Source organism: Eulemur rufifrons, chromosome 30 (assembly GCF_041146395.1).
Source record: "Eulemur rufifrons isolate Redbay chromosome 30, OSU_ERuf_1, whole genome shotgun sequence".
In the NCBI taxonomy this organism is placed as follows: Eukaryota; Metazoa; Chordata; class Mammalia; order Primates; family Lemuridae; genus Eulemur; species Eulemur rufifrons.
Window position 1 is genome coordinate 40,757,491 of NC_091012.1, and position 144,179 is coordinate 40,901,669.

At 38.3% G+C, this 144,179-nt stretch overlaps 2 protein-coding genes across 5 annotated transcripts; one reads left to right on the top strand and one right to left on the bottom strand.

The window, feature by feature from the left end:
• The first annotated feature begins 11,849 nt into the window (after positions 1-11,849).
• STK26 (serine/threonine kinase 26) lies at positions 11,850-66,391 on the top strand. Of its 3 annotated transcripts, XM_069463199.1 has the most exons (12): positions 11,850-11,955; positions 12,056-12,206; positions 43,902-44,132; positions 53,172-53,228; positions 58,562-58,670; positions 58,769-58,926; positions 59,992-60,177; positions 61,514-61,662; positions 62,713-62,806; positions 63,276-63,338; positions 63,412-63,548; positions 64,599-66,391. In XM_069463199.1, the coding sequence occupies exons 2-12, from the start codon at positions 12,165-12,167 to the stop codon at positions 64,621-64,623; spliced, it is 1,251 nt and encodes a 416-aa protein (XP_069319300.1). In that variant the 5' UTR covers positions 11,850-11,955; positions 12,056-12,164; the 3' UTR covers positions 64,624-66,391. The 3 variants fall into 3 exon arrangements, with proteins under 3 accessions (XP_069319300.1, XP_069319302.1, XP_069319301.1); XM_069463201.1 differs by lacking the exon at positions 43,902-44,132; XM_069463200.1 differs by lacking the exons at positions 11,850-11,955; positions 59,992-60,177 and having other exon boundaries at positions 12,136-12,206.
• A 1,000-nt stretch (positions 66,392-67,391) lies between these two features.
• FRMD7 (FERM domain containing 7) lies at positions 67,392-115,027 on the bottom strand. Of its 2 annotated transcripts, none has more exons than XM_069463850.1 (12): positions 114,776-115,027; positions 89,620-89,724; positions 88,767-88,809; positions 86,386-86,419; positions 83,620-83,717; positions 75,384-75,498; positions 75,046-75,193; positions 73,595-73,690; positions 72,026-72,189; positions 70,620-70,688; positions 70,428-70,503; positions 67,392-69,375 (listed from the first exon to the last, which is right to left on the bottom strand). In XM_069463850.1, exons 1-12 carry the CDS (start codon positions 114,830-114,832, stop codon positions 68,281-68,283), a joined length of 2,100 nt encoding a protein of 699 aa, XP_069319951.1. In that variant the 5' UTR covers positions 114,833-115,027; the 3' UTR covers positions 67,392-68,280. The 2 variants fall into 2 exon arrangements, with proteins under 2 accessions (XP_069319951.1, XP_069319949.1); XM_069463848.1 differs by having other exon boundaries at positions 86,386-86,464.
• Between the last annotated feature and the right edge of the window lie 29,152 nt (positions 115,028-144,179).

A 144,179-nucleotide genomic window follows, 5' to 3' on the forward strand; every position in this document is an offset into this window, starting at 1 on the left:
AGTCAGACATGATTTTCTCTCACAGAAACACTGCTGCCTTCCTTCCAAAAGGTCATGTTTGACTGTGACTCTAGATTTATTATTTGGTATAAAACAGTCATTCGGAGATTTCCAGATTTTGTTTTTTAAGAATTTTTTTCAGAGAATCACTAAATGTCAGTGCTGGAAAGAACCTTAGAGATGGCCCAATTCTCTTCATTTTATAATAAGGAAACTGAGGCCTAGAAAGGCTTCTGCCAAACTTGTTCATCTGTTAGTGTTTTAACAACTTGAGTAAAATTCTTATTCTGCATTATGCGGAAATGTTTGGGCATGTTTTCTCTGATGTGTCAAATGGAATGTATTTTTCTTATTACCATAGAATACACAATAGATATAATTTATGGGAAAAAGTATTTTCAAGAACTGTAATTTTTTTTTAAAAAAGATGCTTGTTACATTTAACTTTATTGCCATATGCTTTACCTCACAAGTTTGCTTTTTATTTTATTATTTCTATTAAGAATTCTACCCCCCAAGCATACCTACTTTCTTCTTATTGTTAAAATCATAGTATAATGCTCATATCACATTTATTATGTGCCAGGCACTGTTTAAGCTCTCTCTATAGATTCTCATTTGAAGTTCAAAGGTAGGCAATATGAATCTATAATGATTAAAGACAAAGAAGTGGATAACTTTGGGCTGGGGGAGGTAGGTACTGGATGAGGGCATCAAAATAACCTCTGGGGTGCAAGTTTCTGTTTCTTGATTTGGGTGATAGTTGAGTGTGTTAACTATGTGAAAATTCATATGATTTGCACAGCTTTCTGTATCTCATATTCCAATAAAAGTTTAAAGAAAAAAAAATAACACTCATGTAAGCCCTTAAGTCAGCTTGATTAGGTATTTTTATTGTCCTCCTTTGACAGATGAGGAAACTGAGGTATAGAGAAACGAAATATCTTGCTAACCATCATAGAGCTACTGTGTAGACAAAACTAGGATTTGAACCTAAGTAGTCTGGCTCCAGAGTCCATGTTCTTAACTAGCACACTATAGACCACCCCTAAGAATTGATTTTTTTCAGTAGCATATTTGCTTTCTAATCTTATGATGACTTTGCTTTTGGCCCAAATTACATTCACTTCTGTATTTTCCCTCATTATATATCACTACTCCTTGCTTCAATGTACATGCACATACATACACACAGGAGAAATAAAAGGAAAATGTAATGCCATAATTTGCCTGTCCTTGCCATCTAATTTTGTGCCTGTGTTTCTCAAAGATGTCCATGGTGAGTTTCCCCATGAGACTTAAAGTATATAAACCTCAACCTGAAACTTTCAGAATACTCTCAAGTTTTTTTTAAAAAGGCACCCTAAAAATCCTTCCAAACTAATCTCTAAAAGCAGAAATCAAACTGTAGTCTTGTGTTCTAACCTAAACATTTTAGAAATTCAGAAAATCACAGAAGGAAGAAAAACATTTTAGGCACTCTGGATTCCCATTGACTCTACCTCTGATTATTGTATAACTCCTGGGCAAGTCAAAATGCTTTTGTAAATAAGGGTTAGATTTTCAAAGATTCATGAGGTTTGCTAAGAGCAGTGGAAGCTCAGGGGAGGGGCAAATGGGCAGGGGAAAGGAACTATTTGTGAAATGTCAGATTCACAGATATCACATGAGAGCAGTTTATGTTCAGTATATCATTTAATCCTTACCATTGCCATTTGAAGTAAGTATTAATATTTCCATTTTGCAGATGAAGAAAATGAGGCTCATATACCAAATTCACACAGCCAAATCAGGTCCGTCTGGCTCCAAAGCCCATGTTTTTCCCAATTTAATTGCATTGTCTTTCAAAAAGTATATGTCTCATTGCCTGTTTTAGAGTAAAAATATCAAAAGAGAAGAAAATTGTGTGAGTAAAAATATCATTTATTTTTCTTTTAAAAAGCTCTTATTGAAGGAAAGTTCTTACTCTTTATAAACAACACATAGCTGCTTTGTGATGATAGAGAAAGGTGTTTTCAACAATACTAATCAGTTAATTCTACTCTTGACAGTGGATCATTATAGTGAATCACACTTTTTCTTTAATCTCTCTCCTTAGAAAGAACTGAAGGAATAATTAGTTCAGAAATATTATAGATCCTATCGCTTTTAGAACAAAAAACTCTCACTAAAAATACTGTGACCAAATGATATTAACAATTAGAGTAAATTAAAATAAATTCAAAGTTACTATGGGCCTGTGGTCCTGTGCATGGGGTTTAACCATTAGTCATAATTTTTTTCTATACTCTAGACATAGATAATGAAGCACTCTACTCCCCATTCCTTATAATCAGTACAAATATAGTGGTTAAAAGCATGAATCCTTGGGTTCAAATTCTGGCTCCACTTCTTAATAACTGCATGACTTTGGCTTGTAGGGTTATCAGATCTATCAAATAAAAATACAAGACAGTTAAATTTGAATTTCAGATAAACAGTAATTTTTAGTATAAATATATCTCAGGCAGAATTGTTCATCATTTCTCTAAAATTGAAATTTAACTAGCATTCTGTATTTTATCTGGCAACCTTACTTTGGACAAGTTACCTAATCTTTCTATGCTTCAGTTTCCTCATCTGTAAAATGGGAATGCTATGATAGTAGTACCTCGCTTATGAAGTTGTGGTGAGAATTAAATGGGAATCTATGTAAATTGCAACTATGCCTGACACAGAGTAAGCACTATATAAAGGATAGCTATTATAATTAACTAATTCCTCTGTTTATATTAATTCAAGTTTGGCTTGGGCTTCTGCACTAAAAGGAATCATTTTATAACTCATTTGCTATGTGTAGAACCAAAGTAGAGGAGTGATACTGAAGTATTTTGATAGGCGCACTCACTTTGAATACCTTACTATTTTACCAGGAAACATATTCAATAACCCAGCATTTTACAACCCAGACAGTTTCTTCTGCTATTGTTCATATAAATGACTTTTCTGTACAGCAATAACCTTTTAATGCTTTTAGAGTCTGGAAAAAAATAAGAAAATATATCTTTTAAAAAATATATTTCATGAATTAAATCTATCCTTCTCAACATAGTAAGCACCCATTTCTCTATATTTGCATAACAGGAACCTGTATATTGTCAGATGCAAAAGTAACGTTAAAATTTAAGAGCTGGTATATTTCAGTTTCTTGTAACACCTGAGAAAAACCCAAACACATAATAAAATGCAGTGTACAAAACATTTAAAATATAATCTGTTTGTATCTGCTTTCATGATCTCATATTGTAAATGTCTACCACTATTTTCACAATTTATATGGAAAGCATGATTTATCTAGGTTAATTTCAAGTTGGCATTTAGCCATTTGAATGCTTACCTTCACATATGGTAAACTACAGAGATGTGTGAAGTTTCTTAAAAGGTCAATAGCACAGAAAGGATGGAAGAACCAGAACAGTATGAATGATTTCAAAAAATTGGAGAAATAATAACTAAAGTTGCTGTGCACTTTCACAGCAGGCAAATATCAAGGTTTTGCCAGTAATCTGTGCTTTAGATTGCAATAAATTGTTCCTGTTTTTCTTTCTATTGTAGAAGACACTAACTTGGCTTCGTGAAACCAGGCATGCATGTCATCTCCCACCTCATTTTCTTTTGAGTGTAGGAGGGGAAATATAATACAAACTGTTCTGGTGCACAATAATCTCTTTTACAGTTACATGCAAGAAAACCATCCCAGAAAACCTGGCAACATAGCATTCAGATCTCTTCACATCATTTCTGTTCTTTGCTTTGTTCCTTTCTTTACTGTCATTATTGGGCATTCAAAGGGCAACCTATGTATGCAGGAACAGGGCAGAAATATTTAGTAATACAATTTTATAGACATAAGATTAACAATCATTACTTAGAAGAAAATGCTACACCCTTTGCAGATAGAGATAATGCCAGTAAACACAGGACACATTTGACTGGCCCCAAACATAAGACAATTATTTAAGAAGTAGTTTTCTAAATGGGAAGTGAACAGTTCCAACTTGCTTTCTATTTTTTATGTCCTTTATTGACACCTTGCCATGAGGTTACAAAGGATTTCTCTCTGCAGTTCTCAAATCTATATTTGTAATCTGACCCCTTGCTATTTTCAACTGTCTTTGGACATCTCCACTTAGAAGTCATACAGTGTACCCAAACTGAACTCCTTATTTTTTCTCCAATCCTGGTCCTCCTTCTATATTCCCTGGCTCAGTTCCAGGTATCAACATCTTCCTAGTTCCCTAAGCTAGATGTCTTTGACATTTTAAACCTCTTCTGCTGGTGCTGTCCACGTACAATCAATTGAATGCAGTTGATTCCACCTCCAAATTGTTTCTGGAATCTATCCCCTCCTCTTCATTCTCACAGCCATTTATTTAGTTCAGTCCCTCTCCTGTACTTTTACAGCGGCCTCCTAATGGTCTCTTAATAGGTCCCTCTGCTTCCAGTCTCTCCCATATCCAATCTATCCTTTATGTGCTAAGCAGTTTTCTTTTCAAAAAACAAATCTGGATCAAATTCCTTTCTTCCTTAAAATCCCTCGGGACTACTGGAAGTCTATAGGATCAAGTCTAAACTCTTCAGAATGGCATACAAGGCTCACAGTCTGCCCCTAACTTGTCTTTCCAGCCTCCTTGCTGGCATGCTCCATGTACTCTATGTCTCTGTCCATTAAACCAAACTACCAGCTAGTTCTCAAAGAAAGCTTGTCATTTCTCTAAGCTAGTGGTTCTTAACCAAGAGGACACATCATAATCACCTGGGGAATTTTTAAAAAAAATAAAATACAAGTGCCCTTTCTCCATCCCAGACCAACAAATTCAGAATCTGGGAGAATGAATCATAAAATCTGTATTTAAACCAGGTCATGGGTGATGTGGGATACACATGCCTGTTTTGGGCATTCGTTCATGCCATTCCTTCTGTCTGGAATGCCCTCTCTTCTCCATCCCTCCTCAACTCTCTGCCTGGCTATCTCTCATTCATTTTTCAAGGCTTGGCTCAAATATCACCTCCTCTATGAAGCCTTCCAGGATATACACAGGTAAAATGTATTGTTTTCTGGTGCCTGTTGCTGTAGTACTTTTTAACAGACTGCTATGCTACTATAATCATTTATTACTTTGAATACTCCTTGTTTTTTTGTAGTGTTCTCCTGCAGGAAAGTAAACTCCTTGCATTTCTTTGTATTCTTAGTACTTAGCACTGTGCTCAAGAAATATGTGAAAAAGAAAAGAAGAGAGACAGGAAAGGAAAGGGGGGAAGGTGGTGTGGCCTAGGCTGGATCTGGGGCCAAAGTGAAAGTATAAAAAGACATTCTGTCTTCTATTTCTCAGCAAAAATTTCATTATAGTCTACAGTCGAACCCTTGTGGCGAGCCTCATTATACAATATACTGAATGTTAACTGATCTTAAAATTCTGATGTAGCCCAGGAAAAAAAGAAGTAGGATGGGAGCTTTGCCTGTTTACAATGTTGAGTTTCTGCCTCCCAGAAACTTCTGGTAGTCCCAGATAACAGTCCTGCAAGGGGTGCCTCTTACTTCCTTACTGTGTTCATATTCTCTTGAGGATAGTAGTAACAAAACCATGGAGGTTTTTACCACAGGGTGACAGAACTTCAGCTGAGCACGTTGAAGCGTGGTAATTTTACACAACTGCCTTTCTTAGAGGTCCTGGCAACTTCCTTTTCCTCGGTGTGAGCTGATGGCATAGTCACTTCCTATTTGGTCTCAACTGCCAGTTTTTTTTCCTGTTTTTAACTGCCACCTTCGACTAGAACTGTTTTCTTCAGAAGCTTACAAATCAAAGAACAAGTGGGCGATTCAATACATTTTAAAAAGTCAACGCAGAGGGGAAAAATATCACCCAGATTGGTCGTTCAGCCTCATAACACATGAAAGGCTCTCCTGTGACTAAAAATTGTCCCCTGGCAAGCTCAAAGAAATTACCTGACCTCACTTCAAAGAGCCTAGGCTCCCAAAAAATCTCTCCCGAGAAACTCCGCAGTCTCTTCGTGTACCCATATGGCAAGACAAAACTATCATGATAGGACGACTGGCGCAGCAGGCAGTGCTGCTCTTGGCATTGAGGAAACTGTGAGTGAGCCCATGCAGGCTTCTGAGGGCCTTCACCTTGGGTCCGAGGCATCTAAAGGTCAACAGTGTGATTGTGTAAGTGAGACTTTAGGCAAGTAGCAAAACTGAAACCAGGAAGGGAGCTCTTGAAAGTCCATCTTTTGACTCCTACCTCTACACGTGAATGAAAGTGTCCCGGCCACACTTACCTCTCTCAGCTCTGTAACCAGTTGGTAAAGGCACGAAGTTATGAGCTCGCTTCTTTTGGTACCTAAATGCAAACATTTCAAAGAGAGTAAGTGTGTGTGTAAAGAAGTGTTATAAGCAGGAAAGGGCTTAAAGCAACATCTGCTTCCTCCCACCTCTGTTGCTCTGTTCCTCTCAGTAGCATCAGGAAGTAAAGCTAGGGAGAAAATTAAGCTGGACTGTCCTAGATACTATAGTTTCTGTTACAAATGATACTATGATAGAGTATTGTGCAAGCCCCAAAAGGTACAAGGTTATTCAGGAGAATTCAGCAATTACACAGGTTTAATGTTCCTTGACCAAGAATTGATTCAATAGGTTTTTCCTTGGGATGCTGTGCTAGAACAATAGCAGGGATACAACATCTGCAAGAACTATTATATCATGGTTTCTAATTTAATACCCACAGAGAGTAAAAGGAGATTTAAGGTATCACATATGCTTTTATTAAAATAAAAATAAGACCCTTGAATGTTATACTTCCAAATATCACTACAGAGTCAGTAGCCCAAATCAAAATATTCCTATCACAGGATGGTAAGCTTCTAGAATTACCCAGATAATTTCCTTTAGTTTCAAATATTCAGATAATTGAAGGAAATACATTTATTATCAATTTGCCAATATACTATACACACACACGCACACACACACACACACAATTCAGCATAGGCATTAGGCTCAAAATGTGAAACCCTACCTTTAAGTTTTATACGGTGGAGTAAGAAGTCTAATTTATTGTGATGAGTTAACATATTTGAAGGCTTCTAGGTAATGCCTGGTACATGCTCAGTGATCAATCTTTTAAAGAACAAATCATTAATTTTTTCTTAAAGTTATTTTCTCTTCAACATTATTTTTCATTAAGTTGTATTCACTCTTTTGGGACAGATGATCTGTGGTTTAGTACAAACGTAACATAAGAATACTGCTTTGTTTCTAGTACCCACTTGGTGTGGCCCAATACATTGTAGGTCTTTTTTGGGGGGAAGGGGTCAGCTACCACACTGAACTGAAATCTCAGAGAACAGTGATTCCCAAGTCTGTTTCTTGGTCAGTAGGTTCTAATGCAGGGTATAGAGCAGAGTTTCTCAAACCTTGGCACCATGGACATTATGGTCTGGACAATTTTTTGTTGTGAAGATTGACCTGTGCATCGCAAGAGGTAGCATCCCTGGCCTCCAACCACTAGATATGCCAGTAGCACCCCCACTTCCCCATTTGTGTCACCCAAAAATGTTCTCCCAGAGGCAAAACTGCCCTGATTGAGAACTACAACCTTAATACATTATCTCATTATTGCCTACCTCAAAGTTTGTCTGGCCTACACTTTTACGAACCAGCTGATTCAGTAAATTTTTTTTTTTTTGAGACAGAGTCTCGCTCTGTTGCCCAGGCTAGAGTGAGTGCTGTGGTGTCAGCCTAGCTCACAGCAACCTCAAACTCCTGGGCTCAAGCGCTCCTCCTGCCTCAGCCTCCCAAGTAGCTGGGACTACGGGCATGCGCCACCATGCCCGGCTCATTTTTTCTATATATATTTTTAGTTGGCCAGATAATTTCTTTCTATTTTTAGTACAGACGGGGTCTCACTCTTGCTCAGGCTGGTCTCGTACTCCTGACCTTGAGCGATCTACCCGCCTTGGCCTCCCAGAGTGCTAGGATTACAGGTGTGAGCCACCGTGCCTGGCCTGATTCAGTAAATATTTATAAACGTAGGTAAAGTTAACTATTTAATACAGGTTGGGCATCCTTAATCCAAAAATCTGAAATCCCAAATGCTCCAAAATCTGAAACTTTTTGAGTGCTGACATGATGCCATAAGTGGAAAATTCCACACCTGACACCTTGGCCTTCTGGTGGTTCAAGGCATACAAGCTTTGTTTCATGTACAAAATTATTTAAAACATTCTATAAAATTACCTTCAGGCTATGTATATAAGGTATATATGAAGCATAAATGAATTTCATGTTTAAACTTGGGTCCCATCCCCAAGATATTATGTATTTGCAAATATCCCCAAATAAAAAAAAATCCCAAATTCAAAACACTTCTGATCCCAAGCACTTTGAGTAAGGGATACTCAACCTGTATTGAGGTTGTGACAAATGTCAAGAAATTAAAACCAGATGCTAAATTTAAATTATTAAGTTTTGAGGGGCTTAAGGATATTATATAACTTGAAACTCATTGACTTTAGTTAATATGTACATAATATTAATTTATTTATATGGTTATTAAGTATTCATAGCCACTCAAGTCACATAATCAAGCAGGTACCAAATCCTATCTCAGGTGCCATGTTATGCCCTATGGAGCTACCAAAACACCTAAGATGTGGTGTCTCCCCTCAAAAAACTTTTTCCATTAAACTGTGGGAATACAGTGTAATATATTATTAGACTCTGGGATGACATTTTGAAGTAAAATATTCAAGTGTCCTCTGTGTGTGTGTGTGTGTGCGGTGAGAATAACAAAAGCATAGTTGAATTTGTCATTATATTGACATTAAGAATTTGAGAAGTAATGCAGTCCAAGTTGAGAAAAAGTTCCTGGTGCTCATAAAATTTGAATTATTTTCAAATTTTCACATGTCACAAGATTTTATGTATAAATACACACACACACAATGGAAAAAGTATACGAAAAACCACAAGAAACCCTATGTGATTTCTATCAATAATAATAATAATAACAGATGATTTATTTAATAGCAGTAGACCTAAATAAATGTCAAAAACTTTACTAAGATCTCAAAAGCAGTGCCTTTTAGGAAATGTCTCAGTAGTCCAGGTCTTTTTTTTTTTTTTTTTTTGAGACAGAGTCTCACTCTGTTGCCCAGGCTAGAGTGAGTGCCGTGGCGTTAGCCTAGCTCACAGCAACCTCAAACTCCTGAGCTCAAGCGATCCTCCTGTCTCAGCCTCCCGAGTCGCTGGGACTACAGGCATGTGCCACCATGCCCGGCTAATTTTTTCTATATATATTTTTAGCTGTCCATATAATTTCTTTCTATTTTTAGTAGAGATGGGGTCTCGCTCTTGCTCAGGCTGGTCTCGAACTCCTGAGCTCAAACGATCCGCCCACCTCGGCCTCCCAGAGTGCTAGGATTACAGGCGTGAGCCACCGCGCCTGGCAGTAGTCCAGGTCTTAACACTTAGTTTTCAGTCTTCCACATAATTATATAACTCTGGCTCAGAATGTCAGTGAAAGTCACTTCTCTGATAGTCTTAATTTACTTATTTATTAAAATTATACAACTCACCCATAGGTAGTTGTGAAATTAAAGTAACTGGAAAGAATTTAGGAGACAAAATATTGAAAGGTGTAGCACGTAATAAAGTGAACAATTTAAAGGCTCAGCAAGAGCAGTGCCTAGGAGTTTAACGTGGCATCAATAAAACACAGTGCACCTAGTAACCTCAGTGAAGAACTGAAAGGAAATGTATTTATTCATTCATTCATTCAACAAATATTTATTGAGGACCCACTATGTGCCATGTACCTCGTCTCTGGGGATAAAACAATGAGCAAAACAAATAAAAAGCTTGCCCTCGGAGAGCTGCCATTCTACTTGAACAATTCTCATGTAAGAGTGGCTGGATATCTGGCCTCCAAAGACCTGTTGGGCAGACAAAACAAATGAAATACATGAAATAAGGAGAAACAACTACAGTGTGAGCATTGTTTGCACCAACATGCAATAGGAGTTTGAAGGAGGGCGTGAGCAAGTAGGAACTCCCAGTGGGGATGGAACTTGAGGTGGGTCTTAAATGATGGAGACTGATTCAGACCCTTGCTCCTCAAAGTGTGATTTAAGGATCAGTGTATCTGCACCACCTGGGAGCTTGTTAGCATTGCAGAATCTTGGGCCCACTCCAGACTTTTTAAAGTAAAATCAAAATCTGCACTTTAAAAAGAACCCTAGGAGATTTCTATGGACATTAAAGTTTAGGTGGCACTGCAGGTTTCTGGTCAGGCTGGCAATGTTAAGTGTGAGCTGGGTGGGTGGAAAATAGAGACTAGATTAGGGCCTACTATTAGGTTAGAACTACTGAGGGCATGGACTTAGGGAACTAGGAGTAAGGAAAATGCAATTATATCCTTTATCGTCATTAAAAACAAACAGAAACCATAGAGGAAGTAGTAAATTTATCACCAGTCAGAGGGACCCGGGTTTGAATTCCCAGCTCTACCACTTCTTAACTGTGCGACATTTGAGTCACATTATTTAACCGGCTGAGCCTTTTTCTTCATCTGTAAAATGGGGGGGAAGCAGTAAGACCCCAGGAGACCCTTGTAAAGATTCAATAAGGTAACACATATAAAGCACTTAACAGTCCGTGGCACAAAGAAAATGCCATGCATTAATAATAACGATATTGATAACAATCATATGCTATTCTCTGAAAAACATTAAAAAGGAAGAAGAGAAACTATTGAGTGTCTACTAGAATCCCCCAGACACCCATAACAAACTGCAAGGTAGAGACCTTCATCTTCATTTTAAACTGGCACTTGGATGTTACTTTTTAAAAATGTAATTAACCCCTTCTGTTCCCAAAGGTGCCTTCATAATGAAATTCCTGTAATTGCTATTATGATCATTGATACTGTTGTTACTATTGGGGTACTCTGAAAGGATATTGTCTCCCCCTGGAGTGAAACTCAAAATGGGGCAGAGGCAGGGAGTTGCCAAAACCTCTGCTGTGTATGCTAAATTCAATAATACGTACTGCTAATGATCCAATCTCATTTCCCATGCCTCTATTATCCTCATTAATTTTTCTGTCGATATACCATCTGTTTTCCAATTTCCCTCTCCCTCACACGTGCAGAACTTGTGGTACAGAGAAGCTCCAGTCTGGCTGTCTTCCAAGCAATAGCCCAAGAAGTAGGGGTAGCATTAGGTTGAAGTCACCTGAAGCATGTCTGGGGGTGGGGAACCCAGGAAGCAGGAAAGTGGCTATGGTTTTGCCCAGTGGCACATTCCCCGGCTGGGGAGACCAGAGGGCGGGAATAAGCAGGGGTCCACCGACTTCGCGGCTCTCTGCGACCCCACCGTCGGCCAGGTCCGGGAGCCAAGAAAAACTTCCAACACTTCCCAAGTTTCAACTCAAGACGTCTCCAAGGCTGCATGTGCCCCAGCCTCGCATGCCTGCCTGCAACGTGGCCGCGTCTGGGACGCCCTCATACCCTCAGGGTCTCCCAAACTCTTCCTTTCTCTCTCCAGGCCCAGCCGTTTTCCAGGTTTCCTAGTCCCCGGGTTCTCCTCTCCGCGCGACGGCAAAGTCTCCCCCTTCTCAGGCTCCAGCAACTCCAGCCAAACCCCTTTGCTGCCTGGAGCCTTAGCTCCCCCGACACCGCCCGGCTGCGGGGCGGGGGCAGGGCCAACGGCGGAACCGCCCCCAACCGCCTCCCCGGCCAGGCGAGCAGGCGGGTGGCTGGGGCGCCTCCACCTTCTCTTCCTAAAGCGGCGAGGCGCAGAGGAGCGGCATCACTCGAGCCCAGGTCCCAGCCACTGCCACACACAGCGCCCGGCATTCAGGAAGAGGAGCAGCAGCGGAGGCGGAGGCCACAGCGGCGGGCGGGCGCCAGAAAGGTAGACTGAGTCCTAGGGAGCCGCACCGCGAACAGCCCACCTCCGAGCCCCGGGCTACGTGCCACCAGCCCTGTAACCCCACTTCTGTGTGTTCTTCCAGGCCCCGATCGAAAAGCCTGGGAGGGCCGCCGAGCTACCCCCGGAGGAGGAGCCAGTCCGAACCCAAGGCGCCACCGCCACAGAAGCAGTGCGGAGCAGCAGTCGCCTTCATGGCCCACTCACCGGTGGCCGTCCAAGTTCCTGGGATGCAGGTGAGGAAGCCCAGGCCTCCCCTGCCACCCACGTGACTGCCCCGGAGCCCGGTGCGCGCTCCGCGCTGGGCACTGGCGACGAGAGGCGGCCCCTGGACTCCCTTGAAGGCAGGGCTGGGCGCTCTGGCCAGGTGACCCGGGAGTAAGGCTCGAGGTGTTTCCTGGCGTCCAGGCTAGGTGGTGCTCTGTGCCGGGAAGGCGGGGAGGGACTGGGGCGCGCAACTAGGTGTGGATTGCGGGGGTGGGGGGTGTAAAAATAGGCCAGAACCAGAGACACCTGCGTCTGCTGAGTGTGGTACAGTTGGCGATTGGGGGTGGGGGAACTTAACTTGGGAGAGATGGAAGCGTCTTGGAATTTGTGAGGTAAAACGCAAGTGGTGCCCTCCCCCCACCAAACACACACACAAGTTGGGGCGGGGCAAGAAAAGGGGTGGCGGTGGCGGTGGCGTTGAATTGGGCTCTTCCTGTGTGCGTAGCGCGAAGAGAAGAGCGAGGTGACTTCTTTCTCCCTTTCGCTACTGCTGCTTAAGGGCAAAGTTGTGTCTCGCTCCCCCACCTGGCCCAGCCCATAGTGTGGCGTGAGAAATGCAGGGTCCTATTCAGAGTTGCCGAGGTGATGACTTCCCAGCCCCCTACCCTGCCTTTCCCACAAAATGACTGTTACATGCGGTTAAAGGAAGCTTTTTGTCCCGGACAAGGGACTACTGCATGACACCCAGCTTCTTACTAGGTCTGCCCAGCCCAACTTACCCCCCCTCCATTATATTTTCATTTTATTAGAGAAAAGCTATGTGGGGAGACTTTTTATATTGTTATGTTTTTAAATAGGTGCATTTTAAACTGTTACATGGTATCCAAATCTCACTTTTTAAAGCATTCACATTTTTTCCCTCTTTGCTAGATAGTTTAAACAACCCATATATGAATAGGTCAAAGGCTAAAAACACTAAATCCTCAGTCCCTCATGATCTTCTAAAAATGTGAAAGCAAACTTTTTTCAAGTTCAGAAAAAATGTTTAGAATAGTAAATAGCTTTATGTTTCTAGTAGAAATCAAAGTCCTCTGGGTTGGGGCCTCAATTTACTTATTGATGCATGGAATTCATCTTTTTTTCTCTCATTCTTTTTTTAGCAACTGGTCTCATTTTATGCATGGTCACAAAAGTGATTTTTACAATTCTTTTCCCAAAAGAGGCCATTTATGGAGGACATAAATTTAACCTAGGACTCTTCGTGTGTCCTAAACACCAGACCTTTCCGCTGCATTTAGGGCAAGTCTGGGTTGAGTCCCAGGAAGTCAATGTATCCTTAAGAGAGAAAGAGGGAGAGGGAAAGGGAGAGAAAGGAAATAGTAGGGCTCTTTTAAAGGTTAATCCATTCAAGCTTTGCAAAATGTCTCAAACTTTCTTCCTCTCAGGCCATCTCCCCTCCTCCTTCCCTCCCTCTCTTTTCCCCATCTACCCTGCCCCACACCCCATTCATTCAGTTCTGCCTTTAATTGTGTCAAGAGAATTAGCAGTTTGCAATATTAAGTACAGTTTTGCTCTATCTGATCTGGAAGAAAGTGTGACGTTTTCCCACTGTGCGCTCCTTTCCATTATGTGGAGAGTAGAACGTTACACATGTAAAGTTTGTCTCTGAGGGTCTCCATGCTGCTCCCTCTATTGTGTGTGCGCGCCTGCGTGCGTGCTGCGTGCGTCAGCAGCTGTGTGCCTCCCGTTCATCAAGTTTGTGATTCTGGGGAACTCTGTGTGCTGAGGAGAAAATGGTTTCTGGGCTTTATTTCAGTTGTCTTGACTTTATTTGATTTATACGATTAAGTAACTGCTTGCCGCTCAGTATTTCTTATTGCTCCTGCTTTGATTGTGAGTTTGCCTATCTGTCGAATTTTTAAATCTTAATGAAGGTGGATTAGAATGTGAATCACATATTTTAAATTACAAATTCTGCCTTTCACTTTATGCCCTCCAAGTGTTGTGATTACTTTGTCCAACCTAATTTGGGTAGAGCAAACATCTCAATGTTAGCAAAGAAGAGAGGAGGATTTGTTTGTCATTCTCCCCATCTTAATGAAATGGTAAATTCTTCTAATTTCCATTTGCTTTCTAGATAGGGTTCTTAAGCACTTTGTGCAACAGAAAAGTTTTTGCATAGTTGAAATTGTACAATACTTTAAATAAATTTGATGGCATGCAGTGTGATTCTTAAGCCTAGATTACTTTTACTATTTTGTGCAACAATATTGCATATGAGATGCAGAAATATGAACTTCTAAAATTCTCCTTGAGTTTTGTTAAAGAGTTAGGAGCAACTTTTAGACCTTTAGAGTAGTAAGAAAACTTGAGTTAGCCAGATGTTCTTGAAATTAACGTATAGTATTTCCACAAATCAGGGTGAAGTGGTCGACTGGCCTATAACTTTTTAACAGTTTGTTTTAGAGAATTATGAAGATTGATGGAAAAATTATTTTTCCAGAAATAAAAACAAAATTACTTTATCCACAATGTTTTTCTCCCTCTGAGGAGAGAAGTGAAGTAGAAGACGAGCTACCTGTTCTATCACTTAAGACTTCCAACATTCCTGACTTTCAAACAAAGAAATTTCTGTTGCCACTAGTTTAAAATAGAAAAGAAACTTGGAGTGAAGAAAGAAAACCCAGGATTCGGTCCAGTTTAAACTCTTCCTTATGAATTAGTTATTCAAACTTGTATTGTTGATATTTCTTAATATTGTGGTGATGAACATTTTTGCCATATTACATCAAATGTTGAAGGTATGAAGGTTTTTGTACTTAGTTTGTGCTTACTTCTTTAGTGTGTAACTAAAGGAATTTTCCATACCAGGAGCTGAACACTTGAAAAATAGTTAAAGTGCAGCTTTAAAAAAAAGTAAACCAATAAACCTGTTTCTTTCCACTCAAATATTTACTCTTTAATGATTAAAACCTGTTTTTCTTTGAAGTTTCCAGTTATAAATTATACTTAAGTTTAAGATATTTCCCTCCGCCTTGGGGTGGGGTGGGGGGGCAAGGGCAATATACATAACCTAAACTTTTGTACCCCCACAATATGCTGAAATAAGAATAATAAGAAAAAGATATTTCCCCCTTAGAACCTACATTAGTATTTATGAAGACAGATATTCTAAATTAATTGTTAAATATTTCATAAAATATAGGTGGTAGAATAGTTTAATGTTGAATCATAGTACTAAATATTATTATATGGCATGCTTTATGCTATATCTCGCATTAAAGAATTTTTAAAATTTCTGCTAAAGAGTTTTAATGTTAGTATTCATATATCTTTAAACATGATCAAGATGGTATAGTTTAAATATAGTTGTTATTTGAGATGTGAAGTGGAAATGAGGTTTAAGGATTAATGAACACTTGATTGAAGACCTTTATCTAAGAGGTAGAACACATCACCTGGCATTGGTGAACCTAGTTACTGGGTTCTGGGAATGATACAGAAGTATACTACATGATCTGTCCTTAAAGAGCTTAAAATCTTGTTGCGTTGTTAAAACTAGCACATGAAATATCAAACAATGCAAAGTCTGTGAACCTATAATAGAAGTTTCTGACTGAAAGAGTTGAAGGCTTCCAGAAGGTAAGCTGACCACAAAGTCTTGTTAGGATCCATATTGGGGAGGGCATTTCTAAGCAGGGGAAAAAATCTGAGCAAAGGTATACAGGTGGTTCCCAAGTCTGAATTTTTTGGCTTTATGATGGTACCCATACAACCATTCTGTTTTTGACTTTCAGTGCAGTATTCAATAAATTGCATGATATATTCAATATTTTATTATAAAGTGGGCAGTGTTAGAGATGATTTGCCTAATTGTAGGCTTCTGTATGTGTTCTGAGCATGTTTAAGGTAGGCTTGGCTAAGCCACGATGTTTGGTAGGTGAGGTATACTGTATTAAATACAATTTCAACTTACAATATTTTCAACTTATGATGGGTTTATTAGGACATAACCCCATCATAATAAGTCAAGGAGCATCTGTATATAATATAGATAGGGAAGGGTACACTGTATGTGTGAGTGCACGCGCACACACATACACATCTTTGAGAGTGGGATAAAGTCACTTGGGTTGTGATGAAGAATTCCGCTGGAAAAATAATAAGAGATAAGATTGGAAAACTGGATTGGGTCCAGATCATGGTGGTCCTTAAATTCTAGGGAAGGATTTTGGCCTTTGAACTAGTCATTAAACACTTCTGAGTAAGGGAGACTCAGTGAAAAAAGTTGTATGTAGAGGAAGAGAAATTTCAAGATTGGATGAATGGATGAAATGGAGGGTTGAGAGACTTAAGGCAGTTTGATCTATGGAGGCTGTTTCAGTTGGGATAATCATAGCTCTACAGACAAAATAGACCTTCCATTGACAGATTGCCTTCCATATGCCTAGTACTATGAAGAAAAAAAATTAATGACTAGACTTAATAATTAGATACAGAGGGAGAAGTCAAAGTCTTTGTGTTATTGAATATAAGGAATGGGGAGAATTATGGTACATCTGAAAGAAATTGGAATGTGATGGGGAAGAGCCAGATATGGTAAGAAGTTAATGATTTCTGTTCTAGACTTGTGAATTTTGAGGTAACAGTGGGATGACAAAGTAAAAATATCTAACAAGTAGTTGGATATGTAGAACTGGAGCTTTAGGCATTCATCAGACATTTACTGAGCATCTATCTACTATATGCCAAGCCCTTACTTGAAAAGGAAGGACTGGAGCCACCAAGGAGGGAGAGGTTCATAATGCTGGAGAAAATAATGTGGAAATGATGGCCCTCATGAGATATGTTGTAAGAAGCTTTAAGATGCATGAAGGATAAGAAAATGTGTCAAGATAGAGAGGTAGTTGGGGGGGTGAGGGAGAATGCTTTATTTAACTGTCATCAGGAAACCTAAATTGGGGAAATAATTTCATTTGGTGTCAGAGTTCAGTATATGGAGTTCTTGCCCGCCTTATGCCTTCCTAAGGGACTAATCAGATTTGCAATTTGAAGTGGAAATATTGCCTTGCATTGATGAACCCAAACCATTGTCTCCTTCTTATTGAGTGGTTGATGCAGAGGTGTTGCATATGCTAATGATAATGGAAGGAGACCAGCTGGAACAAAATAATAAAAGCCAACTATTAGCTGAGAGAGGTGGGGGCAGTTGGAAGGTTTGAAGCTGGGGGTCTGGGGGCTCTAGGGAGAGTAAACAGGAATTGGGCATGGTAGGACATGTGCCTTGAACAGTAACAAGAGTCTAGAAATGACACTTGAGTACAAAAGTCCATCATGTACTTCCCTTGCTTGAGTCATAGAAAATGAGAGAATATAGTTTAGCTGGTACTTAGGAACCATTAAACATTGTGATACTGTATTTTTTAATTCTGCTTTTCATTTATTCAGTGACCTTGAGCAAATCATCCACAAAATGAGGAATAATAAAAGCTGCATTTCCTTTGCCTCAATGAGAGGTTATTAGGATGAATTAACTGTCATCTGTGGAGCATATTTTAAGCTCCTTCAAAATATATTCCTTTTAAAATATACACCTTTTAAGGTGTTACGATGTATATGGGCAGTTCATCCTGCAAAACAATGCTAGGCTAATCACATGAAAACACTGTCATTATATCTCATCTCTCTCCTGCTTGATAACCCACATTTTTCTTTTGAAAGCCAATCATCACCCCCACCCCATCCCCATCAGACCCATACCCCTCTGCTCAGCTTTCCCTTTTGTTACCTGGCTTCTCTCTATAGATCTAAACTTAGTTTCACTACTTCCTAACAAGAAATCCCTTTTCCTGTACCATGCCAGTTACAATGCAATAATCACTGATTGGTCAAATTCTACCTGATTTTCAAGGTCTCCATCTTGCTTTCTCCGTGAACTTTCTGTCAGTGTTCTAGGCTATAGAAATCTCTTCTATTTCCAAGCACCTATTATATCTATTGTCAGTAGTAGGCAGTCCAGTCCTTGATTTATATACTGCCTTAGATTTTCTCTAATTATGTATGTTATGCTTGTCTCCTAAACTAGGTTGTAAATTTCTTGAAGGCAAGGACCATGTATTTTACTTTTCTTTACACCACTAGGTATAAATTATATGTGAAAGTGTTGGCTACTGAGTATACTACAGACTGGACTTTTCTAACTTTTAAAAATTCTGACTTTTTCTTTAAATATGTTGTATAATGTTTAAATTTTGTGGATAATGAAGGCTCATTTATGTGTGTACACTGTAGATTTTCTATGCTTATTAAAATGATTTTAATGCATTATATGTAACATGTCTAGCAAAATATACTTACACATCAACTGTCCACATACTGAAGATCTCATTCCCTTGCCTTCCGAGACCTTTGATAGAAAAATGAGCCTCATTGCTCTTCTAATAACCAGGGCTGGTTTCAGAGAAATTGTGTCTTTGGGAGAAATAGCCTTCCCTCCTCCCCTTCCTTTCATCTCTTCTTTTCTTCCTTCTAGTTGTAGTTTCCCATGGCTCTTCAGGGTTCTCTCCCTGGTGATTAGGACCTACTTACCTCTTGTCACTTCCCTCTGTCCTCTTCCTCCTCCAAAACAAATAAATAAAAAACATTTTTTACTTCCCCATCCCAGCTGTCACATTAGAAAGAGTCTGATAATTTCATTCTTATTAAGATGTTTTTGCTTAATAGCTTGGTGTGTGTCCTCTTCTGTGGGTGTTCACATTTTACAGGGAATAATGCCTTAAAGAAATGGAAATCTAATAGTAGAATTTCAGACATCTTGATAATAGTCTTTGAGTTGTGTCTTCTGAAAGACTGGTGGTTTTACTGATTATATTTGTTGCTAGAAAAATGGGGTTAGGAGAACAAAAGACCCCCACTGTTATTAGGTATAATGCAATAAACTCCTTTTCATTTCTCATAATTAAGACTCAAAGAATATCCAGCACAGGTACATATAAAACAGTGTCTCTGCAGGAATGGCATGAGGTAACTCACTTTAAAAAGAACAAAATTCAATAAAGTACACACAACTAAAATTTTGACCCCATCCTTTTCCTTTTATTTTTACTTGACACATAATAATTGCATGTATTTACGGGATACAGAATGATATTTCAATACATGTATACAATGTGTAATGATCATATCAAGGTAATTAGTATATCCGTTACCTCAAATATTTATCATTTCTTTGTGCTGTGAATATTCAAAATTCTCTTTTCTTTTTGAAGATATACAATAAATTATAGTTAATCACATTCACCCAATAATGCTGCGAAACAGAACTCATTCTTCCTATGTAGCTTTAAGTTTCTATCTGTTAACCAGCCTCTCCCCATCTTCACCTTCCCTTCCCTTCCCTCCCCTTCCCTCCCCTCCCCTTCCCTTCCCAGCCTTTAATACCCACCATTCTACTTTCTACCTCTATGAGCTCACATTTTTTTTAGTTCCCACATATGAGAACATGCAATATATATCTTTCTGTGTCTGTCTTATTTCACTTAACATAATGTCCTCCAGGCTCATCCATGTTGCCACAAATGACAAGGATTTCATTCTCTTTTTATGGCTGAATGGCATTCCATTGTGTATATGTACCACATTTTCTTTATCCATTCTTGACCTCATCTATGTACATTTCTCACTTGTTCATCTGCCATTTTAGACTACAGTGCTATATGGTACGGACCACATCTTTGAATTAATGTTCATAGAAATCAAATATATATTAAAGATATTAACTAATTCTTCTCAACAATGCTATAAAATAGAGTGATTCTATAGGAAAATGCCTTCAAATTTGGATTTTAAAATAAAGCTAAGAGTACATTGCTGGCCAACTCTACCCGTGATCCTCTTTGTTGTCCCTCCCCAAAACCCCATATGAATCAGGCAAATTACCTGTCCTGTCTTTCTCCACTATTCCTGCCTGCCTCTCCCCACCACTCCTCACCTGCATATAACTTACTGGGGACAGAGCTACAGAATGCTCTTGAGAATTCCCCCTCAGCCTTTTCTGAACTGGTTCCAGCATTCCCCTCAGTGGCCTACTGGCATTTCTTTTTCCTTTATATGTCACAGGATCATGTATTAGAATAATTCCTGTCCTAAAATATCAGATTAAGCATTATTATGGCATAACTTTGGATAGTCTGGCAAAATTAGAATAAAATTGTGGTTCATACTTCCTGGGCCCCAGAGTAAACAAAATTATAGATAGCTTAAATGAAAGAGTTGAAAATATTCTAATTATCTTTTTTCAAGTGTCCACTTCTCCCCTACCTTTTTTTGGTTAAGTAACTTCAAAAATGTGCAGTTGAGGAAATCCAAGGCATTGTGTTTTTATATTTTTCTCAAGAAAAATGTTTACAGAGAAGCCATTCAACCTTTCTTTGTGATCCTTATAACAGAGATTGTGTGTTGCTAGTGTTGTTTTTTTTTATTTCCCTCTTCCTCTTTCAAGAAATCTGTAAAACCCTATTAATTTAAAATGCGAAGGACTAAAACAAGTTGAGTTCAAATCAACCATCATTTGTTTTTTTTTTTTCAATTTGTTTATTGCAGAACAATAGGGTGTCTAGCCAAAAATAACAGTTGCTTTGGATTATAGAAACAGCTTCCCAGTATCAACTTAATGAAGTTTTACTGGATTTGAAATACATACCACATTAGATGTGTTAGGAAATTTCTAAGCATACTAGTGAATTACTCTACCAGGTTTCAATAGTGCCTGGTAACACAATCCTAGGAGTGAATTTTTGGCAGGTGGAGGAAATACTTCAAGGACATCTAGAAGCATCCAGATTTTTCTTTGAAGATGCATTTTTGAGTTGCTCTGTTAGTGCCTTTTTAACCCTCCTCCCCTCCCCCAGCTTTACATTAAACCATTGGCTTTGGGACATATCACTTTACAGTATGTTATATTAAGCTAGGCTTAACTGCTTGAATGTACTATAGTATAAATAACAGAGCAGTGGGTGATGGGGGAGGGATGGGCAACATAGATAATCAGGTGGGGCATAAGTTGTTATTAGTGCAATGAAATTTGGGGGAGCTGGGCCAATGGAAACCATAAAGTCAAAATTTCTTCCCAAAGCCTCTGCCTCATCATTACTGCTGCTGGGAAAGTTGCTAAACTCCCTGGTCTCAATTTCCTGCTGCCTGCCTTAACTTCAAGCAGAAACACAAAAGAAACCAATCAGCAAAGCATGCACACATGCTACTAAGTATGGTGATAGAAAATAGAACTTTGACCTTTTGTGGTTAAAGAGACTATAGTCAGTGTGTCTGGCAGCCTCAGGGAAAGAAGCATATTTCAAATGTATGCTTTTTAAGTGCTACTGACCCCGTGGGAAGAACACTTAGCAAACTCATTAATTAGGGTCCTGTTTGCTTCTCTAGTTTTAGTTCAAATCCTTTGTTTGAACTTAGCTCTGAGCCTCCTTATGTGCTTGTCAGTAAATGGTAATATATTAGATTTTCCCAAGTTGGACAGTGGTGACCCAGGTTTCATGTTTTTACACACTTAGTTTTTGTGAAACAACTGGGTCTGATTTAAGCTAGAAAATCATTAGCAGCAAAGTTTGGAAGGCCTACTTTGTACCTATACATAGTGGTTGATGCCTATCTTTGAGACACAGAAAGTTTAAGAGAGTCCCTGACTTCGCGAAGTTTATACTCTAACTGGAGTGACTGGACACCTACACATTTAGAAATCTAACAATGCAGAGCAATAGTGATGAGTCCCAAATGAGATAGTATCTGATATAGAAGCATCCCAAGGAAGACTGGACCAAGAAACTATTGCTTATAGCAGTGGTCCCCAACCTTTTTGGCACCAGGGACCAGTTTCATGGAAGACAATTTTTCCACGGAGGGGGGTGGAGAGGGGGCGGAAGGGACAGAGATCAGGCTGTGATGCTGTGATGCGTGTGAGGGATGGGGAGCGGCTATAAATACAGATGAAGCTTTGCTCGCTCACCTCCTGCTGTGTGCCCCCTGTCCCTTCTTAAATTTCATGGAAAACAATTTTTCCACAGACATGGTGGGGATGGCAGAGCTCCCTAACAGGCTACGGTACCCATGGTTGGGGACCACAGACTTATAGAATACCTTTATGCCGGGCACTATTTATATACTTTGCCACTGTACTACATTGCTTCTAGGCAGGGCAGCCGTCAACAGACTCTTAAAGAGAGTAGGAGACAAGCAGCAGAAAAGGCACAAAGGGGTACACATGAGGTTCCTTCTATAAGAGGTTTGAGGTAGGTACATATTGGCATAAACTATGTTAGGGCCAGATTGTAAAAGGCCTTGAATGCCAGACTGAGACATTTATTCTTTACTCAGTCCATAACAAGGAGTTTTTTAGCAAGATAGTGAAATGATAGAAGCACTTTTGTTTGTTTGTTTGTTTTGGAAGGTTGGCAGGCTAGATTGGAGATAGACGATGGCTGGAGGCTTTTAGGGCAGTGATGGTCAAAGTTGAGCATGCATAAGAACCACCTGGAGGGCTTGTGAAAACACAGACTGCTAGGCCCAGCCCCAGGGTTTCCGATTGAATAGATCTGTTGTGGATCTTGTGAATTTGCATGTCTAATGAGTTCTCAGCTGCTCTGCTGGTCTGGGGACCACCCTGAGCACTACTCAAGGAAGACTTTAACAGACCTTAGTGACTGAATATGGGAAGAGGGGAAACGTGATGGGAGAGTGGAGTCAAAGATAATGGCTGAGTTTGAAAGAAAATGGGTACATTTTTAGGAATGTTGAATTTGAAGTGCTGGTACATCCAAGCAGAAGCAATTAGTAACACATTTGTTGAGGAGAGAAGATAAAGATTGGAGAGTTTTCATAGAGATAGATGGTAGATGAAATTGCGAGAGATGAAAATAGCAAGACTTCCAATTATCTTTCCAAGAAGCTGAACTCAACTTTGTGTTAAGTTCTACAGCTTCCAAAATCTCACTGTCACTCATGACTTCTGTTTTCCTTGATCCAGGTAGCTTTGCAACTCAGACAGCAAATGCCCATCTTCATTATTACATACTATAGTTATCATTGACCCAGTTGTGCTGTTAAGTAATACTTCAGTTTTTATTCATTGATTTAATTGTTTTATTTTGTTATTATTTTTTAAGTTTTTGTCTGGATAAGCCAGATGACAAATTCTTACAAATAGAAACTTTCTGTGGAATTATGTTACCATGCTTAGTGTGCTTAGGTGTTTACTATAGCAAACAGCTCAATAAATGCTCTCATCTTCAAATGCAAACACTTATTAAGAACATAAAATATATTTATGCTTGTAGTTGCAAAAATGCAACTCAGCTCAAGTGAAATAACATGTCAGTATCTTAAATGCCAGTAAGTGGCAATATTTCCCCCAAAGATAGGGATGTTTAAGACCTTTTCCAGTTTTGATACATCTCACCAATTTTTATGTATAATTCCTTTCCCTCTCCCATTATTACCCTCCCATCCCCCCCCAATAAACTGGACTTAATAGCTCTGAGCTGCTATTATATAAAAAATACCCATTCACAATCATGATACATCAAAGCCAACTAGTGTTTACATTTGTAAATTCCTGGAAGGGAAAAGAAGTTACTTTTGAATCATTGAGGTAATATCAAACCACTTCCTAAATGGCCTCTCTGCTCTCTAAAATATTCTTTATACCTGTCAGATTTCCTACCTGACACCATTTGCCAATAGGTGTCATGTAGGAAAGGTCAAAATTTAGTTCAAAGAAAGGATTAGAACTGAAAATAAGAGAAGCAAACAGGACCTGTTTAATGAGTTTGCCAATACCAAACAACGTGAGCAAACTTAATTTATCCACCTCATTCACCAGCCTTGGATCCAAATTACTTTTCAATTTCTAAAATGAACCCAAAACGAACGAACAAAAACAAATCCATCCTTCAGAATCAAAGATTTGCCACCAATGAGAATTTCAAAAGCATTTGAGGAAATGTCCCTTTAAAAACATTTTAAGCCATGTTTAATTTTCATTGGCATAAATGTGTACAATCACTAGGTGACTTGTTTCTCCTTTAGGGAATAAAATGTGTTTGGATGTAAAAATTCTGCTACATTTACCTTCTACCTCACACTGCTTAGGTGGCTCTCTCTTTTCTAGGATACTCACGCTTGTGACCCATTTTTCGTTATTCTGGATGGTAGATTAAGTTTGTATTGGGGAAAATGAGATAGATGGATAGATGTATATATGCACAGGCAATGTGTATTGCACATGAAGTATATTTTACATTTGAAAATACTTCACATCTATTAAAAAATAAGGCTCAGCAATTGCCTATAGAGTTTATAATCAACTATACCAATTGCACATATAGTTATTTTTGAAAACTAGAAAAATGCATTGTCAAAATAAAAATGGATAAAAGATGGGATGGTTGCTAAGTTGAAGAGATAGAAAAATGTTATTTCACAATGTCCTTTAAGAAAATCTGTATAAAAGGAAGTCTGTAAAATTTATATAAAAAGTATGCATTCAGTAAAAATTGTGATATCCATGAGCTTGCTAAATATTTGTATTATATGAAAAATATATAGAATTCCTTACCTCATTTAAAACCTTATTTACTTGAAGGGAAAAACATATGTGGATATGTATCTGCGTCCAAATACATAATAGAGTTATCAGGATTTTATACATACTGCGCTTTTATTATGACACATGTTGCATTTTATCCTACCTAGTTCTTTTTACCCTTGATATTTAAACTCAGTATTCTTGAAGAAATTGAACTCATAGCAATCTATTTCATACAGGGCACAAATCATGAAAAATGACTTTTAATGAAATTCAATACCAGTGTTAAGCAGTTTTAGTGAATTAGAATTGAACATTATATAGCATTATATTTATCAAGCTTTCTAATTCTCTACTTAATTTTTCCCATAGAATAGTCTTACAGAGAATCATTGCATCAAAGGAACTGCTTTTGATAAATATAAATCTTTTTACCTGTTAGTAAAATCAGAGCTGTGTGGGCAGTATACAGATGACTTCTAGTTAACAGAAACTTGGCATCATTATCTAAGCTCTTTTTTTAAAGATAACATTCTTATAGGTACTTCATACTATAGATTCTAAGATGACAGGGAATGGAGGGAGGGGACCAGGCATTGGATTCTGTTTCCGTGACAAACAAAATCTTGTACCCTGAGAGCTGCTTTTTTTTTTTTAACTATTTATCTCTTGCTGAAAAATGGTTACTGTCACTGAAAGATCTTTTTTTACTCTGTCACAAGCTTCCCAAAGGGCACTTAAAATGAAAACGTGGGATTCAACTAGTTAAATAATGAATCAGTTTCAAGATTTTAGCATAGGTGACACCTCTATGGTCGTCTTTTTGGACTGTGATTTCTGGTAATAGCAAGTGAAAAAAAACTATTACCGCTGTTGCTATGGATCTTCTATCTGCTGAGGTTCAGACATCGTTTTTTGGAGGCTGCGGTGTAAACCCTGCTTAGGGAAGGTAGAATTTCATAATACCAGAAGATTACTGCTGCCTCATGAGCAAATAGAAAATGTAGGTGAGGGAAAAGGTGTTGGACTCTGGAAGAAGACAAAAACAGTGTTTCCAAGAAAAAGGAAAAGTAATCTTTTGCTTTTAAGATTGAGAATTCTCTCTATATTTTTTTAGAATGGGAAATTTCTCTACTTTCTGCAGAGAGGAGAAAGAGCTAACACAAAAGGAAATTGGGGAGGTAATAGTAATTCATTTTTCTTTCTTATTGCTTATGACTTCTGTGATAAAAGTTACATTTGCATAATTAATTTGTTATGGCAAGAAAATGTCTAAGGAGTCTTTTTGGTTGGCAGAAAGCTTGTGAAAGATAAGGGAAAAAAATGATGATGTGGGGTTGGTTATTTCAGCTGCTTTTCTATTTAAGATGTGCAATTTTGGTGACATGTATATTGGGCCAATAAATTGTTTCTAGATATTTGGAGTGTTCGGGGTGGTGTTTTTTTTTTTTTTCCTCTGTAGCCAAAATGAATACTTTTCATTAATGAGGAAAAATGCCAGAATATCACTGGCTTTTATTTGGCTAATTTGGACGACTATTTTATGGGGAGGGGAGGCTAAAGAGATGGAGTCTCACTTTCAAATAATTGGACTTAATATCATTGTTACTTTTCCAGTAGGTTCTGGCATTAAAGGTCTCCCTCAGGGAATGATTAAAACAGTTCTTTGGAGCATTTCAAGGCTGAGTAGCATCTCAGATGTACTTTTCAATAAGTTTGCCTAATGACTTTTTAGCACCACTTGATTTATGTTTTGGCTGAGAGAAGAGTTCTAAATAGTAGTGGTCCAATTACTTTTTTCTAAGAACACCTATGGATACTAAATATTGTATTGTTTCTATTATTGGCTTTTAACTTTCCAGTGGTTTAGAAGGTATAAATGTCTTCATACTTAAAAAAAAGAAAAGAAAAGAAAAGAAAAAAAAAAACCCACTGTTTTCTGCCCAGGGACTGCAACCCCCTCTCGGAGTTCCAGGAAAAAGACAGCTCACTCCCTTTTTCCACCCACATGCCTGGGTTCTGGGTCAATCTGTATAACTAGAAGCATTTTAATTTGATTACTCTTGTGTGTATTTTTTGATGATAGTGCATCATGCAATTATAACGTAGGGGTGATCTTGGTTGAAAGATAAGGCACAGCTTTTGATGTTTTTTAATAACTCTCTTAACTGAAAAGATGATCTGTTCATTGTGAAAGAATTATTCTTATTTAATATGGCCCAGTGGTTCCAGAGCTTGCGAATTTAATTTTTTCCTGGTAGGACACTAAATCATTTCTTCCTTACTGCTAGAATGAAGGATGTAGTGTATTCTGTTCCACTGTATTGTGTAATAATGCCTGCATGCTTCTCTGCAAATGTGAAGTAAAGGAATTGCATAGGTAACCCTTAAGCTCTAAAACTGTGAATTTGGGGAATTCTGCCTAGGAGTTGGGACCAGGTTATTATTTGTAAAAGATAAGGCACACACACTACAGGGTGTCCCGAAAGTCACCATATGTAGGGAAAATGGGAAATTGTAGCTAAATGTATCTTTATTTACAAAATATTCATTACAAAATCTTACAAAATTTTTCCTTTGTATGGAGACTTTTGGGACACCCTGTATTTATATTTTGAAGGGATCAGGTACCTATTCTAAGCAAATTTTGAATTAGATGTAATTAATTTTCTACTGAGACAATTAATGAATAATTATGTTTTTACTGTGCGTAAGTAGTTTTCTACTAAGAGGTAGTAAGGCTATGATGTTTGGCTTATGCTTTGGACAAAAGGAAAGTTCCTTGAAATGTTGGATTTTTAAATTCTCTCTAGTAAATATTGTTGAATGCCTGTATTTTTTTAAACATAATTATCACCATCTTCCTGTAGTGTTTTTGGAACTTTGTTAATCTAATTCAACCTTTCTCAACCAGGGTTCCCCATCTGAACGGTAAAACAGAGAAAATGATTTTGAGGTACTGTCTTCTTAATTCTCCCAAGAAGGACATATAATAAAGCCTGATTCTAGATGTTTCAGATTTTTGTCAATTTATTACATGCAATAGGTTCCATAGGGTAGCAGTGGGCAAGCTATAGCCAAGGGCCAAGCCCTGGCTGCAGCCTGGTTGTGTGTAAACTGCAAGCTAAAAATATTTTTTACATTTTTAAAAGGGCTGTTAAAAAAGAAGAAGATGTGACAGAGACTCAGAGACTGCAAAGTGTACCTGACCCACAAAGCCTAAAATATTTACTAGCTGGCCCTTTACAGAAAAGTTTGCTGACCCCTGCCTTAAGGCATTGAACCCCATTGAGAATTGCTGATCTAAAGGAAGGAAACATTTTTATAGTATTTTCACTGAGACTGAGGATATAGTATGATAATAGAAAAGTTTTTCTCTTTGCTACAGTAACTGACTGGTATATTGGTCCCATTGTAATGCTTAATTCAAGGAAAGACTTCAGATCATAGTATTATAAATAGTCAGACATATTTTTTTTTTGCTTTTTAGAGATAAATTTTAACCATCAAATTATATAGAAAGGTATATTGGTAATGAATTGACAAATTATGTGTATGTGTTTCTGTACAGATATATTTTAATATTTTTCTCAGTTTCTAAAGATAGAAAAGTGGGTAAATTTTATAAAGTAACATAAGGGATGGCAGGGGAGAGCCTTAATTGCTTTTATCAGTATTTTAAATTAAACGGCCACATCTATTAGAGAAGGAAAGTGAATAGCTAGTGTTAACTGTCAGATATAATCACATTTGTTTCCTCCTTGTACTGAGTAAGTGTCTTCACCCTACAATTAACATCTCAGGTACCTTGTCAGCAGTAAGGAGAATAATACTTAATCAAAAATGCATTAAAATTATTAGATCATAGCATATGAAATAATCAGGCTCTGCCAATGCCACTTAACTACTTGATTTAGTGGGGGAGGTGCCTCCCGCCATTCAACGCGTATTGGTAAATCACAAAATTATCAAGGGAAAAAAAGACCAACGGGCATTACTTGTAATTTGCTACTGATTTCCTTTATCTCCATATTCACTTAATCATGAAATTCTTTCAGCATTTTTCTTCTGGAAAATGTCATATCGGCCCTTCTTTTGTCACACTATTCTGGCCTTTGTTACTAAGTAGACTTGAGGCTGCGTGCAGACACGATATTTTTTCACTCATCCACTGAAAGCTTTCAGCGGCTCCCTACTAGCCTGACCAGGAGGAAGGATGAGTCTAGCAAGGCTGCTGAGATAGTCAGGAAAGGCAGTACTGGGTAGCTGTGCTGGCTTTAAGACTGGGTGTGAAGAAGGGAAAGAAAGGGAGGGAATGAAATTAGCCAAAGCAAGGAAGGACAAAGAGAGTTCCAAGGTTGTGTTTTTCAAAATGTTTTATAAATCTTTGTGGGGCGGGCAGTGAGGATTTGTTTGGTGAATGGTACTTTCTCTTTGGTTAGGGTTATATTAAATAAAAGGTACAAGTCAGCTCAAGTTGTAGATCACTGATCGTTTTGGGTAGACACTGTTCAAAGCATTTTAATTACTTTGAATTGCTCATCAGGCTTATTTTGGCTCTGGCAATTCAAGAACTAATTAAGGAACTTTGTCATTTGTCTCCATCCTGAGGTTGTTTGTCATTGCTCTACCCACCCCACCCCCAGCTAGAAATCACTCACAATAAAATAAAAAAATCCAAGTAGTTTATAAGAGTCACTTCCAGTTCTAAAATCTTATTACCCTTTACGTTGCAAAACAGACTACATAGCATTTTTTGAAGGAAAAAATCAGTTTTTGTATATGTATTTAAATTTGGTACTCGATGTTGATTATCCTAATTGGAGACTTACGGCTTTGTTAAATTGATTGCAAAATAGACAAGGACTATAAATTTCAACTAATAAATGCTTTGTATTTACATTGGTCTATATTATGTTAGTTATATTTGTGTGGAGAACATGGAAACAGCTTTATGTTTAAAATGATGTTTGTTAAAAATTAAAAGATTCAACTCATATTAGTAGATATCTCACAATTTCAATAGCATTTCCCCCTTTATTTGAACATTTAATTTGCACTTCATTAACGTCAGCAATGTTAGTACATATCAATGGGTGCAAATACTGGTGAATTTTTACCTGTAGGGATAGGGATTAGGATATTCACAAGTGCTCTTGACAATGGGATGTGGGAGGGGATGGATATAGGTTTGAGAAATTTTAGTTCAGGAATACTTGGGGAACTTCAAAAGGAAATAAATTCACAACAAAAAGTACAAGAGTCTTCTAAGCTGGAATTCTTTGGGGAAATGGAAATATGGCAATATTTAGGGCATTTTTTCTCCAAATGAATGGTACTCCCTGTGAAAAGGAAAGGGAATAATGATAATGAGGATGCTGAAATCCAGGCCCTGTCTTGTTAAATGTAAGCCCCTTTCTCATATATTGAGTGTATCGTCATGCTCAGTGCAGAGCTAACTTTTATACTCACTTGTAATAGTTCTTCTTAGCTCAAGTTTTCAAGTACAGCTATTTCACATATACATACACACACTCACCATTTTACTTGGTTTTTAAATATATTCTTATTTATTAATGCACTGTTCCAAATCTTCTAAAGAAGTAGATAGGGTATAAAAAACTGACAAAGCATTGTTTTAACCTTGCACATATAAACACACACTCTGAGGATATTTTTCACTTCAGGGAAATGAAAAATAGATTGTTGAAAATATTCTTTTAAAGTATCCTACAATCTCTCTGCTCCATTCTTAGTGTTTGCCAAGATTAAAATCATTTGCTATTGACGGCATCATGCCATCAGTATCATTTTCCTGTGATCACAGAATGTTAAAGGCAGAGGGACCCAAGAGATAATTTCCCTTAGTCCTAAGATTCCATTGGGTAACTCATTGAAAATACTATTTGATTAAATTCATTCAGACTATAGATTTGATTAAGGAGGAAAATGTTGGAGGGAAATTATTCTGTAGCCACTTTCTCATTAAGAATGAAAAGGTAAGTCTATGTAAAATTCCACTTTTTCAATCAGTGTTAATTTTCTAAAAGAACTCATGGTGTTAATAGTTTAGTGCTGTGCTTACAAGCTTCAAACCTATTGATTTTAATTGGAGTTCTGCATCTAGAAGAAAGATAGGCAGTGAGCAAATCAATTTTGTTTTAATCCAATGCATTTTAATAAGTGTGCTAAAGATTCACCATAACATTACCCATGATAGTTCGATATTTGCTATAAAGGGCTGCTGTCTTAGATTCTAACCAAAGGTGTTTATTTCTGAAAGTACTAGAATGACATCCTTTCATTTTATGCCTAATATAGGCAGCATATAATGAGGCTCTTAAAGTCCATCATGTTGAAGTGCCTGTTGGGCTTGATTAAATAATGGCCTGAATAAATTAGGATACCTGTTTTATCATTTATATATTAACAGAATCTTTGTCTTCCTTTCATTCTATGGCCTTTTCCCCCATTTCCAAATGAATATTTTATAGTTAGGTCTTGTTATTAATCCCAGGCCGTATTTATGTAAAATCCTGTCTAGTCTGTAATAATCCCTTTAATTTTAACTTTCAAGCTATGGTTAAACCTGACTCCTGGTTGCATTGTGTATTTCTATGTGCGTTTAGCCCAACTAAATTAAAAAATGCCCAGCAGAGTGATATGCAAACTATGGCTCTTTGAGGCCTCTAATCTTTGCATGAGATTATGAAAGCATCCTAGATGCTCAAGGACATGTGGATCTGGTTAATAGTAATTGCAGATGTGCTTCCAAAATCAGATTTGTATATACTACTGATATAAATCCTTGTGTGTGTGGCTACTACAAGCTCTTTTTGGGAGCATAGCTCCGTATTCAAGAATCGCTTGCTGTTTTTGCACAACATACCAAAACTTGTGGGATACAGAAAACAGCAGTGCTAAGAGGGAAGTTTAGTAGCATTAAATGCCTACATCAGTATCTGATGAACATAGATGCAAAAACTCTCAACAAAATACTAGCAAACCAAATCCAACAACACACAAAAAAGATAATATACCATGATCAAGCTGGATTCCTCTCAGAGATGCAAAGATGGTCTAACATACACAAATCAATAAATGTGATACATTACATAAAGAGAATCAAGGACAAAAACCCATATGATCATATCAATAGATGCAGAGAAAGCATTTACTAAAATTCAACATGCCTTCATGATAAAAGCCCTCAACAAATTAGGCATAGAAGGAACAAACCTCAACATAATAAAGGCCATATATGACAAACCTATAACTAACATCATACTGAATAGGGAAAAGTTGAAAGCATTTCCTCTAATAACTAGAACAAGACAAAGATGCCCACTTTCCCCCTTCTATTAAACATAGTACTGCAAGTCTTAGCCAGAACAATCAGATAAGAGAAAGAAATAAAAGACATCCTAGTTGAAAAAGAGGAAGTTAAATTATATCCATGTTTGCTGATGATATGATCTTGTATCTAGAAAACCCTAAGGACACTACCAAAAAAGCTCTTAGATTTGATAAATGAAGTCAGTAAAGTTTCAGTATACAAAATCAACATACAAAAATCAATAGTATTTCTATACACCAATAACAGTCCAGATAAGAAAGAAGAAGGCAATCCCATTTCCAATAGCTACAAAAAATAAAATACCTAGGAATAAAGTAAACCAAGGAGGTGAAAGATCTCTACAAGGAAAACTGCAAAACACTGATGAAACAAATTGTACATGACACAAATAAATACAAAAACATCTTGTGCTCGTGTATTGGAAGAATTAATATTGTTAAAAAGACGATACTGCCCAAAGCAATCTACAGATTCAATGTAATATCTAACAAAATGCCAACATCATTTTTCACAGAACTAGAAAAAAATAACTCTTAAATTCATATGGAAACAAAAAAGTGCCCAAATAGCCAAAGCAGTCCTGAGGAAAAAGGACAGAGCTAGAGGCATCACATTACCTGACTGCAAATTATATTACAAGTAACCAAAACAACATGGTACTGGTGTGAAAATAGACATATAGATCAATGGAAGAGAATAGAGAACTCAGAAATAAAGCCATATATTTACAGCCAACTGATCTTTGACAAAGACATCAAAAACATACATTGGGGAAAGGACAGCCTCTTTAATAAATGGTGCTGGGAAAGTTGGATTGCCATATGTAGAAGAATGAAACTGGACCGCTATATCTTACCATATACAGAAATCAACTCAAGGTGGATTAAAGACTTAAATGTAAGACCCAAAACTATAAAAATACTGGAAAAAAAGTTAGGGAAAACTCTTCTGAACATTGGTCTAGGCAAAGAATTTATAACTAAGACCTCAAAAGGACAGGCAACAAAAACAAAAATAGACAAATGGGACTTAAATAAACTAAAAAGTTTCTGCACAGCAAATAATCAACAGAGTGAAGAGACAAACGTGTAGAATGGGACAAAATATTTTCAAACTATTCATTCGACAGGGGACTAATATCGAGAATATACAAGGAAATCAAACAACAACAACAACAAAAATCCCATTAAAAAGTGGGCAGAGGACATGGGTAGACATTTTTTAAAATAAGATATACAGATGGCCAACAGGTATATGAAAAAATGCTCAACGTCACTTATCATCAGAGAAATGGAAATATTAACCACAATGAGATAATCATCTTCCCCTTGTCAGAATGGCTATTATTAAAAAGACAAAAAAAAAAAAAAGGATATTGATGAGGATGTGGAAGAAAGGGAAGTCTTATACACTGTTGGTGAGAATGTAAATTAGTACAGCCTCTATGGAAAACAGTATGGAGATTTTTCAAAGAACTACAAATAGAACTATAATTAGATACATCAATCCCACTACTAGGTATCTATCCAAAGGAAGAGAAATCAATATATCAAAAAGATGCCTGTACTCATATGATTATCACAGCACTATTCACAGTAGCAAAGATGTGGAATCAACCTAAATGTCTATCAACATACTAATGGATGAAGAAAATGTGGTGTATAACCACAATGGAATGCTATTCATCCATAAAAAGAAAGGAAATCATGTATTTTGCAGCAACATGGATGGAACTGGAGGTCTCTTAGTGAAACAAGCCAGGCACAAAAAGTCAAACATTGTATGTTCTCTCTCACAAGTGGGTACTAAATAATGTGTACATATGGATATAGAAAGTGGAATGATAGACAATGGAAACTCGAAAAGGGGGGGGGTATGATGAGAAATTAGTTAATGGGTACAAAGTACAGTATTTGGGTGATGGATACCCTAAAAGCTCTGACTTGACCACTATGCAATTTATGCAGGTAACAAAATTGCACACGTACCCCATAAATTTGTACGATTAAAAGAACTGCTGTTTTTCAACCTAAAGAACTCTCTCTCCAGTTGAAAGTAAAAACTCTGAAAATTTTTTTGTTAATAGCATGGGAGAATGGGGATTGACTTAATATTTCATGTCTATTTTAACATCCTTCAGTATTGAATGTAATCTCCCTTGTACCAAAATTCAGAAATCAAATTTTAGATGAAAAGATAACCTCATGCCAAAGATTTCATCTTAAGAGGGCACCCAGGAAAATACTTTGCAAACATCCAAGGGCCACAGTGTATAAAGCATCCTGCTAGGTATCGTGAGGGTGCTTGACACTGAATAAGACAGAGCTGTATCCTTAATGAGCTTACTGTTGAAAATAGAAAGGTCATGGCAATGAAAGACAATGCAAACATAGTAAAATGTGTGCTTTAATGCAGGTGCAAGTAAAAGCCTGTGGGAGGGAAGAGGATAAAGCAATGAATCATGTTTGGTTATTCAGCTTCCCCTAGTGGGTTGGGTAGTTTTTTTTTTTTTGTTTTGTTTTTTTTAATTGGCATGCTGAGATTTGCAGAGATGGAGAAGGAGAGGCAGAGTATTGTAGACTGAGAAAATGGCATGAGTCAAAGGTTCAAAAATAAAAAAATGTAGAGTCATTCCCTAATGAAGCATTGCATTTAAGTGTGTGTCTAAGCTACTACCTAGTGAAGCATTGGGCTTGATATATGGTAAGATATTCCTGGAATTTTTCCTTTGGGCACTTAGTTTTGTTGGATGTGTAAGTTCTATATATGGTTAAGTATAACTATGTTACTTTCTGACTACTACTTTACTTTCTGAGTGAATTTACTTTACATTTAAAGGAGAGGAAGATTAATAGAATGTTAAGTACTGTATGAGCTGAACTTCTAGCTCCCCTTAACTTCCTTGGGGACAGTCACTCATATATAATGGGACATGGCCAGTGTAAAGGGTGAGCGATAAGTCTGGGCGGTGACTTTCTCTGCTGCTCTTTATCCATCCCTGGCTTTTAGGCCAGCTTCATTATAGTATCAAAGCATCGGGACTTGAATGCAGTGGACTAGTGATTCTGAATTTTTTACTGTAACAATGGTGTGGTATATATTAATACTTTTCATTTGAGCTATCGTGTACTGCTATAGACTTGGCCATGGGGTCAATGCCAATTAATCTACTACCTTATGTTTCAAAACTAGGGTTGTCGACTTCTAGTGATAAAGGGAAGGGAACAAAGGGACTTGACAGATTCACACAGCTTCAAAACACTAAGCGATTTAAAGATCATCAAGTCTACCTCTCTCCCTCATTATACAAATGGTGAAGCCAACATTTAATCACTGATTTCTTGTAATTTCTGGGATAAGCAAAATTAAGCCAATTTTGCCTGACCTCTCTGCTCTCTTTACCTCTGTAATACTTATGAGAAATCAGACCTCCTTTCCTTTGGAATGGCTGTAAGGTCAGAGAGGAATGAGCTAAATGATGCAATGGAATTTGCATCCAGCATTTATTGTGATGATAGCCTTGACTTTTGGTTTATTGAGAGAAGAATGTGATTGTTTGCAGGATGTTTCCTTCCCCTTTCCCATGGATATAATTAAAGATTTAAGGGAACTTCAGATCTCAGAAAGTTAGTCAAAAAGACAAAATTAGTTATTTCCTTTAATTTAAGAGGGCTTAGATCCAAAGATGTTTTACCTGGCTGGACAAGGTAATCTGACATTTATACTCTCAATTAAAATAACAGGAATGTGAAAACCTCCATATCTGGGAAATGGAGCTAATGTAAAAGTATTGCCTGTTAGGACTTTGGGTCTTGCTTGAGGATTTTTAAGATGGAGGAAGTTATGGTTAAATTTCCTTTCATTCTTCCTGTGTTTCATTTTTCTTTGGAAAAAATGTGGTATGTGGTATATGCTAAAGTGACAATAGAATCAAAGAAATGTCTCATTCCTCTTTACCCAGTTGAAAATTGAACTGTCATACAAACATGTAAAGAACTGCATTATTCACATCACAGAATGTGTCCTGCTTGCTTCCTTGTTCTTTTTTCTGATCTAAGCTGGGGTAAAAAGAAGAATGCAAGTTAGGAGGTAGAGAAAGCTCTTCTCCTATCCTCTCTTGAGTAGGAGGAATTAAGACAAAGGAATATTACCAATTATCCTTTTATTCTTAAAGATGAAGTAGACTCAAAATTATTAATCAGGAGAAACTCCTCAAACTGCTATGTTATTCATACAGCTATGTCAAAACCTTTTGTAATAATTTTAATGAAGTTATCTTTTACTAAAATATTTGCATTCTAAGTATTTTTGCTAATGAGACTCATTTAAAAATAGGAATAATAAAAGAGAGATGAAAAAGTACTTATAAATTTAATTTTATTTCAGCTTTATGAACACATTTTTCTTGTTGCTGTGCACAATGTTGCTGAAAGTTTAAATAGTTGCCTTAAGAGTAGTACAAAATAATGCTGTGTGAGACCTTTGACTTTATGCTTTGCCATTAAGACCAGGGTTGCAATGCTGCTGCCTCATCCATCTCAAAACTGCCTTTTAAGTGGGTGGTTAAAGACAGAGATTCAACTGTGAGTTGATAAAATGCTGTCTGATGACCACAAGGAATTCTAACTACATTTCATTTATCTCATTGCATACACGTAGAACCTGGCAGTTTGACTGCTACTTTATGTTGTGAAGGCAAGTTATAATAACCTTTGAGAGAGAGAGAAAAATGTGAGTACACCATAAAAATAGGTAAACTAAGAACATTTTCTTTATATATTTAGTTAAATATTTTGAGCTGTTATAAACATGGAAATACAAACTTAAACAACTGCCCACATAAAGAAATTTGACCTCAAGCCAAATTCTTCATGTTTAATTTGAAACATATACAGACACTTAATTTTTATCTGAGTTCTTATTCTGTCATATGCAAAATACAGTGAAGCTAAGTATTTTACTTCAGAAATATAAATGACAGAGGTCTCTTAAGAATTCCATATAATTTTATCAGATACTTGTAATATGAACCTGAAGTTGTGCAAAGTAGAGAAATACTGTGCTAACATCACATTCTTCAAAAGTTTAGGAAAATTTATGGACAGTTTGCTTTATCCTTCTCATTATTAAGGTAATCTGAGCATTCACATGATCATTTGAATAATTTTAGGCCTTCATAAAATCTAGCACAAAATTAACAGTTGTTGCTAAATATTATTTTTATTCTTGGACAATTTCACCAATTTGTGGGTCTTTTTTATGAGCAGAACTGAAAACAGTATTAAGGGTTACTGGAGTCTACAACAAATCACTGATAAAGGTGAAATTGGAGCTGTTGGCTTCCTGACATTGGATCCTATGGGAATTGTGATATGGAATACCATCACTACTTTGCCTCCCATACCCTAGAGGCTAGCCTGTTCCAGTCTAGTTATTGATATGGAAAATAAAAAGGGGGCTGAGTATAGCAACCTTCCCAGAAAGTCAAGATTACTTACAGATCACTTTTCTTTAAGACTGTAATATAAAATATTTGGCAATTGTGCATATATACAGGGGCTTATCAGTTGTATAGCAGTTCAAAAATTGTAAGAAATTATATCATTTGGACCAACATCTCTCCAACCCCTCCCCATCCTCCTACCCTGCCACACACAACCACTCCAGCCTGCTCCTGGTAACCATTCCACTCTTGTTATATGAGATCAACTTTTTTAGATTTCACATATGACTGAGATTATGTGATATTTGTCTTTCTGTGCCTGGTTTATTTCACTTAATATAGTATCTTCTAGGCCGGGCGCGGTGGCTCACGCCTGTAATCCTAGCACTCTGGGAGGCCGAGGTGGGCGGATCGTTTGAGCTCAGGAGTTCGAGACCAGCCTGAGCAAGAGCGAGACCCCACCTCTACTAAAAATAGAAAAAAATTATATGAACAGCTAAAAATATATATATAGAAAAAATTAGCCGGGCATGGTGGCACATGCCTGTAGTCCCAGCTACTCGGGAGGCTGAGACAGGAGGATCGCTTGAGCTCAGGAGTTTGAGGTTGCTGTGAGCTAGGCTGACGCCACGGCACTCACTCTAGCCTGGGCAACAGAGTGAGACTCTGTCTCAAAAAAAAAAAAAAAATATAGTATCTTCTAAATTCATCCATATTGTTGCAAATGATTGGTCAACAGATACAAAATTTCAGTTAGATAGGAGGAATAAGTTCAAGAGATCTATTGTACCACATGGTGACTATAGTTAATAACAATATATTGTATTCTGGAAAAAGCTCAGAAAGTAGATAAGTGTTCTTACCACAAAAATAATAAATATGTGATGCATATGTTAATTAGCTAAATTTAGTCATTCCACAATGTATACACTGTATACTTTGAAAAATCATGTTGTATGTGATAAATGTATATAATTTTATCTGTCAATTTAAAAAATGATAAATTATATCATTTAGAAAATGGAAAAGTCCTATTTTAAGTTTTTCAATTTTTTTTTAAGTTAGTTTTTCAAATTCTTTAAGTGTTGGGGTATTACAAAGTAGACATTGAACAATAGTGTGATCTGTTTTTCATGGAAACTAATTTTGGTTTTATAGCAAAAGGGAGTATAGTTTAAGTTACAAATAAATCCAAGCTGTAGTGAGAGAACCTTAGACATAAGAGTCAAGAGATCTCGGCTCAAGTTTGAGCTTTGTCACTAGTTAACTACCTTACATCTTTGAATAATTTATAACTTCTCTAGGCTACAGTTTTCTCCCTGTAAAAATAGATTCTGGATAAGATGTTTGCTAAGTTCCTGTTCTTCTCAAAGAGTCTCTAATTCTTTTAATTCCAGGGCTCTATATCCCTTCTTAACCTTTTTCTATCTCTACCATCATTTTGATATAAATGGCTTTAAATTTCATAGCTTCCATTTGGTGGTATTAGCCTAGGACAGACAAGCATACAATAAATGCTTGTTAATGGTGGTTATAAGGAGTTGGATTGAATGACCTATACATTTCCTTTCAGCTCTAAAAGCCTGTGACTGAGGGAGAAGTCAGTTGTGCTTGGATCATAGCTGGCACTTTAAAAAGATAGTGCCCTGTGGTCTTGAACTCAGCAGCACTAAGAGGTATATAGCTGTTGACTTTAATTCTTTTTCTTTTTTTTTTTCTTCTTACTGTATCTTGGTTAGAAAACACTCAGCAAACTTTTTAGGCAATGTTCATAGTGCAAGTGAAAAATTTTAATATAGTCAATCATAATACAACAGTAATTTAATTTGAGGTTCATGAAGCCACTAGAGAATGACTTTTATTTACATGCATTCTACTTATCAGATGACAAGAAACAGTACAGACGTGAGATTAGTCCAGAAAGGCATTTTATCTCTAACTTGGGAGAACTAATCTGAACAATTTAAATAGGTAGCTAACTAGATATCTCTCTAGTTTTTAGTACATTGTTAGGCTAAAGTTTTTAGTTATTCTCTGTGATTGTTCACCGCATGTCACTCCTGGTGTTCCCACTTAAGAATTTGAAGAAATTAAAAGATCTTGCTTTCTAACCCTTGATATCATTAGAACAGTCTTTATTCATTTCCTGTAATAGCCCTCCTCATCAGTGAGTCACTGATAGTCCCACACATAGGTCAGTCTTTTTAAAGTGCAAAAGGTTCTTTTATAGCCGAGAGCATTCATAGCGTGGGTTTTATTAAGGTAGGAAGGCAAGTGCAAATCATAGTAAGTTCAGCCCTACTCAGCTTGGTTCTTGGTTCTGGAAGTTTCTTTCAGGACACCTGAGCTCAACTCTTCTTGGTCAAATCCTTTGAAAAATCTACCTACTCTACCTTAAATCTATTATGTTTTCACTTGCAGTCCCAAACTGGAGGTCTTACTTAGCTAGCTCAGATCCAAAGAAATAGGTTATTTACCTTTGATTCTTTCTTACCTTTGGCTCTTCATGGTACTTGAACCTCAAGGCGAATTCTAAATCTGTCTACAGTTTTCTTGTCTCTCTTGGCCACCTATTCCTAATGCCCCCCACCCCGACACATAATTTGGACCCATTTTTTACTAACTAACTAGATCTAAGCTTTTACCCTTTGTCAGTGTTGGCTGTTAACCTCAAAATGCTATCATTAATTACATCTTAGGGCTGGGCACGGTGGCTTATGCCTATAATCCCAGCACTTTGAGAGGCCAAGCCAAGAGGATTGCTTGAGGTCAGGAGTACAAGACCAGACTGGGCAACATAGAGAGACTCTTGACTGAAAAAAAAAAAAAATCACATCTTAACCTATTATATGCCCTATAGACTATACATAGATTGTATTGAGTAAAACAGTATTTTAGAATACATACACGAAGAGGCTAGGCGTGGTTGGCTCATGCCTTGAATCCCAGAACTTTGGGAGGCTGAGGCAAGAGGATTGCTTGAGGCCAGGAGTTTGAAGCCAGCCTAGGCAACATAGTGAGACCCTATCTCTACAAAATAAAAATAAAAAATAAGAATATGTACACAAAGAATATGGGATATGTTACTTGTTTATTGACAGATGCACCTTTCTAGTCTTGAGAATAAGTACAATTGTCCCTCAGTATATTTGGGGGATTGGTTCCAGGACCCCCACATATACCAAAATCTGTGCAAACTCAAGTCGCTCAGCAGGCCCTGTGGAACCCACAGATACAAAAAGGCAGCCTTCCGTATGTGTGAGTTTCACATTCCAGGAACACTGTATTTTCATTCTGTGTTTGGTTGGTAAAAATCTGTGTATAAGTGGACCTGTGCAGTTCAAACCCATGTTGATCCCGGTCAACTGTGCTAATTTAAGAGACACATACTTAGAAGAAGTGTTGCAGATTTAATTTTTAAAATGTAGGTATGTATAGTAAATACCGAAGTTCTCTTGGTTTTATTTTAATCTCCAACTTGTTCACTTTTAGTGTACAGAATTAGATGAGACCCATATGCTTGCCTTGGAAAAATAGGGATAATGAGCTCCCTGTAATCAAAGATACAAATTTCACATTTGTCTGCTCAGTGGTTCCCAAATGCTGATCTCAAGACTGGTGCAAAAATGACTTCATAGGAATCATTTGAGGTGCTTTTTAAAAAATACTGGTTGCAGGACCCTAATCTCAGATAGTCTGAATCATTAGTTTTGGGGTAAGGAGTAGGTATCTGCATTCTTAAAGTTATACAGGTCATTCTAATGTACAGCCAGGATGGGAGAGTATTTAGAGAATCTTTAAGAGTTCTTCCAGCCCTCTGTTTCTGTGGTTTAAGTATCCAAAAAGCCTTCTTCCATCTGCCCTTGACTTTCCACAGGAGACAAGCAAGATGATCACCTTAAATTTTCCCCTTTTGGACTTCCTGAGAGTATTTCCATACTGAATAGTTGTTGTTGTTGTTGTTTTAGTGGTAATGATACCATCTGTCTAAGATTTAGATTTGTAACAGTGTACTTATAGCTAAAGGGGGCAAATTCAAGTAAAAGAACAGGTAAAGCAGGTCAAGGAATAATGTGAATGCCCTGAGATGGATCTGTGAGGCTTTCATTTTCACAGACCCTTTTTTTTTTTGTGGGGCATGTAGAGAGCATCTACCCTTAGTTGTAAAATCAATGAGGTTAATTTAGCAGTTCCTCCTTTTGGTTCTCCAGAACTTAGTGCTCTTTCCTGGGCTATGGCTTTGAGAAGGCATTGCAAACACAGATATTGTAAAATTTTGCAGTAGAGGTAAGAAAGATTTAGAAACTTTAATATTCTTAAATAATATTTGATTTGGATAGAGAGGGAACTGACTTGATTTTCTTAGAGACTCCATAGAACAATGAAAATGATTGGACAAACCAGCTTCTTTATATAGGTAGTTTTATTTGCATGACTTTTGCCCTTGTACTAAAATCAGGAAGTAAATCTGTTTTAATAAAGACTGTTTTAATAAAGACTTAGGATGCTTTGGTTTAAGATGATCAAGGGGGAATTAGAGCTTGAATGTAATCTATCAGGGGTTCAGGAATTGGTAAGTGGGGCAGGGATCTCTATCCCTCGATAGTTAGGGAAGTGAGGCTATACTAGTAAATCTTGTTTTCGTGATTCCCTCCACTCCGAAATTTGGTGTTTTGCATGAAAAGTTTTAGACCCAAAATAAAAGAGTAGGAAGAGCAAACATTGTGTAAATGATGAGTGTTTCTCTTTTTCTGTCTCCAGTTTGCTATTCCTTGATTTAAAATCTTAAATTATATTCATGAATTAGGATTTACTTCAGAGCTTCTTTAAAATGCAAACTGTGACTTGGTTTTTAAATTTTTGATTTACGTGTTTGCAAGAGCCCATTTATTATAGCAAGCAAAGAACAGCTGTATCCTCCCTGGGGTTGATTGTTTCAGTCAAATCCTTTTAAAACACTAATTAAGAAGATTAAGATTTAATTTTTGTTTCTTCACAACAGAAAATTCTAGTTATAAAGTTAATGAATACACATACTTCCCACAGTGTTATCAGAAGATACATAACCATGTATTTTTTAATCAATGGCATATTTCCAAATTTTAGAATTATTTTGTAGCTGTGTCAGAAAAACTGAAAGACTCATCATGGTTTTTTTCCAAGTCTACTGAATTTAGGAAGTTATAGGGAGGTGAACTCATCACCAAGCTATTTGGTGGGTATTTTTTGCCACAAAGTACTACAAAGCCAAGAACCATCGCCCAAAGTAGGAAGAGGTAACTGTGGGTTAGCCACTATGTAATAGTAATCACAATGAAGTACAATGTCTTAGCAAGAGAAGGCACCAAGGAAATCAATAATGATGGTGCTCAAGTTCTTGAGAAGGTATTATAACAAAATGTGAGCACTAACGATGCATTTGCAACCTACTAGAAGCCTAAACTATTTTTAAAAGCCCATATGGGAAGCTCAAGATGTATTTGTTCCATGTGGGTACTGGAGGCGGGTGGGGATACACAAGTAGCTTGCAGTATCAGAGACTTCCACATGGAAAGTGCATCTTTTAGAAATGAAAAAAAATCTAATCAAGGGGAATGGGGAAGCTTATAAGGTAAACAGGTCATATGCAAAATGTATTTTAGGCATGTTGAAAAAAGAAAATTCACTTAAATAATACATCACACACATTACCTTTAAATATGACCCATAATATTTTGTTATATATGAGCTGTCACACTGACTCAAAACAGTTATATGTGTGCTGTATTATTTAGTGAAATTCCTTAAAAGTAGTCATAAATTTTGAAGTTACCTTAAACAGAAGCAGTTTACTGTAGTAGTAGTAGTGTGTCTATTTGGTGGTCATGGTGCAAAGAACTTGATAAGAAACAACAAACTTTAATGGCCTCTTTGTCTAAAGGAAGACATAAGGGACATGCTAAATCCGTTACAATTTTAAATGATTCACCTTAGCTTAGGTTAGATGTTCTCTCACTATTGCTACATTTGCAGTAATGTGAAAACTGTGTATAATCAGCTGCTTTCTTCCAAAAAGTGCCTGACCTTTTATCAGACACCAGATACCTTTACTGTACGGGATTGTTTGTGGTAGCAGGATCAGCTAAGCCCGGTTGGTGTGCATGATCCAATAGAATATAGACTAGCTGGCAATTTGGTATTACAATTGTTCTAACAAAGCACATGTGGAGATCCAAAGGAATGTGTATGCTTTAACAAATGTGTTATTGTCTTGTGTGATTTATTTTCCTTCATTTAAAAAATGTAATTCAAAACATTTGTGTTCTTTCTCTCTCCCCCATCCCCTTTAGAATAATATAGCTGATCCAGAAGAACTGTTCACAAAATTAGAACGCATTGGGAAAGGCTCATTTGGAGAAGTTTTCAAAGGAATTGATAACCGTACTCAGCAAGTGGTTGCTATTAAAATTATAGACCTTGAGGAAGCCGAAGATGAAATAGAAGACATTCAGCAAGAAATAACTGTTTTGAGTCAGTGTGACAGCTCATATGTAACAAAATACTATGGGTCATATTTAAAGGTAATGTGTGTGCTGTATTATTTAAGTCATAAGGTATTTTCATTATAAATTTTTCTTTTTTTAATTCTATTTTTTGAAAAGCAGTGTCTTAAATTAGGATTTGGCAGTCTTTGGCCTCTAGGCAGAATCCAGCTCCATTTATAGTGCCAAATAAACCGTTGTTAGATTTAGCAGCTGTATCCTGAATGCATCCCAGTACTCAGCTGCACCCTTTTTCCACACCTGAACTTTTGATTTGATGAAGGAACAGAAATACAGCTGGTCCTGGAGACATATCCTTTGTCAGGAAAGAGTTATCCCCCTGGGTTCCCACACACTAGTCTCAGTGGTCTAGTCTGTCTCAACTTCAAAATTAATGGAAGATGTATGTCACTTATTCCATTGAGTTATGGTGTTTATTTACACATTTCTTTCTCCCACTGGGTTTAGCTTAACCAGTCTTCATTTTTACATCGGTTAGTACAGGGTATGGCACATCTTAAGAACATGATAAATATTTGCAAAAATGGAGTTAAGTGGAATAATATCTGTTCTTCCCTCTGAAACAAAAGTTACATTTTTACTGGTTGCAGGATCATGGAATTAGCAGACACCTAAAAGTCCAGCAGATGGAGATGTTACTACATAATGGAAAACTTTGGTTGGTAAAACTCAAGAGTTCTTGGGCTCTAGAGTTAGAAGTCAAGATTTGTGTTTATTAGAAATGAAGAATAAAAATCTAAAAAACTCTAGCTTAGTTTAGAGTTTAAATTATCTTAAAATTCTTTATCCTTGGGTTGAAATTTTTCAACGGATGGCAGTATTAGATCCTTGCCTTTCAATGTTTATATGGGGGGAAGGTTTTGTGGTTGATCAGTCTGTATGCCAGAGTGTGTTTATAACTCATTCAGCTGTTGGCCTGTGTAAAAATTAGTGCAACTTTTTATGCTCTGCTGACCAAATACATCCTAGGATATCTATCTATATCTTTTTCAAATAACCTATCTTTGAGTTCCTGGGTTCTTATTTCTGCTTGATCAGTTCTGCTGTTGACACTGTCTATTGGATTTTTCATTTCATTCATTGTATTTTTCAACTCAAAAGTTTCTGGTTTTTTAAAATGATTTAATTTCTCTTAAATTTCTCATTTTGTTCATTTTTTGTTTTCCTAATTTCATTTAATTGTTTCTTTGTATTTTCTCAAAGTTTGATGAGCTTCCTTAACAAGAAATTTATAAATCTCCATTTATTTATAATCAGCTACTGGGAAACTATTGTGTTCTTTTGGCAGTAAGATGTTTCCTTGGTTTTTCGTGTTTCTTGTTGCCATATGTTAATGTCTGTGCATTTGGTGGAGCATTCACCTGTTCCATACATTACAGGTTTCAGTGTGGAAAGACCTTCCTCTATAGGATGGTGCAAGGGCAATGTCTAGGTAGGCTACATACAGCAGTCTAGTCCCAGTGAGGGCACAGCATCATGGTCTCTGTGCAACTCTGTCAACTGATATTAGTGTTGACAAGATTACAGGGATCCTCAGTGGCGAACATGTGGGTGTCCACAGCAATGGTGAGGACCGTTGGGAGTCTTTGGTGGTGGGGGCTGCTAGAGTCCTTCCAATCGCTTTTTCTCTCACCAGGGAAATTATGACAGAGTGGATCCCTCTTGGCACTGGGTCTGGCTTGGGGCCCATTCAAGGTGGCACTGGCGTCTGATCAGTGATGCCCATGGAGTGGCCCCAGAGCTGATGCCTCATGTACAGGCATTCCTAGAGGGACTACTGCTCTTGGACCTGGGGCGGTAATGGCACTGATGTCCGAGGTGCAGACACCTTTCACTGCTCTGCTGGTAAGGAGTTTCAAGGCATGGATGTTTGTGAAGTAGGCAGGGAACAGGAGAATGGGCATGCACCAAGCCACAGTGGTTCTGAGGGCAGGGAGGGCCCTAGCTCTCCCTGGTAGCTGAGCTGGTGTCCAGACCACAGGCATGTGCAGATGGACCTTGGCTCTGGCATCCAGGGTGTGAGCTAGTTCACTGTGGCTGTGGGTAGCTCTGGTGTCCGAGCTGTAGGTGGGTGCAGTGTAGCCACAGATCTTGTCTGGAGTCTGGGGTACAGGCTAGCTTTCAACAGTGACTATGTGGGTGTCTGGAGCACAGGCACACTCAGAGAGACCTTGGCTCCAGGTCCCAAGGTGTGAGCTATGGTCATGCCTCAGGTGTCTGAAGCATGGTTAAGTGTAGTGCAGCCATAGAGCCTGGGTCTGGAGTGTGGGCACTCATGGGGCAGGCATGATTCGGGGGTCAGGAGCTTGCATGGGTTGGGAGAGTGGCAGTTCCTTTCCCCAAATAGCTCAGCAGCACCTGCTTCTTGAGGGGGAAGGGTTTTGTAGCCATGTCTCTCTCTCTCTGGGATTCCTTGGTAGGAATGGCTGTTGGCTACCTCAATAGCAATAAATGCCAGTCTCCTCTGCAGACCAGGCCTCGGGGGACCATGGTGGCTCTCACTGTGTGGTGATACCAATAGCCTCTGCCTTTCTTCTTTGTTCCTAGCCATCTCCTGGCCTCTCAGGTACCTGATCTCATCAGTGATCCTTTCTGTGGGCATATTCTCTTTTTTTGTTCCATTGTATTGTTGCAGATTCTTAAATGGGCCCTTGAACCATCTCAGGGCTTATTTTGGTTTGTGGATAGCTGTATGTATTTGTTTTTTTTGTGGGATTATGGAGGCTGGTATGTCCTTCTCCACCATCTTGGTGACTTCACTCCGTCATCACTTTCTTCATCTGTCTGTATCTATGTTAGTTAATACTGATACAGAAATTCATCATTAATTTCACTGCCTTTTTACAAAGCCTGATTTATTCTAATATTAGATGTATGTAGAATGAATGCATAGTAGAATGAATCATGAAGCAAACAGCCACTATGTAATACACTGTACTAGGTGCTGAAGATGTAAATGAGCAACTCAGTACTGGAGCTCACAGTCCAGTATTATACTAAAATGATGCAGATTTTATGATTAAAGTATGTACAAGATGAGGCACAAATAAGCAAGTAGTCACTTCCATCCTTCATTTTCAGAAGTGGTATGAAGAAAAGGCCTCCAAGAGGAGGTGATAATGCTGGTAATTTCTGTCCAATTTCAGTATTTACTTCTAAGTGTTAGCTGTTACTGTATTTTACTACATACATAATTATTTGGTCCTTTGTGGAATAATTTTACTTTCATATTTGTTCCTAAAAAGCTAATTTAGCAGGTCGTATTCTGTTTTAGAAATCTTATGAGTGATCACTTAATTTCAGTAGTTTTTGATTCCCCTCCTAATTTCCTCAGCAGGCTGCATTGTAGGCTGCTCCAGGAATTTGCTTTCAAGTGTGTGTGTGTGCGTGTGTGTGTATGTATTTTATTTGCTCATTGTGGTTTATTCTTTCTGGATTGAATGCTGGTAATTCTAGACCTGCTCTAGATCAAACCTGAACCCTTGCTATTAATAATTTTAAGCACCTGTGACAAATAAGCTATTTTTTTTTGGTAGCTGACTTAAAATATTAAATAAACCCTCTTTTAGATGACTATAATATGCTGAAAATTGATACTGATATGGTTTGACTATTTTACTGGTTGCGTATAGCCTTTGTTTATTCATATTCAGTATTCTTTTTTAACTTTTTTATTTATTTTATTCATATTCAGTATTCTTATGAAAAAATGAGTTATAGCTCTGTATCTTCTATTTCTATGATTTCACAGAGTTCTTTTTAAGTAACAAAGAAGTATATATGTACTAGTCACCTGGTAATTACTTAATCTTTAAATAAATGAAATTAATTTTTTGTTTGTCATAAATCATGATTGTACAATGTACTCAGACCAGTCAGTGATATAAAACCTTTGTCCAAGATGTCTTCTTAAAAGATTAAACTGAATTATTTTTATCACCCATCATTAATTAAAATCTATGATGTGAAAGATTACACTGAAGAACATTTTGCCTTATGATAAAATTATAGAAATACACCACTGGCTGATATTATTTATATACTGAATCTATTTAAAGTAAATAAACGTATGTACTTATATCTGCATATAAACATACATATACAGAGAAAGAGAAATATCCTATGATCTTATAAGCCTTTTCATACTATTTATTTAAACCACTTTCTTAAATTGACCAACTCATTTATTTTCCATTTATATTAAAATGTAGTATGACTCTGTGGGCCTGCATTTTTTCCCTAAACTAAAATCACATCAAATGTAACAGGGTTCTGTTTAAGGCAGTCAACTTAATTCAAGGCCACGTCCTCTTAGTACTATCAGGGAACTGCATTATCAATCAACTTACATACTTATTGTGGCCCATCCTTCTATTTTAGGTGGCATGGGGGGATTTTGTAAGTAAAGTTAATTGAGGAAAGTAGGATATGGGTTTTTCTCAGATTGTTCTTACACAGGATATCATGTATAATCAAGGCCTTACTGTAAGCTAGAGGAAAAGGTTATTACATTTGAGAGAAAATTATATGCTCTTTGAAACTATATGCAGTTGTAGTGATTTCCTTGAGACATGCAGAAAATGTACTAGGTATTCATTTTGACTGAGCTCACTGTATAACTTCATTTTTAAAAACAAGAGTAAAAACCAGACAAACACATCAGTATGACCACAGTGTTTTCCTTTAATTTTAGCTCACTGCAGATTTTCTTGACAGACAAAGTTAGTCTTTATGAAGAGTGCTAAAATAAGCAAACCCTTCCCTTCTGATCTCATAATATTGGAAGAATCTTTTATAATCTTTAAATATTTTTCTAGTTCAATGTAAATCTTAAAATGAAGTTCACTCAGGCATTGAATAGAATTTGAATCATGCCTTTATTTGCAGCTGAAAATTGCCTTTAAATTTCTGCGTGTGTTAAGGAAATATTGTCCCCCCCCATACCACCACCAATATTTATTAAAAGAAAAAAGAATTGAATAAAGTAAAATATTCCAGAGTAGTCTGTACAGTTTTGTGGCCTTCTCAGTATTTTTCAATGAAACTGTGTGTGTGTGCTTACATCTAGTGTATGTTCAATGTCTCTGGAATATTCTTTTTAACATTTTTATGGAGTTCTCTTATAAAACTTGAAATCAGGGACAGAAAAATTTTTTTCCATCTTAAAATATTCTTTTCTCAAAATGGGAATATCTTTAAACTTAATATAACACAGGTCTAAGGAGCCCCATATTAGATTCAATTCAACAGACATTTATTTATTAAATGCCTGCTCTGTGTATTCCTCTCATTCTGCATGTTCGCCCTGGTCAGTCTCCACTTTATTCTAAAAACTTGTAAATTCATGTCTCTGGTTGTAACCTTTCTTCTCAGCCCCAGATATGTATTTATAACTTGCCTCATATTAATAACCTCTGGTTACACTAAGTACAATAACCCTAAAACTGGGAAAGTAGTATTTGAAGTAGGTCTTGAGTATGATTTTAGTGGCATTTGGGATGTAAGGGTGGGCTATGAACAAGGCATTCCAAACTGGAAGAAAATGGCTCAGAGGTGGTAAAGTGTCTAGCCATATTCTAGGCAAGATGGTCTCTACTGTCCCTTGCAGTTTTATAAATCTCATGTGCCGTGTTTTTTAAATTATGGTAAAATATACATGACATAAAATTTACAATTTAAACCGTATAGTTCAGTAGCATCAAGTACATTCACATTGTTGTGCACCCCTGACCATCATCACTTCCAGAGCACCTTTACCAATTGAAGCTCTGTACCCATTAAATAATATTAATAACTTCCCTCCCCCCACAATTCTTGTCAACTGCCATCCTACTTTTTGTCTCTATGAATTTGACAACTCTAGGTACCTCATATAAGTGGAATCATACAATATTTGTCCTTTTGTGACTGGCTTATTTAAATTATACATGCTAGTTTATGTGGCCAACGTTTCGGTTGGCTATTGGGTTACTAGACCAGCTCACTTTAATTCAACATGTATGTAGTATAAATAATGCTCTCTCAAATATGCATTATGGATATATTAAATATTTTTTATAAACAAACAAATTCCAAGTTCCATAGAGCATTTCTTTCCACTTTGGCCAAGTATCTGCTTTAGCAGCAAACAGTTGGGATTCAAAGCCCTCATGGGGTGACAGAGTTGATACTTCAGACACCAGTACTTTGTTAACACTAGGGTCTAACTTCTTTCCAATAACTAGTACAACTCTGGAGCAGTTACTCTTTAGGCGTTCTGAATTTGGGGACGATTGACCACCCATGTTGATGTATGACTTAACGCCTCCAAACTAATGTTCAAATGTGTGGATCTTTTTATTAGTGGAGAAGTGGAGTTTTTCCTTCAGGGACTTCCTATGCTTAAATGTGGTGGGTTTATGGCTATGGTTTATAGTCACTTGGTTCTTTAGGAATTGTAAACCAGTATGTAGATACCATCATAGCCTTTTAAGTTATTTAAAAAGCAAACCAAACACACTTATTTGTACTCTCCAAACCTAAATTCTTTTACCAGATATCAAAGGTATTTTGTCATCTCCCAGAATAATAGGATGATAAGGTCTAAGTTTTTTGGTTTGGTTTTGTTTATGATTGGTGATTTCATTGAACCATTGAAACCTGCTGTGGACAAGGAATTGGTCAGAAGATCTTTTGTGGGTTAAGCTTCCTCGAACAGGGAGGAGCCCCGCCAGCTCGCCCTTCCCATCGGCTCCCACTCAGGCCTTGCATCAGGCCCACACCTGCCTAGAAATCGTCTGAATGTTCAGATCTGTGGTCACCCCTCAGTGAGGTTTGTCTCCAGAAGTGGCGGTCAAAAGGAGGTAGCCAGGAAAGTTATCGGGTAGCTTTGGTCCCCTTCTTGTCTCAGAGGAGTCCTAGTTCTGCTGAAAAGCTTGCTTGCTGGTAGGAGACCTTATTTTCAGATCTAGAAATTGCTTAGTCATAACTTTAATAAATCAACGGTATATACTACTTTGTAAAGTCACATTTCAAGCTTTCTGTGAATACTTTTTAGTGACAGTTGGCAAGTTTCCATTTTGAATTGGTACAAACAAAAAGGCACAAGACGTTTTTAACTTGGAAAACAGGTGCTTTCATTCATGCAGACCTGTAAAACAGATAAACATGTTTTATAAGATATTCTTTTAAATGTCAGGTGAATGGGAAGCTTTCTGAATTCATAGGGTAGAATATAGTACTTGTTAGAAGCAAACGGGTAAAAGAAAAAATTCTTAAGCTATATGGCGTTGTAAGGACCACTTTTGTCTTCTCTTTAAAAAAGTATAAAGATGCATCAAGTTCACAATTCTCAGGTTCTGAGTGCCTAATTTCTATACACAAATACAAGTTACATGAATCTCTCCTGGAACTCCTCTTCCCTCACTGCTATCGTGGGAATTTATTTCCTTTCTTTCCTACTGTAGACACTGCCGCCAACAAAGACTCTCAGCTTTCTTTCCTCAGTTCAAGCTGGCCAGCTACAGCAGGACAGAGTGGATGTCAAAGATTAGCGGAGGAGGTAGAAACGTTAGGGAAACACCATTTCTCTCTCTTTCTTATACATTATACATAGTGTCAGCATCAAGAAAGGAGAATCCTTTTGTCTTAATTAAATGAGCCCTCTCTCCCTGGTCCATAACCCTAGGCCAAGTCCCATTCCCTTCATTACAATGTCAATTCACCTCTGATTCTTCAACCCTCCCCCATCCCCTAAGCACTCATCGTCCTGGCACTGGAGTCCATTCTCTGCCTTGATAAAGTCCCAGCCCCATGGAGCTGCTTGGAAATTTTAAATTGAACTCCTGACTACCTCCCAGGGATTTTAGAGTTTGAGGACTACCAGCAGTAGCTTGAGAATCTTCATCCCACAGCTGGGGCTGTAAAGGTGACAAATGTGTTTCTGGCATCCCAAGTTGAAGCACAACACTGAATATATTTTTCCCCTAGAAAAATTGTTAAAGTATAAATAGTAGTGAGTTTCTCTGGTACTCTTCATGCTACACTACGAATACATTTGTGTGAAATTGTCTTTTGGGAGGACTACCCCAGGAACCTAGACATTATTTTTATGGGAAAATGTTTACTTTCAAAATTCTGAATATCTCACTTAAAAATTGATTTTTGGAACACAATCCAATCAGAGCTTCACTGCTGCCAATATAGTAAAACCAAACATTCTACTTCTAGTCAGCTCTGTGGTCCCACAAAAATTCAGAGAATACCACTCATGAAATGGTATAGAAAGAAAGGTATCCCTAGTATTTCAAGCTATAGATTAAAAAAAAGAGTTTAATGATTTATTCTAATGTTTAACTGATAGGACTAGTGTGTGGGTGTGGGTACACACCTGTTTTAGAATTCATATACATGTATTTCTCCCCCATAAACCCCATTTCTTCTTGTTCAGCTCATCATGAAGTTAATTTCACCTGGAATAATCACACTTTTTAAGCTAAAGACTCCCTTTTTCTTATCTCATTGCATCAGAGGAAAAATAAACAATATTCTTTCTAGGGTCCATGTGTGTACCAAAAATGCCCATTAATCATGGCTGATAAAAGTTGGGAAATTACATTAAAACAAATGAAAGCCAACAACTAAAATATGGCAAAATATCCAGTGTCCTCAAACTCTGGATCACATGTGAACCACTCAAAATTTCTACAAGTCTCTGCTTACCTCCTCATTCTTTAATGTAACTGTCTTTTCCTTTCAATATTATCATTCAAGATAATAATTTAAAGCTATGGTTTATTTTTTCTGGGTTTTATAAAATTACTAATAGTTCAATAATAACATAATACTTTAATTTTTTTTGGCTGTATCATAGGTTTTAATAGGTTTGGAGGAGGAGTCTAAGCTCAGAACTTTACTTTCATTTGTAATGGTATATAGAAAAAATATATTCTGGGTTCCAGGCCAAGACTTTTAAACATATTTTAGAATCTGTGCATTAGTATGTGAGATTTAACAATTTTGCTAGTATGTGATTTTGGCTCAGATTTGTAATTATTAAATTGTTTCATGACTTTACAGGGTTCTAAATTATGGATAATAATGGAATACCTGGGTGGTGGTTCAGCACTGGATCTTGTAAGTATTTTAAAATAATTATACACATGTGTGCACATGTATGTACATTCACATGTACCTATAATTTTTGTTCTTTTAATTGACCATGTTTTTTGGGCAAGAATGTCTTTTGGGCAAGCTAAGTGGTTGCTTTAGTTAATATATTCAAATTAAACTCTTTCTTCAGGACCACTGTTCTTATGTAGGTACTAGATATATTGTAGGTTTGAACATGTTCCTGACATTCTAAGAGTATATAAAAAATGCAAATAGCTTAATACAATAAAGTCTCCCCAAATTAGATGTGGGTGTGTGTAAATTGCAGTAAGTTTTAAGTTTGACTTTTATAGGCTTATCCCTGAAAGGACTGAGTGTTCTTAGATTTTAAAAAATATGTGGTATAGATAACTGTCACTGAAAGTGGTTGTTAGGGACTGAATGTTGTGTCCTCCCAAAATTCTGTTAAAATCCTAACCCCAATGTGATAGTACTAGGAGGTGGGGCTTTTGGGAGGTCATTAGGTCATGAGGGGGGAGCCCTCGTGAGTGAAATTAGTGCCCTTATGAAAGAGGCCCCAGAGAGCTCTGTAGCTCTTTTTTGTACCATGTGAGGGTACAGTGAGAAGAAGGCCATCTGGAAACCAGGAAGAACGCTCTCACCAGACACCAGTCTGCTGGTATCTTGATGTTGGACTTCCTTCCTGGCCTCCAGAACTGTGAGAAATATGTTTGTTGTGGTATTCTGTTATAGTAGCCCAACTGACTAAGATAGTGTTTCTAGGGTTCTGACGAAGTAGGCCTACAGATCCAGTTCTCTACAGAGCTCTCTCTACACCTTTATAGGTCATTTTGAAATGTGATGGCATTTTTGGTTGTCACAATGACTTGGAAGTGCTACTGCCATTTTAGTGGGCAGGGATATCAGAATGCCAAAATCCTGCAATGTGCAGGAAAATTCCACTTGACGAAGATATGTTTATACACAGAATGCCTTTGTGAAACACTGGTTGTTTTCCCCAAGTTAGTGTGATCCTATAATGTTTTTTCTCTCCTTTAAGATCTTTATTAATATGACATATTAAAATTCAATGTGGGCCGGGCGCGGTGGCTCACGCCTGTAATCCTAGCACTCTGGGAGGCCGAGGTGGGCAGATCGTTTGAGTTCAGGAGTTCGAGACCAGCCTGAGCAAGGGCGAGACCCCGTCTCTACTAAAAATAGAAAGAAATTATATGTACAGCAAAAAATATATATAGAAAAATTAGCCGGGCATGGTGGCTCATGCCTGTAGTCCCAGCTACTCAGGAGGCTGAGGCAGTAGGATTGCTTGAGCCCAGGACTTTGAGGTTGCTGTGAGCTAGGCTGACGCCACGGCACTCTAGCCTGGGCAGAGCGAAGACTCTGTCTCAAAACAAAAAAAAAAAGAAAGAAAAAAAATTCAATGTGCATTATGAGAAGGAACTTTGTGTAGTAGAACACTACTGGGCTGTCCTATGGGAGTTTGAGGTTATACCACTGGCTCTACTCATAACTAAATCTGTGACTGTGAATCAGACAATCAGACAAATTTCCTAGACTTGGGTATCTTATAAAATAAAGAAGTTGAATTAAGTTATTTCTATGTTCCCTTCCATCTTTAATATCATATGTCTTTTATTTGCATGCTTCTGCCTTTGAAATTATAGAGTATGCTGTTTCTAAGAAGAAAGTGTTTAGATGAAGATTATTGAGTAATATTTTAATTCTTATTTTTTAAGAGGAAATGAGTTTTCCTAACTGAAAGTGAGTAAATATTTTTAAAAGGCTTTAACCTTGACTGCCAACTCAAAGTTTCAAATATTCCTATGAACAGAAATGGCCATAAGAGATTTTCTTTCCTTTACGTAGAACCATACTCAAGCCATTCTAAAGAAACAGTAATTAGACCTGATGGAGAGCCTCATCTGCTAGGAATTCACATCAGTTTAATCAGTTGCTAAGTTTGGTGCTCCTTCCTTGTGTCTAATCTAGTTCTTATATCCTAAAGCTTGAGTTCATTTTTTCTTTCTTGTCTGTGGTGAGAGAACACCACTGGTGTTTCTTTATATAATAATCCTTCATGTATTTGGAGTCAGGCTTCATTCTCCTCTTAAAATTAAATAATCTCATTTTTATTTGTCTTATCACAGAGTCTTGTTATACAATAGTTTGTTCATTAGCTTCACAAGAAGCCTCTCAATTGTTCCATGATCCTCCTTCCATTAATTTGAATATTAAGAGTCCTTTGCAAATTTACTGGTTACCTTTTCTGGTCCCCCAAGGTGCTTGCCATGTCTCTTCCCTGTTTTGTAGGCATTGGCAAAGCTAGTTCATTCTGTTCATCAGGATCACTGATAGCAATGTTAAACATTGAACACTGGCCTAACTCCAACTAACAACCCTAATCTGTATCCACTAGTAGTATTACTTTGATCAGTTTTATGAAATCTCTAAGTGAAATGATTGTGAGATCTTAATTTCATCCTGCCATTCTTATCTGTGCTTAATAGAACAAATAGCAATTAGTGTCAATTCAACAAATTAAAAATGTTGTCAGCACTGTATTGTCTAAGAATCACAAAAACCTACGTCTTATTCCCAGTTCTACCACTGATTACATGGCTAATATTGGGCAAGCCATTTAACCTCTTTGTGTCCTAATTTCCTCAAATGTTAAATGAAGAAATTGGATTAGTAATCTCTAGTTTTGTTTTTCTAGCTCTAAAATTCAATAATATTGTGATTTAATTATAAACCTCATTTAACTGGACTTTATAGGGAGAGCAAATAATGAGAAAATGTGCTATTCCTTTTCTATGTGTACTCCTGTACAGATGAATGCTATCATTTGAGGAATCTAAGAAAGGATTAAGTGTATAGAAGGGCTCTGCTACCAGGAACAAGAGGAAACAAGAGGGATATTGAGCAGAGAGTGTTTCTCACTTTGAAGTGGTGCCTGGTGCCTGACTAATGGAATAACATAAGATTATGACATGTCATTTATTTCAACATTATATAGTGTGTACTTCAAAAGTCCCTCCCATTCTAGAAAAACAATTAGTTGTGTGTGAGCAGATTTAGAGCATATTGTGCATTATTTTATTGAATTTATTACACCCTAGTTCTTTCCAAAAAGAATTGCAGTGGCTTACAACAAAAACACATATAATAAAGTGAATAGAATAAAACATGAACACCAAGGAAAAAAGTTGGAAACAATATGCTAACCACAAGAGAAGGCATAACATAGCTTGCTGCACTGGCAACTGGCTGGAAGTCAAAGGAGCATAGGGAGGGAGGATCCACAGGACCACAATTGTACAGTCTTTGAAAGAGCAAATGTCCCTCTCTTGTATATCCTCATTTGACAATAGAGGCAAATTACATAAAGTCAATATACTGCCCCCGGGCAGAGGTGTTACCTATTAGAGACATGGCAACGTGTCCAAGTCATTGGAGAGAAGTTCAATTATGCACTCCAGGACAGTAGACCAAGATCCTGGCATTACCTCTCCCAAGGATGTATTAGAAATAGAAAAACAACCTCTGTTCCATCTACTTTACCTTCTTTCCCTTTCCAACTCCCTTTTTTCTTCATCTCTAATCATTACCAATGTGTCTAAGGAAACATTCTAGCCACAAGGTTTGGGACAGTTTTCTGTGTGACAATGAACCAGAAAAACTCACCCATACCACCATCCCATGCCCATTTTCCTGCCCCAGAGTCTTCCTCACATCCTCCTCCGGCACCTAGTTAGATGAAATTTTACTTTTATTGAATTTTAAACTAATCCTAAAATATAACAAATAAGTTCATGGATCTTTAGGACTCCTTTTTTCTTGTTTTTACCAAAATATTTTTTAAAATTCTGTATTAGGTAACATACTGGCTTATTCATGGTATGTTTAAATGTCTTTCAGAATGATAGCTAGTACCCCTTTATGGACTTTGTCCTATTACTTAAGTAACCAAGGGTATACCTCCTCTGGCCCTGCCAATGTTTTATGGTCAGGTGATCCCAAGTACTAATCTTAAGTAGTATGACATTTGTCCTTCAGTTGTTTGGTAGTACCTCAGCAGTTTATTGCTAGCCATCAATAAGATAATATGCCATTTTAACCTTCTCTAAAAAACTTAAGAAACTACTTTAATCACTACTGTTTAAATAGAAACATTTGGGGTGGAAGTTGATCGATTTAAAAGTAAATAGATAATGTTACCTAGGGAAGGGACCTATTGAATTACAAACATCCCTGGAGTATACTATATACCCAGACCACAGTTAATATTAAATGGTGAGACCTAAGTATGGGTTCTATTTTAAGTTGTTAAATTTCAACATGAAAGTGCCCTTTATTCAGCATAAATATGGCATTCATGAAAGATGAAGTGCGCAAGGTGCCAAAGAGCTGTGGATCCCTCCCAGTGTGAGGCAGAGTGGGCAATGTTTGATTTTCACCACCTCTTCCCTCCTTCCAGCAAACAGAACTCTACCTCGGCTCTGACTTTAGATTCCCACCCTTTCCTGTAATAATATTGTACAGTCCACTGTTTGTGCTTTATGAGGTACCAGAATTTTAAAATAACCATTTATTTTAAAGAGAGATTTTCAGATATTCCATTACAAGTTCTCCTGAAACCTAATCATTGCTTTCCTTGTTTTCCAGTTGGAACTATTGGCTTTGGTACAGGGATGGGGAAAGAAAGGGAAATGTGTTACATTTATTTGAAAAACATTATCCCTCCATGATTTAAAAAAATTCATAATAAAAGTCTGAATAGTTTAATTATTATATTCCTGGCTAAATTTACAATTTGAATCTCAAAAAGGCTCTATTCTTTACAGTATTACTGAAATAAATGGCTGATGAATATGATCAAGTAGTTGCTATGAAAATCTTATGGATTGTTTGATCTAAAAATCAGTTTAATGTCAGTATGTAATAACTTTTTAAGAGCAAATGTCAGAATTTATATAGCTGATTTCTTTTTTTCCATCTGAAGAAAAGCTAGCTGGTTCTCTCATTATTTAAGCTTATTTGTTAAATCTTTGTAAATATTCAGGAACCTCAGAATTCCAGAGCATAATATATAGGTGAAAGTGCTTGTATTATCTTTCAATATGAAATGTAATCATTTAAAAACCTGTTCAGCCTTTTGACTTAACTCTTTTGCTTTCTTCCTTCACATTTAAAATTTCCTCATTTGTTTAAATACTGGTTTAATAAAGAGAACTGCTTCATATATCTAAGTGATTCCCTTATTTCAAAGATATCAATTTTGAATTTTATGTTTCCAAATTTTCATATGTGTGTATGTCTGTGTTTTGCCCCTTAAGCTTCGAGCTGGTCCATTTGATGAGTTCCAGATTGCTACCATGCTAAAGGAAATTTTGAAAGGTCTGGACTATCTGCATTCAGAGAAGAAAATTCACCGAGACATAAAAGGTATACAAAAGTCTAATATGAACCTGAGAAAAATAGGTGCCTTCTGAGGAAGCTGAGTTTGTTTGTTTGTTTGTTTTTTATTTCTTTTTTCCTCCTAGCTGCCAATGTCTTGCTCTCAGAACAAGGAGATGTTAAACTTGCTGACTTTGGAGTTGCTGGCCAGCTGACAGATACACAAATTAAAAGAAATACCTTTGTGGGAACTCCATTTTGGATGGCTCCTGAAGTTATTCAACAATCAGCTTATGACTCAAAAGTAAAGTATTGCCTCTACAAACTATTTTATTTTTATTAATAAATTTTAGATAACACACTGTCTTAGTTAATAAACTGCCTTATTTTTCCTTCTTTTGCAAGTGTTTCTTAAGCTAGAGTTATATTTTGCTACTTAATCATAAATTCCCTTGATGCTGGTAATATTAGTAACCTATTCACTTCAGTGGCTTTCCGTCCCACTTGGAATGAAATCCTAAGTCCCTACTGCGACGTATAAGGCTCTATATGAGCTGGCCATTGTCTTCCTCTCCAGTCTCATCTCTTACCACTCCCTTCTATACTCTATCCACTTCAGCCACAGTGTCCTCATTGTTGTTCCTCAAGCGTAGCAAATACACCTTGGCATCAGGACCTTTGCAATTGCCCTTCCTCTGTCTGGAATGACCTTCCTCCCAATAAAGTGTCTGCTGAAACATCACCTACACAGAGACGTCTTCCCTAGCCATCCTATGTAAATTTGCAACTCCCTTGACCCCGTCATTTGTTATTCTCTTACTCTGCTGTATCATTTTCTTCACAGAACTTAGCACCATCTCACATCACATTATTTATTTATTTATTTATTTATCTGTCTCTCCTACTAGAACGTAAGCCCCTTGAGAGCGGGGATTTTTGTCTGGCTTATTTACCACCAGAATCCTCTCTGCCTAGAAGGGTAGCTGGCACAAAGTCTGGAATTCAGTATTTTTTAATAAATGAATTCTATTAATAAAAATTTATTAATGCCACATTTCTTGAGAAACTTTAATACTGTATGACCATTAGATTCCACAGGCTATTTTGTGGCAGTATATTGGAATGGAGTTTCTTTTCTTTTCTTTTCTTTCATTTCGGCATATTACGGGGGTACAAATGTTTAGGTTACGTATGTTGCCTTTGCCCCCCCCCAAGTCAGAGCTTCAAGCGTGACCATCCCCCAAGGGCGTGCATCACACCCAATAACATTCATCGGGTGTCAGGCAGGTGGGAAGGGGGAGGAGTGGAATGGACTTTCAAGGTGATATATATGTATATATATATATATTTTTTTTTGGTCTTACCTTAGGCTGACATTTGGTCATTGGGAATTACTGCTATTGAACTAGCCAAGGGAGAGCCACCTAACTCGGATATGCATCCAATGCGAGTTCTGTTTCTTATTCCAAAAAACAATCCTCCAACTCTTGTTGGAGACTTTACTAAGTCTTTTAAGGAGTTTATTGATGCTTGCCTGAACAAAGATCCATCATTTGTGAGTATATGTTGCTATTACTACTATTTGTTTTCCATTCGTAGATCTACTTAAAATGAAAGTAGCTTTTCTTGCAGTGGGGAATACAGTGCATGTGAAAATTGTCTAAGATCCATTCAGGAAATGGGTTCTTCCCTCTGTATTGCAAATTCTATTCAGTTCTTAACCAGATCCTCATTTCCTTTCCTCTTTTCTCTGCATCTTTTTCTTGGTCCCCAGCTTCTTCCTTATTCTATTGATCATTTCCTATTTCTAGGAGAAAGACATTCAAGAAGTAAAGTTCATTTTATATTATGTCATTACTAAAATATATGTATAAATACAACGGTTTTTATTTAACTGTTTTCATTTTTCATGAAAGTTATGGTTAACTGTTTTATTTCATGTTTATTTATTTTTTCTTTCTTTATTTTTTTAATTTTTTTTTTTTTTTGAGACAGAGTCTCACTCTGTTGCCCGGGCTAGAGTGAGTGCCGTGGCGTCAGCCTAGCTCACAGCAACCTCAAACTACTGGGCTCAAGCGATCCTTCTGCCTCAGCCTCCCGAGTAGCTGGAACTACAGGCATACGCCACCATGCCCGGCTTATTTCTTTATTTTCTATAGACATCCATGAGCTGTAACATTAATGTTTAGAAATGTCAACATGAAGTTGTATACTTTTCCTAGTCTAGTGAGCGTCACTCATTTAGTTGGTGAATTTGATTATAGTCGTTTTACTGTTGTTAAAGCAAAGCTGCTTTGTGACTTCTAGAGACTAGAAATATACAAGAACTGACCAAGCTTGATATCACTATTTTAAGTTGATAATAAACTTTGATATTATTATAATAAAAGGGAAGTATCCCCGCCCCCAGCACCTGGTGTGCATTTAAGTGCAGTAGGAATTGATGCTTGATGGAAAAGGGATTATAAGATGTGTGCAGATAATAACAAAATTACAGCCTTGCTAGTTTTCATCAATTTTTCCAATTTATAGTACATGTAATTAAAGTATTTTAAAGCATTTTGTGAAATGTTTTTCAATTTTTACTTCACTTTCTAAATCCTGTTTTTCTCTGCTTTTGAGAAGGCCCTGCCTGCCAGTTGGCCAGCTTCCACATTAGGCTTCTGTTCATTAGGCTTCCACAAATTGGGGTACTAAAGTAGTAACTTTAATTTGGTTGACTTGAGCCACTTCAATAATAGAATTAGCTATTTTCCTACAGCATTGTAATTGTCTTCATGTCCATAGACATACTTTTGTACCTTTAACCTTAATAATTCAAATGATTTTTACCACCCCTTATAATCATAAAGAGTCTAGAAATAGTCATGCATTCTTAATTTTTTCCTTAGCGTCCTACAGCTAAAGAACTTCTGAAACACAAATTCATTGTAAAAAATTCAAAGAAGACTTCTTATCTGACCGAACTGATAGATCGATTTAAGAGGTGGAAGGCAGAAGGGCACAGTGATGATGAATCTGATTCCGAGGGCTCTGATTCGTATGTACAAATTGTTTAATTTGTATGTGGGTAGCCCATTTTAATATTGCATATCTTTTTGCTATAATCCAGTGTGCTTGCTCTGGCATAAAATATAAACCACATTCTGAGGTTTCACCTTAGAAACTGTGAAAGTCTCTTTCAGTCACAGTTTGTGGACTACAATGAATTTGGAAACATGTTTTTCTTGGAAGTGAATAGCTCTAGTTTTAAATGGTCTCGGTCTAACCCCTAGTGGATACTTGAGTATATTACAAAATTTTGGAATAAGATTCAATTAAAGGTGTTATATTAGTGTTTGCCCAAAGCAATAAGGAGCTATGTCTTCTCATACTTTGATGACAACCTGCAAAATCCCTCTGGAGAACTGACCTCCAGGCTTTTCCTACCTCTTGGCCACATACCAAACCATGATCAGGGTGGTACATTTAAATATTCATTTATGTATGATTTTTACCCCTTGACAAAGTTGTGGTGTTTTGTAATGGCAGTAGTTATATGAACAATTCAACCTCTAAGTGCCTAACTTAATTTAGACTAGGAAAGTCTATAGGCTACGCCAGAATTTACTCCTCTATCAGCTAAAATGGCACAAAAGCAACACCAAATTTCTTTAGATAACACTCTCAGATTCCTTTATTTATCAGAACTTGCCCGACCTTTGAAAGGGGTAACATGTATCATGATATTTTGTACCCTGTTCTAATGGTTGTTAGCCTTAGCTGCCCATGAGAATCACCCAAGGAACTTTAAAGCAATCACAAGCCACACTACTGGAGATCCTAGTTCAGTGGAGTGGTGGGGGACAGGTATTTACATATGGTAGAAAGTCTCAATGGGATTCTGAACCACACCTAGAGTTGGGAACAACTGCTATTCTTTAGTAAAATGTAGCATTCATGTGAAACTGAGATCAAATACTTTTTTTATACTATGGGTTTTTAAACATTGGGACAATTATATCTTCTAATTCTACCTGCATTGATTTGGTGTTTCCACCAAGCTGAATCATTTAGGAATTTATAGGGGTGTCTTTGGCAATTTCCTTAGGGAATCCACCAGCAGGGAAAATAATACTCATCCTGAATGGAGCTTTACCACTGTGCGAAAGAAGCCTGATCCAAAGAAACTACAGAATGGTGCAGTATGTATATGGAGATAATCACTTCCTCTTGATAGACTTTTAAAAATTGTGTAGTGAGATTATAATGGCCCCAGATTGTTAGGATTTAATACCCCTAAATGCCTGTCTGCCTCGCTATGTACATAGTATGTTTCATTTGTCATTAATTTTGAGCTAATTAAGAAAAGGCAATAGAAATCATTTAAGTGGCCATTGGTATTTTGAAAATGCATTTCACCTAGAGACACATAAGCCCAGGAAATCATAGATACCTATTGTAATGCTAGAAGTTCAAGGCCTTCTAGATGGTGAATGAAAATTACTGATAGGAAGAAAGTATAGGGACTTACCTTATATAGGGTCTTTGGGCCGGGGGCGGAGGGGTGGTGGTTCAAATCAGTTCCCATTTGTTATAGAATAGTTATAGAATAACTAAGAAAAACATGAATATTTTAATTTCATGTGTATAATCTATATTATTTGTTCAAAGGAGCAAGATCTTGTGCAAACCCTGAGCTGTCTGTCAATGATAATCACACCTGCATTTGCTGAGGTAAGTGCAGGTCCATTAGCATTGAATATCTATTTTAAATAGTATAATATTTTAAATGTTATATCTTTCTCAGCTTAAACAGCAGGATGAGAATAATGCTAGCAGGAATCAGGCAATTGAAGAACTTGAGAAAAGTATTGCTGTGGCTGAAGCTGCCTGTCCTGGCATCACAGATAAAATGGTGAAGAAATTAATTGAAAAATTTCAAAAGTAAGTGAAATTTCGTTGAAAAATTATTTTGCATTTTCTGTGGGCTGTTAATTTATGATACAATATAATTACCTTGATTCAATCATTTCAAGTATTTTTAGTGAAATCAACTTTTAATATGTAAGTTGTATGCTTGAAAACAGTTTTGTTTGTTGCCCATCTTAAACATTAGCTTTTGGAATTATTATCTTTACTCATGACAAGGTAGTTTTCTGGTGAATAAAATGGCCTGGTTTTATTTTTCTTTCCCTGCTAGTAGTAGGAGTATAGAAAAAGGTCACTGAGCATATTCTTATTTATTCTTATTTGGGCTCTTGTAAACATCGTTTTGGGAGTGCTTTCATTCTTGCCACTACTCTCAGAATTTGAAGAAACACCACTATTTGCATGTCTCCAGTGCTAAATTCCTAAGTTTGACCCCCCTATAAAAAGTTAGGGAAAGGTTTTAGGTAGAGGGACTAAAAGATCCATATGTTCCACTTTATTTTTGATGCTGTCTCTTGAAATATTAGCTTGATTTTGTTCACATTCAAAGAAGTTCTTACATTTAATTTTTAAACTTTTTAAAATAAGACCTTTATATGCACACACACATATATTAATGCTTCCTAGCTCAAGCAAGCTGTAAAGTGATACTAATTTTAGCCTTAATCCCATTATATCTCTTCTCAGTGCATCTTTATATTTCTTTGTATTTGTAATGCACTGGGATCAATTTGGAACAAACTATGTGGACTGTAAAATCACACACTCTCTAGGAGTTTTCTATCTGATAAGGCCCACTTATAAACTAAAGCTCCTCTTAAAATCCCTTAGTTTTCAATGGAAAACTTCCATCTGTTTTCCAATTTGCAAACAATTGGAAGTTGTAAAATCAGATGCAGAAGGGATTTTTGAATTTTTTTTTTCATATTTTAACATCTACATGATGAGATTCCATGGAAAGTATTTATCTCATTTGCTGAATCAGTTTCTTCATTGCAGCATTTGTACAAATGAAAAACAAACATGCATATTGTGCAGCGATTTAAGTTTTTCTTAATTTTATAGGTGTTCAGCAGATGAATCCTCCTAAGAAACTTCTTATTATTGGCTTGTATTTCATATGGACCCAGAGAAACCCACCAAAGCTATTTCAAGCTTAACAATGCTTAGCTCGTGAGCTCCATGTGCCTTTTGGATCTTTGCAACATTGAAGATTTGGAAGAAGCTATTCGACTATTTTGTGATGGTGTTTATCATTTTATATTTTAAAGAGATTATTTTGTAGAGAATAACTTTTAATACTATAGTTTCACCTGTATTCTAGTAAATGTTGAGATACAGTTTTGCTTTTAGGTATCATTATTTCTTAAGTTACTAGGATGAATACCTTTCATGTTTTGTTCTTCAGTTAACTGTACACTCAAGAAACATGCAGGTCTATCAAAGTCATCCTAAATATTCAACTTTTGTAAATCATCAAGCTTTAGAAACCTTTTTTTTAAAACATAAGCATATTCTAAAAATGACTATTGGTGGGGAAGTGAAAATAAGTTGTACCTTCTTAAAACTGGAGTTTTTAATAAGCTCTTCGAAATGAAATCTGTAAAACTATTGACTCTTCTACCAAGTTGGTATGGTATTCCAGGCAGCTCAGTGATAATCACATTTGAGAGCCCTGTGTTTGAAGCACTTACAGGCAACATGTAGCAACAGAGGTACCCCTTGGTGTGCAGTATTTACCTTCTCTTTTAGATAGAAGAGGCAATTAATCCTTATTTAACATGGTTAGAAATTTCAAGCAAGATCATTTAGCCAAGCATGGATTTTTGGTAATACTGGAGGAATTAGTCTGCCTTCATGTTTTAAATCTTCAGCATACTATATGCTTGGATTTGGAGAGCTTTAGAAAAAGCTGATTGTCATGCGATTAAATACCTGATCAACAGGTATAAATATAACTTACACCAGCATATTTTTTCATGGTAATGAATTGTCCTATAAACTATTTATACAGTCTTATTCTTCATAATTATCAGTCCATAAGCATCATTTGTTCATTTTTGAAAGAGTATTTAAATGAGCATTTTCTAGTTCATATGAAAATAACCATAGTACAAGATGAATTTTTTCCATTCAAACATAAGTTAGATTGTACAGTTAATTTTCAGTTATATTTATGGTACTATTAAGTGGGTAATACCTTTTCCTTTTAAGCCCAATATATATATTATGCCTTCCTAAGTTCTGAACTGGGGCTATATTTCAGTAGTTGTAGAATTATTGATATGAATTAGTTTTGATAGTTAATGTTTTATTGTTTGGATCTGCACAGTTTGGTTTTTGCACAAGTCATTTTTTTATCTGAATAATTGCCAAATATTAGAAGAAAGATGTTCTTCAGGTAAAGAATACAGGTTTTAATCAAAGTGGCCGTCACATCTTCTTTTTTCTTAAACATAATATAGATACTTGAGAAAGTTATTGTGATGTGTGTCATATGCCAAGAAAATTATTTTAATTGGTACCTATGCTGTAACAATTACTTTTAATGTGTTGTATTGTGAAGTAATGGTTCAGTTAAATTTTTCACCTGCTCTGTAACTGAAACTCAATTACAGTTTATAAACTGTAGAGTTCTGGAAATTAATTTTGCAACTCATATCATGGATTTAAATGAATATTTTTGTAAAAGTAAAAGCAACAAATTTATAAATTGCTTATTTGAAACTTTACAACACAATTGCATCCCAAATACAAATTTTATTGTTTATTCATTATAGTTATTAGTCCTGTAAACTGTTTCTAGGTGAAGCATACTCCAGTGTTTTGGGGGTTTTAAAAATAAATATTTAAATTTCGTGGTCCTCAATGTTTCTTTTCCTTGAAGTGGGGATGAGTGTGGCATTTCAGGTGTTTCAAATTATTCCTCCTTTGCCCTTTAATTTATTTTTGGAACACTAAAACCAAAGTTTCTGTTGGAAACTAGAAGACACTCCTCACGTTTTATTAAGCATTGATTATAGCTACAGTGAACATCTGTCCTGATTTCTGCCTCCTGTCTTGACAAAATTATTAAAGAAGTCTCCTTTCACTGGAAAATGTCCTGGGTTGGACAATAAATTATATGGTCACCCTAATCATTGTTTTATTAGGAGATCATATGCAGACATAAATTTAGTGAAGATTTTCAGAAACTGAGATGAGAAACAGCATATAACATAAAGGAGTTTGAGATTTTCCTAAAGAAAAGGTTGAGAGTGAACTTAATATAGCTTCAGGGATATATAGGATTAATATATGGGTGACTGGGCTTCAATATATTCTTATTATTAAATAGCTACTCTAGACTTGTGAGATACTGGAAAGGAAAGTGCTAGAATGTAGGAAAGGGGTGGAATGAGGCATATCAAAGGGATTTTTCTGATGTAAGGACTAGGAGAGTAAGGAAACTATTCCGTACATCTTTTCTCCATTAAGTTATATGTACAAATAGCTTGCCTATACAATTGCATCATTTCTTCAAAGTTAGTACTTTACATTATCTTATAAATGTATTGGACTTAACATTAAAATCAATAAACAAAATAAAGTTCTCAAATAGGATGCTACACCTTCCAGGAGGACCAGTAAGGACATTCTAAATGGGTTCAGAATAGAATTTTCATTCATTAACTCAGCCTGGTGTCAGTACTATCCTTTTTCTTTTCAGCTCCTCTTCCATTCTACCACCTTTCTGCCCCTGACCATACATTTTCACTCGTCTCCCTCCTTTTCCTTGTTCTGTAACTGACCCTTCCCTTAGCAATAGGCAAGAACCAATCACTTCTGAAATTGATTAAAACAAAAGAAAGACTGTGCTTATAACTTATTTTTTAATTACATGGATTTTCCACCACTGTTTGTTAAAATGACATTCATCTCATTTCTTTGCCTACATACATGCAAAAACATACGGCAAAAAATAAATTCTGGCAGGAAATATTACATAAACTGACCTTTTAATGGTTATATTTTACTACATATAGTAGATAGTTAAGAATATTGAAGTTATATGTCAAACATCATAACATCCTTACCAGGTATATATCTGGCTTTAGAAATTGATTTAATTCATTAATTTCCTAGGTTTAGAATTCTGCCAAGTCCTAGCTTCATTCTAAACTTGTATTCTGTTAAGAGGATCTATGCCACCACCTTGTACCTGAGGCTTTTAGGAGGGACATGCTCCCCTACATATGTTAAAAAATTTGAACTTTTTAACATAAAACAAAACCATTTTTACTGGGCTACACACAAATAATAAGGACTGAAACCTTTGTTCAATATTGTTTAAGAACAAAATGATCAACACAGTTACAATCTACTAAATCACTAGATGTCATTAGAAGCCAATTCCATATGCCAACCCATACTATGACCATTCTTCAGTGTTGAAGAACCTGACCTTCACGTATAATGTCTCTGTAAGGAAATGTGTACTGGAGATGACATACCCACCTCACCCCACCATAGTGCTGGTGACAAGAGGGCCTGTTACAGAATCCTTTAAGAAGGAATAGAAGTGTGAAGCTCAAGGAATGAGGCGGCAGCTGGATCTTTCATAAGCTAGGGACCCCAAATTAGAAGATTCCCTTAACACCAATGAATTCGTAGTAATTAAGAAAATGGTTTCTACAGAAGGTTCATTATTTTTTGCTTAAGTTGGTAACATGGAACCGGCCCTGAAATGTTCATAGAATTTACACTTTTAAGCTAAAAAGTAATTATATGGTTTTAGCAAAGTCCTGTCTTCAGCAGTTGGTGTGTTGAAAGAAACATCTTCATCTTCTTCATCTAGCTGTAGACTACCAGAAGACAAGCGGATTCTGGCCATGGGTGACCTTATTCCTTTGCCATACAAAGAGTAGTAGTCTGATTTAAGAATCTCTGATTCCAAATCAGTGGATTCACTAGCTACATATCTTTCTGCTGTACTCTGATCCGTCAGAACTGCTGGAAACTCCTGCTCTGCAAGCATACATGTAAACAGGTCTGCTTTACGACTGAGAGCAGGACAAGGCCCTAAAGGTCTAAATTCTGACCCAAAAGGAAAACGGATAGTTTTCATGTCTGATTGGCTCTGGGACCGTTTCGGGGTTTGCACTGGAATGTCATATGCAAATGTGTCTTCTAAATTTGGGTCTTCCTCTACTAGATCTACATTGATGTTGCTCCTACCACTAGTCCTGGCCATTGCTTCTTGGAATTCTTGAAGGTCTTGCTGAAAGCTCTTCATTCTGATATTTCTTGGGCTCCTTTTGGCTGACTTCATTGCAGTTGGCTCTATGTAGCTATCTGGCCTTGTTCTTTCCTCTGCCAAGACTGGAGATCGTCTTGGTACCTGAAGTGGCTTGTCCACATAAAAAAAGACTTGGGGAGGCATGATATCAATCTGCTGACTAGTACAAGGAATATAGGGCACATCTGTGTAAGTTAGCTGCCTTGCTGGACTCACTTTGCTTGTGAGGCCAGAAGATGTGCACATGTGATTGTCTGCAAACTTACAGCTTGTTTGGAAGGAGCTTAGAGGACTCCTCTCCTCAAAGAAGTCTCTGGGATCAGGGTCAGGATCGGAGTAAGTGTTAAAGACAGGGTCTGTATAAATAAAAGGGAAAGAGGAACTGCTTTGGGACTGATGTAACAATGTGGGATCCGCCTCTGGTTTGGAATGCTCCAGTTCGGCTGCAAAGGTCACCTCCACTGCGGAGTTCCTCCTCCTGCTGTCTAACACCGGCTCAGACGCGTGCACTCCATTCACATTTCGGTAGTACCCACCACCGTACGCTAGCCTCAAATCTTCCACCTTGACAGAAAGGACACATTGGCGAAAGAAGGAGAAAGCCATTTAGTTGGGGTGGGGGCAGGGATCTGCATTAACCTCGAATTTGGAAAAGGTAGTTTTTCACATAATCATTTCAACCCAGGTTCTGCTCCAGGGTAGATAAATATATATAGAAAGGGTAATAACTTGTACCACATTCCAATTTATGTGTTAAAATGTACACATGATACTAGTCTTTCTCAATGCCATCCCACTTCCAGACTCTGAATTTATGTACTTCAAGCGTTTGCATTGGTAGCTGTATCAATGAACCAGAAGTCCTGCCCTGTGAGTCCTGGCTCTGTCTCTGACTTGTGGTGTGACCTTAGACAAGTCTCCTAACCCTGCGGCTTCAGCTTCCTCTCTATTTTCTGTAAGATGGTGCAGAGGAGGGCTACGAGTGGCAGGGAAGGTTCATATACTAGATGGTCCCTTTCATCATTATACCTGATGCCTTCTGGATAAAAACTGCCTGTGACTTGAATGAAGCCATGAGAGTTTGTGAGACCTATAATTATTTTCTTAGGGAAAGCAAGAGAAAAATAATTAACAAGGCTCATACTATAAATTTCAAAGGAAGTCATCATCTCACAGTACTAGGGGATCAACACTTTGTCCTTAAATTAAGTTACAAAATTACATAGCAAAAACTACTTTAAAACCTGAACCCAATACCTTATACCTTCCTCTTAAGATTTTCATAGGTAAAAAAAAAGCAGAGCTTTTATTTTTAAAAATTCAAAGCCATAGAAATTCATTTGGATGTGCATTTTGCAAGATGTTAGCAATACAGGTTGCAATTTGAAGATGTGCCAGATCCTTCCAGTCTGTAAGGTACACACCAGCGGTAATTTACTAAATGGTCTTTTATTGGCAGGAGAGACTGAGCTGACAGACCTCCTCAGGAGGCTAACCTACTCAGACAGAGTAACCTTTTTACACACTGGGATTCTGGCAGAATCCATTCTTGGAAGCATGTAAAATTTGGACGAATTACATTTATCTAAAGAAGTAGGAATTTTCAGAAAGCTTACTTGTTTTGACACATCAGAGAGGAGGTCTGGAGAGGACCTGCACTGTCGTTCATGGTACTGAGATGGATAATGCTTCCTGAAATCCCCAAACAGAGAAGTCATTGAAATGGCCTTCCTGTGAATACCAGGACACCTATAAATCTCAAAATGCAACTTAAAATCAACATAAGAGAGAGAAACAAAAGCATGTACCTTTCAAATGGCAAGCTCTTCAACCTCCCATTTTTCCCGTATTCCAAAAGTTGCCTTTGAGTTCTTCCACTATTATAAGGAAAAAATAAAAATCATTAATTCCAGTCATAAGGCAATAGGCTACTAAAACTTGAAAGCCTCATTTTTTTTGAAACCCAAAGAGTCTGGATGAATGACATATGTTGTGACTCTTTGGCCATCACATTAATAATACCTACTTACCCCAGGACCAGGCAGAGAGCAACCTCAACTCCTCGGAACCCAGCCATTTTTAAAACACTTCTGAACAGGGATACACAACAGCTAAAAATTTGGGGCTTTAAAACTAACATACTTTCCTTCAAAGGCCTTTCTTCTACCTCCAAATCAGAGTCAACTGACTCTTATTTTACATACTACTTCTAATGAGGTTATTTATCTGGTTTCCCAATCCATGATAGAAGAAAAGCAGCTAACTAAACAGTAGAAGAGGATTGCTCCAGTCAGGCATACACTAGCAAAGAAAGCCAGCTCCCTGCTGGGAGAAACAAGAGCCAAAAAACGAAATCACAAGAATAATAAAACCCAAAAAGTCTGGGCCATTTATCACTGAAGTGCAGGGCCTGACATGCCTCCCCCGCCCTGAGGCCATCACTGCACTACAGCTGCCTGCAAAGGATAATAAGTGATGTTTATAATAACTCAGGTCATTAGGAAAAGGGCAAAATGTGCTCAGTATCATCTGTTTCAGAAGGCAGAGATTTGTAGAATACACTCTGGAAAGATTCCATCAGAAATATGTCAGTTTTTTAGATCTCAATTTTGACTAAGGCAGGATTCCACTATTAGAAAAATCCTTTATGTGGAAGCATTCGATCCACATTTTTTACCTTTAGCTAAGAGTTTTGAAAGTTTCTTCCAAAAAAATTCCTAGGCTGGTGTGTTCAAGTAAAAACAAGATCTTAATTCAACATCGCTTCTATTCCTCCAAGGTGTGACCTGCACTGAGAAGCCTCCAGCACCATATTGCTCAATCTTTTTAATCCCTTATACCCTCCAGTGATTTCTCATTCTATCTTTTAATACCAAAAGGATGTTGTTGGGCTTTCATTTCCATGGCTTGCATATAAGTTGAATATAAGGGAAAAAATAGGTTTATTGAACATGTATTCTCAAACTACTTATGCCCCCCTCACCCTTGCCAAGATTCTGATCCCACCTTAGGTAGGGTGTTCTCCTCCCCCTGCCTCCCAGTTAGGAAACATTGACTTAATGTGTCACACAGAGAATGAGCAGTAAAGGGTATAATCTTTGAAGTGACTGAAATGGATTATTTATGGCTTCTAGAGTTGGAACAACTCCTATGCCTCCCATGTTACTGAAAAGAAGCAATGTGTGTAGTTTGCCTGTGTGCAATATTTAATTACCTGTAGCGGAAACTTGAGCCCTTGCTGCAGAGAAGGGTTTTGGGCTTTGATTTGGGCTCTTCAGAAAGCCTAAAGAAAGCATGGTACTCCACACAAGTCTTCCAGAAAGCCTTGCAGGCATCTCGGCTGGCCATGGTGAACTCCAAGGTGTCTTTGCATAACACCTGTATAAACCAATTTCCATGAAGCAAAACATCCTTCAAGAATATCAAAGACCTTCAAATCCCAACCCTCCCAAACTATATCGGTCCAGCAGCCCATGCAGCTTCTGATTTTCCACTTGGCTCCCTGTAGGCTTCACACCTACTGAAACCTAATGATTGGCAACCTTCCGAGGAACAGACAGGGCCACTGCTCACAAACAGAGCCTTCTCTAAGAAGCAGATCTTGCTTTGCACACTCCCCTCACCTTAAATGCTTTTTCACTCCCTCCTCTCTGCCAGGAACATTTTTATGAAGTTGTAAATTAGGTTAAAATGAACATCAAAGGGCATCTTTTCAAGGTGACAAGAAGTTATAAATGACCAACAGGAAAGGGGAGGGAGGAGGAGATTTCCTTACAGATGGAAGGGTTTATAGGATGATTACATGCACATGAGTCTATTTAATATACCAGCTAGAAACACTTCCTCTATATGCTGTCTTGTTCTATGATGTTCTATATTACTCACTTAGCTTATTCCAAATGTCCTAGGGGAGCTTGGCCTTCTACACCCAAAGTTCAAGTTTTCCCCATTCCCTGATTCACTATATACCCCCATAGGCCTAAGGCTACACGGCGTGCTTGCAGCCTTGTTTTCAGCAGCTCCATCAACCCACTACACTGACCCCCCTTTTCTTATTCCTTTCCAGGTTCCTGTATACACCCCCTGGGACTCTCCATGAGCTTCACACTGGATCCAGTCTCCTGAACTGCTCAAGTGAACACTTTTATTTAAGGCTAAGATCCAGAGAATGAAGCCCAAACTGCTGGATCTTCAGTAGGTCAACAATTAGTTAATACACATTTTTCATTTTTGTATGGTCATAAAAGAAGATCCTTTCTAGCACCATTGTCTCACCTGTACAAAGCAGCTTTGCCCAGTTATTGCTTCTTTTGCTTACATGTATACCCCTCTCCCACATCCTGCTTGGCTTTGGCATATGGTAGCTGTTCAGTAATTTTCGCTTCAGGAAAGTGGTGAAGATACTTTGTAGAATGTAGCAGATAACATCAAATGAAGATGTCCTTAGTCCTAGATCTGGTCACTCCCATTTGATTCATCAAATCCCTAGTTTCCATGGAGACTTGCTTTTTAGCCCAGCTATCCCATTTTCCCATTACTTTATTCATTCTAAACTGCCAATCAGATTTCTCAGTGTTTTATCTTTAGTAAAAATGGGACTAAAGCTCTGGTTGATTTCTGTAGAGGCACAAGAGAAGGCACATTGCCCCTCAGGGCCAGCCAGCTTTCACCACTTGTATTTAAACCATTTATAGAAACAACCCCAAAATTCTAAGTGAACAGAAAGTAATATATATATATATATATATATACACATATATATTAATATTAGAAAGCTACTTACCAAGATGTTGGCATGGAGTTTGATAAGAAAATGCTTTCTCTTGAAACTCAACTTGCGGATTTTAGCCCAGTTGAAAGTATTGATCTTTGTATTTCCCTAGAATGAAACACGTGGTAGATTTCAGAATGTGTCAGCACGAGTTGGTTTATAAGACAGTGCAAATCTGATAGAAAATGCACATCATGAATGGGACCACCCTTGAGCCATCTCTCATGCAGATTGATCTTGTCACACTAGGTAGAACCTATGGCAAAAGAGGGCATTCAAGGTGGGATACAAGGCTGCTCTGGAATGCAAGCAAGAAGGGGTATGCCTGGGGAAGATTCCTAGCCAGGACAGGGAGATCACAATAGGAAAGGATTACTGTAATAGCGTCTCTAATCTTGCCCCTTTCTCATGTTTCCAGATTCATGTACTAAAAAAAAAAAAAATCCTCTTTCTTTTGCCACTCCATTTGTTCAAACACCTTTAATAAGGCCGGGCGCAGTGGCTCACGCCTGTAATCCTAGCACTCTGGGAGGCTGAGGTGGGAGGATCGCTTGAGGTCAGGAGTTTGAGACCAGCCTGAGCAAAAGCGAGACCCTGTCTCTACTAAAAATAGAAAGAAATGATCTGGACAACTAAAAATATATATAGAAAAAATTAGCCGGGCATGGTGGCGCATGCCTGTAGTCCTAGCTATTCGGGAGGCTGAGGCAGTAGGATCGCTTAAGCCCAGGAGTTTGAGGTTGCTGTGAGCTAGGCTGACGCCACGGCACTCTAGCCCGGGCAACAGAGCAAGACTCTGTCTCAAAGAAAAAAAAAAAACACCTTTAGTAGCTCCTCACTGCCTGCATCAAGTCTTGGCTGTATCTCACTGCCCCATTTATACTGAATTCCCACTGCTCCCCCAAAACACTCTTACATCCAACTCTGCACCTTTCTCCTGTAGTCTCCTCATTGTCCTCATCCAAAAAGCCTTCCACATAGTCAAGCCTTCTTGTCAGCTCAGATAGAACCTCCTCTAGCATATTCTATTTAATTACTGCAGGCTACACCCATTCCTAACTCCTCTAAACTCCCTTGCCTTTCCTGGTCTGCCCAAACAGCTTAGCTTTTCTTTGGTTATTGTTTGTGCAATAGGGAATCTATTCACATTCTCCAAAAATCAAAGATATACAAAAAGATACGTATGTTAAGAAGTCTTACTCCTACCGCTGTCACTCCTACTTCTGTCCCCCTCTATCTATTCCCTACAGGTACCCATGTTTATTAGTTTGTCATACATATTTGTCCTGCAACTAAAGGTAAATATAATAGATTAGCTATCAACTACAAGTAAATACAATAAATTACTTCCTTTTCCAGCTGGTGGGAAGACTGAGGGGTGGAATCACCTTGGTAATGAACACCCAAGTTTGAGCCAAGATAACACCCTCAAGCAGAAGGGCTTGAGAGGAAAGAGCTGTTACCCGTAACACCAGTACTCCCATGTGAGCAACAGCCAGATGAATCTGCATCCCTTCACCATCACTGGCAGGGTGAGGCCTGATGCCATACATATCCAGCTTCCTTGCTATGTCCAGTAGCAGAATATCAGATTCAGCTGGGCTCCTGCCACTGAAAAGGGAAAGAATTTATGAGCCTAATAAATGCAGCAAGAATGACACTTCTACCCGGAGAGTTCCATGAGGAGCTCAGCGTTTTCTTGAGCCTAAAGCTTCTCCGGCTTAAGGGCTTGCTTTTAAGAGGCTGTCCCCAGCTTCAGTGTGCTCTACTTGGGGAAGCAGGTGCCAGTTAAAGTACTTACATGTGCTTCTGATGAAAGTGCATGATCTGGCTCTCTAAACAGTCTTGGTTTGGTAAGTACCGGGTTTGTGCCAGATGCTTCCTATCTGTTTCTTCATGAAAATCTCCCAGTTCAGCTGTATGACAGAAAAAGTAGTATTTTTCATATTACCATTTAGAAGTTAAGCAATAAAGCACCAAGCATACTCTCTGGCCTCTTTTAAACAGCCCTTTCTTTGCAGTCAGTGCAGCCCCATGGCTCTCACCCCATGCTTTATGTATATTTATGTTTCTGTGGGGGGTGCAACTGGCTCTTTTTTTGAACCAGAAGAAGCGGGTTGCTATGAGGTCTCAGTATAGGAAGTCACAGACCAAGTGTAGGTCTTAAAGGCTCCAAGATTATAGTTGAATATTTTATTAGATTTTCCTTCTCCCACATTCCATTTATGCTCTCTCCTACTACCAATCAGCTACTGTTATAGGTTGAATTTTGTCCCCCTGACCAAGTTCATATGTTCAAGTCCTACCCCTCCGTACCACAGAATGTGACTATATTTAGAGATAGGGTCTATAAAGATGAAATGAGACCATTAGGGCAGGCCCTAATCAAATATGACTGGTATCCTTACAAGAAGAGAAAATTTGGACACACCAGGAATGTGAGCAAGCAGTAAAAAGATCGGGTGAGCACACAGTAAGGAGGCCATCTGCTAGCCAAGGAGAGAGACCTCAGCAGAAACCAACCCTGCCGACAGCTTGATCTTGGACTTCTAACCTCCAGAACTGTGAGAACATACATTTTTGTCATTTAAGCCAGCCGGTCTCGGATATTTTGTTATGGCAACCCTAGCAAACTAATACGGCCCCCTAATCTCACTCCATCCTGATGATATATTATCAAGAAAGGGGAATATAAATGCCAACTACAATGCAAGCCAGTCACAGCCAATTCATCACTCTGTACACTGGGAATCTAGTAAATCCCCAGCTATCTAGAATCCCTTGTAGATGAATCATTTTGGGTTTTCCAAATAGCTGGCATTTTATCCATGATCATAATTTTACTCTTTTCTAGATGTCTCCAGTTTATTGTTATATATATCTATTACAGCACTATGCCTATAAAGGAAATTGAGGTAGTTAGGATTATCTGCCCTTAACATAAATGGCCTTAGGCTGTTTCGATTTTTGGATTCTTTTTTCTTCTTTATAATTTTTATGCATCCTTCCTGTCAGATTTATAAGAATCACTTCCTGGTTATTGAAGTATCCTGAAGTCAACGTTTAGAACATGTCATAATAAATTGAGACTTCTAATCTAACATAAAATGAGAACTCAGATATCCAAACCTGTTAGCATTTTATATTCTATAAGAGTAAACAGACTCTCCATGGAATTCTGTGGTCCTCTCCTATTGAGTAAAATACATGGACAATGGGGCATCTACTTTGAGTACTGGAAGGCTGTTTTTTTCCCTTCTATCTTTGTTTGCCATTTGTGTTTTAGATGGTATGCTCATTTTTAGACAGGTGAGGTTTATATGTATATTTCAAAATCACAATATAATGAAAATTCCCATATAACAGTTTTTCAAAACACCAAAGCAATGACTATTTTCTTTCTTTCTTTATTTTTACCAGTATTGATAAATGTACAAATCCCACTAAAACTCAATCAGGCTCAGATGGTTTCACTGATTAATTCTATCAAATATTCAAAAAAGAAATAAATATTTAATATCAATTCTCCACAAAGTCTTCCAGAAAACAGAGGTGGAAATATTTACAAACTCATTCTATGAGGCCAATGTTACCGTGATACCAAAACCAGATAAAGACATCATGAGAAAAGAAAAGTATAAGTCAATATCCCTTATGAATACAGTGACAAAAATCCTCAACAAAATACTAGTAAACTGAATCCAGCAACATATAAAAAGGATTATACACTATGACCAAGTGGGATTTATTCCAGGATTGTAAGGTCAGTTCAACATAGGAAAAGTAATTAAGGTAATATACTATGTTAATAGAAAAAAGGGCAAAAAACCACCATACATTATCATCTAAATAGATGCAGTAAAAATACTGGGCAAAATCCAACACCCATTTATGGTTAAAAAAAAAAACACTCAACAAACAAGGAATTGAAGGGAACTTCTTCAACCTGACAAAGGTTATCTATGAAAAACATACAGCTAACATCATAACTATACCAAATGGTGAAAGACTGAATGCTTTCCCTTAAGACCAGGAACAAGATAAAGGTATCTGCTCTTTCCACTTCTATCCAACATCATACTGGTTGTTCTAGTCAGTGCAATCAGGCAAGAAGAAGAAATATAAAGAATTTATACTAAAAAGAAAAAGATAAAACTGTCTTTACTTGCAGTTAACATGATCCTGTATGTAGAAAATCCCAAGGAACCCACAAAAAACTACTAGAACTAATAAGTGAGTTCAGCAAGGTAGCAAGATAGAAGAGCAATACATAAAAAGTAACTGTATTTGTATACATGAGCAAGAAACAATCTGAAAATGATATTAAGAAAACAATTTGGTTTATAATAGCATCAAAAAAGAATAAAATACTGAGGAATAAATTTAACAAAAGAAGTGTAAAACTTGTACATTGAAAACTATAAAACATTACCAAGCGAAATTTTTAAAAGAGCTATATAAATGGAGAGACATTTCAGTTCACAGGTGAGAAGACTCAATATTGTTAAGATGGAAATTTTTCCAAAATTGATCTATAAATGCAATGCAATCCCTATCAAAATCTCAGCAGGCTTTTGTGTAGACATCGAGAAATGATTTTAAAATTTACATGGAAATGCACAGGACACAGAATAACCAAAACAATTTTGAAAAAGAAGAGCAAAGTTGGAGAATGTACCCTTCCCTATTTTAAAACTTACCTACAGTAATAAAGACAGTGCGGTAATGGCATAAAAATAGACATACAGATCAAATGGAACATAAGAATACAGAAATAACTTCTTTTTTTTTTTTTTTTTGAGACAGAGTCTCACTCTGTTCCCCAGGCTAGAGTGAGTGCCGTGGCATCAGCCTAGCTCACAGCAACCTCAAACTCCTGAGCTCAAGCGATCCTCCTGTCTCAGCCTCCCAAGTAGCTGGGACTACAGGCACGCGCCACCATGCCCGGCTAATTTTTTCTATATATATTTTTAGCTGTCCATATAATTTCTTTCTATTTTTAGTAGAGATGGGGTCTTGCTCTTGCTCAGGCTGGTCTCTAACTCCTGAGCTCAAACGATCCGCCCACCTCGGCCTCCCAGAGTGCTAGGATTACAGGCGTGAGCCACCGCGCCCGGCCCAGAAATAACTTCTTACACTTATGGTCAATTGTTTTTTGACAAAGGTGCCAAGACAATTCAATGGGGTGAAATAATAGACTTTTCAACAGATAGTGTTGGAATAAATGGACATCCACATACAAAAATATGAGGTTGAACCCCTTCCTCACACCATACGTCACATAAGCATATAAAAAATTAACACAAAATAGATCATAGATCTAAATCTAAGAGGAAAAGCTATAAATGTTTATGAAGAAAACTTAGGAGAAAACTTTGTTACCTTAAGTTAGGCAAAGAGTTCTTAGATACAATACCAAAAGCATGATCCACTAAAAAATATTCAAAAAGTGGAATTCCATCAAAATTAAAAACTGATGTACTTCAAAAAACATCATTAAAAAATGAAGAAACATCATTACAAAATGAAAAGACAAGTCACAGATTGGAAGATAAATTTGTAAATAACTTATCTCATATAAGCCTTTTAATCAGAATTTATAAAAATCTCTTAGAATTAAATTATTACAATTCATTTTAAAATGAGCAAAAGGTTTCAATAGGCATTTTACCAAAGAAAACACAGGAATAAGCACCAGAAAAGGTGCTTAATATCATCAGTCATTAGGAAAATGCTAATTATAATTGCAATGAGATACCTGTTCATACCCTCTAGAATGGCCATAATAAAAAAGATAGACAATATTAAATGTTAGTGAAGCTGTGGAGAAATTGAAAAACTCATACATTCCTGGTTTGGAATTTGGAAAATTTTAGAAACAACTTGGAAAACAGTTTGGCAGTTTCTTAAAATGTTCAACATATATTTACCATAAGACCCAGCAATTACACTCCTAGGAATCTACCCCAGAAAAATGAAAACATGTATTCACACAAAGACTTGTATGCCAATGTTTATAGCATTATTCTTTTTTGTTGTTGTTGTTGTTTTGTTTTTAAGACAGAGTCTCACTTTTGTTGCCTGGGCTAGAGTGCCGTGGCATCAGCCTAGCTCACAGCAACCTCAAACTCCTGGGCTTAAGCGATCCTACCGCCTCAGCCTCCCGAGTAGCTGGGAGTACAGGCATGCGCCACCATGCCCAGCTAAGTTTTTCTATATATATTTTTAGTTGGGCAGATAATTTCTTTCTATTTTTAGTAGAGACAGGGGTCTCGCTTTTGCTCAGGGTGGTCTCGAACTTCTGACCTCGAGCGATCCACCCACCTTGGCTTCCCAGAGTGCTAGGATTACAGGCGTGAGCCACCGCGTGCCCGGCCTATAGCATTATTCTTAATAGCTAAACTAGGAACAGTTTCAAATGTCCATGACCAGGTGAATAGGTGAACAAAATGTGGTAAATCTATAAAATGGAATACTACTCAAATCGCTGTGATACATGCTAGAATATGCATGAATTTCAAAAACATTATTTTTAGTGAAAAAAGTCACATGCAAAAGACCACACATTTTACCATTCCACTTACATGAAATGTCCAGAAGTGGCAAATCCATAGAAACAGAAATTAAATTATTGGTTGCCTGGGGCTGAGCATGAGAACAGGCAATGACTACAAATGGGCATGAGAGATCCCTTTTGGCGTGACAGAAATGCTTTAAAACTGGATGGTGGTAATGATTGCACGATGTTGTAAATTTACTAAAAATCATTGAGTTGTGCATTTAAAATGTTTAAAATGGGTGAATTTTATGATATGTAAATTATACTTCAATAGAGCTGTTGTTTAAAATAAATCACACACACACACACCCCAGTCTTCCAGTTTATTAAGCACAACACCCCATGTTGACCCTAAGGAAAATAAGAGCACATATAACTGTGCTTATTTTTTTCTACATACAAGACTACGACAATGTAGGAAGACAACTATGACATACAAATAAATAAATATCACCAGTAACAGAGGGTAACAAATGTTATGAGCACCTTCACTGTCACCATGTTGGTCCAAACTGCCATTGTCTCTCTCTCCAGCAATATCCTCTTATCTGGTCTCCCCACTCCCATCATTCCTTCCTCAGGCCTATTTTCACCACAGTGGCCAACACAATCCTATCTAAACATAATTCAGGCCAGGCGCTGTAGCTCACGCCTGTAATCCTAGCACTCTGGGAGGCCGAGGATCAGGGAGCGGTGGATTGCTTGAGCTCAGCTAGTTCAAGAGTAGCCTGAACAAAAGTGAGACCTCATCTCTATCAAAAAGAAAGGGAAAAAAAAAACAGCCCAGCATTGCAGTGTGCACCTGTAGTCCCAGCTACTCGGGCGGCTGAGGCAGGAGGATCACTTGAGCCCAGGAGGTGGAGGTTGCAGTGAGCTACAATGACGCCACTGCACTGTACCCAGGGCAATGGAGTGAGACTCTGTCTCAACAAAAACAAAACAAGGCAACTGAACACTCCTCCTCACAATCCCTCACCCCTTTAAAAAAATAAAATAAAATAATAAAATTAAAAAACCTAATTCAGATCATTTCACTCCTCTTCTTAAACTGCTTCAATGGCTTCCCAGCTCTAGAGTCATGCTCTGGGTGTTTAACATGCTTTTAAGGACTTCCATGATTACTCTTTCTCTCTCTCACTCAGCTCCAGCCAGCTACAAAAGCCTTTTGGATGTTTGGATGTTTCTCAAACACCCAGGCACGCTCTCACCTCAGGCCCTTTGCACTGGATGTTCTCTCTGCCTGGAACTGTCTTCCACTGGATTTTGCATGTCTTACTCTCCCACCTCCATCTAGTCTGTTCAAACATCACCTTCTGTAAGCCTACCCTGACCACCTTATTTAAATATTCAGTACCCACCCCCAGAATTCCCCATCTTCCTCCCATGCTTCACTTTTCTCCATTGCTCTTATCACCTTCTACCATGTATTATATAATTTATTTACTTACTTTGGTCATTGTCTGATTCTCCTGCACTCTGAAAATATGAGCTCCATGAGGGCAAGGATTTTTGTCTGTTTAGTTCACTGCTGTTGTTCTCAGTACCTATAATAGTATCTGGCACGTGGTAGGTACTCAATACATTTTTGTTGAATGAATTACCAAGAAGAGTTACAAAGAGAGTTCATAAGAGGGAGACTTCATCTGAAATGTACAAATTGTGTTTGGGAGAAAGTGTCTGGCTAAAGCAGAGAGATGTGTAAGAGAGACTGGAGCAGATGAGGTCAGAATGTGGAGATTCTTGAATACCTAGAATATAACAGGCATCCAACAAATGTAAGATGAATAAAAAATTGAATAAATGAATGAGAAATATGATTGTGTTCTGCACACTACCTTAGAGTCCAGTGAAAGAGTCTGACTGGGGTTGATCGTGAAGAGCTAATTTACTGAACTGTAACTTTTTTCCATGGGAAGAACTTCTATTGACAAACAAAACATCCTCTGGAAAAGCTAAAGTGCTCTGTGCTATACCTGAAATGGCCACTAGGGAATGCCCAAATCCATAAGGCTGAACCGTTAAGACTGAAATTGGGCTCCCCCATGAGTGGTCACCCAGGAGCCCCAATCCCCTGACTGCTGCCACAGGCAGCTAGTGGAGAAGGATGTCTTCCAGCATTATTTCCTCTATATGTACTACCCACGCCACCACCCCAGTGCCAAGTACAATACTGAACATAAGGTTAGTGTCCTTGGCTTTCAAAACTCGTCAAAATGGTGGTTCATTTTCCACCAACTCTTCTAAGCAGACTCTATGATTGAGCTATACTGGGTCATTCTTCAGCCTCTATATATGCTGTTTCTTGTCCCATTGCTATTTTTTTTTTCATGCTGTCTCCTCTACCTATCACTACCTATCCAGTTCTCATGTGTCCCTTTAAGGCCCAGCACAAAAGCCACCTCCTTCATCAGCCTTCCCCGATTACTACTGCTCTTACTGCCTACTGCCTACTGCCTTGCTGAGATCCTGGGGCTCTCATCACCTATCCCAGTCAGGAGTCACTTGGTAAACACCGATTCAGACATCGTCCCTATCTAAGCACTTAATTATGGAAATCCTGGTAAAATCAGAAATCTACCATTTCTGGACTGTCAGGAAGGAAAGACACAGAAGTCAAAAATGAACTTATGAAACAAATTTAAAAAATGAAGTTATGATCCTGCAGGACTAGTAAAGAACAGCTTATTCTTGGGAGGCCTCTCAAGAAGAAGGGAAAAGTCCAACTGGCCCCAGAAGAAGAGATGCTGTCTCCAGCTGCCTAAACCCTGCCTTTAGGGCTGCTGGAGCAGCCTGACCTGCCCAGTGTCACCCCCTCCCTGGCAGGCCCCCCGCTATTCTCCAGGCCTCCTTCTACCTACCTTCATTATTTAGCCTAATCCAACTGCTTGGCTGCTAGCATGTGGGGAACTCTATTAGATGCCTGGGGCCTTTTTCACCTTAGCCTCTCTCCACCTGCTGTACTCTGTGCTTTGTTCTCTAGAGCCATGAATGTGACAATGTGCTACAGACAGCATGTACCAGAGATGTATCCTGGGGCAACCAGAGGGAGTGGGGGACTTCCTGGCAAAGTCCATGCCCAGATTAGCCCAAACCAGCTTCTAGACAGCAAGTCCCCGGGCAGTGGGAGGGGAAGGTAGGACTGAGGTAGAAGAAAATTAGCATTTACTTTTAATCTACAGAACCACCCTGTGAGAAGGTATTCTTGTCACTATTTAAGACAAGGAAACTCAGGCTCAGAAAAGTGAGGGGACTTTACCCTACATCAGTTAGAGGTAGTAGATACAGGATTTGAATCCAAATCTCAATGACTGCAATGAGCCAGCCTCTTCCCACTGGACCATGCTGTTCCTCTATATCATATCCAGGCTTTCTCTCCTCTGTAAGTCCTAACACACTGTCAGGCACATTGAGAGAGCTGAGCTCCTTTGCTTGGTTCTCTACCTGGCTGATAGCCCCGAAGCAGACATTTGCTACTTACATTGTAAGATGTGAGATACCATCAGCGCTGTACAGTTGTCACTGCATGGAAGCCTTCCTAGAGCCAAATCCTTCTTTATTTGAAGAGTAAAAAGATACCTGCAAAGAAGTTGGGGGGAAAAAATCTCTTGAGAAAGAAACAGGAATAAGAAAGAAGCATTTCCCTTCTCCCCGATTTAAGATGATTCAAGACAGGAACAGTGCCCCCAGTCAGATGCCTTTTTGGGGTGGTGAGTAATGCATAAACTTTGCTTCAGCCACAAACCAGCCCCAGACCACAACTCGGTTGATCCAGCACTTTGGCAGGCCTCACGGCCATTAGGAATCCCCCTGGCCAAATCCTCCCACCAACTTGAGGGAGTTGGCCAATCATCCTCTCTGGTGGTTTCTGCCATGTAACAAAGCCGTATCCCCAGCTACAAAAAAAAAAGGAGATCCAGCAAGAATAAGTGCACTCACAAGGCCAGTAGTGCACTGTTTACAAAATGCTATCAAATACTCACTTTGATAACAATTTAGGAGGTTGGTGGAGCAAGGAATGATCATCTCATTTTACAATTATGGAAACAGAGGGGCTAGGTGATTTTGACAAGGTCATATCACCCAAAGATAGTGAAACTGTGGCTACAACTCAAGTCTGCTGCTGAATTCAGGCTGCCTTCTATCTAAAAGATTGCGTTTCAGAAATCAAAGACTTGAGGCCATGCTTCTACCCATGTTATTCCCTTTGCCTGAACCACCGCTCTGTGTCACCAGCGCCTAGCACAGCACTTTATACAGAGTAGATATGTAATTAATGTTTACTGAAAATAACTAAACCAGACTACCCTTTTCCCACTGAAGGCTCATCAGGGACCCATAAAATAGAGGTTGGTATCCAACGCTTTGCCAAACAGATAGCATTTGTCCCATATTCGTAAGTCCTTATCATAAGAGAATCAACTTTTGAAAAAAAAATGTGTATAACAAAGACTCCACCACTGACTGACTTCTTCCATGGTCCAAAATTGGCTCTAATATATATTATATGTTATTATTATTATTATTTTTAGAGACAAGATCTCACTATTTTGCCCAGGCTGGAGTGACAAGTTTTCACTACGTTGTCCAGGCTGGTCTCCAACTCCTATCCTCAAGCGATCCTCCCACCTCAGCCTCCCAAAACTACTGGGATTACAAGTGTGAGCCACTAATATTTTATTTTATAAATTAAAACCCTGATTATCTACTGCAAGCATTTCCCTATACAAAATACAATTTTCTAAATAAAGTTCTATGTGGACTTTTTTAAAGCCAATTAAGCCTTGAAAGCAATGTGGTAAATCAAAATTAATTGCAAGTGATAGATGAAAATTCAGATTGAAAAAAACAGGTAAATTAGTAGGTGATTATTCAGTTTACAAAAGCATTCATCATTATTATCTTTCAAATTGTGAGCTCCCTAATGCATTAGAGATGATCCAATTAGAAAAATTATATTTGCACACCACTCTCAGAAACCCACATATTAGCCTAAACAAGGCATCCTTGTAAACTCAACCATAGTTAAGTATTCTTAAATAGACCAATGGGAAAAAATAAAGGAAGCCTAACCTTTGCCATTGCCTGTTTTCAAATAGAATAATCAATTAGAATAATCAGTTTCAGTCACTAAAGGGAAAGTGAATTTCATTTTGCTTCTAGCAAGAAAGGAAGGAAAGTTCTTGTCATTTGACACGGTCCTTGCTGTTAAGATGGCAGCTGCCTGCTACAAATACCAAATCCTTGCTCTAAACAGCTGATGAATCATTTATCATCACATTGATTTTCTCATTCTTTTTTTTTTTTTTTTGGAAAAAGTTTATCTCCATAAAAATTGGTCACAATTTGAAACAACTGAAATGGGTTAGCAAGTGCAAACTGATATCAAGATATCAAGTTATCTGGGAAAGTGGCCTACAACTCACAAATGTGGAGAGAATTAGAAGAGAGAGAGAGAGAAACAGGGAGAAAGAGGCTTGTGACAGATGACTTCTGCAAAGGCCCCTCAGAAAAGTCCTGTATAAAAGGGGTAAAGATGAACGTCCCTGAACCATATTGGGAGGAAGACATCAGGGAGAATAACTGTCAACATCCTGTGATCTTGGCCAAGTCACTTTAGCTCCCAGGACCTATTTCCTCATCTGGAAACCAATAGGACTGGACTAGATTATCTCTTAAATCCCTTCTATGTGTAAGAGTCTAAGTCTAAAAAGTGGAGTAAGGTGTGGGGGAGAGTTATGTGTACGATGTATCTTTGCAGAAGTGGGTTTACATTGTAATTCTGAAGGGCATTTTTTCATAAGTTTATGGCATCATTACAGAATATTTTGCCTTCTAATTATGAGATGCATCCACAAACCCCAACCCCCCCGCCCCGTTTTCAATGTCCATGGAAACTGGCTGGCGTCATACCTGTGCTGTTAAGCTGCCCTCTGATTGAAACACTGATGCCATGAAAGAGAGCCCGTTCATTGTTGTAACAGTTAATGGCATAACCCCCAAGTGGTCACCCAGGCCTGCTACCACTTCTAGAACATCACCCCTCCTCTTCGCAGTCCCCACCCTTTGGAAGATTAACACCTGGAAGACCAGCCAGGACCACCCTCTCTCCAACTTCTAACCATTTCCCAGAGAGTGACTTAAAGCTAAGCCTTGCAAAGAGGGCCAGAAGCCCTTGCCCTGATAAATAGAGAATAACGATTAACATCATCACATCATAAAGTAGACACATAGGTAGACTCCATACCTTGTAAGTTCTTCCCGCAGATGTCCAGGATCCACTGGGAAAAATTTCACCATAAATTTGAAAACAACCTCCTTAGGATCTTAAAACACAATATCTCCATAAGTTTTATATAAATGTTCATCACAACAGTTACAGGTCTGTACACATACACACCCCTCTCCTTTTTCCTCCCCTCCCATCACTCCCTCCTACAAACCTGTTTTAAATTTCTATTTTTGACATTTATAAAGTATTTCCATTTTTAAATTATGTCTCTATGAGGATAGAAATTGGGAAAGTTCTCCCACCCCTCTTTCCCACTTTTTCTCCCTTTGAGTTTATTTTTGTAAAAATGTGCCCCTTTGGGGCCTACTATATCCTCTCCTAAGAAGTGTCCCATTCAGAAAATATACTACTTTGGATTCTGCAATGCTGGCTGAGAGAAGGGCCCAGCTTCAGCTGGGGCAGGTGAATATCATCTAGCCTAAGGAGCTCATAAAAAGAACTAGAAGCAGTATGGGCTGATGCCTCTATCTAGCTATCTTAAAACATACATTAAGAAAACATATCTACTCATCTTCACAACTAACCGCATTTGAAAATAAGAAACTCTTTACATTAAAAGTAAACACATACATGCAGCGTTAGTACCATTCATTCAGTGAATATTTGTTGGGTGCCTATTATGTGTCAAGCATTATATTATACTAGGCAGGTACTGGAAGTAAAATGACTACTAAGAGCTCACAGTGTGGTAGAAGAAACAGACATCTAGACAGACAATTGCAACACCACAAAGTGCTATAAGCACTGAGTACCGAGGAAGCACAAGAGGGAGAAAAGAGTTTGTAGGACGCCAAGGAAGTCTTCTCAGAGGAGCTGACATCTGAGTAGCACTGCCAGATTTAGGGAATAAAAACTGCAGGACTCCCAATTCAATTTGAATTTCAAATAAACAACAATTGCATGGGAGGTACTTGTACAGGAAAATTATTCTTCATTTATCTGAAATTCCAATTTAACTGGGCATTCTGTATTTTATCTGTGAAGCCTACACCTGAGATCAGTTTTGTCAAAGTCAGCTGAAGTGGGAGGTGGAGCACCGTGGTTTACACTTGTAATCCTAGCACTCTGAGAGGCCAAGGAGGGAGGATCGCTTGAGGTCAGGAGTTCGAGGCCAGCCTGAGCAAGGGTGAGACTGCATCTCTACAAAAAATAGAAAAATTAGCTGCGTGTGGTGACGTGCCTGTAGTCCTAGTTACTCGGGAGGCTGAGGCAGGAGGATCGCCTGAGTCCAGGAGTTCAAGGTTGCAGTGAACTGTGATGAGGCCACTGGACTTTAGCCCAGGGGACAACATGAGACTCTGTCTCAAAAAAGAAAGAAAGAAGAAAGAAAGAAAGAAAGAAAGAAAGACAGACAGACACAGCAACAACAACAACAAAAAACTGAGGTGGGAATACAAAGTGGTTAGTGGCGGGGCAAGGCTAGAAAAGTAATCAGAGTGCAGTGCTTTCTGTATCATGCTAAAGAGTTTGAACTTTACTACTGTAAGTGAAATAGGGAGCCATGGAAGTATTTTACGGCAGAAAAGTGATATGCTCAGGTTTATATTTTCAATAGATTCCTCTGGGAGTGGTGCAGATGATGGATTGGGAGGAATTGGTTCAGAAGCTGTTAGAATAATATGACAGATGACAGCTACGCAGTGGGAACATGCAGGACTGTGGGAAGCACCAACATGTAAAGAGCAGGTGGTAGAAGAGGAACCAGTAAAAGAGACATTAAAACAGTGTTTCCCAAAGCGCTGATGGAAATCTTCTGTCTCAGAAATACCTGCAGAATTTGTTAAACGTGCAGGTTGTTGGCCCCCAACCCAGGAATGGGGCCCAGGAATCTGCATTTTAACAAGAAACCCAGGTGATCCTAATGCACACTGAAATCTGAGAACCACCACATTAGATTGTGAAATATAGGCAGAAAATATGTCATGCATATTAGGCACTCAAATGTGAACTGAAGCAAATGGATAATGCTTGTAAGGGGATAAAACTCAAGAATTTTCAGGCAGAAGGTGAATGGCATTGCAGATTGACATCAAGGATGCTCGAAGATTTGCAGTGCCAGAGCATGAGATATATTCCTTGAGCCAATCCACAGAGTGCTGTAATTACCAGGGTTCTTCAGATTTACTCAAAGAGCCAGCAGCATGATTTTCTTCAGCTCAGACAAAATTAAAACAATTTTCTAAATTGCTAAATTTACTGGATGTATGAAGGATTGATATCATATATCAAAGCCCTTCTCTCCCCTTATATTAATGTCAGGAACTGTGTAGTGTTGCAGAGATGTTTTTCAAGTTCTAACTGGGAACTATATTCCTTAAATGATTTTCCATACTTACTTTTTACTTGCTTTGTTATGGGCTTCAGAAGTTCCAACCAAACCTGTAATAACATTAATGAAAAAATTGGTAGAACATGGCACTGAGTGGAGCTTTTTTTTTTTTCTTTTTGGTAACAGACAAAGGTGAACATGAAATAAACAAATACCAGGACTGTTTAGACTTTTAAAGATAGTTAGAAACAAACAGCAATGTCAAAGAGATGGTGTACCTTCACCACACTCAATCCGTCCCCTTGTATTTTCCCTATGACAGTGAACATTGTCGATCTATAAATTCTTTCTTGTTGACATTTGAATCACTGCTCCCCTGCCTTAGTCGGATGACAGAGGCGTCACATACATGGCTCATTAGTGGCTACAAAGACTAATGAAGGCATTTGGCTCCCCATTTGAATCCTACAGTCCCCAAATGCCAGCTTAATAGACATAATGAACCTTTCTGGGAAGATGCCAGATTACATATATGCCAAGGCAGGACACAGCGGGAGAATATCATGAATGTTAGGATCCGAGAGAGGAGAAAGGAAATTCCCCTGAATATTCATTGCTAAGGTCGGGAGTTCTGGGGGTTAAGGTACAGCCTCTGGAAATTGAAAATAGATAAAGCATGGATAGCTGTTCACAAAGTGACAAAACAGGAGAAAGGGGTGGCAGTGTTTGTGTTTGGCAAACTGAGGTGAGTTTTAATAAATGGAGAGAGGAAGAAAAACGGTTATTAAATTCAATGATTTTGCAAGGGTGTAATGATTTTTTATTTTTCAACTGGGGGTTTGAACCCTACATACCTAGCTACAAATTGCATTTAGAAGCAATTTTTAGACACAAAGAACTGTATAATGAAACCAACTTACATTATTTCCAGAATGGCTGCAGAATTCTAATCCAAAATATTCCTTTTCAGCAAGATTTAGATGGCTGCAACTCAGGTTAAACAGTGCCCTTCCAGATGACTTTTGCTAAACAAAACAAAGAGATCATATAGCACAGTTTGCGTTCCTAACCTGACATTGCCACTGCAACATGGAATAAAGCGTAGAGGCAACAAGACTCTCTTCAAGCCCTGTTCCCTTTAAGCACTGTTTAGAGGACCTGCATCCTCCTAAATGATGTTGAGCCTTATAGATAGATCCACATATCTGTCTGTAGATTGTTTTAGGGACATTCCTTAAAAAAAAAAAAACGCTGAGACTAATGACAAACCCTCTTGTAAAAAGAAAGCCTTGCACTTAACTGTGTCTAGATCTGCAAATTTACCCTTTCAATGGAATACTTCAATCAATTCTTCCCACAGGCAATTTGAATGATTTTTTTTTAAATGACAGATAGTTTAATCAAGATGTAAATCTGACCCTACTACTTCCCTGCTTAAAATCCTTCAGTGGCTCCCCTCAGGATAAAGCCTGTACTCCTTAGCATGGAAAGCTGAGCCCTCTCCCCATCAAGGGGCCCTTCCTGCCCCTCCTCCAGCCTCATCTCATGCCCCTCCCACCCTGACACTTTCCTAGGAGCTGCCGACTGTTCATAGTTCCCCATCAGGTCCAGTCATTTCATGCCTTCATGCCTTTGCTCGTGTCATTCCTTCTCCACCAATCGCTTTTCCCACCTTTCTTTGGTTTGGCTTATTCGTACTCAGCTCACATGTCATCTCCCCAGAGGTTCTTGCTCCGATCTTTATCAGCTGCAGGCTGAGCCAAGGGCAGGGCCATGTGCCCCCAAACACCCTCGCTTACCTCGATCATGGCACTTCTTACCCTGGATGTCTATCTTCCCCATTAGACTGAATTCCTCCATAGTAGGGACTTTGCTTTATTTTTCTTGTTACTCGGCAGGTCTAACTCAGTGCCTGGTCCACAGTGGGGACTCTTGAATGTGTGTTGATCCGACATGAAATTGACCATAGGATTATAGGAACTCCTTGAGCAGATTTCATTTTGCAGCTTTGCCCACCAAATAAATCTGCATACAGCATACTCTGTTCACATAAAGCCACACACATTGTTTTTCTGCATGGAGCTCCCACACACTGTGAGCCCCAAGCAGTCCTTTTCTCGTGCTTCTCGGCCAACAGGAGCTTTGAAGAGCTCTCTGTGAAAACCTCTTTGAGCTGAGCGTGGCTGGCGCTGATCTTCAGCCTCCACCACTGCTGAACCCGAGGGTTGCTGCTACAGGGAGGACTGTGATGGGAAAATTGAGCCCTGGCTGGTAGGCACAAAGACACGCTGCTGAAAACCCCTAGTTAAAGCCGAGTCACGCGGTGCCTATAGTGCGCTGCAAAGGAAGCCGGGCGTGGGGAAATGTAGTTGGAAATCACCGACCCATAGAATTAACAGCAACCTTGAGAGGTCAGAGAGTCCATCCACCACCACCCCCTCTCCCTCAAGGCAGTACCACACTGAACAGAGCCCACATCTGGGATTTAATAGCTTCCAGGAAGGCGGCCTACCTCATCCCCTTCTCCCACCGACCAAAAATACGCCCCTCTCCCCCTGGACCTCTCTCCACTTGGTTACACTGCCCAGAGTTCCACCCACTCAAGATTCATTTGGGTTAAGCCGGGTCCTATTTTTAAACGCAAACAGGCCTCGAAGGGTGAAACCTATTGCATCCCTAGCACCTGGAGAGAGAGCTGCTGTACCGAGGAAGAGGGGATTTGATTTGATGTGGGAGATCACCTTGGAGGTGGGGTCCAGGAAAAGGGGGTCAGCCCCCAGGGGCTGGGGAATGCCAAGGAAATGGGGGGCTGGGGGGCATGTTAGGGAGGAGGGGGTATGTTTTTGCCTATGTGGCAAACTTGCCTAGGGCAAGTGCTGACACAGACCATTCCAGACAGATGAAATCGCTCCTATTTTTAAAGTCCTCCAGACAAGGAGCGGCCACAGGATTTTTATTATGAAAAAAAAAAAAAAAAGAATTTCTAAAGAGAGATGACAGCAATACTTTTTCCGACACCAAAGAAACATTTCAGTCACGAGGACCAAATTCCGTCATAGACTCCAGTTTCTTTGCAAACAATTTAAGAAGCTCAAGATTTTCCTTTTCCTCTTCATTTTTTATTCTTATTTTCCAGTACGGCACTTAATCCTCCCTATCAATGCTGTCACATTCCATGTGTTTGTATATTTAAATGTTTCTGCAGTCACAAAGAATATATAGCCTTTTTTTAAGTTTCAAATTAAGGCTTTCTTTTTGCTCCCTTCTGTAAGATCCCATACCGTGTTTATACGAATAATTCCCTGATTTGTCCATTCTTTTGTAAGTGTTGCCAACTGGCTCTAAAAAGCCTTTGGCATTTATGTGTTTGGAGGTCAGGCGCTCACTTGGCTCCAGCTCTCCACCCCCATCTCCAGGAGAGGCATTTCCCTCCAGTCCTCCATAGTGTACGTTGAAATTGGCCAGCCTTGTGGAATGTGTTGCATAATAGGTAAGGTCTTGGTTCTGTCTCAACATGCAGCCTTTAATTTTTTTCTTCCATTATGATCCAATTCCTCAATTTTGATGTTATGATTATCTTTCTCATATCTCCTTGTATACAACTTTCCTGTTTTCTCTTTTCTGGACTTCTGATTCTCTGTACAATTGCTTCCTTGCTCTTTTTTAAGCTGGCACTTTTCAACATTCTCATCAAGCTCCTTAGGGAATCTAAATTCATTACCACCAGTCAGTCCTCCCACTCCAGGAATTGAAAGTCCAGTCCTGAATCCTGTCTTGTCCTCATCTCCATTGGATTACAGTAGGACAGTGTCTGCCTTTTAAAATATATATATGTGTGTATATATGTTATGTATACACATATATTATATATATAATTTTAAACAAACCTCTGAGAACTCGTATTTATAATCTCCAATTTACTGTGTTGTAACCATTGGACGCTGATTCCTGGGAGTTCCAAACTCATCTTCTCATGGGAACAATAATATTCAAAATGGCTAACTCTAAAAATCAATCTACTAAAGTTTCTATGCAGCTGGAGCTGTTATACAGCAATTTGTTAAAATAAACCTGGATTATAATCTTGTTCTACTCACTTACTAACTGGATGAATAGGGCAAACCATTTAGCTCACAAATTGATCTACCTTTTCCAGGTACCTCAAGATGGAAATCATGTGTTAATAAATGTTTACTGAATAAATAGGTAAATGGACCCAAACATTTAACTTGATTCATGTACATTAATTTGATAGTCTTTTCAGGAGGAAGAACAAATTAGTCACTATGTGACCTTGGGCAAACTACTGAACCTTTCTGAGCCTCGGTTTATTCATCTGTAAAATGGAGATGATAGTGGTATTATCTTATAGGGCTGTTGTGAGGATTAAATAAGAATTCACATCAAAGTCTTAGTACTGTGCCTGGCACATCATATGACTTCAGCAATGCTCATGTATAGATAAATGCATAGCAATCAGTCTGGAAGGATACACATCAAACGGTTAACAGCTTTATCCCTGGAAAGCAGATAGAATAAAAGGGACTTTAACTTTTTACTCTGTACATGTCTAATTTTTTTTTTAATGAGCAAGGACAGTGGAAACTTTCTTAACCAACTTCCATTGAACAATGCACAGATAATGCTTTCCATTCCCACTTTAAAACATTGGCAGATGTCCATGTCATGATGAAACCTCATGGCCAGTAGGCTACTCTAATACAGTTATACACTTCGACAGCGACTGATTGAGTCCAATGCTTACTAATAATTTTTTTGAACATATTTTTGACAGTTTTACTTGTTATTATAATTATATGATTTAATTAAATTGTATATAAAAATTAATATGAGCACTAAAGGCAAGAGTTGTTTCCATGAAAATTAAGTTGGTTACTTTGTAAAGATTCAATCAGGGGAAATCCCCCAAAATGTGCGCTCAAATTAGTTTTGGATATGATAGCAGTAAAAGATCAGGGGAGAAAAGACATCAAAATCTAGAAGGATTCTGTACTCAAGCTGCTTTGCAAGCATCTACATTCTTGTTCCATGTTAAATAAACCAATATTGGAAATCATAGGTGACACATTATGGGCTTGGTTTACAAAAGAAAGACAAAAAAAAAAAAAAAACCACAATCAGAAGTCCATACTCAAAAAAAGGGCCTTGGCCCTACATCAAAAGTTTAGCACATGAATATAAACGTGTATGTTTTATGTTAAAACAAAAAGTTTAAGGGGTTTGTGTGTTATATGTATATGATTTATTAAGAATCTGCTTCAGCAAATTTTATCGATTAACTGATCAGCAGTCACTTTTGACAACATTAGAAAAAAGAGATTCTACTGTTTCCGTATGTTGATTGACTTTTAAAAACCTGCAAAAAAAACCCCTACATACTATATAATTAAGGTTTCAAAAAAGGATACATTGGAATGAAATATAGCATGTCATTAATAATAGCATAATAGGTTATTCTTACTTTTTCCTTATACTTGTTACATTTTCCAGATATATGCAATAAATATTATAAAAGTGAAAAGCATGGTGTCATACAAAGTGTATTATAGATGCTTCTCCCGTTTCCAGTGCTTATTCTGGCATTCAAAATATTTCTTATGTTCCCTTCAGAAAATTGTTCTCAAAGTCACAGATGATAATCACTCATTCTCCTGACTTTATGGTTATGCCTCATTTTTTTATCCCAAAAGATAACTATTTAAGCTCGAAATTCCATAACAAAATACCATAGACTGAGTGGCTCAAACAATAGAAATGAACTTTCTCACAGTTATCAGGCTAGGAATCTGAGATGAGGGCGCCAGCATGATTGAGTTCTGGTGAGGGATCTCTTTCTGGCTTGTAGATGGCCACTGTCTCACTATGTTTTTACTTGGCGGAGAAACAGAGAGAACGAGAGATCTCTCTTCCTCTTCTTATGAGGCCACCAATGCTATCGTATAAGGACCCCACCCTTATGACCTCATTTTACCTTAATTATATACGAAAAGTTCTATCTCCAAATACAGTCGCATTGGAGGTTAGAGCTTCAACATACGAATTTGGGGAGGACACCAGTGAGTCCATAGCAATGACCCAGCTTGATGGTCCTCTTTAGTTACGATATTTGCTCATTATGACTTTTGGCTCTTCTCAAACACTAAATCCACTGTTAAATAATGAAGATTTGTGAGGTATTTTGGAAAGAATGCTCCCAGTTACAGAAGGCCAGAGAGGAGTTCCAAGAATGTGCTGGAGCACCTGTAATAAACATGAGGAGGCAGCACATCATGAGGGCTAAGAATGTGGGCTCTGGAGCCAGACACACCTGGGTCTAGTCCTGACTCCCCTACCCACTATTGGGATTGTGAGCAGGCTACTTAACCTCTATGAGCCTCAGTTTCCTCAATTGCAAAATAAGATTGTCAGAAGCCAGACACAAAAGGTCATATATGATTCCATTTATATGAAATATCCAGAATAGGCAAATCCACAGAGGCAGAAAGCAAATCAGTGGTTGCCAGGGGCTGGGTGAAGAAGGGGAAATGGGGAGTGACTGCTAATTAGTATGGGATTTCTTGGGGGGCGATGATGAAAATATTCTGGAATTAGATGGTTGTGATGGTTGCATAACATAATGAATATGCTGAAAACCATTGAATTGTATACTTCAAAAAGGATGAATTTGCCGGTATGTATATTGTATCTCAATTTCAAAAAGGATCATAGTGAGCATCAAATGAGAATATTCATGTAAAGTGTTTTACACAGTGTCTGATCCGTAAGTAGAGCTCAACAAGTGTTAACTATTTGTAGGGTGACCATATAATTTATCGACCAAACCTGGATACTTTTGAGGGTAATAGGGGGCACTAGAAATAATTTAATTGTCACAGCAGGTATAAAGCAGGCCTGTCTTGGACAAATCCTGGTGTATGGTCACCTAGCTATTAGCACTTGGACCATCCAAGGCGTCTGTTTTGACAAGGGCAGTATTTCTTTGAATATTCAAGATCTGCAATATTCAGGATCACACACACGACTATTGGTTTCCTCTCACAGAAACCAGTGACTTCTGATCCAGTGGCAAGTGAATGAATTACCTTTTGATCATTTTAACCCTCTGATTTCACATTTTCATAGGCAAGGCTCAGCCATAGCAGTCACACAAAAAGACAGGGACAGACAACTGCTTCATCAGTTTTAAACTTCTTCTTAATAAATACTTCAAAAGCCACCCATCACCTCTCCTTTAGCATGTTTTTCACTCCATTCATTATTCTCTTTTTTGAGCTCTTTTTGTTTTCCTGTTTGTAATTTTCATCTGCCCAAACTCTGGGCTTAATCTTGATGTGCTTGCCTTTGTCCTTCTGTATACGCTTTTACCCTTTTGTGGCCCTTTCCACCATCCCTTCAATTCAACACACATTATTGAGAGCACCTGCTCTGTGCCTGGTACTTTCCTAGGCTCCAGGGATGAGATGAACTGAGATGAACCAGACATAGGCATTACCACCAAGGAACAAACAGGCTGCCAGACAAGGCAGGCACATCAATGGTTAGTCACAGTAGTTTGGGCCAAGTGTCTTTGTGGAGGTATGTATGCAGGGGACAATATGAGGTCACATCTGATGGGCATCTAGCCCAAAAAGATGGGTAAGAGAGTGGACGCCTAATATGAGGCATGAAGCAAGAATTGAGGTTAATCAGATGAAGAGAAGGATTGGAGAAGGGTGTCAGAGGCAGAAGAGGTTAGAAAACCTGGTGTGAACAATGAAACTGCAAGGAGTTTGGTGTTGCTAAAGGAGAGAGTGAGATACAGGGGCTAGAAAAGTGGACAGGAGTCATACCAAGGAGGGCTTCTTGTGTCATGGGAAGCCGTGTGCCTGGAGGTGGGGTGCATGGTGGGGGTAGGAAGGGCTGAATGATTTTAAGCAGAGAATTGATGTGGTCAGAGTTATGTTTTAGAAACACCAGCCTGGAATTAGTTAGGGCACCACTTCCCAAACTGTAAAGTGCATATGAATCACTTGGGGATTGTCAAAATGCAGGTCCAGATTCCATAGGTGTGGGCCAAGGCCTGATAATCTGCATTTCTAACAAGCTCCCCCATAATACTGATACCGTGGACTGTGGATTATACTTTGAGGCACAAGGGTGGGAGGGATGGGTGGCAGAGGTACCAGGCAGCTGAGTAGGGGCTACTGCAGGAATTCATGGAGAGAAGATGGGAGCCTGGACTAAGGCAGTTGTAGTGAAAATAGCAAAGGTAGGATGTGAGAGATGTCTCCATAGTAGGTGCAACTGGACTTGGGGAGGTAAGACAGAGGGAGAGACCCGGAGATTCCTGGTCTTCTCTCTGGAGGCCTTAGAGGCTTGCTCCCTTTTTGCCTCCTGCCAGGATAAGGAATTGCATGCACCATGGCTGAGCTTTGGTTACATTTTGCAGTCTTTTATTCACCTTTATGCACCACTTTGTTCATGCCTGACATTTGTTTCTTTACCAGTTGGCCCACAGACCATATGTACAACCAGGGGCTACCCAAGCAGCTCGCCTCGCTTACTCCCCACCCGCCCCCTTGTTGCTGAATTCTTTCCACACCGACCTATGTAAGAGTGACAATGCTCAGAACATTCCACATCGATGTGTGCACATATTTGAGCCCCTCCTTTGACACTCCCTACCTTTTGCAAAGATCTGAAAAGAAAAATCACAGCTTGTTATAGCAAAAGCTCTCTGCTGGCATAAAGTTCTAAAATATCCTTTTGACACCTCACCTCTGATATGCTCATTATTTCCTTTTAAGGTCGCCCACCTGGCATTTTCCTCCTGGTCTTTTAGGGTGAAACTCAGAGCTTCCTCGTGTACCGTGTATTATCCCTTTTACAATTTACCCCAGTCACCCCACTCTGGCACTGGCCCAGAATCAGTTCCATCCATAGTAGTATAAGCACATTGTCACTCAGCATCCTTGTGGGGACCACTGTGAACTAGTTCCTGCTAGCTAATTTCCGTCTCTCATTTACTTTTCAAATCCTGAACTCTAAATAACGTTTTAGAAAGTAGAACCAAGCAGGGCACTCAAGAGAGGATCAGACTTGTGTTAAGTAGACTAGGAAGTCTGGAGATATTTCTGCATTTTGGTAACATTTGCTGCAGTTCCACCTTAAGCCTGTTTTCAGCGATGCTGATTTAAATTCAGTCATGTAGTGAAATCTTGTTCTGCATCTTGAACTATACTTCTTCACTTCAATGGAACCCTCTGTTTATAAACATCAATAGGCATGCTCCTTATTTACAGAGAGCTTGGGCTCCTCCGAAAGAAAGCCTTTCTCCTTTCCTATCTTCCACAGGCTACATCCAGGAACCTCAGAACTTCTTGGGGATTAAACCCTGCAATGGCTCCTTTTTAGAGACTGTTTTACTTTTCATTAAAATGCAATTATTATGACACTGAAAGAAAAAGGCATGCATCTTACACATTTACCAATATAGTTGGATGCAAGCAGTTTTCTAAGAAATAAGAATATAATTTTAAAAGTCAGTTTGCACTCAGTAAACCACCCAGGGAACTGGGAAAGAGACCTCCTTCAGGGCAGGGTATAAGAAATTCATTGACCAAACCATAACCCTTCTGGGGGTTTATCTCCTGGTAAAAAGAGAACTACTAAGAGCAGTGAGAGGCTAATTGCCAGGTAGCAGCAGTTCATTCTAAACTGGAGCTCTCTCTGCAGGCAGTATAGTCTTTTAGCATCTGGTGGAGAGCAAGGTGCAGTTAGACACATCAAAGAACAAAGAATAAGTAGGAAGTCAGCTGAGGCCCTTTCCCCAGAGCTCATAGGACTCAGCAATAAACCCTGGAGGGAAGCACAGTTTAACTGGGTACTAAAGATTTCCTGGCGGGGCCAAGCAGAGAGAACAACCCTCATGGATGCTTGTGTACGTGTGAAATTCACACCAAATTACAACTGGTTTTTATTTTATTTCTAAAGACATAAAGCAGTTCAAAGGGTTGCAAGTGTGAAAGATGGAAGGCTTAAAGTTGCTTAGGATTAACTTCCCAGAAAGATTTCCGGCCCACGTGACTGGCCTAGGAGGTCCTGGAGAATCAAGCTGAGCAGCTGCCTGACCACCACCCTCTATACCCACGGCCATATTGACGCTGACTAAACCAAGTTCGGAAGAGAACTCTGGAATCACATAGCTAGTCCAGTACCTGATAGGTGATACTTTCTGGCAGACACCTTTTCAAAGCTACAAGGGAATGATAATGTGTCATTACCTGAGGCCTTATGCAGGCCTGGCAATGACTTGGACAGGTTGCATCTGATTCACAGCCTTTACTGGAGTAGCTGGATGGAGTCTAAGAGACTCACTGCTCAGAGTTACCCCTCATGCTAAGAAAAAAAAAAGAAAAGAAAAAACCTACAAGATTTCCATCCTAACAGCAATCCTGCCCCCACTCCTGGGACACTGAAATTATCATGCTTATATTGGAAAGACTGTTGAAAAGTGACAGTGTAATAACAGCATTCTCACGACAGTGCTCCCAAGTCTTGTAGAAATTGCTAGCTACTCTGGGTAATTAAAACAATTATAATTGTTTGTTTCCACGTAATGCTTTAGCACGAAATCTATGTGGTATGCACAATGCACAACCAGATTCTAAATGATAGATGGAGTTCTCTTTTAAACTAGAAATTGATTCTGTGTATATCTAGCAATATGAGACACTTGGGACACAACAGGGATCATTGATATTATCATGTACTCCAAGCCCCTCATTTTACAAGTGGGGAGATTTAGATCCAGAGCAGGTAACAGTCTTGCCTAGGGTCTCTCAACAGGTTAATAGCAGACCTGGGAAAGGAACCCAGGTCTTCTGGCCTCCAGTAATGGGCTTATTTTATTATACCAGGCTGTCCTTAAATGTAAAGAGAAATCTAATATCTAGGTGTATGAAGGCTAAGAAAGAGCTAAACAGCTAAAAATTGTTCTTGTGAATCCCTATTCAATAAATGGTGCTGGGAGAATTGGTTAGCCACTTGTAGAAGACTGAAACAGGACCCACAGCTTTCACCTCTCACAAAAATCAAATCACGGTGGATAACAGACTTAAACCCTAGGCGTGATACAATCAGAATTCTAGAAGAAAATGTAGGAAAGACTCTTACAGACATTGGCCTAGGTAAAGATTTTATGAAGAAGACCCCCAAGGCAATCACAGCAGCAACAAAAATTAATGAATGGGACATGATTAAATTAAAAAGCTTCTGCACAGCCAAAGAAACAGTCACGAGAATAAACAGACCACCTACAGAATGGGAAAAACTTTTTGCATACTACACATCAGATAAAGGACTGATAACAAGAATCTATTTAGAACTCAGGAAAATCAGCAAGAAAAAATCAAACAACCCTATCAAAAAGTGGGCAAATGACATGAATAGAAACTTCTCGAAAGAAGATATAAGAATGGCTAACAAACATATGAAAAAATGCTCAACATCCCCAATCATCAGAGAAATGCAAATCAAAACCACAATGAGATATCACTTAACCCCAGTGAGAATGGCCTTTATCAAAAAAACCCAAAACAACACATGTTGGCGTGGATGTGGAGAGACAGGAACACTCATACACTGCTGGTGGGACTGCAAACTAGTGCAACCCCTGTGGAAAGCATTATGGAGGTATCTTAAACAGATTCAAGTAGACCTGCCATTCGATCCAGCAATCCCATTATTGGGCATATACCCAAAGGAAAAAAGGTCATTCTATAACAAAGACACATGTACCCGAATGTTTATAGCAGCACAATTCACAATAGCAAAGATGTGGAAACAACCCAAATGCCCATCAATACATGATTGGATTAGTAAGCTGTGGTATATGTATACCATGGAATATTACTCAGCTATAAGGAATAATGAAGATACGACATCTCTATGGTTCTCCTGGAGAGAGTTGGAGCCCATTATATTAAGTGAAGTATCCCAAGAATGGAAAAACAAGCATCACATGTACTCACCAGAAAATTCGTTTCCCTGATCATCACCTAAATACACATCTGGGAACGACACCAATCGGATATCAGACTGAGGTGGGGGGTGGGGGAGGGGATGGGGGTATGCCTACACAATGAGTGCATTGCGCACCGTTTGGGGAATGGTCACGCTTGAAGGTGCTGACTCGGGAAGGGGGGGCTGGGGAGGGAGGGATATATACCTACATGATGGGTGCAACGCGCACTACCTGGGGAACGGACACGCCTGGAGCTCTGACTTGGGGGGAAAGGCGGTACATGGGCAACGTATGTAACCTGCAATTCTGTATCCCCCATAACAATAAGATGAAATAAAAAAAAAATAAAATAAAAAAATAAATAAATAAAAATAAAAATTGTTCTTGTGATTCACTCCTTCCTTTCATCTTCACTGTTTTTACCTGACTTTCTGATCTCTTCTCACATTTGGACTGTATTGTTGACTCACTTTTCTGTCCTTCTGCTTATTATTACTTTAATGTCTCTTTTTCTCCCTTCTGCCTCCCTTTCCTCACTTGTACCCGATTCCTGTGTCTTCTTTCCTAAAATCAGCTTTAGTCCATTTAGAAAGAGTGCTATGTTGCTCAGCAGGGCCGTGGACAGGTCGGAAGCCATGCTGTTCTGACAAGTTGTGAATTTCACAGAAACCCTATAAAGAAGTCATTAAGGAATAATGCCTTTTAAAACGTCTACTTTAATAAGAGGGCATGAAACCCAGAGTCTTAGGGCTACTGTGGAGAATCTGTGTTGATGGAACATAAAATCTTTTTGAATATATTCGGGAAACTGTTCCAAACTAAGTGGAACGGGGAGGCACGTGTGCAGCTTAGGGATCCATGAGAAAGTAGTATTTCAACGTATAAAATATACACCAAAAGGTTAAAATCTGGGTGATGAGATTCTACTTGAATTTTATTTTCTTCGTTTTGCTTACTAGAATTTTCTAATCTATTTATAATGAACTTAGGTTCTATTGTTTATTGAAGCTGGATGTGAAAATTTCAATTAAAAAAAAACAAAACAACCTGTAAGGGCTTCTAGATGATTAGCAAAATGAGAGGTCATATGAGCTATCACTCAAGCTAATCTCCCTGTCACGAGTTGTCTCATTCTCCACCCTTTCAATAGCCGCATGTTAGCCAGGTGTGCTTGTTTGTCAATACCTGTGGACTACACTAAGGGACCAGTTCTGCCCTGGATCAGAAAGCTTTCAGGGGCCCCTGCCTCAGAGTCGACTTGGCCTCTTGCCAAGCTCCATTCTTGCAGCAGTCATTTAGGACCTGTTATTTCACTCCTCTGTCCCTACACAGACATCTGCCTGAGTTCTAACCCTTGTTCACCTAGTCTCTTCACTGGGGTTCCTCCTGCTTAGTGCTGACTTGGACTCACAGTGGCAGCTGGTTACACTCCACTTTAGTCTGCTCTCCTCTTGACTGATTGCCGCATATGTTATGCACACAGTAGGTGATTCACAAAGATTTGCTGAACCCGCTGCTCAGCAGTATCACTGAACTCCTGGGCCTGCTTGCAGCTTTCTGTCCCTTTCCTTTTAGCCTACACAGGCATATAGTCATCCAAGTCCTGAGTGCTAACTCATACATGTGAGCCTTTGAGTGACCTGGACTCTATGACCCAAAGCCTAGCGGTTACAGATTCTTCTCTGTCCGACTTAGTCCGGGGCTGGCCCCAGATTTGGGGACCTCTACCATCCCCGCTCCTCAAGGCTATTTCAATATGGCAGCTCTATTTTTAGGGTGTGCAACATAACTTAAAAACAGTCGTCTGGAACTCTCTAATTGTACCCAGGTACAAGCACAGCCAAGCCCAGAACATTTTTAATTCGTGTATTTCTTTTAACTACTACACATCTAAAATTCTAATGTACAAGAAAGAAAGAGAAAGCATGGTTTAACTTGAAAACTGTAGAATTGTGGGCAGGGAACCTGGGAAGGAAGTAGTGGTAGGATTTGTAATTTATTAGCAATCTTTAGTGGGAAACTGGGTCCCAAGAGATACTAATATTTGTGTCTTAAGATTAGTTGCAAACTCCCAATGCAAGCTTTTTCAATACCTTTCTCCTTTAATTGCTTAGGTGGAATTATTTGTGCAGAAGGATCTGGTTAAGCTGACTCATTGCTATTTATAAATCAAAACCAAAGATATTCCTCTCTTCTGAATGTTGAATTTGACATTTGCCTTTCCTGACTTAAGAGGCTCCAATCTACATTCCTTCAAATACAGAAACGAACAAACATGTTTCACAGTGGCTTCCACAGAGAGACTTGAGGAGCCTTTGTAGATTATTAGGAGAGATGATCTCTCCTTTATTGTACTGTGAGAGAGCCTGAGGTAGGGCATTTCTGGCAACCCCATTTCAAATAGTCAGTGAGGGCTTACTGTGATCACACAGTTTTATATGCATGCAGGGCTGGTCGGGGAAAAAATTGTTACTGCAATACATGAAATGTTTGTGCCACATCCCTCCTGACTTAAGACTTCACTTCCTAGAATGTTTTATCAGCTAACTCATTGGAGCAGGGATTAGCTGCCTGGCAGCTGAGAGCAAGAACAGAATTCATTCTTTCGCTGATTCAACAGATATTTTTTGAGCATCTAGTATGTTTCAGGTTAAGCACTAACTATTCAACAGAGATTCCTTGCCTGCACAAAATTAACAGAACTCACTGATTATTTCTGGACTCATAACCCCACCCGTTAAGCTTCAAAGAATGACCTTTCCTTTTGGTCTCATATATTTCTCAGATGCCACATATCTTTCTTACCTTGTCCATTTCTCTGAACCGTTTCCATTGTCCATCTGTCCCATGAAAACTCCCTAGGAGCTCTTGCACTTCCTGTTTTGCCCAAGGCAGTTTTCCTGGCAACTGCAGACCATGTTTTCTACACCACCACTCCCAACACATACAAGAGCTGTTTAGGCTGTGAAATGCCAAGATAACTCCATGGTACCCTGATGGCTATTGAAGGACAAACCTTAAAATGTGGATGAAGTGGTCAAGTGCATGGGCTCTTAACCCAGATTGCCCCTTTCAAATCTTGTTTCTACCACTTACTGCTATGTGACTTTAGACAAGTTATTTCACCTCTCTTTCCAGTTTGCTCATCTGTCAAATGGGAGTATTGATAGCACCTATTTCATGGAGGATTTCAATGAGCTAATATATGTAAAATACTTAGACAAGTGCCTGGCACATAATAAATATTCCCTTGATATATGTTAGCTATTATCATTACTATTTAGGTTGGAAAAGAATTGAATGGTAATTGTGGGTTAGTGGACAATGGGTTTGATATTTTGGGTCAGATGCCTTGAACTTCCATATACAACATAGTGTGGCTGTGAACAGCTTGGAAAGTCTGGCCCTGACATTATGAGAGGAACCCTGTATTTTGCTTACTTATGCAGGAAATGGACCTTATATAGACATTGTTTTTATTTAGTTTTCTTTATTATTTTAACAGACAAATAAAATTGTATATATTTATCATATCCAACATGTTGTTTGGAAACATATATAGGTTGTGGAATGGCTAAATCAAGCTAAATAACATATGCCTTGCCTCGCATACTGTGTTCTAAAATGAAATTTCTTTTATTGCTTTTTAGGCCTTATTCAAAAAGCAATATATGCTCATTTAAAAATCAGAGGAATAAAGAAACAGAAAGGCAAGAAGAAATAAAGTGCCACCTGTCAAAAGACAGCCAATCTAAGGATCATAGAGTAAAACTTCCCAGGTGATTTCAATGCATGTGATAGAATAATACTCTTGGATAACCAACTTTTTAAAAAACTTAGTGTTATGTCATGAATATCATCATTAGTTACTGTTACATATAAGAAGCCACCTTTTTGGACGTGTCAGCTGTTTTGTCGTTTTAGCTATTGCAAACAGCACTAAGGTGCATGATAAATGTACATACGGCTTTACATACAACCTTAACATTTGTGTGTTAAGAATACATTTCCTTAGGATACATTTTTCCAGAAATTGAATTTACCCAGCTTATTTAGGGTACGTTGTTGGTTACTTGTCTTATTTTTGCTTGAGATTTGCAATTAAATACTAAAATGTCTAATTTTCTTATGTACATTTTTAATTAAATACTGAAATATGAATACAAATTGTGGGAAGGATTCATGACAGTGATTGCCCTTGCTTGGTAAGGCAGTGAAAGGATTATATGAACCCAAACTGGCTATCAGAATTCTGGAGGCAGCAGGCTGTAGGGGAGAGAGTTGGGGCTCTGGAGTCAACACATCTACTTTTCATTCCTGACTCAGGTACTTACTTGCAGTCGTATGATCTTGAGCTCATATTTAACCTTGCAGAAACTTCATTTCTTCATATGAGAACTCCCTTTTATGACTTTGGCTCCTGCTTGTCTCTTCTGTCTCAGCTCTCAGTCTCTCACCACTCCCTCAGCCCCCTGCCCTCAATATTAAGATTCAATCAAGTTCAGCCACTTAGCAGGCCAACTCTGCTCCCCCACATCCCACAATGCCCCAAAACATACCTAAATAATTACTACTGGCCATTTAGAGCTCAGGTTAGATGTCGCCTCCCTCAGAAAACCCTGCCTGGCCATCTCCTTCACACATATACTTCAATCTGGATTGGGTGCCCCTCTTCTGTTGTGCCAGAAAAAAACTATCCTTGCCACTGTCATTTGTATACATCACACTTTGGGCCAGGCGGTGGTTCATGCCTATAATCCCAGCACTTTGGGAGTCTGAGGCAGAAGGAATGCTTGAGGCCAGGAGTTCGAGACCAGCCCGGGCAACAGAGCAAAATCCTGTCTCTACAAAAAAATAAAAAAAATTAGCCGGGCATGGTGGCACATGTCTGTAGTCTCAGCTACTCGGGAGGCTGAGGCAGTAGGATCGCTTGAGCCCAGGAGTTTGAGGTTGCTGTGAGCTAGGCTGACGCCATGGCACTCTAGCCCGAGCAACAGAGCGAGACTCTGGTTCTAAAAAAAATAAATAAACAAAATAAAAAAGTTTAAAATGTATATTTTACATATATATATCACACTGTGATGTTTGTACCTGTTTACATTTCTGATTCTTCCTCTAACTTATGAACTCTTTGAGGTTGGGTACTATTTCTTATTTATTCTCTGCATCCCCAAGAGTCGACACAGTGCTTGGAAGCAGTGAGGGCTCATGAGGACTTATTAAATGAGTGACGAAGGAATGAAGGAACATGATCAGACCTATTTTGCAAATTTATTAACTAACGATTGTATGGCATAATGTAAGTGGTGATTCCTGGCACATAGTTAGGTCAGGAAATGGCATCTCATAGCATTAAAGGCAACTGACAATAACTTTGTGACGTATCTCTTGCAATCTCTTAAAATGTTCGAGTGTGAAGTTCTGGAGAACTTTTGTCTTTGTTTAAGTCTGTCGAAAGGTAATTTCGTCATCTTAGAAGGAATCTCAGAGGACAAAGGACCTCTTGTTTAAGACAGCTAAGCCTAGCGATTAGTGGTGAGGCTAGTGGTGAGGCGCTGTGCCTAAGTGCTTCCAGGGCCTGGGGTCAGCTCACCCAGACAGACCTCCCCTTTCTGGCCCCACACCTTGGACCCAGAAGAGAAGGAGGAAGTGGGTAGAGAGGAAGAGAGAGAATAGAGAAAAGGGGGCTGGAATTAGATTCTGTGGGGGTAATAATTGTAGCTTTTGCACAGCAGCTGTGTTTAGAATCAGACAAGCTATACATCAGAGAGTTCCACAGCCTCCGGAGAATTGCTTCTCTGAGCGCCTGTCACCTTCCATTCTTCCTGAGGTTTGCAGCCTTCCCAGTGGTGCCTTGTCCTAGCACCTCATTGGCCAACTTGGCACTACCTCCTGGGGTGCAAATGCACAGTCAAGGGTGGATCTCTCAGCAGCAGAACTGATCTCACGGAATGTTTTTCCAGTTCTGACAGTTTGGCACAAAGCCGCTTAGTGGCACCTAGTATCACAGAAGCTAGCCCTGCTCTCTGCTGCTGGGCTGGCAGGCTCCAGGTCCTTTTAGGAAACGGCTGGGCCGGTCCAGCCACCTCCCAGGTGATCTTACTCCTCAAGCCATACCCTTTTGACCCCAAGACTTTGGACTCAGCTCAGTTTGAAGAATTTCTCATGCTCGAAAACTTGTGCTTGTCTTAAAGCACAAGTTAAGGCTAAGCGCTATTAGTGTAACATATTTGTGATTGTGACAGGTCAAACAATGATGCAAATGCAGAGTAACCAGCAATTTAAAAGAGAGACAGAAACTCCTACAGAATTCAGAGGAATCTTGCCTTTTATTGAGTCTCACTCAGTGGGAAGTTCTGTGGAGAGCTCTGGCTGCAGGGCCGGGCAGCAGGCGGGCCCTGCACTGTGATGAAAGGTGAAGGGGTGGCAAGGCCCCAACTAACTGCAACTTTTCCCAGAGATTCCCACGAGTGCAGACTTGAACAAACACCCAACCACCACCCACCCAGCTCCAAAGCCAGTTCCCCAACCCCCTCCCACAGCGCCTCAAACGTTCTTGCATTCAGGCTCCCTCCTTTCAGCTGTGGGGCTGGGAAGAGAAGCCAGGCAGGGGTGGGAGTGGGAAGGCTGGAGGCCCGTCTTCTCTTCTGAGCTTGAGCAGGATGGCAGCCTGACATTCAGGTGACAGCAGAAGATGTGGGGCCCCCAGAGGCGTGGGGCAGGTGGCACCCAAACCATACTTGGCCCACTACTCAGCCTGGCCTGGGGCCAGACAAAGCACAAACACTTTCTTTCTTTTTCAGTTGGATGTATTTTCCGAATCAACAAAACTTAGAATATGAGTGACAGAGGAAACTCAGTTTAAACAAAGGCATTCACCGGGCAGCACAGCCCTCCTGCAATGACAAATAAATCCCTGGCAAAGAGAGAGCCAACATTGGCTACGCTGAGATGTTAGGATTCCAGGATGACTTTTCTGACCGGATATAGAAGCTTCTTCACTTGGCATTCTTTGTACAGGGACAAAGTGGTGGAGAGCCGATCTGGTCAGCCTGTTGGTCAGTCTATCAACAAACATCAATCGAGTATCTCATGTGAGGCAGCCTTCTTGGGACTAGAGGATAAGTCATGAAGTCCTGGAAAAGCAGGAAGCTTCGCTGCATATACAGCAATCATACTTGAGTCAGAAGCCTACCATCTAACAAATGACCAGACAGGATTTTGAAGCTAGACAGACTGGGGCTTGAATCTCAGCTCACCCACTAACTTAAACGACAATATGATCTTGGATAAGTCAACCTTTCTGTGGCTCAGCTTACATGCCTGTAAAATAGAGATAAACATAATATTTCAGGCCTCATCAGCTTGGAATATTGCTGGTTGGGCATAAATGAATGTTGGCCTTATTAACAACATATCTAACAGAGGAAGATAAACTATCAAACAAAAAGTGAGAGCAATAAACTCACAGCACATAATTTCCCCTTTGAAGAAAACTCACGACACAACTACCCCCTTAGTTTTGTTTTAATTAAAACACCTGTGGCCTAACTTGTTATCTCTAAGAGTTCTTTCTCAGCCTTGAAGAGCCCTAGGTGGACAGCAGGGATGTGATCTCCCCACTTCAGTTCTCACCAGCACCAGATTCCAAGGACTCAGACAAAGTCAGCCTCACAAAGGTAAAAATAAAGAGCACCTGTGACTGCTTTGCTGCTGCTTCTGTTATCAGTCTGCTGAGGCAGAGAGAAAAAAAGCCATTTTAACCCTTTAAAACTCTGAGCAACTTTCCTCAGCTGCCCGACACTACCCTTTACCTTTTCTTCAGTGCTGTGGCCTCTCTCTCTCTCTCGAAAATAGATAAACTTTTACTTCTGTATATCTTAATCACTGTGTGAGAAATCTTTCTCCCCTGTGCCACGAGCACCTAGTGAGTTTCCACCCTAACAATAAGTACCAGGGTATGTGTTCACCATCTATAATCAGAGCCGATTCCATTAGGCATCAGTAGCAAACACTTAAATAGCACTTACTGGCACTATTCTAAGTCTTTAACATATATTAATTCATTTAACTTTTGTAACAAGCCTATGGAGCAGGTGCTAAATTTACCCCCATTTTATAGATGACAAACCCTGAGGCACAGAGAGCTTATGTAACTACCCCAGATAGTGACACTCGTGTATTTGATTTGTGTGAGAACTGTGTAAGATAGTGCATGCAAAATACATTTGGAACACAATGTGTAGATAAATACTATTTATGATCACTATTCAGTAAATCGTTATCATAATTGTTAACTGTGTCAGCATTACTATGAATAGTGACCATGGAGTAATTTAGAATGTAGTCAAATGCAAAGGATTTGGCTATTTCCATCTGCTTCCTTAAAGGAAGCCCTATATTATTTTAGGTAACTCTAGACAGTTCTTATGGACCCTCCCAGGATTAATGACTCCAAGGGGAAGAGCAAATCCCTTGGGGCTGCTGAATAAGCAGAGGCCAAACCATGCAGAAAGGCAGGATAAATTAACCCCAGAAGCCCCAGAGGAAGTGCTGACCTAGGGGAGCATAGCTCTATTGCCCAGAGGTGGGTTGCAAAATCAAGCATTATCAAAAGAAACTCCAAGTTGAAGGTGAAAGACTGTTCAATGTTTCTTTGCAAAGTATAAAAATTAAGAGGTCTGTAAGCAAGGGAGAGGGGAATTAACAAACTTCAAGTACCTACTTTGTGTCAGGAACCTTACCTTTGCTATTCCATTTATCTTCAACAATGACCTCATGGGGTAGGTGCTATAACCCCATTTTAGTGATAAGGGAACAGGCTCAGAGAGGTGAAGTGACCCACATAATGTCCCCCACCTTAAAACTGTTGGAGCCGGGACTAGAATTCAGGTCTGCCCAACTCCAGTTGTGTTTCTCTTTCCCTAATCCCATCTATAAATCTGACACAAAACTGCTTATTGTTCCCCCTCCACTTGCCCCTCCTATGCTATCCTCTATCTTGGTGAATGAGGCCACCATCCCACCAGTCACCTAAGCCAGAAACTTGAATGTCACTTGGACTCCACCTCACTCATCTCCTATATCCAAAAGGGTGGCATCAGATGGTTCTAGAAATTCTACCTCATTAGCATTTCTTTTGTCCATCCTTCCTGTCTTCACCATTGGAAGTTCAGACTTCCATTAGGCTGCAATACTGATGTTTGGATATATGGGTTAGGGCATAGTTTGACCATCTAAAATTGGATCTACTAAACTTGATGCTATTATCTAGATTCTACCTGGGATGCCCAGCACTTAGAGCCATATTTCATTAAATATTGGCTGAATGCATTAATTAATGAATAATAGTCAGATACTAATGTCCCTATTTTTAGGGTTTAAACCATTTATTGGTTCTCCCTCACTTCAGGATTAAGATCATACTTCTTCATATATAGAATACATTGCCTAAATGATCTAGCTGCCCACCCACCTCTTCAGCCTTGCTTTCCAGCCACTATCCATCTTCCTTTCAACATGCCAGTCTTCACTCAGTTTGACCTTCATTTTGTTCTGTAAAAGGACTATGTTCCCTTTTACACATCAGCCTTCATTCTTGAAGGAGCTCAGGAAATTTCACCCCAAAATGTGAATCCTTGGTATAAAGAATACTTTGAATTAAAGGCCCTTAGAGATCAACAGGGCCTGGGAATGGGCTTTCCCTCTATCTGCATAACCAGATGGATTCATCAAAAGAACAATTGACTTCCTTTTCCTTCCCTGTTATCTCACTATAGTTCAGGAAAGAAAATCAAGAATGCAACCAGACCTGGTCCAAATCATTTTAAATATAGTACCTGTCTCTCAGGTTAATTTAATTTGCAAAGAGACTCATTTACAAGTCAATCTGTTTTCCCCATCCATTCATCCCCCCTAGCAACCATTTATTGCCCTTAAACAGAATTACCTATATTTTTAATCTCCCCTCCCCTCTAAAAGGAGAGCATAAAATATCTGGATCCCATTGGGATATTGGGTAATCAGTCTGTGATTCTCTCCATGGACATGACAAATAAACTTCTTCCTCTTACTAATTTCCCTTAACTGTGAGTTGATCTTTCAGCAAACTTTCCGGGGAAAGGGGAAGTTCTTCCTTACCCCCACATTCTTTCCTTTTTGATTACCACACTTCTTCCCACTCTTCATCTTCTTAACTCCTACTTGGCAATGGTATATTGTTTTGGAAGTTTTTCCTGACACCTCAAGTCTAGGTTTTTAGAGTTGACAGAACTAAAGCTCAGATAGGTTAAGTGACGTGCCCAAGGCCCCACAGCTTGTCAGAGGCAGAGTCAAATTTATGCTGTTTTATCAGACTCCAAATATACATTATCTCATTTATATTACTCATTACAATAACTCAAGGAGCTAAGGGGGTAGGTGACTGGCCCAAGATTACACAGCTAAAGTGGTGCAGCTTTTGTAGCCCCAAATCTAGGTACATTCTATGACATCAGAGCAATTCTATCTCATTGGGGTTGGAAGAACTTTGCCTTGTGAAGTGAGGGGAGAGGTTATGTATTTCACTACTGACCAAACTACAGAAGATCCTTAAGGCCTCATGTTCCCCACCCATGGTCTAAAGATATACTGTCCATGATAAAAGCAGCAGTAAGGATGATGTTGATATTTGACAATGATCAGTTTTATGAAATATAGAGGGAGACTTGAAAAGTAACATAAGATTTTCACTAAATTCATTTTCTTCATTGGATTATACTTTAGTAGGCACATTCTAGCAATTCTGAAGTTCCATACCTATACTGCACCCCTAACCATTCTTGGAAATTCATTAAAGAAAAGATTGACTAATATTTTCAGAGAATTCATCTATCAAGTCAACACACAGTGCCACAGCGTGCACATATGCAAAGAAACTTCGTAAAAAAAGAATTTCTCTGGGGCCAGCCACTCTTTCCAGTAATCTCATTTAAGGTATTATCAAGTTAAACACAAAGTAGAACAATCACAAAGGGGGTTCATCAATCATGCAATGAGAGATTAAAGGAAGCACTGAGGCCAAAGTTGGTAGTGCCCAGCCAGCACTGCCCAGGCCAGAGTGTGCCCTTGCTCAAGAACTTTACATACCAATATAGTAGAGTCTACTGTTCCCAGAACAGGTCCTAGAACATATTAGGTCCTCAATAATAATTTGTTAACTAAATGACTAAATTAATAAATGAGTGACTAAAATGTCTCAATGACAGGGCCCGTGTGGAGATGGATGTATTATCAAGCCATCAAATATTAGAATCATATATCTAATTCCTCCAGATCTGACTTTTCTGACATAATTTGGCATCGTATATAACTGATGGGAGGACTTCATGTCCCCAATCCCACTGTAAACTGTGACACCAGCATTTTGATTTTAAATGTCAGTCTCTGACTTCGATTCTTGTGGGGTGCTAACAAATCAGGCTTCTGAATCCGTAGGCCTGAGACACATCTTGGATGCTGGCAAATTCTCCAAGACAATGCTATTGGGGGTGGAGTGAGGGTTCTGGATGTCAATTAGCCTTCCCCAAGAGACATTATTCCATCTGAACATGTGTCCTTTTTATATTTCTACCATTGTACTTTCTGTAAAATCAACACCAATGCCCAAGAGTCCACTCTTTCCCCCCATGCAGCCAATTATTTTCTTGAATTTTTTTCTTGAAAGACAATTTTCCTTGGGGATGATCCATGCCTCTTGAGACTTCAGTTACATGTGGTATCAAAAGCCCCTCCGTGTGCCTTTCCTCAGCTACTAATGGGTTCTCTTCATTATGGTTCCAAGCTTTTCTCCATCTTGTTTAGGATGTTAGTACTAATAAAAGAGGGCATTCTTTAGGTTGCTTTTCAAATGGTTGAATCGATGAAAAGATTCATGCTGTGGTCTCCCTGACCTATAGGGGCCACTTTCCCATATAGCTCCTCATCCATGGGTAAGGAAAGAAGGATCTATTAACTGGTTCACAATAGTCATCAAAAACTCACTGTATGCCAAATTCTATGTCCTTGAGGGCCACAGAAAATAAATAATGTGCATGAGCAGTATTTCAGGACTAGAAGGCTGCTGACAGGTGAGTGTTCTGATTATAATTGTACATGGAGGTGTGCAGAGAGTTCCAGATTAGAAGTCCCAGCTTTGTATTTATATGCTGTGTGATCCTGCACAAGTCACTTTAGCTCCCTGAGCTCCCATCTCTTAATTTGAAAAATGGGAAAAGATCTTTTCCCTGCCTTCACTCATAGGGTGGGATGAAGGATCAATTGAATTAATGGCTGTAAAATTGCTTTGTAAATTTTAAAGTGCTATCCACCAGTGACTCACTACTACTGCTATCATCATCATCATCATCAGTCTGGTATTGTTAAGGAGAGAAGATACTGTTGGATGACTGGATACTAACTTAAACTCAGGTTCCCTCAGGACAAAGGTGCTCATGGTACTGCAGCCAGTGCTATTGCCACTTTGGGTAACACCACGATTGCTACTTACAGAGCAGCCTTCCACAGAGCAAAAGGGAACAGATGCTTTGACACCCGAATTGCTGGGTATCAAATCTCTCCCATTATCTTTCCAAGGAACACAATGTGTTGCAGCTGGAAAGATACAATCTGACTTGAAGCCAAATCATGCTGGCTTCAAGTTGCTGGAATCGGCTCTTCAGAAGGTGAATTTTGTGAAGCCATGGGACTGTGCTTCCCGCACCCCATTTAATTGGGTCTGAATTAGAATGCACATTCAGAAAACTCTTCTGTCACTTTTTGTCAAAGATTTCTCTTTGAGTTGCTTGAAATATCTATTAAAATCTTAGCCTAAAGCAGTGTCTTTTGAATACCCAGCTCACTAATTCAGGTACTGCAGCACTGTGAGCATACACCACCAGCCTGCAAATGGATAAACTACTCAAAAGCCATTTTCCACCCCTTAAATATAATTCCAAGAAAGAATAGGAAATGCCTCATACCTCTAATGGAAGCTATTTGCTACAAAAACAAATCATTCAGGTCTGTGGACCTAGAAATGCCTTTTGCACATAAAACTGAAAGGAAGAGACAGCAAAACAGCAGCCGAAGCCATGAAGTCATCACCCCCAAAGCACATGATTCAAATAAAAATGAAATACTCATTGGAAAAATAGGCTACCCACACACCCAACATTACAGCTGAGCTACAGTAGTTGTCAGTTTATTTATAAAAGAAAACAACCAATATTTTGTTTGAATTTCAGAGAAAATGAACTATTTGTTTCTTGTTAGTAGCTGATGTAAATATCAGAGCAAATAGCATTTTTGGTTCCAGTAAAAACATAGAACATTTCAAAATGCTCATACATAAATCCTGACATCAAAATGTACATATCTTAAGATGCCGGAACATGAGCACCAAATGATGTGCTTAATCCATTTGTTCTTTCTTGAAGAGATGAGGTATAATTGTATGCAATCATCTTGTAGCTAGGAATTATATTAAGAACCCTGAACTATAAGTACTAAATCAAACTAAATAGACTCTTATCCTATTTTTCTCTCTTATACTTGTCATTACTTCCTGAAGTTCTCGTTACAACTGCACAATTTTATCCCCCATAACCCATAGGTTTTCTTCAGAAAAGGCGGGTAGATTTCCCCCTCTCCTTCCCCTCAGAACCACAATTTTCTTCCCACAAATACTCATGGGGTGAAACTCACAGACAAATAATTTCAATGAACAATAATACCTTCTTGGGTAGGAGAACTAAGTTATTGCTGCTTTGCCCTGTTACAAATAGTTAGCATATCTGTAAAATTTGCTTTTCTTGTCCTTTGAGAAAAGATAACCTGTTCTAGAAGAAAGGTTATTGGGAAAACATGAGCTACATTGTGATACCAAATACCGATTTCTTTTCCAAAGCTAAAAACCACAGTCCTCCTTCATTCGGTCCTAAAGAAAGCATAACATCGCCAGCTAATGGGCTGTCCTCAAATGACCATTACTGAATGAATAATAAAGGAATAATAGCAATGTGATTTCCACTTACATCAACCACAAAAGTCTTCTGAGAATCATCCAAAAACTGCACTTTTAAATGTAGCATTCTCAGCGAGGCCGTTGGGCTGCAAGCAGGCTCAGAGTGCTGTGGGTGCTGCGACAGGAAGGGGGCTTTCTACAGGAATTGCACTCCCAGCTGGATGTCGTGCACTCAGGTTCCCCCCACCCCCCAGCCAGGCATCCCCACTCTCAGCGGAGCACGCTTCCGTTTGCTTGAAGTGATGCACACCCAAGGGCGTTTTTGCTGTCGAGTGCTGGAGATCAATAGCATCTGGGCAATCTCCTATTTGGTTAACATCAAATCAAACTGGACTTTCTCTAGCTCTCTTAAACTCAGTGCCTTCCTGCAAATAAAAATATAAATAAAGACAGCATTTGCAATCCCTGAGGATTTTATTTCACAAGGGCACAATTTGAAAACCCTAGATAAAGTTTCGATAAACTGAGAATAGCCATTCTCAAAAGTAAAAAGACCAGAGTCAGTATCATATTGTACTAGAAATTTAATGGCTGAGTTAGGAAGCTGTATATATATATATACCATTTTAATTATTTTGAATTTACATGATTTAGAAATGAAAACTATAAAAAGGAACATATGGAAAGCTTCACTTCCACTTATGTCCTCTCTATTCTTTATCCCCATTACGCTCCTATCAGTAATTTTATTAGTGTTTTGTTGTAGTTCTTTAACCTTCAGTGTTTCCTTACGTAAATATGACACATGCAAATATGAATGTATTCATTCTGTGTAGGTAGCATGTTGTTACACTGTTTTCTGCCTTACTTTTCTTCATATATCATGGAAATCTCCCTTTAGCTGTGCATGGAGAGCTTCCCCCATTTCTTTCCACAGCTGCATAATTTTACACTGTGTAGATGATCCATAGTTCACTCAGTCTGAAATTAATATTTCAGCCTCAAAAAGGCTGAAATGAATATCTTCATACATATGTCATTTCATAAGTGTGGAGCATATCGGTAGGATAGATTTCCAGAAGTGGAGTTGCTGGTCAAGGACAATGAATTGGTGATCTTCACAGCTATTTCTAGATTTCCTTCCATAAGTGTTGTTATGGGTTAAATTTTGTCCCTTAAAATTCATATGTTGAAGTAACCCCAGTAGCTCAGAATGGGACTGTATTTGGAAATAGGGTCTCTAAAGAGGTAAATAAATTGAAATGAGTCATTAGGGTGAATCCTAATCCAATCTGAACGGTGTCCTTATAAGAAGAGGAGATTAGGACACAGACATTTAGGGAAGACCATGTGAAGACATGGGGAGATGACAGCAATCTACAAGCTATGGAGAGAGGCCGAAACCAGCTTTGCCAACACCTTGATCAGAGTTCTAGCATCCAGAATTGTGAGAAAATAACTTTCTGCTGTTTAAGCCACCCAGTCTGTGATACTTTGTTGTGGCAGCCCACCAGATTAATACAAGGGTCGTATCAATTTGCAGTTCTTCTGGCAATGTATGAGAGCGCCTGTTTTCTACACATGCTCAACAATGGAGTGTGGTATCAAACTTTGGGGTTTTTGCCAAACTAATAGGTGAGAAAAAATAATCTTAGTGTAATTTTAAATTTTAAAGTTTTTATATTAAGAAAAGTTGAAAATCCTTTCATATGTTTAAGGGCCACGTGGATTTCTTTCTTTCTTTTTTCTTTCTTTCTTTCTTCTTCCTTTGTTTCTTTTTTGTGGATGACCTATTCATGTACTTCTATGTCCTCCTTTTAAAATATTGATTGGTTTATTGTCTTTCTCATTTATTTCTAGGAACTCTTTACAAATTAGGGAAATTAATCTCTTGTTTGTGATATGAGTTACAAACACTTCCCCCATTTGTCCTTTGTCTTTTGACTTAGCTTATGAGGGGTGTGTGTGTGTGTGTATGTGTGTTTGCCATGACTTTTTCATTTTTTGTGTGGTGAAGTTTTTTTAAATGGCCTCTGGATTTTGAGTCATAGTTAGGAAAGCCTTCACTTCAAGGCTTTTAGTACTTTCATGGTTTTATTTTTAGTACTTTCATGGTTTTTATTTTATCTTTGATCTATTTGGATTTTATCCTGATGTATGGTGTAAGGTATGGATCCAGTTTCATTTTTTTTCCAAATGGCTTCCCAGTTGTCCCAATATCATTGATCAGAAAGTTCATTTCTACCTCCATTCATTTCAGAAACTTTCTTTAACATACATTAAACTGTCACATGCACTTGAGTCCATTTTGAGGTTTTTATTTGCCTTCATTCAAGCACAGATATCATATTGTTTTAATTTTTGAGGCTCTAGAGTATGTTTTAATACCTAATAAGTCTGTTCCCCACCCCATTGCTCTTTTTTTTTTTTACAGAATTTTCCTGTCTATTCTTTTCTAATTATTTTTCTATATATGCTTATTAAGTTCCAGGAAACAAATGTTGGCATATTTATTAAGATATTTTAAAATTATAAATTTGCTTAGGGATAATTAATATCTTTATGCTGGTGAGTCCTATTCATGGGACATGCTATGTATTTCAATTTGTTCAGGTCTACTTTTATGTCCTTCTCTTCTGAAATTTTACTGTATTTAATACACATTTTTATATATACACAAAAGCAAAGGGTATAGTACAATAAACTCCCATGCAGTCATCATCATTCAAAATTGATATGTAACACTCAGTACCTTAGAATGCAACTGTATTTGGAGATAGGGCCTTTAAAGAGGTAATTAAGTTAAAACGAGGCCATTAGGGCATGCTCTAATCCAATCTGGCTTGTGTTCTTTTTATAAAAAGAGGATATTAGTACAGAGAAACACTAAGGTCACATGTGCACAGAGGAAAGACCATTGAAGACACAGCAAGAAGGTGGCTATCTCCAAGTTACTGAGAGAGGCCTCAGGAGAAACCAAACTTGCTGACACCTTGATCTTGGACTTCCAGCCCCCAGAACTGTGAGAAACAAATTTCTGTTGTTTAAGTCACACAGTCTGTGGTATTGTGTTATGGCACTCTGCTACAGTTTGGATATAATTTGTTTGTCCCCACCCAAACTCATGTTGAAATTTCATCTCCAACGTGGCAGTGTTGAGAGGTAGGGCCTAGTGGGAGGTGTTTGGGTTACAGAGGCAGATCCTTCAAGAATGGCTTGGTGCTGTTCCCATCCCATGGTAGTGAGTGAGTTCTTGCTCTCATGAAAATGTATTAGTTCTCATGGGAATGGATTTGTTTCTGAAAGAGTAGGTTGTTATAAAGCCAGGACACCCCTCTCTTTGTTAAGTGTCCACTTCCCCTTTGACCTTCTCTGCCATGTTGTGACAAAGCCCAAAAGTCCTTGCCAGAAACCAAGGCTATGCCTTTGATCTTCTTAGCCTGCAAAACAATGTGTTAAATAAACATCTTCATAAATTACTCAGTCTCAGGTATTCTTTTACAGCAACACAAAATGGACTAAAACACACCCATAGCAAACTAATATAAATAATCGTATGATTTTCACTCTTTCTTTTTTTCTCTCTCTACCTCTTACAAATTATTTTAAACCAAATCCCAAGTAGAATTTCACTGTACCTGTTAAATATCTTTTGTATGGATTTCTTAAAAATGTGGACATTTTCTTATATAATCCCAAAGCCATTATCACACCTAACAAAATTATCAAACACTGTCTTGTTATCATATACAGTTGACCCTTGAACAAAATGAGTTTGAATAGCATGAGTCTACTTATACACAATTGTCTTCTGCCTCTGCCACCCTGAGACAGTAAAACCAATCTCTCCTTCTTCTTCCTCCCCCACCTATTCAACCAGAAGACAATAAAGATAAAAACCTTTATGTTGATCCACTTCCACTTAATGAATAAATTTTCTCTTCCTTATGATTTTCTCTTTTTATTTTTGAGACAGTTTCATTCTGTTTTCTGTTGCCCAGGATAGAATGCAGTGGTGTCAGCATAGCTTACTGCAATCTTAAACTCCTGGGCTCAAATAAATCCTCCTGCCTCAGCCTCTAGAGTAGCTAGGATTACAGGTGCGCACCACCATGCCTGGCTAATTTTTCTTTTCTTTCTTTTTATTTTAGTTTTTATTTATTACTTTTTTTTTGGTAGAGACGAGGCCTTGTTATGTTGCTCAGGCTGGTCTTGAACTCCTGGCCTCAAGCAATCCTCCCACCTCGGCTTCCCAAAGTGCTAGGATTACAGGTATAAGACACCACACCTGGCTCGATCTTTCCCATCATTATATCTTCTAATTGAAAGTTGTTTTCATACATAAAGAGAATTTATTTTTATACATTAATTTTAATATCTTACTAACATACTGAATTTTCTTAAATGTTTATAGTAGTTCTTCATTTGGTTGTTGGGTTTTCAGGTACAGGACATTTCCATTATTTGTGAATAGAAATGGTTTTATCTCTTCCTTTCCAATTCTTGTAACGTTAATTTTCTTTTGTCTAATTGGATTGGCTAATACCTCCACTGAAATGTTAGATAATAGTGGCAAGAGTGGGTATTCTTTTTTTCCTCTGGACTTTAGTGGGAAAGCTTCCAGTACTTTCCCATTAAGTAAAACAGTGGCTTTTAAAGGAGACATTTTAAAAAGTACATTTAAGTCTGATTAGGCAAGAAGCCCAAAACACCACCATTTGTCTATATTGAGCCAACTTATTTTATGTCACTAAATAAATAGGCTGATAAAATTAGACTAATGAAATTTTTTCATCTGATGGACAAGGGTGCATATCTTTGCTAATATTTTGACAGTATCCATAACAACTCCAACTGAAGAGGCAGCTGTAAGGCTGGTAGAAAAAGCAGTAGCTCTGGTGACCAAAGAGTCTATTTGGAATTCTACCAGCATTGTGACCTGGAGCAGGTCACTTTAACCCCCTGTGCCTCATTTCCTGATCTATAAAGTAAGGTAAGAATTCTAACTCGTAGAGTTGTTATGAGAAAGAAAGAACTAGATTTGTGAAATCATATATTTCAGTGCTTGGCACATAGTAGACACTCAGTAAATGTTTTTTGAATAGGTGAATATCAAGAAAGTAAACATGCATAAATCACTTTTTTGCTGAAGTTTAAAATAGTAAATGAAAAATGGATTCTCTCTTTTCCTCTCTCTTTTTCCACTGAGACTTTATTCTTTCAGTTTTTACTGGCAAATTTTTTTCACTAATAAACGGTGATCCAAAACAGGAAACTGTCCTAAAAGAAATTTTCATATTCTACTTTAAAGTAAAAATCCAAAGTTGAGCTCACCCGTGGAAAAATTAGCCTGGCTGGTCTGTCTTCACTTAGTCTCTCCACACATGGGAAAGTGGAGAAGGAAAGCTGGGCAGAAGGCCAGAATAGGAGCACAAGATCAGGGAATGGATTCTAGGGTTTGTGAGCTGAACAGAAATAGAAGAGTGTGTCTACATAGACTTTACCATTATCATTTTAAACTAAATAAAGTAAACAAAGAATAAAAAGCACCACACAACTGCTTTACCTACGATTTGAAGAGTGAGCTGTGGTCTAACTTGAAAGGTAAAAGTTAAAAATCTTGACCAAAATTATGGCCCCAATTCCTGGCATCTCATCATTAGTGCCTTATTCCTGTGAGGGTTAAAATCTGTTTATTTTCAGGGTCTCTTTTTAAAGTGTCAATACTCTTGGATGTTAGTCAACCTTATTACAAAACAGTGGATTTAATAGAATGTCAAAACTTAAAGGACTTTTCTTATGTGTATTTTTGTTCATTTTCTCTACCCCCATGAGAATAGCTTTTTGCTGATTATATAAAAATAAATGCTCATTTTTTAAAAGTTTAACAACCCCCCAACATAAAGTAAGTATTAAGATCACCTGAAATTAATTCAACCAACCTGAGATAACCACCATTAACATCTTTGTAACCATTTTATATATACCTACATATATGTATGTGTGTGTGTATATATATATATATATATATATATATAAAATATATATGTAACTACTATATATAGTTATGCACCACATAATGATGCTTAGGTCAATGATGCACCACATGTATGACGGTGGTCCCGTAAGATTATAATATATTTTTACTATACGTTTTTGGTGTTTAGATATGGTTAGATACCAAATATTTACACTGTCTTACAACTGCTTGCAGTATTCAGTACAGTAACATGCTGCACAGGTCTGTAGCCTAGGAGCAATAAGTTATACCATATAGCCTAGGTGTGTAGTAGGCTATACCATTTAGGTTTGTGTAAGTACATTCTATGATGTTCACATGGTGACAAAATTGTCTAACAATGCATTTCTCAGAACATATTCCCATCATTAAGTGATACATGACTGTGTATACTGGTACACATATCTATGGATACATGTATATCATTGTATACAAGTAACTATTGATAACCATTCTACGCATATATGTAATTATATATATATATAGTGGTAACCATTATATGTGTGTGTGAGTGTTACATGTGCTATATGCTGTTTTATTATGGATGCCAACCCCTGTACCCCTTCTACCTCTCTAAATAAGTCATGTTAATAATGATATGTGTGACCTTTCAAACTCTATTCCATTCACGGAACCCTATTGCTTCTGTGGGAGTACCTCTCCGGGTAAAAGGACAGGCAGAAGGCATGAGTGACTTGGGCCAGTACCACCACCCCTGCTTCTACTGGACCAGATCAGATTTTATTTTATTGTTTCTAAATATTAGAATTTTATAGAAAGCATTTTTAAGGAAGGAAATTATTTTTGAAGTTGGAAAACCACTGATCACATGTGGTTGGCTCAACCTTCCTCATTTTAAGAGATGAAGAACCTGAGGGAAAAGAGGCTTGCTCAAGGCCATTTAGCTAGTTAGTAGAAGATCTGAATATTAAAGTGTCAACCACTTACCTTTTTTGCAGAGATTACTATTTTCTTCCAATTTATCACCTTCTCTGGCTTATTCAAGAATTACATGTGTTTTTAAAAAATTGCTATTCTATGAAAAATTTGAAGATAACATAATATTCAATGGTAAAAGATTAATTCTTTCTCCTTAAGATCAGAAAAAAATAAAAGTTGTGTGATCCCACCTCTCCTATTCAGCTTTTTACAGGAGGTTCTAGCCTGTGTAATTAATGCAAGAAAAAGAAATGAAAGTATACAGATTGCAAAGGACAAGTAAAATTACCTAATTTGTAGATGGCATGATTGTGTGTATAAAAATGCTAAGGAATATACCAAAAAAGCTAGGAGAAATAATAACTGAATCTAGCAAGGCCAAAGGATAAAAAGTCATTATAAAAATAATAATTATAGGATGGGAGCTCTGGCATGACAAGAGGGTGAGAAATCCTCTCCTCAAAAAGCAACTATAAAGCTATAAAAGATATTAAACAACAACCATTTCAACATTCTGGAATTCAAACAATGGCACAAAAGAAACCGAGCAACATTTATTTATGAAAATTGAACTTAGTATAAGAACAGCATGTATCTGGTGTTTTTGCCTGAGGATACTTCTACCCACCATCTCCCAGCTCTGTAAGTGGAATAAAACCAGGGAGATGAAAGCTGTACAAACCACCAGTTTTGATGCCTCAATGGGAGGGGCTCACTTGATTGGCAACATTCTCAGTGAAAGTGGCAACCTCAGTGGCAAGCGAACAGGAAGAGCCAGTGGCTCTATTAGCCTGAGACTGTGTGCCTGTTTTGGGTAAGCAAGACACCAGTGGACTAGCCAGGAAGGTAACAAGGTGTTTTGGGAGGTGATATAGACATAGAGTGCTGATATGTTTTCCACACATCCTGGGTTAATAGGAGGATGTGAACAGGTGCAGCAGAGATTGGAGCAGGCTTAAGCCGCCCACATGTTCCTGGCTGATGGAGATGGCACACACACCCAGAGGAGTCATGCAAAAGCCTGGCATAATGCAAAAGCTTTGGAAGACTTGAAAACTGCCTGAAGTTTAAATGTTTTTCCCTGCCCACACACAGATCCATCAGCAGAGAGAGGAAGTCTTCCTGGCATAAGATATTTTAACATAACCTATGAACAATATTTGGCCAATCACCAAGCTATGAAGGCCCAGTGATGAGCCCTGAGAAACTAGGTTTTAAAATAAAAACCTGGTGAAAAACTAAGTAAAGACATCAGTGGCTGAACATTTTTAGAGAGAGAGATTATAAAAATTTAGTCCAATCAAGTTACTAATAAAGAAATAAGCAAAACAAAACAGAACAACAATAACCCTTGAGGGAAGGGGGAATCAGAATCCAAAAGTGCTGTATTATATTATCAAAAATGTCCAGTACTCAACAACAAAATTCTGAGACACACGTAGAAAGAAGAATGTTTGACTTATGCTCAGGGAGTGGGAGGACCCAGTTAATAGAAACCGTTTATGAAAGTTTTTAGATGTTGAATCTAGCAGAGAAGGCTTAAAAGAAGCCATTATGAATATGTTTAAAGAACTAAAGCAAAGAATTTATGTTTAAAGAATTAAAAGAAAATATGATGATATGACACAGACAATAGAGAATCTCAATAAGGACATATAATTTCTACAAAAGAACCACATGCAATTTTGGGAAATGAAAAGTAAAATATCTGAAATGAAAAATTCACTTTAGGAGCTCAATAGTAGATTTGAGCTGGCAGAAGAAAGAATCAGTAAACTTGAAGATAGAACAATAGAGAAGATCCAGTCTGAAGAAAAGAAAGAAAAAAAGAATGAAGAAAACTGAACAGAGCCTTACAGACTGTGGAACACCATCAAGTTTACTAACATAATGTAAGTACTATAGGTGAGAAGAGAGAGAAAGGAGCAGAAACAATTTTTGAAGAAATAATGGCTGAAAACTTCCCAAATTTGATTAAAACATTAATCTACACATCCAAGAAACTCAGCGACCACCCTAAACCCAAACAAGATAAACACAGAGATCCACACCTAAAAATATCCTAAGTAAACTATCAAACACCAGAAAAAAGGTAAAATTTAGAAATGAAAGTAGCAAGAAAAAACATCAGGTGCATAGGAACAACAATATGATTAATGGTTAACTTCACTTCAGAAATGATAGAGACCAGGAGGCAATGGAATTGCATATTCAAAATGAGCAGGTGGAGGGGAATGAGACTTTATTAACCAACTATTCTATGTCTAGGAAAACTATCCATAGAAAATGAAGGTGGAATGAAGATATTCCCAAATAAACAAAGACTGGAAGAATTTGTTGGTTGCTAGCCTGCCTAATAAGAAATTCTAAAAGAAGTCATTAGGCTGAAAGAAAGTGACAACAGGTGATAACTTGAATTCCCAGGAAGAAATAAAGTTTTGGAAATGGTAAATATGTTAATAAATACAAAAGTTTTCATAAATATATTTCTTCTCATTTCTTCTTTTTATTTTTAAAGAGACATACAGTTGTAAATAAATGTGATACTATATCATTGAGTTTATAGCATAATATAGATATATGACAATAGTAGCAAAAAGGAGGGTGGAGAAAAGGAGACATATTTGAGTAAAGTTTTATATTTTACTCAAATTATGTTAGCTTTATTCTGAAGTAGATTATAATAAGCTAAGATGTATATTGTAAATTCTAGAGAAAAATTAAGAAAACTGAAAATAATATAGCAAAACCAGAGTAATAGATGAATTAAAATTATAGACTAAAAATATTTATTTAGCCTAAAGAAGGCAAATAAGAAGCAATGTATGCATATGTAAAAAGACATAAAAATATGACAAAATGACATACATAGATCCAACCATATCAATAAGTGCATTAAACGTTCATGAAATAAACACTCAAAAGGCAGAGATCATCAGCCTAGATAACAGTAAGCCCCAGCTGTTACCTGTGTACAAGAGACACATCTTAGAGTCAAATACTATGGGGAGTTAGTTACACGCCCCACAAAAGTTCGGGTCACTCAGACAGGGATCATCGCAAAGGATGAAAAAAATAGTAGGAAACAGAAATAAAAATAATACACAGAGCCAAAGATATAGTTCATAAAGTAAAGATTTATGAAGATAGATAAAGCAGGGTGCCGGGAAAGTTACATCTCTTCCCTCGGAAATGTGCACAGGTACAGGTTTTCGGTTGCCAAGGGTAACGGGATTTACATAATAATAGGTAGTTTGGTTTAGGGTCAAAGTCTTCTAAAAGGCTACTACAGATTCTTCAACTAACTCTATCTAGGTGAACAATGAGTTATAAAATATTCTTAGGGCAAACTTCTAAGTTTTATGATAAGGCTATTCCTTTAGCAAAAAACAGACATCTTGGCTCTGGCTATTGTGTATTAGAGATTTGGGAAGTCAAATGTGAGCTGTCTCTTATGCTATTTACTTTAACCGCATGGTTCCGTCTGGGCCCGACTCTCATCTCCTCAGGCCTGTCTTTGTTGATCAGTTCCGGCATCCCGGTATCCCGTGGCTATAGGCAAGACCTGCTTTGTCTTTCAAAACAGGTGAGAGCCATAGGCCCAGATTGCAGAGTCGCCTTTGAAAGCAGCTGCTACTGACCATTGAGACGCCCTCCTGAGGAGAGGCAGCTTTTGATATGCGAACTAATGCGTTTACATTTTCCTTTAGGGAAAGCCTTGGAAGACTTCTGAAATCATATCTGCCTCTAAAAATACATGTAGCATTTCTATAAATCAATATTTCTTAGGCTAACAAAATACATACATACTTTAAAAGTTTGTAAAATAATGCGAAAAGACATCCCACATAAGTAGAAACCATAAAAAATGGTATTGGCTATATTAATGTCATAAAAAGACTTTAAGACAAGAAATGTTACTGGAAACAAAGAGAGACCATTTATCTGATAAAAAGGTCAATCCATCAGGGAGCTATGACAATTATAAATATATATGCACTTGACAACAGGGCCTCAGCATACATGAAGAAAAACCTGACAGAACTGAAAGAAGGTATAGAAGAATCAGCAATAATAGTTGGATATTTCAATATCCCATTCTCAAGAACTTATAGAAAATAAGCAAGGATACTTGTACATCACTATTAACCAACTTACCCTAATTGTCATTTATAGAATGTTCCATTCAATGACTATAGAATACACATTCTCTTAATTGGATAAGAAACATTTTCTAGGATATACCATGCACTGGGCCAGAAAACGGGTCTCAGTAAAACTGAAAATATTGAAATCATTTAAGTACATTATATGAGTGCAACAGAATTAAATTAGAGATTGACATCAGAAAGTAATCTGGGAAAAGCCTAAATATTTGAAAATTAAACAAACACTTCTAAATAACCTATGGGTAAAAGGGGAAATAAAAAAAGCAATTACAGATATTTTGATTTGAATTACAATGATACAATATATACAAAGTTATTGGATGCAATTAAAGCAATGCTTAGAGAGAAATGTATAGCTTTGATCATTTGTATTAAAAGAGAAGAAATGTCTCAAATCAATAACCTAAACTTCAAAACTGGCAAATGAAAAGCAAACTAAAAACCAATGCAAGCAGCAAGACACAAATTATAAAGAATATAGCAGCAATGATGAAATAGAAAACAGAAAAACAATAGGGAAAATCTAGGAAACTAAAAGTTGGTTCTTTGAAAAGATTGGCAAAATTGACAGATTCTTGCTAAACTGAAGAAAAAAATAAAAGAGAAGATCAGGAATGAAAGAGAACGTCACTACTGATTCCACAGAAATTAAAAAGAGTACAGGGGATATTGTAAGCTAATTTATATCAATTAATTAGACAATTTAGATGAAATGGGAAAATTTCGAGAAAGACAAAAATTACCAAAACTTACTCAAGAAGAAATCTAAATAGAGCTATAACTACTTAAAAATTGAATTAGAAACTAGATATTTTCCCATAAAGAAAAGCCCAGGTCAGGTGGATTAACTGGTACATTCTATCACACACTCAAGGATAAAATAATATGAATTCACAAATGCCTTCAGAAAATTGAGGTGGGAATACTTATTTTTTTTTTTGAGGTGGGAATACTTTCCAATTCTTTTTAAGAAGCCAGTATAACTCGGATACAAAAAGCAAAGACACCACAAGAAAAGAAACTACAGAGCAATATCTTTCTGAAGAATAGCAAAACAAATTTGGCAATGTAAAAAATGGATTATACACCATGACCAAGTGGTATTTGTTTTAGGAATGCAAGGTTGCTTTAAGATCTAAAAATCAATGAATAGGATACAGATGGTAGGCAGAATAATGATTCCCCCAAAATATCCATATCCTGATCCCTAGAACCTGTGCCTATGTTACATTACATGTCAAAGGGAAATTAAGGTTGCAGATGGAATTAAGTTGGCTAATCTGTTGACCATAAAATAGGGAGGTTATGCTGGATTATCTAGGTAGGCCCAGGGTAATTACAAGCATCCTTAAAAGTCAAAGAGGAAGACAAAAGAGAAATGAGTCAGAATGACGCTATGTGAGAAGGACTGGACCTGACTTTGCTGGCTTTGAAAGATGGAAGAAGAGGGTCATGAATCAAGGAATGCAGGCAGCCTCTAGAAGGTATAAAAGTCAAGGAAATAGATTCTCCCATAGAGCCTTGAGAAAGGAACACAGCTTTACTAACATCTTGATTTTAGGCCAACAAAACCCGTATTGGACTTCAGAACTGTAAGGTATTAAATCTGTGCTGTTTCAAGCCACTAAGTTTGTAGTTAATTGTTACAGCAGCAGTATAAAATTCACATACCCTAAGAATAGGATAAAAATAATAAACCATATGATTATCTCAATAGATGCAGAAAAATTCAACTCCCATTCATTAAAGCTGTCAAAACAGTAGGAATAGAAAGGTTGTTTCTCAATCTGATAAAAGGCATTTATGAAATACCTAAAATTAATAACATTCTTTCCTTTTTTTTTTTGATACAAGACCTTGCTGTGTTGCCCAGGCTAGTGTGCAATGGCGTCATCGTAGTTCATTGCAACCTTGAACTCCTGGGCTCAAGTGATCCTCCTGCCTCAGCCTCCCTAGTAGCTGGGACTACAGGTACATGCCATTGCACCTGGCTAATTTTTTTACTTTTTGTAGAGACAGGGTCTCTCTATGTTTCTCAGGCTGGTTTCAAACTCCTGACCTCAAGCAATCCTCCCATCTCAGCCTTCCAAAGTGCTAGGATTACAGGTGTGAGCCACTGCACCTGGCCAATAACATTCTTAATTGTGAAATAGTGAATGCTTTCCCCTCTAAGGTCAGGAATAAGATAAGAATGTCTATGCTCACCAGTTATAGTCAATGTTGTACTTGAGGTTCTAGCCAGTGTAATATGGGAAAAAGAAAATATAAATAAATAAAAGGAATTAAATAAATCTAGATTGGAAAGAAAGAAGTAAAATTGTCTTTGTACGTGGGTGACACAATTATCTATGTAGAAAATCCTTAGGAATTCATGATAAAACTACTAGACCTAAAAATTTAGCAAGTTTCCGGGCTATAAGAACATTATACAAAAATAAATTTGGTTTCTATATATTAACAGTGACAAATCTGAAAATGAAATTTAAGAAAACAATTTCATTAAAAATAGCATCAATATTTAGGAATAATTATAACAAATTAAGCGTGTCCATTCCCCAGACGGTGCGCATCACACTCATCAAGTAGGTATACACCCATCCCTTCCCCCTAGCCCCCACCTCTGTCCGATACCCAATTGGTGTTATTCCCAAATGTGCACTTAGGTGATGATCAGGGAAACCAGTTTGCTGGTGAGTACATGTGGTGCTTATTTTTCCATTCTTGGGATACTTCACTTAACAGAATGGGTTCCAATTCTCTCCAGGAGAACCAAAGAGATGCCATATTGCCGTTATTTCTTATAGCTGAGTAATATTCCATGATATACATATACCACATTTTGCTAATCCATTCATGAATTGATGGGCATTTGGGTTGTTTCCACATCTTTGCAATTATGAATTGTGCTGCTATAAACATTCGGGTGCAGGTGTCTTTTTATAGAATGACTTTTGTTCTTCTGGGTAGATGCCCAATAATGGGATTGCTGGAATCTGTTTAAGGTATCTCCATATTGTTTTCCACAGGGGTTGCACGAGTTTACAGTCCCACCAGCAGTGTATGAGTGTTCCTGTCTCTTTGAAGCTCAGACTCAGAGGGATGGGGGGCTATGGGCAATATATATAACCTGAACTTTTGTACCCCCATAATGAGCTGAAATTAAAAAAAAAGAGCAAGCTGATACACTGAGACAGCAGGTGTTACAGTGGAAAAGATGTGGGGATACCTGCTGTTGGACAGGGAGAGAAAGGATTTATGTGGAACTACAGAGGATCCCATGGCTAGAGTTATGAAAAAAAATCTAGTGAAACTATGTGTGCTTGTGTATGTGTTTTGTGTATGTACATGTATTATATGTCTATGTTTTACCAAAATTGACTTATAAATAAAAGGAGCTCTCATAAATTAAATAAATAAACCCAAAGGTAAAGTTCAAAAAAAAAAAAAAGTAACAAATTAAGTGCTTGATTTCTATAGTGAAAACTAAAGAATGTTACAAAAAGAATTGAAATAAGATCTAAACAGTAAAAGGCCAAAGATTTATATGACCTGAAGAGAAACCAGAGTATGAAATAAGATATAAATAAATGGAGAAACATTACATGTTCACGGATTGGAAGACTCGGTATTGTCAGATGCAATTCTCCACAAATTGATCTGTGGATCAATATCTACATTCAATGCAATCCCAGAAGATCTTTTTTTAGCAATTGACAAGATGATCCTAACATTTCTATGGAAATGCAAAGGACCTAGAATAGCCAAAACAATTTTGAAAAATGACTTTGCAAATTTGCAGGACTTACATTATCTGATTTCAAAACTTACTGTAAAGGTATAACAATTAAGACAGTATTCATGTATGGATAGGCATAGATTAACAGAACAGAATGAAGAATTCAAAAATAAACCCTTACATAGCATGGTGAATTGATTCTTTGACAAGGTATCAAAACAGTTCACTGGGAAAAGGATAATATTGTCAATAAATAGTGCTGAAATATCTGAATATTGATATGTAAAACAAATGAACTTTGAACCTTACCTCACACCATATGTAAAAATTAATAAACACTAACACTGTGAAATTTATGGTATGTGAAAATTAATAAACACTAATACCATGAGGAAAATCTTCCTGACTTTTACATAGTCAAAAATTCTTAGGTAGGTCATAAAAAGCATGAATTACTAAAGAAAAACAATGATAAATTTAATATAAATTTAAAATTTATTCAAAAGATGACATCTAAAAATGAAAAGGCTTTGCCTTTGCTTTGTTGGTATAAAAAAATAAAATAAAATAAAAATAAAAAGGCAAGCATTGGACTGGGAGAAAATATTTGCAATACTTATAGCTGACAAAGGGCTTGTATCCAGACTGTAGAAAGAACTCTTACAATGGAATAATAAGAAAAAATCCAATAGAATATAGGAAAATTTTGAACATATCATTTATAATAAATATACAAATGACCAATAAACACATGAAAAGGTGTTCAACCTTATCTAATCATCAGGCAAATGCAAATTAAAACCACCATGCTATGGTATTTCAGATCCACTAGCATGGGTAAAATTACAAATACTGGCCCTACCAAGTGCTGTCAAGGGTGTGGAGCAGCTGGAAGTGTCACATATTTCTCATACAACTCATACTCTGGAATATGAAATGATAGAAACACTTTAAAAAATTCAACAGCTTTTATATGGTTAAACATATACTTAATATACAACCCGGAAATTCCAATTCTATTAATAGGTATTTACACAAGAGAAATAATTTCCACACAGAGATTGTACATGAATGTGCATAGCAGCTTTATTCAAAATAGCTCCAAACTGGGAAAAAAACAAATGCCCATTAACAGATGAATGGATAAATAAATTGTGGTTTGTCCTACAAGAGAATACTACTCAGCAACAAAAAGGAACCAACTGCCTGTATAGGCAATAGTGTGGATGAATCTTAAAAATATGAGCCTGAATAAAAAAGCTAACACAATAGAGTACACACTGTATAGTTCTATTTACAAGAAAATTTACACAATGTTAATCTAATCTCTAGTAACAGAAAATGAAATATTGGTGTCTGGAGTCAGCAGTGTGGAGTATTGACCACAAAGGGAACATTTTGAGGTAATAAAATATTCTCTATATTGATTGTGTTGGTGGCTGTATATTAATATTTGCCACAACTCATCAAACTGCATTTTTAGAATTGGTGCATTTCTCCACAGATACATTTTACCTCAATAAGCTTGATTTTTAAAAACTTTCTGGAATAAAAAGAGGCAAATGTTTGAATTGTTTGATAGCCTTGTTACCTTGTCATCTCCTTTATTTGTCCCTATTCAAAAGTGATAGTCAAGAGATTTTGAATTTTAACTAAAATTACATCAAATCAGAGGCTTATGGAAAACTTTTGAAAGAGAAGAGAAATACTTGAGTCATTGTGAACAATGTACTAGCCCAGAAATCAAGAAATGTGATGAATAGGTTAGGGTGTCTTTGGTTGCAAGCAAGAGAAAGCCGACCAGAAACTGTTAAGCAACAATGGGAATTTATTAGCTCCTCCATCAGGAAAAGTGCAGAGGTATACAGATATCAAGCAATATCTAGTTTCTCTCTTTCCATATATTGTGCCTTTTTCCGTGATGTTGATGCCATTTTAAGCAGACTCTCATATTCCTAAAGTGGCTGCCAGCAGCTCCTGGGGCTACAGGCCTTATCATTCACATCCAGCAGGGAAGGAAGAGTTTGTTTCCTCCAAACTCTAATTGGTCTGAATTGGTTCATGTGTTCATCTCTGAACCAATCATGAAGTCAAGGGCATGGAATGTACCGATTAACTGGGGCCAATCCATGCCCACCCCAAATATATAGCTGGGTCCCATTTGGTAGAATATAGGGAGCAATAGATGCTAGGGAGACAACAAATTAATACCAACAATGCCTGAGTTCTAGTCCTAACACTATTAATTAATAACTGGGTGGTTTCTGATAAATTGCTCCTTAAGCCCATTCCTTCCCTATTTTATATAGGGATAATGTGCTTTGGGTAGCAAACTTTGCCAGCGCTCTGCCTAGATCCCCTCAGATAGCTATTACTATTTTTATGTGTCCATCTTCCCAGCTTTTGTGTATTTTGCTTTCTAAAAAAGTCTATTTTTTAGAGAGTTTTAGTTTCACAGCAAAATTGAGAGGAAGGTATAGAGATTTCCTGTATACTCTCCACCCCACATATGCATAGCCCCCGCATTACCAACGACTCACACCAAAGTGGTACATTTGTTACAACTGATGAACCTACACTACAATTACCCAAAGCCCATAGTTTACATTGGGGTTCACTCCTGCTGTTGTACATTCTATGGCTTTGGACAAACAGATAATGACATGTATCCATCATTACATAATAGTACCTACCACACAGAGTATTTTCATTGCCATAAAAATCCTCTGTGCTCCACCTACTCATCCCCCCACCAACCCCTAGCAGCCAATGATCTTTTTACTGTCTCCATGGTTTTTTGCCTTTTCCAGAATGTCATACAATTGGAATCATACAGTATGTAGACTTTTCAGATTGGCTTCTTTCACTCAGTACCCCGCATACATTTCAGGTACTTCAGTGTCTTTTCATGGCTTGATGGCTCATTTCTTCTTAGCACTGAGTAATATTCCATTGCCTGAAAGTACTACAGTTTATTTATCCATTCACTTGCTGAAGGATGTTTTGTTTGCTTACAAGTTTGGGCAATTATGAATAAAACCCCTGTAAACATTCATGTGTAGGTTTTGGGGTAGACATAAATTTTTAAATCCTTTGGGTAAATATCAAAGAGTGCAATTGCTGAATCATATGTTAAGAGTATATTTAGTTTTGTAAGAAACCCTCAAACTGTCTTCCAATATGTTTTGCTTTTAATGACCAATACTTGTAACTTTTAAAAGAGGACTCCCCTTAAGTGTTTGGAGACACTTTTCCTAAAAGCGCAGGAAACCAGAAGAGCCTACAAGTTTACATCCCTGCGGGGCAGCCCTTAGCCAATGACTGAGAGATGCAGGTGTATAAAAGCCCAGCTCCAATGAGTAATTGACATGCCAGAGCTTCGCTGAAGGATATGGGTAAAGCTGGGACTTAGCCTGAAATCACATTCTCTTTTTGCTTCTTGCCCTTCTGTATCCTACTTTCCTCACTCCCTTATCTGCTTCTTCTAGGAGCAATTGCTTAATAAACCAAGTGCACGCAGATCTCATTTCAAGGTCTGCTTGTGGGGAACTCAGCCTAAGATACCCTGGTTGCTTACCTCACAGGTTGTTATCAAGATAACCCAAGAAAATGGAAGTCGCAGCGCTTGTGAGGCCATGGGCCCTCCTGTGATCATCCATTCTGTTTCCCTCTTCAAGGATGAATTCTTCATAGAACTGACTTTTAAGATCCATGGGGAACCACATTGCTAGAAGTGAGTCTCTGCCCCTGCTTAGAGTTGAAGAAACTGCCACTCTTTCTAACGCACTCTTTCTTTCCAGACATGTTAATCCCAGCAATGCTAATAATCATAGCTACCATATATTGAACTCCTGCCGTATTCAGGAGCTTTGAATATGTTATTACATTTAGTCTTCACAACAGCCTTCTAATGTAGGAATTCTTATTATCCCCATTTTACAGGTGAGGAAATGGAGGTCCAGAAAACATAAGTATCAGCAAATGACAGGGCTGGGATTTTAACTTGGGTCACACATGCATGACTCCAGTGCCCAGCTCTTGACCACTGAACTCTGGTGACTCTCGCTTTTTCCCTACCTCTCAGGGAACTCAGGAATCCTGGTTTTCCTCCCTGATTCGCCCCATAATGCATATCAGATTTTCATCACTTAAAATAAAACATGTCACCACTCTGGGAGGCCGAGGCGGGTGGATCGCTCGAGGTCAGGAGTTCGAGACCAGCCTGAACAAGAGCGAGACCCCGTTTCTACTAAAAATAGAAAGAAATTATATGGACAGCTAAAAACTATATATAGAAAAATTATCCGGGCATGGTGGCACATGTCTGTAGTCCCAGCTACTCGGGAGGCTGAGGCAGGAGGATTGCTTGAGCCCAGGAGTTTGAGGTTGCTGTGAGCTAGGCTGATGCCACGGCACTCACTCTAGCCCGGGCAACACAGTGAGACTCTGTCTCAAAAAAAATGTCACCATTGGAACCCCTCAACTCAAGCCGCTGAATTTCTGTAGTATTCTTCCTTGATCTTTGCTTTGGGACTTCTATATAGAACAGTTTGTCTTTAAATGATTGTCTGGGACTTCTGGAGAAAGAAGAGAGAGAAGATAAGCTTTTATTGAGTGTTCACTACGTGCTGGGTATTTTGCTAATCAGTTAACTTTAATTGTCCAAGTCTCAAATTTGCCTTGTTGGCTACAGAGCTAACTATGTTGCCTCTGTTCTTGCTGACACACTAGTATGGAAGAGATTGTTTGCTTAATTGTGGCACATATTTGTTTTGCAGCAGGTGCTCAGTCTGATTTTTGCAAGCTGGATTATTTGCCTGGAGGTGTTTGAGAAGGTTGGGAAGGAGTTATAAGACCAAAGTCACTCTGCCTGGTGTCTCTTTGCTCCCTGCACAGCCAATCCCCCATTACACACCTGAACCTCTTAGAAGAGATCTTAGGAGGCAAGAGGGATGACAAGGCAGGTGTGTGACCAGGGAGGGCATGATTCTTCTCCCAGGGTGAAGTTTTCATTGTCACGGCAACATCATGTCACTCGACTTCCTAGAAGTTTTACTTAGGTAAGAGGCAATAAGATTTTCTTGGGTGCCTATTATGTGCTAGCCTCTTTTATATGCTATTCATCCATCATTCATTCAAAAATATCTATTGGGTCCTGTTAATGTGAGGCATTGTTGTAGACACTGGGGATGCGCCAGTGAGCAAAACAGACAAAATACCTGCTGTTCTAGAGCTTACATTCTAGTGGGAACCAAATGGAATCCCGTTTCTCTTTCCCCAGCTCCAGCCTTAGCTCCAACCTCTGCATCTTTGCTTTTATTTATTCAATATATTGGGGATCCAAGTGAGAATTCATTTCAAAAAAGAACTCTGCTGCCTAGAAAAAATGAAGTTTGAGAAAGATCATTCTAAATTATATAATCAAATGATAATTAAATATAATTTGATATATAATATAGCTCATGACATAATTAGATCTAAAATACATCCATAATTTAAAAATAATACTTTGGAATCTTAAAGACTTTTTTTGTCTTTAAGATGCTTTTTTTTTTTTTTTGAGAACATCATTCCAAGTATGAATCAGTTCTGAGTAAGGACTTTGGGTTTAGACAGCATGAAAGAAATTTGAACTCTTTTATTATCAAAATTGCAATAAAGTCCCAAATAAATTAAAATATTATATTTTAAAATTATGATGCAAAGGTTAATTACAGGAAAATTGCTTTCTCATTCGATTTTCATTGCAACTGCATAAAGTGGGTGTTATGATCATCTGATGCTACAGTTAAGGAAATTAAAGGTCAAGGGCAGAAGTAGCAGGGCTTGAGTGGGGATGTGTCTGTATTTCATCCACACAGTCGATATGTGGAAATGCTGAGATTTGAATCAAGGTCTGTTTACTTCAAAGCACAGGCATTTTTTCACTTGAGCAGATACTCTCTTTTAAGACTGAACATGTCTGTGTTTTTGCTCCCTACACTGCTATTAATAAAAAGTAGTGTTTAAGAGACTTCACTAATACTTTAGCTAAAGAAAGAGCAAGAGCAGTGTGGATTCACAGCACATGTCTGAGCTGGACTGCCCATGGGGTCATTTGACCTAAGGCCCCCCGGGATTGACCATGCCAGGGAGGGCCTGCATTTGAAGGAAGGCAGTCTTGCCTCCTGTCAGATTCCAAGGATTGAATTTCAATCAACTATGAAGGAGAGGACAGCAAGTTATTAGTTCCTTTTCACCCCTTGAAAATTTCCTGAGGTCCTTGCAAAGGCAATCCAGGTTCACAGAGGTACAAGGAAACTCTTTAGGAAGAGTATGGGGGCACATTGTGCTGCTGAGAAAAGCCAACCAAAGAGTATGTATCCCCCTGACTGTGTGCCACGATTTCAACTTAGAAGTGTGAAGCATAATATATTCTCTTTTATTTACCCCCCAACTCTGGCATCTTCAAACACCAATCTTAAAGTCTGTGTATGGCTGATATATCCCACAAGTCATCATGGATGCCCTCAATTGGCAAAATACAGCCAGGTCTTTGAGAGCAGATACAGTGAAATCCACCAGATGGTGATGTTTCCAAACAAGGTGATGTGAAGCATGACTCTGAGCCACCTGGGAGGTCTGAAGTGTTTACTGATGCCAAACTAAAAGAACATTTCAGATGTTGCTTAAAAGTCATAGGGCCCCTCTAAAAGCCACGAAGATGATGGGTCTATGCAGAGGGAAAGAACAGTTTGGGACAGGCTGCTTGGGACCAGAAATCATTCATTCTCCAGACAAGGAACCCTTTAGCCTGCTGAGGACTAAGCCTATTCTCCCTGAGGGCCCCCAATACTTTACGTCTTTGAGAAAGAGATACATGACTAAAAATTAGGGCTGATGTCAGAGATTTCAGCAAGAAAGCAAGTTCCAACGTCTGTCCTAAGATCAGCCCAGAGGAGGCCCCATGTCCCACATGATCTATATCAGTGGTTGGCAAACTTTCAGAAAGGGCAGACCACAGCTTTATTTAGTCCCTCTAATTTAAGGTTGTACATGCCAGGAATACATTTGAGCATTTGAGGTCTTTTGACTCAACCCTTCACATATGTACAGCAAGCATGATTCCTTAAGTATTCAAGGATCTTCTTTTCAAATTCAACTGCAAAGGCAATCTGGCCAGTTTTGTGTGATCCCTGCCTTAACTCTTCCTTACAGAACATTGTCATGGATGCCTTAACCTTCCTTGACAAAATGTATCCCCCAGCAGTCACCTTCCCCCTGGCCTTGCCACTCTCTTTCACAATTTCCCAGGAGATTAGAAAATTTGTTTACAAAGGACAAGCCCAGCTATTCTCTTCTCCTTGGCCCTCAAGGCCCTTCTCTATCAATTGCAGAGCACATGCAGTCCTTCCCTGTAGGCAGCCTCAATTCCTGCTAGGAATGTTGTGCAGCAGGCTGAGCACTGCAGTCCTACCAGAGACCGCCAAAGCCCCCGGTTCCCTCTCCCTCCCCCTCTTTGCTTTAGCTCTCTTCCCTAGGCTAATTTAGTCAATGTCCATGCCACTTCTTAAGTGTCTCTGCTGCATAGATGTCTTACCTGATTCCCTGGACTAGAATAGATTTCCCTTTTATGTATGCTGGTAAGCCCCTTTGTGGCACTAATCACAACTCTTAACTAAACATTGTTTAAATATACTTTAATGTCTGTCCTCTGTCATAGACTGTGGGAACAGGGGAAAGTCTATTTTGTTCATAATTATATCCCCAGTAGGCAATAAAGTTAATAATTATAATATTTACTAATAACAAGAACCCATATGTGCCAAGCATCATTCTCTGTGTTCATGTGTATTAATTTATTTAATCCTCACAACAATCCTAGTATCACTGCTTGAGAGGAGAGGAAATTAAAGCATGGAGAGGTTAAGTAGCTTGCCTAAAGTCACATAGCTAGGAAGTGATAGAACTGGGATTTGAACTCCAATAATAGGTCTTCATGGTCCATGTCCCTAACCATTATACTCTAGAGCCTCTCTCTGGGACTAATACATGAATGGAAATGAGTGAAATGAAATGACCACCTCTAACACATTCCCCAGTTATGATCAGAAGTATTGCTCTTCTTGGTCCTCAGAAATGGCCTTTTGTGTTAGAAACTAGAAGTCATATGGAGGCAAGCACCACATATTTGTAGGCAATCTCAGTTCAGAGGGGTCCACCAAGTAGAATTGCCCTCTGCCAGACTAGTGAGAGAATATCTTGGGCTCATCTTCCTTTATATCACACATTGAAAAAGGCATCCCTAAAAGTCAAATAGGGATTAAGGCAAGACCTTATCTATAAGACAAGGCAGAAAAGGCTGAGCTATAGGGGATTATCCAACATTAGGCTGTTAGGAGCAAGAGATAATCCTCAAATAACAGAAGTTTGTGTCTCTTTCATGTTCAATAATTCCCAAGGCCATCAGTCCAAAACTAGGGTATGATGTTTCATAGTGACAGGGCATATGGATGAAAATGTAAATGAGGGAGCAATAAATAAAGGACTGGAGCTCAAGGCAGAGGTCTGGGCTATTTATACAAAATGGAAAATCAACAACATAGAGGTAGTAACCAAAACTCTGGGAGTTAGAGACCAAGTTCCTTCTCTCTTGTTGCTATGCCACATATGGCTTTCATTCTCAAAGTCACTCTTTGGTTCAAGATGACATTTATAGCTCCAGCCACTTTTTGTTCTATTCTGGACAGTAAGAATGAGGAAGGGAAGAAGAAAAGCATGCTTTTTTACCTTTAAGGACACTTCCCAGAAGTTGCCCATACCACTTTTGCTCGTAGCCCATTTGTCAGAACTTAATCACAGGGCCAAATCTATCTGCAAGGGAAGCTGGGAAATGTAGTCTTTATTCAAGATAGTCATGTGCCTACCTTAAAATTACAGTTTTATTATTAAAAAATAAGGGGAGATCTGATGTTCTACAACAACTAGTGGTCTCAGTCATAAATGTAATAGATTCTATACAAGGAAAGCTCCAAGAAATATAGAGAAGCAAAGAACATATCTGGTTAGGGGGTCACATAAAAATTCCACAGAAGAGTGGATGATTGAAATGGGCTTTGAAGCATGGGAAGAATTTTGCTACAGTAGATGAGCGGTAGAAATAGTTCATTTCTATTTTAAATAGAGAAAAGAACAAGAACAAAGGCCTTGGAGATTGAAATGAGCAGAATGAGTTATCTTGTTTGATTGGAGCTTATATTGGGCAGCAGTGGAAGGTGAGGCTGTAAATGGAAGGTTAGGGTGAGTCATTTGGGGAAGGCTTTGAATGTCAGAGCAAAGAATCTGTATTTAATGTGTTGGCCAAGCAAGGGGGAATAACTGAAGGCTTTTGTGCAGAGCAGTAATGCATTTTGAATACCACTACAGCAACAGTGTCACAACTTTTGAGCAGGGGAGGGATGGGATCTGAAGACTATTATAGCAAAAATGTGTGGTTTGGAGTAGAGGAAGCAGAGACACAGTGAGACTATTGTAATAGTCAAATGGTAACACAGGCCTGAATCAAGCAGTGGCAGTAAGGGTGGAGAGAAAGAGACAAATACAGAACACATTGGAGAGATAAAGTCTACTGAAATTGACTATTGACTGTGGAGTGGAGCATGAGTCAAATGATCCTGAGTTTGCAAATCTAAATGGCAGGAAGAAAATTGGGCCATTAATCAAAACAGGGAATACAAGAAGAGAAGTGAGGAGTGGGACATAGAAGGGAGATAGTGAGTTCTGTTTCAAGTTTAACGAGTTAGAAGTACCTTTGCAATATCTAGATGGAGATGTGTATCAGAAAGTAAGCTATGAAGATCCAGAGCCTAGGACAGAGGGCTACAGAGGTGGTCCCCAATCTTTTTGGTACCAGGGACCAGTTTCATGGAAGACAATTTTTTCCACAGATAGGGGTCGGGCGATGGTTTCAGGATGATTCAAGCATATTACATTTATTGTGCAGTCAAACCTCTCTGCTAAAGATAATCTGTATTTGCAGCTGTTGTCCATCACTAGCATCACTGCCTCAGCTCCATCTCAGATCATCGGGCATTAGATTCTCATAAGGAGCACGCAACCTAGATCCCTCACTTGCGCAGTTTACAGTAAGGTTCATGCTCCTATGAGAATCTAATGCTGCTGCCAATCTGACAGGAGGTGGAGCTTATGCAGTGATGTGAATGATGGGGAGAAGATGTAAATACATCTGAAGCTTCACTCACTGCCTGGTACTCACCTCCTGCTGCACAGCCCAGTTCTTAACGGTTCATGGCCTGGGGGTTGGAGACCACAGGGCTAGACTACAGACACATTGAAGCAATGACAGAAGCCCTTGAAGGGATGAGATTTCAGAATTTGAAAGTATAAAAACAGAAGAAAAATAAGCCAATATCATGAGGATTCCAAAGAGGAGAGAGTTTCAAAAAGGAGGGGGAAGAATAGTCGATAACGTCAACTGCTATAGAGAACTAGGAGGATGAAGACTAAGAAAGGACCACCAGAGGTAGCCAATGAAACTGTACTGAGCAGTCTTGAGTGGTGAGGACTTTTGGGAAGAGTTGGGAAGGTGTGTATGGGTAGCAAGACAAGGCAAGAAAAAAGCAGAAAGACCTAGATTGCAAGATACCAAGTATGGGTGAATGGTAAGGAAGTGGAAGTGCTGGTTGTAGACCACACTTTGAGTATTTGGTGTGTGAGTCGGGGTGGGAAGCAGATACACTCACATTCAAGAGAGCATGAATATCAGAACTGGAAGGGCCCTTAGAAACTTCATCTAATCCCCAACTTAACAATATTAAGAACAAAATCTATGCCCACAGAAAGAAACCTAACCACTTTGGCCCTTGGCTCTTACTTACCAAGGAACCAGCATTTCCTTGGCCCCATAGGAACTCATGTGAACAGGACTTGCAAAACACTCCTCAATCTTATTTACAAATACAGAGAGTATTTCCAAAGATTCATAGTTGAACAGCAGGGAATGCATTGTCAGTCTTCCCTGAGGAGATACAATATCCCCTCTGTGAACACTGATAAAGAAAGATGTTCCAATTACAGAAAACGGTATCTGGGACCCCAAAGCAGACAGAATTTTTGATGCCTGCGTGGCTTTGAAAACTAGAAAGTGGGCTTAGTCCACTGGTTTCTTTGACTTACTCTGAGGCTCCCTCTGATCAGTCCTCACGTATCAGGGATAGAGTCTGTGGATTTCCAGAAAGCACTTCCAGCTAGTTGATGGCAGAGGACCTAGAAACCAGCCAAGAGCTTGTTTTTTACACGTGTTCCCTTTGGAACAACTCCAAAGGAAAGAATCAGGCTCCAAGGCCCAGCAGACCTTGGATAGAAGGCTATGTACTTACAGGAGGGAATAAATGCCACACATAAGGAAAGAGCAATGTAATTTTTAAAATATTAAAAGTTTTCCACTCACCTGTTTTTTTTTTTTTTAATTTCAAAGTGGAAACATAAAACCACTATTCAATAAATTCAACAAACACTAAAAACATACCTTAGGTCACCGCAAACAGAAACTCCGTAACCAGTAAGCAATAACTCCCATTTCCCCTTCATCCAAGCCCTGGGTAACGTCTAATCTACTTTCTGTTGCTATGAATTTGCCTGTACTAGATATTTCCTATAAATGGCATTACATAATATGTGGCCTTTTGTGACTGACTTCTTTCACTTAGTGTCATGATTTCAAGGGTCAGACGAGGGGAAGGAAGTGAAATGGGGCATGGGAGTTGGGGATCACAGAGAGAGGGAAAGGACTAGCAAGACCCTAGGGGAAGCAGACTGATGGAGACAGAGATTTAAAAACATAGGCAGGGATAGGGAAAGAAGAGACTAGAGGGAATTCCATCTTGGAGTTGTGAGTGTATAGGTCTACAGAGAGGGTGGCAAAAGACAACGTGCTAGTCCCAGACTTAACAAAGAAGTATCAGAGTCATCACTTGACCTTTGAAATACTCACTAGCGCTGCAAAAATCCAGGAACCATCATTTCTCCACTGGGAACATACTTGTATATTTGTTTTCAAGCTGAAAGTTTATTTTTGAAATAAAAGTTTATTTACCCATGGAATTCTGAAGGCTTTACATATTTATGAAGGAATGTCTTAGTTTGTAGAAATCTCCTTTAGAATCATAGAGGTGTAAATTTTCTAGCTTTAACTTTAAGCTGTTTATTCCACAAAAGTTTATTTCCTAAAACAAAATGAGATACCACTACACATCTATTAGAATGGTGAAAATCCCAAACACTGATAACACCAAATGCTGATGAGAACCCTCATTCATTGCTGGGGGGAATGCAAAATGATCCAGTCTCTTTAGAAGACAGTTTGCCAGTTTCTTACAAAGCGAAACATACTCTTACCATATAATGCAGCAATTACACTCATTAGTATTTACCCCAATGAGTTGAAAAATGTCCACCAAAAAAAAAAAAAAAAAACCCTACACACAAATGTTTACAGAAGCTTTATTCATAATTGCCAAAACTTAGAAGCAACTGAGACGTCATTTAATAGGTAAATGGATAAACAAACTGTGGTATAGCAATACAAAGGAATATTATTCAGTGATTTTAAAAACTGAGTTATCAAGCCATGAAAAGACATGGATGAACCTTAAATGCATATTGCCAAGTGAAAGAAGCCAGTCCAAAAATGCTATGTATTGTAGGATTCCAATTATATGACATTCTGGAAAAGCAAAAACTATGGAGACAGTAAAAAGTTCAGTGGTTGCCAGGGGTTCTGGGAGAGGGAGGGAAGTATGAACAGGTGAAGCACAGGGGATTTTTAGGGCTGTGAAGCTACTCTGTATGACACCATAATGGTGGATACATGACTTTATATGTATGTTATAACCCGTAGAACTGTGCAACACAAAGAGTGAATCATAATGTAAACTATGGAATCTGGTTAATAATAATGTATCAATATTTGTTCATCAGTTATAACAAATTTACCACAGTAACACAAGATGTTATTAAGAATAGGAGAAACTATATGTGTGATGAGGGGGTGGGGGAGTAGGGAAAGTGAGTGTGTGGGAACTCTTTCTACTTTCTGCTCAATTTTTCTGTAAACCTAAAGCTGTTCTAAAAATAAAGTCTATTAATGAAAAAACAAAAGCAGAGAAAAGGGCAATAAAAAGGCCATGTACCTCCCCCCAAAAAGTTTATTTCTCCTTTAATCATTTTGTGGTTGTTGCTATTTATTACCCCTACAAGGATACTACTAGACTAAAAATCTGGATTTGATTTGTAAAAAAACACTCAAAACAAAGACATAAATTTTGATTTCCAGTTCAAAGATTAGGAATTGAACTCAGGTACCTTAAATCTCTCCAGGAGCAAAGATCATCCAAAATCCTTGGCATGGTATGAAGACTTTTACTACTCTTCTCAGCTTGTCAATGCTTCTATCAGGCAGCCAGATGTCTGAATGGGAGCTTCACAGTAACCCCTCTTAGTGGGGGGTTATTCTATTCACTGGAAGCCTGTCCCCAGAGCAATGATATTCTTTTATCCTTGCTAACTATGTTAGTCTCCTAGCATTGCCAAAAAAAATTACCATGAACTGGCTGGCTTAAAACAATAGAAATTTATTCTTTCACAGTTCTGGAGGCTAGAAATCTAAAAGTAAGATATCGGCAGGGCCATGCTCCCTCTGAGACTCTGGGTAATACTTCTTTGTCTCTTCCTAGCTTCTGGTGGTGGCCACCAATCCTTGGCATTCCTTGACTTGAAGTTTCATCACCCCACTCTCAGCCTCTGTCATGGAATTGTCCGTATGGGTCTCTCTTTGTCTCTTCTCCTCTTATAAGGACAACAGTCATGTTGGATTAAGGGCGCACTATACCTTGATATGACCCCATCCTAACTTGATTACATCTGCAACAGCCGTATTCCCAAATAAGGTCACATTCTGAGGTCCTGGGGGTTAGAGTTTCAATATCTCTTTTACAGGGACACAATCCAACTCATAACACTAACAGAATAATGAGATCAATTTGTGGGTGTGTTTTAGCCTTTTGTCCGAAGCTAAGGCCTCAGAAATGATACCTTCTACTTAGAATAACCCTGGAACTCAAGAAAGACCAAAAGTCTAACTCCTTGTACCATGCCCAATCATGCTTCCTCAGATACCAGGCTGGACATTCATGCCAGTGTTCTTTACCTGGGCCAGGAGCTCTGAAGAGGCTCTTTTTACCAGGTTCCCTGGACAGAATTGTACAGTTTCCTGAAGCCATCAAACCCGCCAGCTTACACCACATGCCTAGCTAACACCACCTCAAAGCAGGCCCCTAACCCTCCTAAGCTGTTCACAGCCTTGGCTCTGAACTTCTTACTCTAACATTCTTCCCTACCTATTTCTGATTCTTTCAGCTTCTGATCTCATGATCCCTCTTACTGACTGTGGCTTCTCCTGTCCTGGCTTTCACCAATATCTTTCTTCCTGGCCCCAAATTGAACTCTACCAAAACCCTTTTTGTAGTCAGACATTGTGGGCAAATATTCTACAATGTCCATCCCTACACTAGGCACAGCCATCCACAGACAGCACTCCCATCAGGCCAAATCA

Coding starts and splice junctions, on each gene's coding strand:
- STK26 (XM_069463199.1), top strand. CDS start 12,165: ATGGCCCACTCACCGGTGGCCGTCCAAGTTCCTGGGATGCAG. Junction 61,663..62,712: donor GATTCCGAGGGCTCTGATTC/GTATGTACAAAT, acceptor CAATTTCCTTAG/GGAATCCACCAGCAGGGAAA. Junction 62,807..63,275: donor AGAAACTACAGAATGGTGCA/GTATGTATATGG, acceptor ATTTGTTCAAAG/GAGCAAGATCTTGTGCAAAC.
- FRMD7 (XM_069463848.1), bottom strand. CDS start 114,832: ATGCTACATTTAAAAGTGCAGTTTTTGGATGATTCTCAGAAGACTTTT. Junction 72,190..73,594: donor AACTCCATGCCAACATCTTG/GTAAGTAGCTTT, acceptor TGGTTTATACAG/GTGTTATGCAAAGACACCTT. Junction 70,689..72,025: donor GGCTCAAGTTTCCGCTACAG/GTAATTAAATAT, acceptor TCCTTATAATAG/TGGAAGAACTCAAAGGCAAC.